The sequence below is a fragment of the Micrasema longulum genome, unplaced genomic scaffold (genome assembly GCF_059751315.1).
Source record: "Micrasema longulum isolate JH-2025_06_02 unplaced genomic scaffold, ASM5975131v1 h1tg000617l, whole genome shotgun sequence".
Taxonomy (NCBI): Eukaryota; Metazoa; Arthropoda; class Insecta; order Trichoptera; family Brachycentridae; genus Micrasema; species Micrasema longulum.
Genome location: NW_028277813.1, coordinates 265,398 through 409,576, shown reverse-complemented (window position 1 = coordinate 409,576; position 144,179 = coordinate 265,398). Strand labels below are relative to the sequence as shown.

Here is a 144,179-nt window from a genome sequence, read left to right as displayed (position 1 = left end):
CATGCATGTTTTTATATTTAACTTTTTTAACGATGGAATGGCTAAATAGATACTTATTAAGAAAGTGTTAAATCAAATTTTTCATAAGTATATTACTTAATTAACATATTATAACAGAGATGAAGAACATTTTAGAGAAGGTAATATAGAAGTTACTAGGCAGAGTAATTCTTTATCACTCTCAAAAGGAACGAATGCCGCTCCCACTTTGCCGTCAAGCAGGCTACCATCTGTAAAGATTCTTATTATTCTTTCAACAATGTTTAAGTATGTCCAAATGGTTGCAGACTGGCTGAATTTTCTCCCTAGGGAGTTATTCACATTTAAATTTATTTCAATAGAGAGGGAAAGCATTTTTGAGAAGGGAATATGGAAGTCTAGGCATTTACAGGGCTTATGACCTGTCATTGGCTGGTTTATGTGGTCACTATACACACTGTGTGACATTCACCATTCTGCCCATGTTTAAACATCCACATTGCCTCAACTCCTTCATCTGTTGACTTTTGTTAAGTAAAAGAGATAAAGGTTTCTGCTCTTTTACTTCACAAAAGTCCACAGATGGAAGAGTTGAGGATATGTGGATCTTCAAACGTGGGCAGAATGGTGAATGTCTTACAGTGTGTTATGTGGCCACATAAACCATCCAATGACAGGTCATAAGCCCTGTAAATGCCTAGATTTCCATATTCCCTTCTCAAAATGTTTTCCCTCTCTGTTGAAATAAATTTAAATATCATTTATTTATAAATAAATAGTAATTTAACATATTTATTTTTTTATATTGAAGCGATTGGCATACCTTATCAAACAAACTGATAATTGCCCTACTAAGTCAACAGATTTTTTTTTAATTTATTCAATATTGTATTTGTAAATTTATGATTTTTGTTGATATTTCTTGGTAAAATTCCATAGTAAATGATTTTGATAAAATTATAATTAAAGTTATCAATTAAACTTCCTGTTTTAGTTTTACTTTTTTATTATTTTGACCAACTAGTCTGGTATATTTTTAAACTGGTAAATTGTCTGTTGGATTTCGCCATGTGTTCTTATCACACCTTTCAAATAATAAATGCTTAATCCTAATTTCGGTCCAATAACTCCCAAAAATTAACTGTTTAGCAAATTAGTTGTAAATATGTATGTTATCTGTACCCTGTTTAAATACTTATTTGATCTTCTTATCTCAAAAATATGTTAGAAATAGTAAAAAAGCTGTAAACGTTGTAAACAATTTACCAGTCTTGAATATGCCTACTTAGGCGAAAGCGCTCGTCGGTCAAAATAATAAAAAAATCAAACTAAACCAAGAAGTTTTATCGATAACTTTATTTAAAATTTTATCAAAATCATTTTATTTTTTTGTTAAGTTCACATTTTATATTAAATTAATTACTAAGCTTTGATTGTTACTGTAAATTTTTTGTATAATCCTGTAATTTAACCATGGTTAAAATTAAAATTAAACTTGTTAAAGCTTCAGGAACATATTTGAATTTATAGAAAGAAAAACCAACAAGATTCTTAAAAAGCTAGAAGTAACAAAGACAATTAAGGATAACAAAAGTCACCACCTCTTTGCCGAAATTGTTTATAAAGACTAGTGTTTCTTTAGTTTCGATTTTTTTTAAACTAATTAATTTATTTATTATATATATACGGCCTAAGCCAATTACAACAGTTACATGAAGAAACATAAATGCAAGAAACTGAACAAAAAGAACATAAAACTATTTAGCAAAGACAAACAAGGGCGAAACAATAATAGTATACAATATATTTAAAAAAACGAAAGACCAAAACTTTGAGCTAAACCATGCCAATCCAACTTCATCCCACACTGTTTAGTCGCGAAGAGATCTACAAAAAGCCGGAAGATCTATCCCAAGTCGTGTGATGAATTGACTAATCTACACATTCTGGACATTGGGGCATAAAAACCAAAGTTGCTCTTAGAAGATTAATACACCTAAAATTTAATATTCGTTTTCAAACATACCTCGGAAATAACAAAACATAGAAAATTTTATTGCTTTAATTGTTCCCCTTACTTCAGTACTGTCAATTTGTTATAAATTAAATACACGTGGTCTGTATATTCACCTTATTCTAGTTTCTCTATATGATAGAGAAGGAATACAATATTAGTTCCGAATTGGGACCGCGGCCACACTTTGAAGGAAAAATGAAATTGCAGAAGACTGCTGCGAGATATTGCATAGAATTATTTATTATTTTGCGTGTTATCCAGACGTTTATTGAAATATATGTTTTTTTAATAATTGTATAATTTTAATTATTGCTATTATTTAATCATGTACATGCTTCCACTCTCCATAATGTTGTATTCCAACTCAATACAGGGCTCTTGGCCTCATAGAATTAGGGATACGCTATTATTATTATTTTTGTAATATAATGTTAACAAAATAAATAACAACACAAAACTCCTATACATCTAAGAAACATTCACAGAGTTCGCCTAACAAAACACGCACTCAAAACAATGAAAGAAAAACAATTCTCATTCCAAAGCACACAAGTCAAATCAAATTATCAAGAAAATACTCGCAAAATCCAAACACACGTGCTTACACAACCCCATCGAACTCACACAAAAATTCCTTTCGTCATGACACCGTATGTCTTTCGAAACCCTCATTGACCTAATACCAACAGTAGGTACGATCCTATGCAAAATAACGTAAGTTAGCTAGAGGATAGTTTTCTACAAAATGGATTCACCATATTTTATTTTTATTTTTCTCACAAAAATAAAACACTTTATGGAACTTTAGTTTTTATTTCGCATTTTATTTTACCGAGTTTCAAAATATTTTTTTAGACATATTTATATATTTTAATAGTTTATACTATGTTTTCACTACATTTATTACTTTGTTTTTATTTTTTTTTTTTACTATGTTTTTACTAAATTTTTATTATGTTTTCACTACATTTTTACTTTGTTTTTACTACAATTTTACTATGTTTTTATTACATTTTACTATGTTTTTACTACATTTTTTACTATGTTTTTACTCCATTTTTTACTTTGTTTTTCACTTTGTCCTGTATCTTTATAACTGTTTCTATATATTGATTACTGTTTTTTATATTTTTTTGACTGTCTTAGAACGGGGTAAATAACCCTACCCTAGTTAGACAGTCAAAGCAACTTTACTTAAATTTTAATTTTGTGTACGAAAGATAATGATTATAAATAAATAAATAAAACTAACACAATGATTTCTATTGTCGGTAGAAAAATCACATATATATAAATATATATATGTATTATTATAACATAATAATATTTATGCTTAGTACTTCGATGGCCCATTTCCATACATGGATAACTAGAAATTGCTTGTTTTGAGTAAAGGCTGACCAAAGTTTTGACAGACCTAAATTGATTTGTAACAAATTATTTACATCACCTTAATTACGAATTTATTTATGGAAAATATGTAGACAATGGTTATCAGTTCAAGGATTTAAGAAATTATATAAATTATCACAGCGTTTTAATAAGTTATGGAACTGAGATATTGTTTTTAAGATAACCTTTGTTGAATTAAAAAAGGATGTTTTTTTAATATAATCAATAGTATAACTTAAAAATTCCTTTTTTAGTTATCCTTCCATGGAACTGAGCCATCGACTTGTTTAAGTGTATCAGTTTTATTATAGTACATGTCAGTGAGGGTAAGTATATATATCGTGTGAGGGTGTGTGTATATGTGTATGGGTGTGTAAGTATTCGCGTTCTTAAAAAATTTCCTAACAATTTTACATCGACCGATAAGGTAGTTGATTGGTTTTCTCATTAAGGTTTTTTTTTTTTAATTAGATAATTTTTGATGATCGTTGTTCAATAAGTCCATTTATTATTTACTGCACATTGTCAAATACATACAATATTCACATATATACAATTCTTATTTAAAATATTGAAAATTAAAAAATAAAAAAACCAAAAAATATGTATATGTAAGTACTCAAATTCACACATACATATATGATTATATGAATGTATGTATAATATGTAAATATATAGGATTAATATTTTAGAACATCAATAATGAAGTTATTGTGTTCATTAGAAAAAATATATGTATATAAAGGAATCAATGAAGTACTCGTTAAACACTGCCTTAAATTAACCCATAACCAAAGGTAATGGAAGCTTATCTTACACCTAGTGACTGATAGCTTTGAAGAATATGACATATTTTATTATTTTTCTACGGCAGTTAATACTAGTAAAAGTTGTAATACAAAATGGGTTAATCTTTGAGTTCTTCAGAATATAATGTGTCTAAAATATTTAAAGATTTAGAGTTAATGTAACTTTTCAAAAAATACCTTGCAGCCAAATATACGAGTACGTTCATTAAATTGAAATATTGTGTAAAATTATAGCATTAAACTCACATTAGAAGAGTCGTAAGTCTCGCAAACGGGAGAGAAGAAGTTGGAAGAGTTATGTGGCAGGTAATAAAACAATTTTACATCTATATTATTTCATAAATTAACAAGTTTAACAATAAAAATATAAGGTTTGGAATGAACTATGGTTGAAATGGTCATAATTTTATACTTACCTACCAGTGTGGAATAAAAAAATACTTCTAAGTTGCTGGAATTAGAAATTTTGACAAAGGAAAAAACGTATGAATTTAATTTTCAATTTGTCGAATCTCAAAAAATCAAATCAAAATCTGCTAATTCAATCTAAAACATATGCGTCAATATTTAAGTATATCTTATGAAATTTTATTTGACAGTTCAACAAAGACACTCGTTACTCGTTTTAAATATCTATTTTGTTTTATTTTTGCATCACATATGTTGTGAAAAATTCAGTAAGGGATTAAAATAATGTTTTAAATGATTTTTTTACTATACAGCCTAAAATATGATTAAGCAATATCTCAAAATTGTGGACTGGCCGCTTTCTGTATAACTACGTTCAATCACAAGTAACCAGCCATATTACTTCAGGCTGTATAGTAAAACAAATCATTTAAAATATTATTTTATTAATCTTTAAGTTATGATAAGAAATTAATTAAGTGATTCTTTTCACATTACAACAAATGTATTTATGTACCTTCTCAAAAAATATTTTAGAGAAGGTACATAAATACGTAAAGGTACGTAAATCTACAGGGCTTATGACCTGTCATTAGCTGGTTTAAGTGGTCACTTTACACACTGTGTAACATTCACCATTCTGTCCATATTAAAAACATATATTTTCCTTCATTTTTTTCATATGTTGATGTTTGTAGTGTTATAGAGCTGAAACTTTTATTTATGCGGGTAAGATTAATCTAATTGAATTATTTTACTTACATACTAGGCAACTCCTGAATTATTTTATTTTTTTCAATAAAAGTAAATTGTCCACATAAACCAGCCAATGACAGGTCATAATCCCTGTAGATGCCTAGACTTCCAAAGTACCTTCTTTAAAATGTTATTCATTAAAAAAAATATTTTACATGCCAGATACGAATGATTTTTCGTGTGTCAATATAAATCACTCCTTAGACGTTACTACAAAGTTATGTCGTCACTTTTGCTGACAACTGTCATTCTAATCAAGCTATATTTTAAGTACTATAAAAGAGCATAATTCTGGTCATTGTTATGCCATCGCATGAACCGGGAAGTAATTCGATTATTTTTATCAACCAGGGCCGTAAGCATTTTCGTAGGTACATCAATATATTTTTAACATTTTCAAGTATTTGTATGTCGTAAAGGCTTCAGGCAATACCTTCATTATAAGTAGGGGTAGAAAAATGTAACAACCTTAAGGATATCACGTGGCAAGTAGAAAACTAGAAGTGGAGTGATCCTCCAGACAGGATTACAAGAGTTCTGTGGAGGAGATGGTCTGATTAGCACGCACCGAGTTGGAAGCAGCCCGGGCTACAGGATCTGTATAACATGGAGACGATATGTTTGGTAGGCGATATTTTCATAGAACAATGTTTCGAATTTATGTAAATGTTTGCAGACTGGCTGGATTTCTTCCCTAGGGAGCTGGATTTCTTTCCAAGAACAGGCCATAAGCCCTGTCAATAAAAAAAAACTCATATTCCATTCTTAAAAATGTTTTCTCTCTCTTTTGAAACAAATTTAGATATTTTCATGATTCGTATTAATTTTCCTGTCTTTATTGACGTGTTGACGTTTTTTACTGATCAATTATTTTATAATTTTATGAATGTACCCAGCTACCAGGTGCGTGCGGTGTCTATAAATTAAACTAATTCCCGCATTTAGAGACAAAACTACGTCAAGGAATTTATTATATTTACGAAATTGTTTACCATACAAGAGGCCTGGGGTTCGATTTCCGGTAGGGTTGACATGAAATATTTATTTTCTTAAAAATATGCTTTTGTGCTGGAAAATTTCATGGTACCTGGACTTTTAGCTGAAGCGTAAGACTGATCATCTTATGTTCAAGTAAAAAAAAAAAAAAAAATTTTTTAAATTAAGATGCACTGCGATTGGTGTACCAATCCAGTACCCTATGCACCATTAGGTGTGGAAAGGGAATGATGATGATAGGTACAGAAGAGAACTAATAAGCTTTATTTAAAACAACGGGAAATTGACGTTTTGTCTTTTTTTGCTATTTATTTCTTCTCATCAAATCAATTGTGATTTTACTTTTTTTTTACTTCACCACTTCACAACCTTCTTCCTTTTTTTTCCTACCCAATTTCTCCTTATGTTGTCCCTATTTCTTTTATTTAAATGAGTTTCATTGTTTCAAATACTTATCATAGTATTTTTTATATGGTTCAAACCGTCGCTTTATTTTATTACAATCAAGTGAATACATGTTATTGGATGGCAGGCCCTACTATTTTTATGTATTCTTTTTCAATAGTACATATATACTTTGTAGTATAAACATTTAACCTGTACATCTGTTTGTATTCTAAATTAATCAAATTAAATCAAATAAACCTACTCTAAATCTGTAGAAACAACTAACTTTTTGAAATGAATACTGTATGTTAAGTTTTTTGTTTAGTAGTTCTTAATTTAAATTCTTACTGATTTTGGTGCGTGCCACACCAGAGTATTGTTACTCTGGTAGATACTAATAGCATAGTATATAAAGATAACACAAGGGCTATAATCTCTCCTTTTTTTTTTCTCGAAGTTTTCGGTCGTCACGGAGCGCACTGTGCTTTAAAATAAATTGTATACAGTCCACTATTATCAAGATCTTTTATTTAGTAAAGATCGCCGCCATGTTTATTGAATTGGCTCCAACCACCAGCACACAGTTTTCCACTATACATATACCATAACATTGAGAATTATAACCTTAGATCTCATTCAAAGTGACGAAACGCGCTACCACTGTTTTTATTTATTTAACACTTTATGCACAAATACAATTCAAATTGTCACGTTTTGGACCGGGAGCGTGGAGAATTCAAGAAAAGTCGCTACGGAAATCCTTCATGATCCCCGTCACAAAGTGTCCCACCATCCAACTTATTATTTCACTAGGTTCTCCATTAAAAATATATTTCAATTGAGAGCACTCACAGATTTTCTCCCGGTGATCTGACGAATATTTAATAAAAGATGTCCGAATGGTATATTACAAAGTTTGCTTGCAAGATAAAATGCAAAATATGTACATATAAATAAACACAATATGAGGCTCCATTTTTTAATTTACAATAAACGATTAGTTTTTATTTAAGCATTTTGCCTTAAAGTAATTTCTCCCTACCTACCCAAACCGTTCAGTTTAAGAAAATTAAGTGCATAGACATATTCTTGGTTATTATACAGAATTAAATAATTTTATGAAAAATTTCAAACAATAATTACCTGAATATCTACACTATACATGAAGAGAGGAAAGGAGATAGGAAGAAAAGAAGGAGGAGAAAGGAACAACTTAAATATTTAGTTAGTGACAATTCAATCTTGATTTGATCTGACACACGTTTTGTATATCCGAATTATGTTTCCAATAATCACGTGTTCATTGGACTATACGACATTTTTTAGGCATCCAGATGTTTACTAACTGAGATGGATATGTTTTCATCACCACTATGGCAGCATCATCTGCATGGCATCGGAGTGTGGTGTTAATGACCTTATCTCCCTTAGTAGATTCACTCCTTTTTTTATTCTTAAAAGCGTTTTTCTATATATATTTATTCTGCTTGTGTAAGAAAAGGTTTTTGGCGTATATATTGTTGTGATATATTTAGTTAGAGAGGTGCTAAACTTGTTTTGTTTCTTTGTTGTTCTCAAAATGTGTTATTTTCTAAATGTTAATATTATTTATGTCCCGAATTGAGTTGTTGTAACTCCTGGGAATGTTATTCAACGTATTATACTTGTAAAATACTTTGTGTTATATGATTTATAAATAAAAAGTAAAATAAAAAATCTGGTTTTATCTTAATACGAGTATCATTCTTAAATCTAATATTAGTGTAAATATTATTTCACAATTGAGCATCTACTACTGTGAAAGAGGAGGCAAGAAAATTAGAGCGATGACTGGGTATTAAAAAGGTTCTCCTGTTGCTAGAACGAAGAGATAGCCCATGTTGTGATAATGGTTGAAAGTGCTCTCTCAGATAAACAGGTTAAGTGAGATTATTACAAATATTGTGAAGAAGTGATAGAATGTGAATGTTTCTTCTATGCCTGATACTGAGCCAGTGTAATTGCGTGCGATATTGGTTATGTAGTCAAATTTGCGAAGATTAAAGATATGGCGTATACAGACATTCTGCAATCTGCAATCGTTCCAACTTATCAATTAGTTCAGAATTAGCATCTGGGTAACAAACATCGGCATATTCAAGGACAAGAAAAAGTAAGCTCCAATGGGAAAAATGATTAGTTGGCTAAAAGATATTTGTTTCATCAAATAGTCACCAAAGCGCCAATACTTTTGTACTTAAATAAATAAATACCGTCAACAATAAAGTCCCCATCTTGTCACATTGATCATAATAATACATATACATACCGACTAATGATATATCTTCATCTTTATTCATACAGCATCTCAGCTTCGGCTACAAATATAGATTTTAGATGGATGTAGAGCCCCACCACGTGGAACCGAAGGTTCCGATGGAGAAGTCTCACCCTCACTGGGGGGAGTTAGGGGTAGCTAATCGGTTTTTAAACGCCACCAACCCCTGACCGAGCACCCCTAACCCTATCCACCCCCTATAGACTAAAGTGAGGAGAAGAGAGGTCTGTCAATTATTATGAAATTAACCTTTACGCCGCAATTTTAAATTTTAACTAACAGCGTTCTTAATAGTGTAAGCTTCTTTCAATTCTTATTTGTTACCACAGAGAAGGAAAACATTTTTAAGAAGGGAATATGAGAGTCTAAGCATTTACAGGGCTTATAACCTGTCATTGGCTGGTTGAAGTGGCCACTTTACACACTGTAACATTCACCATTCTGTTTTTGTTTGAACATCCATATTTCCTCAAAAATATTTTCCCTCTCTGTTGCAACAAATCAAAATATGAACAAATCCTAAAGCTAGAGTTTCCTAGGACAGCGGTGCCCGTATTTTAACGGCCGTAGGGAACGGTGATGCGGTAGACAGCCGTCGTAACGTCGACTAGAGAGTGGTTTCCTAGTGAAACGGTGTTAAATGGTGTTGATAACACCGTTTTCCTAGAAAACCACACTCTAGTCACCGTTACGACGGTTATCCACCGCATCACCGTTCACTACGGCCGTTAAGATACGGGCACCGCTGTCCTAGGAAACCCTAGCTTTAGGGAGAAAATCCAGCCAGTCTGCAAGTATTTGGACATACTAAAAACACTGTTCTTTGAATTCTTTCATTAATACAACAAAAAATCTAATTAACCTGTTGTTTTTTTTATTTAAAAAAATATTAAAGTTTGAGATTACATTTCCAATTATCAAAAGATACTTTTGAGTTATAATTATTTGCACAAATATTTTAATCGTAAATAACTTGTGTTTGAACCTCAAACCATTTGAGTTCATAATACTAGCGCTGGAAAACAACCCGGTTCATTATTCTTAACATTGTGGTAGATTGTTTATTTTAAAAAAACACATGCTAAATGTACACATTAAAAAAAGTAAGTGAAATATTTGCCTGCCGGTGAACGAAGCGTTTATAATTTTTTTGTATTTGTAAGTACGCGTATTCGAATGATTTATATAAAAACTATTTGCTACGCATATATTTGCAAAGTAGCAAAGTTTAAAAACGATTTGAATCAACTATACCTGCTCATAGTATTTTAATAATATTTTATAAAAATGTGTAATTAAAAAATGTATTCAAAAAGTCATCATTTCAATTCCGCACCGAATGATGCATGGGGCACTGCATTAGTACACCAATCGCAGCGTATCTTGATTATTTTTGTAACATGAAGGCAAGATGATCAGTCTTTTGCTTAAGGTACCAGTCCAGGGACTATGAAATATGACAGGAGAGTGTAAAAACACCCTATTAAATAAGTATCTTAAATCAACCATGTCGGGAATCGAACCCGTGACCTCTTGCATGACATTGCATATTAGGCATGGCATATTAGGCAAACGCACTGACCAATACACCACGAGGCCGACAATATACATATGTATATTATGCTAAATTTTATAGTGAAATTTTAAAGATAATGTCGGCCAAATGTCCACCACGGTGTTGTTTAATCCGAGGTTCGATTTTCATTATTTCTCTTATTATATGAGCAAAGTAGGGTAAACAATTTTACTACTCTGGCAACACCAGCAAAATTTCCATTTTGTTTCTTCCACAATCTGACAGATGAAAAAATAAATAAATTTTTAAGTAATGCGATAAACACATTTATTTAATATTTAAACATGAAATGTGATTGCATCCTGTTTTTTTAAGATCCTAGCAGTATTTCTACACTTTAAAAGGACACAACACGACATAGTTAAATTCAAATCAGGAGTTGCGTACTGAGCGACGTCTACAAAGAAACTAATGGGTCAAAACGTAAACCTACTCATTTATGAGTAGTTGAGTCGCCTTCTGTTTGATGTGCGTATGTGGTTTCTGGACTCTTCTTAATTCTATGGTTACAGCACCGTTCGCGAAGGATTTTAAAAGTTTCAAAAATATCGTAATTAACTAAGAGAAATCTCTGAAAACGAGTCCATTATGCGATGTGGCCTTTTTATATGAAACGTAGATATGGACTTATTGTTTAAAATGACATATTATTAAACGCTTCCCGTTGAGAAGTATCCGTAGTACGACCGCGGGCAGTCGGGGCTACTATGGAAGTGGATGTGTGTGCGAATTACAGTGCCGACAGCGGAGAATGATTTGGCGGGATAGAAAATGGCGTCTCAGCAATTTGCAGTGGGAAATGGCGGGAAATTACACTCAAACCGACAGCGCATTACAAATCGCTGGTGACAGGTTATCGGTTGTGGCGAGTGTGAACACAATGGATGAACGAATGTGTTCACATTACAATATAATCATCGTCACAATTAAATTCCGTGCTATTCTGTTGAGTTACGGCAAATTTAAGGGTTCAGAAACTGCCAGCATCATAACTACATAATAATTGCATGATGAAGCTTTCGAAGTTGGCCAAATTCAGATTCAAAACTATCCGTTCAAAAAAAAATTGCTGAAAAACATGTAATATCTTTTCCCAAACTATTTTATTAGAGAGTTCACCTGCTATGTTTTAGATCATGGGTTCGATTTCTGGTAAGATCAAAATGAAACGGTTGATAAGTTAGAACGATTGCAGAATATTTGTATACGTTATATCTTTTGACCACATAACCGAGTATCGCACGCAACTACACTGGCTCAGTATCAGGCATAGAAGAAACATTCACATTATTTCACTTCTTCACCATATTTTAAATAATCCCACTTCACCTGTTTATCTGAGAGAGCTCTTCTAACCTCTTTCCCAACACGGACTATCTCTTCGTTCTAGTAACGAGAGAACCCTTTTAATACCCTGTCATCGCTCTAATTTTCTTGCCTCCTCTTTCACAGTAGTAGCCGCTCGATTGTAGAATATTTTTTTTTTTTTTTTTATTATATTGAAAACATATTATACATAATTATATACAATATTTCCAAGGAGTTTTTTTAAAAAAAACTCATTTAGGGACATACAGATAATAATTTTTTTAGAGACGTTTTTAAATTTTAAACTATAATATTACTAAACAAAAGCAGAAAAATTAAAATTATGATATACTACAAATTAAAAAGGGTATGAAAAATACTTGAAAATAACAGAATAAACAGAATACTAGGCATGGAAATAAATTCAAAATAATGTTTACATTATGCAATCTGGGAAAGAAAATTGAAAAACTTTAAAAATTACATGGATGTATATATACATACTGAACTAGTACAAAATAAAATCATTTTTTTTAATTAACAAAATATGCGCACACCCAATACAGGTTAATTTTTTTTATCAAAAACGTTGAAAAAATTGAAATTATGTATACAAGCCAAAAAAAGTATATAAAAAGAAAAAAACACAAATAACATTTAAATAGTATTAAAAATTACATATACAAGCAAAAACGGTGAAATATTAAAAGGTATATGTTCAAGATGCGCATTCTCTATAAACTAACATTATTTATTCAAAGTACTTCTGGAAAAAATAATTCTTCAATTCGCACGTCCTGTTTCTATATTTTGAAATAGGTACTTTAAATTTTTGTGGCAATTTATTAAATTCCTTGAAACCTATGTATTGTAAAGATCTAGTACCAAACTTCGTAGACTTCACAGATCCAATATATATATTGTTTTTTGATCGAGTACTGTACCGATGGATGTCTCCAATGAAAGCTGGCTTTATGTTACTGTGCATTGAGTCGAGAGTAGTATTAATGATAGTGTCAGTTATCTCGAAATAGGAAAGCATGCTAAAAGGCATGATTTTTGTTTCAAAATAAATGTCCCTTACATGAGTATCATACGGTAGGTGAAACACATTTCTGATCGCTCTATTCTGAATAATCTGCACCTCAGAAATTTTGCTCTTAGTTGCAAAACCCCAAACACAGCATAGGTATGATAAATGCGAATGGACCATAGAAAAATAGATTGCTCGAAGCAGCGAAACTGGAAGCATTCTCTGAAATCTGTACAGTATTCCAGCTACAGGGACAATCTTTCCTTTCACGCGCTCAACATGTTCATTCCAAGTAAGCTGCGAGTCCACTAACAGTCCCAAGTACTTAGTGCTATTTTTTTTCTCCAGACGATCAACACCAATAAAGACATCAATAGATTCATTACTCTTGTTTCCAAATAGAAGGTAGTGAGTCTTTTTTGCATTCAAGCTCAATTTATTTAAACGCAGCCATTCCGCCAGATGTAAAACGTCACTTTCAACCATCTTCTGTAAATCTTGTTTGTTTTTAGTGTGATATAAAATAGTCGTATCATCTGCATAAAGCTGTATTCCTCCTTTGATGCCCCATTTTGTCACATCGTTGATGTATATAAGAAATAGCAACGGACCGAGTATAGATCCTTGAGGTACCCCGCAGGTGATTTTACCAGAATTGCTAAACTTACCTCCAACTTCTACCAAAGATGATCTGTTTGAAAGATAGTCTTTAAAAATTTCTAAACGTATTCCAGTTACACCAATATACTGAAGTTTTTCGATCAAAATGCTGTGGTCCACAGTGTCAAAAGCCTTTTTTAGGTCTATGAAAACACCAGCAGTATAATCACCTTGGTCTAAATGTTTCTGTATCGTAGAAATAAAGTCAAAGGATGCGTTTTTTGTACTTGAATTCTTCCTGAAGCCATATTGTAATGGAGTCAATAAATTACAGTCATTTAAGAATTTGGAAAGCCTGTCTTTAAGTACTCGTTCAAAAATTTTTGAGAAAACAGAAAGAATGGATATGGGTCTGTAGTTTTGTACATTTTTTTTGCATCCATCTTTATAAAGTGGTATAATTTTGGCCAATTTAAGTTTTTCAGGAAATATACCTTGTACTATCGCTAAGTTAATGAGGTCAACTAAAGGTTCAGCAAGTTCGTATTTACAATTTTTTACCGTTTTTGGCGTTACACCGTCCCTTCCTGCAGCCGCTCGTTGCTTAAGAGTAGAAATGATTCTCAGAACTTCAGTTTTGGATGTTTTAGTCATATGAAATGATTGGGCAGCTGTTGATTGCGCGTTTATTGTATTTAAATCACCTGGAAACTTTTTTATTTTTGCAGCCAGTTCTTCTCCAATCAATATGAAGAAATTATTAAATGATTCTGCTATTTGTTCCGATTCATCAATAATTTTATCATTTACTATAAGGCAGACACATTTATCATTAGTTTTTTGACGACTATTTGTCAATACATAGTTTAAAATTTGCCAAGTTTTCCTGTGATTATTTGCGCATTCATTGAGCGATTTACTAAAGTATTTTTATTTGATTACTCTCCTGTAGTTAGTTACAATATTTCTAGCTTTGTTTTTGAGAGCCGTAAGCGTCGCATTTCCAGGATCCGATTTCCATTGTTTATGTAGTTGATTCCTTTTTTTTATAAGTAAATCTAGTTTCATATTAAACCATGGAGTATTACCTTGTCTTCTATTACCAATATTCCTTTGTCTACGTTTGCTTTCCTCGATAGCTGCTCTGACGTGTTCATCAAAGGCGTTATAGTTTTTATTTACACTCTCATTAACATTAATTTTAAATTTGTGAGTGTGAAAATACTCTTTCAGGTATCGATAATTTATTTTAAAGTGACTTGAAGATATTTCTTGAATTCTGTTGTTTGCATAGTTTGTCAAGTTATTTTGATAATTAAATATAAGAACATTATGGTCACTGATTGGATCATCAACATTTGATACGGTGCCTACAATATTTTTTTTATTCGATAATATAAGATCAATTAGAGAGCTAGTGGTATCTGTAACTCTTGTTGGTAAAGTTTTATTGCAAATCCTGAAGTCATATGAAAAAATCAAGTTTTTGTATTTATGCGTATTGTTTAAAGGTTGCAGAATATCTATATTAAAGTCTCCAAAAATCAGACATTCTTCTCTACTTTTGCTTAATATTCTCTCAAATGAAGTAAAAAAATCGTCTATACTTGCATTAGGCCTACGGTAAATGGCGTGAATAGTTAATGGATTAAAGCAATTCGCCGTAACTTTGATGCTATAATCTACCCACTTATGTTAGAGACGCCCCTTCTTTATTTACGTTTAAGTCAAGGTTGAAATGTCACTATCGAAATATTTAAATTGTTCTTATATCCTTCTTTTTTCCTTCCCATCCCCTCTCCTCTCTTCATAGTATAGTGTTAATTTTCAATGTATTTTTTTTTTTTTTAATCTTTGTTTTCAATTTTTGGATAAAATTTTATGATTCAATATGTCCATGTATTTGTAATTTTCTCAAACTGAACGGTTTGAGTAAGTAGGAAGAAATTGTCTTGTGCCCGCCCTTATAAAAATAGTATATGTATATATATTGTATATGTATATAAAGTGTTAAATAAATAGCTAAAACATTTGTTCATAAGTAGATAGGCCCCTAGATTGGTTCCTGAAGCGTAAGACTGATCACCTTATCTTCCTGTAACACATGATTGAGATACACTACATGTGTTCTACCAATTCAGTACCCCGTGCACCATCGGGTACGGATTAGGGCTTAAAAATTATGATTTAATTTAACTTAATAGGTTTTAAAATGGCAGGTATTATTTTTACTCTAAATAAGTTCATATTATACGTAACATTATTATGTCGAGAGTTCGTGCCTCGGATTTAAGAGTGAAAATTCTCGCCTATATCAACTCTCAAAGTTCCCAGAAAGTTAAACCATATCTCTCTAATCGCACAAAGACAGAAACACAATCTTTTCGTAAACGTTAGACAAATGAAACACTAAACTTCTATGGCCTCGGGCTAGGGGTGTGGGGTGTGGGATGTGGGCTCGTGGGCTTGGAGGTGGTATTTTGCTTCATGCGAGTATTACCGAAGGATTACTAACTTTCTCTTTCAGTCATGGTTGAGCTCTGCAGCGCTAGTAAAATTAAGTATCTTATCGAATTGCCATAAATTATAATAAATAATTGATTTAAGAAATATATTGACCCTCTAGAATGTCCTTATGGGCCAGTGGGATGAGCGCACCCACATTAAACAAATAAGTGTTTTTTTATTATTAATTTACTGTACAAAAAGTATAAATATATAGTTTTTTTAATAAGTATTTGCGTTCTTATGATTTACCAAAATATTTTATTTTGATGGCCATTTTTAACGAGTTATAAATAACTCACTATTCCACGAACCACGGGCCTTTAAGCCGTATTGAAGTATTGAACTTGAATTTGAATTGTCCACGTAGTGTTTCGACGTGGGGTTCTTTTTTTTTAATCTTCCTTTTTCAAGCAAAACTTAGTATTTTTATTTTTGAAAGGCGCTTTAATAAAGCGGATTAAAAATATTATCAACTGACTCAAATCTTCGCCGGCGGCGGAGGTTTAAACTCTTGTTAAGCTCCCAGAAATCGATTGCTGTGCATCTGATGATGAAACACCCCAAGATGATGATGCGTGATTTAGTGTACTTACGTGTGATTGCATATGCATGAATGTGAAAGGATGTGCGCGTGTGCGTATTGGGTATGTGTGAAGGGTGTGTTTATGTGTGTGCCTTTTAAACCATAAAAATTACAATAAAATACATATAAATGTGCACAAATAGTATGTATGCAAATACACAAATACAAATATAAACAAAATATATATTTACGTTTGAATAAAAATGTTGAAGATCTCTGATAAGTACTTACTACAGACGTGTATAAAATTAGATGATTCGGAAGGTATTTATTGGATTATTTTTAATGAATTCTGAAGTCGGTATTAATAAATCTACCAGAATTAAGAAATAATAATAAATGTTGAATCCCGCAGTCGGCACTAATAATTTCCCGACCCCGCCATCTAGTGGCAGCGTTGGGAAGCTCTTGGCGCTACAAAGGCTTTAGCGGGAATCCTAAACAATAAGGAGTGGTCGCATTGAGTTTTAATTAGCGCCAAACTAAAGGGACAGACGACAGTAAAGCCTCGCCTCGTTCAAATTCCCTCTAATTCAATTACTCGTATTAGAAAAGACAGCCACTGAGTAAAAAAATTCAGGCGAAAAAAAATACCGCTCCAACTCACAAGCGATAAAAGCGCCATTTTGACGAGTTTTCCAAAACTCTCGTCAAAATATTTTCTAAATATATTCGAGTTATTCCTTACATTTGGTAAAAGGTTTATTGTATGAAAATTCCATTCAGAAAACGGCGCAATAATGATCACTCTTAATGCAAAACTTCATTCTCATTTGTACTAAAATTTCATTAGAGACCGTCCCCATTTTGTCTTCATGAACAAAATGGCAGTTTCCGGATTAAATTATCTTCTGTTTTAAGTTAAATGGTAAAGCTTAACTAACTTTGATGTGCACTCAGTTAAGCTCCTCTTATATATTATATTTAATTCGATAAATCTAACGTCGTCACAAGAAGACGTAAACAATTTTATTATGAAAAGCTCACCTATATATTTTTTATCACGTCAAAAATCATTTATCTGATTTTCAGTTGAATATTTCAAAATACTTTTTGTGTGAATTTGTAGGGTAACATAAAAAAGACAAAATTGGTTGCATATATTTTTTACTTCTTTAAACGGTTAACATGAAGCACTTTCCTGTACATGATTTATTGTTTATTTCTTATCTTGTCCAGGTAGTTGAAGAATACAGTTCTATGTGTAAATTAGAACTAGAATCCAAAATTAGTATTAACGATACAAAAACTACTTTTAGGTAAAAATTCCGTAAAAGGAAATCTAGTGTACTTATCTCCACGACATGAAATATTTATTTAAAAGATACATTTAACATTGCAACATTTCATTGTCCTGGATCGTGTGATAGATGTCCAAGCATTTAATATGCAAATACAGTTCCCTATGAACTACCGTGTGCTGGTAAGGTCATGACAATGATAGTTTTTATACAAAATTGTGGTGATTTAAAAAAAATCCCATGCACAGAATAAGTATAACCTCTTATGCACTAGATTTTCGCACTAGACCATAAGAAATCAATAAATGTTGATTAATATTTGTATACTCATAGCTACTTGCCGACTTTTATGTGCCTACCGGTTTCCCAGTATGCCCCTCTCTTCGTCAGGACACTAATTAACCATCACGTAAATCCTACGATACACCTTCACCATGTAGTGCCACGAAAATATAAAGTAATCGTGATTATAAGACCCATACTATTAAAAGCCAATTCTAGCGTGCACTGTTTTTTTTTTTTTAAAGAAATTTAAATTGAATTTAAAAAGGGGGTTGGGATTCCTCCCTCCCGAAAGCAGCGTGAACTTGCTGTATGGGGTGACCGTAGCAATTGAACATCGTAAAATAAGCTATGAAAAGTTATTAGACATCAGTTTTTTTTAAAAAAGGAGAGTCAGATACGTCTTAAAACCAGTTGGCTTAAAAGTATAAATGCTTTGTATTTTCAAAATATAAACTATCATTTAGTGCGTACAAAAGTTACGGTGTAAACCCCAGAAAAAATGTTTTAAAAACGTTGTGATTTCACAAAATTTAGAATTTTTTTCAAGTCGTTTGACTCTCTTGTCTTTATCATCAAGAACAAGTGAAAAGTTTGGTCCGTGAAAAGAGCATCCTGCGCTTCCACTAGAGAACCGTGAAGATAATCCTCGCGACTTGAGTAATGCTGGCTTACAAAAACTATCTGTCCTCCCCATCGTGTTCCCCTCCAGAAACCAAGAGCCTCAAATTCCGGGAATGAAAACCAGAAACTACAACTCGACACTAACAGAAACTCTGAAGACTATTTGCTGACATTTGAGACTGAACTGACATATTTTGAGTCATTTTTTCGTGCCTCTTCAGAATAACTACCCACTATGTAAACGGAACGGAAAATACTTTCCTGTGTACTATTCCCTTCTGTACTTATATACGAGAACTGTTACTGTGTAACCCGTCAGTATACTTGTTTACTACGATGAATCTTCTTGCGAACTCAAATTTCCAAAAGCTGTTTTGGAGGAACTTAAGGAGGGAGTCCCCTTTTGATACCCCGTTCCAATTGCTAAGTTTAAAAAAATTCCCAGTTGATTTGCGGTTTTAAAATACTGATACATAGTTTTATAAATAGAGATTTTGTTGCAATAAATAAATTATAAGCATACAAAAAAAAAATAATCAAGTAAAGTAAAAAAATGTGAAAAAAATAATAAGAAAGGTGTCTATTCTATTCTATTTTTTGAAATGTGGATCGGTGCTATACAAGCTCTTGCCGTCACTGCGACCTTTGAAGATTTATTGTGACGGGTCTCCGTAAATCAATTCTCAGCCACCAAGCCCAGGTCTGCTATTTTGAATTCGAGACTCCCGGACGAAATAAAGAATAATGATATAAATAAAAACATAGTAAAATTTGTTTTAAAAATCTTTTTCTTAAATTCTAAGTTTAGTGTTTAAAAAAAAAAATTAAAAAATGGGGAAACCAAACAATTTTTATTTTAACTTTTTTAGAAATGTTAATTATTCACAATCCTTGCGCTCCAAAATATTTTGCTGAGAATATCATTTACTTTTCTTTTTTTTTATTTTTTTATTTTTGTTTATTAAGAAAAACAACAGCAATACAAAAAAATATACACAACATTATAAAAAAACATAGAATAAAGCCAAATCAGTTTTCCACATAAATACAATTATAAAAATCCAGTTCAGTTAAATATAATTCATAGAAGTGCATGAGTGCGAGTTTTTTTTTTGTGTGTGAGGATGCGTGTGTAAAAAAGTGGAGTGTGGTTTTGGTAGATATGTGAATATGTGTGTGATTGTATATGGGTGTGAGGGTAGGTTTAAGGACATTTCTGATCGTGGTCTTTCGCTTCGCTCTTCTCAAGTGAGAACACTTTCCATTCCTCGACATAGCACATCGTTTTTAAGCTATTCTTTTTCCGTTCAAGCTGCTAGACTTTCGAATGAGCAACTTTTTCATTTAACAATGCGCCTTCACTAGTTACCTTCAAGAAACGCTCGAAATATTACTACAAATCCTCAGAATCCTGAACTCCCTGAATTTTACTGCTTTAAAAAAAAACATATATATTTATACCCTTTTCTTTCCTTCGTTCCCTTTCTCTCTCCTTCCAAAGTCATTAACTAATTCCACATTCCTCATCATTTAATATGTATTACATAATGTACTTATAAAATTGCCTTTATTTGTAGTGAATTGGGTTTTTTATGTTTGTATCTTTTTATATACATTGATGGTTTTTCAGTACAAATTTTTGACCAACTCTTCTTTTGACCAGACTGTTTTTTGGGTGGCTGAAAGATGTTGATTTTACCAATAAGTCCGCCAAAGTACTAATTCTTTGTACTTGAAGCTTTCAATAAATAAAATATGGCTGTTTGAAGTGAACAAAAAACACCCCATATTATGTTCGTCTCAATTTTATTGGAAATCGAACCCAAAACCTCAATCACGGTAGCCAAAAGCATCAACTGCCGCATAACGAGACGGACACTACAAAATATCAGATGAAAAGGAAAACCGCGTAATTAAAACGTGACAGCCCCCTTAAATGAATCCGTTTTAAGAGGCTTCTTGCTGAACTCTCCTAGATTACTCTAGTATATCGCGGGGTAGAGCGAGTATACATGTACGTAAGGATATGCATATATGTGCAGGCGGTAGGACACACGTACCTCCATCCCATCAGACAGGAAGTAACCTGGTCCCCTCAGGGCTCCATAGAGCCGAGAAGCCCTTTCTCCCGCCGTCTTCAGCCTTTTTGTCTACTGTTTATGTTGACAGAACAAACAGCGCCACGCTAAATGCGACGGCGGCGGCTGAAACTAATGAACTGTCATCTGACTTTTGATAAGGATTTTGTATTTCAATTACCATGGGTTCCCCCGCCAAACTAGGAAATACACTGCGCGACATTTTGAGTTAACGATACCCACTCTCAAAATTATTCAATATCTCGAATCAATAAAAATCATTGGAATGTAAATGCGACTATGAAGGAATATGCGAATCTAGACATTTACAGACTTAATTGTACTTTACAATGACATTTTTTAAAATTCATTTTTATATTTCGTTGGAAAGCCAACAGACATTTATAAGATACAATTATATTATAAATACCCATCCTCGAGTCAAATTAGAGGCTTACACATAATATTGTTATAAAAATTACACATAACATTTAAAATAGCTAATCTTACACAACTTATAATATTACTTATTATTTCGTTGGCTTATTTTTCCGTCTCAAAAATGTTTTCCCTCTCTGTTGCGTTAAATTTCAATCATAATAACTCCCGCGGGGGTGAAATCCAGCCTTGTCTTTAAGCATTTAAACATATGCAAAATACGGTTCATAAAATTCGTCGTCATCACTATCTGTTACGCGAAGGTAAGGTGATCAGTGTTATGCTTCAGATTCCAGTCAAGGAACGATATTGCATTTTAATAAACCTCCGAATTAAATATTTCAAATCCACCCTGCCAGGCATCGAACCCGGGACCACAAGAATGGCAGGCGAACGCATCAACCACTACATCAATTATAAAAATCATCAATCTGTAAACTTTGAAATAAGTGTAAGTTGATTTATTATATTCGAAGACGACTATAGTTTCTTGAGGGTGCTCCTAGCGATGGGCGTGTTAAAAATGCAGACAAAGATTTATAATGTCACAATTAATTCTAAACTAAATATAATTAATATTTTGTCCGTGTCAGGGCTGAATACATCTATGGTTGTGAAATTGAACAAGAACCCTTAAAACGTCATGTGAATGTTCAGTGCGTTTGTCTGCCATGCAAGAGGTTTCGGATTCGATTTCCAACATTTTTGACATAAAACGTTTATTTAAAACGTGCTTTTACGCTGATTTTATAGTCCCTGGATTGGCACCTGAAGCGTAAGACTTACAATCTTACCTTCATAAAATCAAAGATAAAAATATAGAGATATGCTGCTATTGATATACTTATTCAGTCCCCTTAGCACCATTGGGAAAAGGTGACTTTAAAAGTTCATTGTAAAAAAATATTTAAGACATACGAAAATATATTTTTGTGATAAACTTCGTCATAGTTTTTCACTGCCTTTTTGGTGCGTAGACCACTACACAGATATATTTTAAAAGTGAAGTCAACGATTCAGTTGCTAGTCTAAAAAAATTGTTGATACATATTTCAAATTTCAAAAGACACAGTTTTTAGTCATAAAAATAATTTAATGGACATAAGAAGGTCATTTTTTTTCCACCTGCTCAACATTATCTTATAAACGAGTTCATTGCAACTAACAGGCAGGCGCCTTTATTTCGGGGTCTAACATGTCAAAAACCCTGCGCCCAATACTGTAAAATGCCTCAGAAAAATATAGTTTTCTCTATTCGATTTTTTAATATACTTTTACATGAATATTTTCATAAAATCATTAATACTGTATGGAATCAAATCATTGTAAACGAAAATATGGTAGTTATACGTAAGTCTTAGGAAAATAGTTATGGAAATGAGTGTATACTGAATTAATGATAAGGCAGTGCAGTGCCAGGGTGGGATATAGGAGTGGATTATTTATGATCCAGCCATCTGTCTTTTATATTAAAAATATGCAAAACAACTCAGGATTGTTTTACGATTCAAATCAAGAGGAAAAAACACGTATGTGCATTGTTCAAAACATTTGCATAAATAATATTTCGATCTATATACGTGGCGTCGACATCGCGTCGCGTCGGAGGGGGCAAAAATATTTTTATGTCTTAAAAAAAATACATCTAAACATTTTATAATAAAAATAAAGATAGCGGGAAGCAGTTTTGCCTTTTTAATGTAAGTTAACGGAATTTATTATTACCTACTGCTATTTTCTCATTATTTATTTGGGAAAAAAATAACAGTTTTTAAATAAAATATTGCATACAAAAAATAAGAATACAAGTAACTAATAATGTGAAAACAGTCAGTATAAATTTTCTACAGTGATGTGAGCTATTGATTATATACATTATAGGTATCAAGATAAAAGCCATTTAAAAATTGGGAAATGTTAGGCACTTAGAAGTTGCAAATAAAATAAAAAAATAAAATAAAAATACATGTATATAAATAAACAGTAATAAAAATTATGATTTTTGTTTTTTAATTTGAAGAATTAGAAGAAAAAATACAGTTATATAAAAATAATGTTAAAGGTACAAAATGTAATAGTGAACATCCGAGTACATACATAATTACTGACATCGTATAACTAAACGGGTGTACTGTCTATAAGGAATCTTCTATATTTCATATAGGAGATATGAAAAATGTCTGCGTGATCGGAGATCGTCGAGATGTAACCAATATTTTTTTAGATGCTTAGGTACATTATTTTGCTTTTCACTAAGATATTTTAAATTGAAACATGTAACAGATTGAAAATGGACTTAAAAATTGAGTAAATCGATATAGATAATCTTCAGTACACGTCTCTCTTTTGAACCTGATATTTTTTTATGCGTTGTCATTTTTAACGGGAGCATATTATACATTTTGGGTATAGTTTACTGGGAGAACTAGTCTAACTTCACAAGTCAACCGAGTATTATGTTCCAATTTATGTTTATATTTATACAAAGGTGCATGCTGAGAAACCGGTTTAAACCATAATAAAGCCTTAACGGACAAAATATTCACATATTTATGCAATAAAGATATTGAGACGTTGATTTTATTACTTTATATACATATACAGTTTACATACACATGCATATCGCCTTAATGCAATTTTCTTCCACTGTTATTGGTGGCGTCCGTCGACTCCCAACTGAAGGAATGTCTCAATCGGATATAAAAAAATGTATTTACATGCTCTTCTTAATGCTTGGCAATCGCGGTGGGAATCTTCCCCTTCAGGGATGGTTCCTTTTCTTTTTTTTCCTTCAATCCGTCAGCGCTTAAAATCTTCTTGGGTCATCCTCGATCACTCGACTACGTAGTTTTTATCATGTCATGGCAAATAAATGACAACATATTTATTATTATAAATGTTTGTAAAAAGCAGATTTGCCGTTTATGTTAGTAAAAAAAATAAAAAAACGAATCATTAATACATATTTACATATATATATATTATTATGAAGAGAGGAGGGGGTAAAGGGGGAAGGAGAGAGGAAGAAAAAATGGATAACTCAAATATTCAGGAAGTGACATTTCATACGTGATTTGAATGTAAATAAAGAAGGGTCGCATCTGACATTAGTGGGTTGATTATTCCATAACTGAGCACCCACTACTGTGAAAGAATAGTCAAAAATAATAGAGCGATGAATGGGTATTGAAAAGTTCGTCGAGTCCTCGGGTCATCATGTCCCTGATAGTTCATTTTTTTGTAATTTTTTAATTTGACCATTGAATTTTGTATTTTTTGAACAAGTTTTATGTTTGTAATGCTAGAAAAAGCCCACGAAGTGGGGGAGTATCTTATAATTGATTCTGACAGTGGCAAATAAATTATTCTTAAAGTTTTGGCAGAGACATTAATTTTACTAACTAGTGATCTAAGTCTTTGACATAGTTCTTAATATATTATTTAGAACAATTATTTTTGTATCGAGTATATGCTAGGAATATTTTCGTGGAATTTTACTTTGGCAGTGAAACTAAATACGTTAATATGTTGTTTTTCTAAGCCTACAGCCATGTATTTGAAAATATATATCAAATAAGTTATTTTCGGATAGTTAAACATATTCACATTACCGTTCTAACACAATAACATTTCTTTCTAAATTTAAACAAGTACCTTCGAGTAAGTCTATCTTTATTTATTTGGATAAAGCTTTGTTGGTTTTTAAAAATATATCGTAGTAAAAGCAGCGCGAATCCGATTCGCAATCCGAGCAGCAAATTAAATATAAACGTAAACATTCCACAAATCTCCTTAAAATGTTTTTCCTATGATACATCGGTTGTAGCGAGCATAGCTGTAGTGTGCACGCGAGAGAATAGTTAGCAGTAAAAACAGAATAAGAAAAATTTAGCATCATCTAATTCTAATTAAACTTCCAAAATTTGATAAAACGGCATGTATCCCATCACCACCTTTTTATTTACACCCAGTTATACACGGGATACTGTTTTTTTTTATTACAATTAGGAAGTTCAGTGCTATAGAAAATTGGAAATAAAACCGTTTTCTTTCAAGCGGTATAAATTAGAGCTCTATATTATTATTTTTTTCAGAAAATGCTATGCAAATGCTTTCAGTAAATACTTTGTAGAAAAACATTTTGAATTTATTTCAAATGAAACAATTTATAATTTATACCACAAAAGAGTTTAATATATTATAACATAACTAGTTTCAGGTATTCTGAATTGCTCATCATCAGGTGTAAATAAAAACTAATCTCATTGTACTTGTAATTTTCTCAAACTGAATGGTTTGGGTAGGTAGGAAGAAATTGCCTTAAGGCAATATGCCCGCCCTTATATGTATATTTTTTTTATTTGAAAATTTATTTATAAACCCTTAGGGATTATTACATTCATTTTACATAGAATAATATAAACATTTTTCATTCATACTCTGTTGTTCAAAATATTATTTTTTACGTCTTTTGAAAAGTTTGTCTGAGTCTTTTGTTTAGTTTTGTCTGGTAGTTTATTGTATAATTTCAGTCCCTGGTTCATTAGTCTTGATTGTCCTTGTCTTGTTTTAGAAAGTTGTATATGGTATTTGTCTGATATTCTCGTATTATGTCCACGTTGACTACAATTTTTTATAAGTTTTAGTTCTTCGTCTACAATTACATTAGTGGCTAGTTTATGGATAAATTTTAATGATTCTAGTTGAAAGAGTTCAGTTATATTTAATTGCTTAGTTTGTTTAAAAAGTTCTCTAGTTGCAGTTAAATAGGGAAGGTCATATACTAACTTTAATATTTTATTTTGTTGTCTTTTTTGTCTGTTTATGTCATTTTGATATCCTGCTCCCCATAGTAGTTGCGTATAACATATTTTAGTTTTAACATAGGCTTCATACATTAGAATTTTTTCCGTTTTTGGAACAAAATTATTGATTTAAAAAAAAGACTCGATTATAAACTGTATGTATATAAAGTGTTAAATAAATAAAATAAAGGATTACTAATACTTTAATTCAGAATATCTGAAACTAGTTGTATTGTAACATATTAAACTCTAATGTGGTAAAAATTACAAAGTGTTTAATTTAAAATAAATTCAAATTAGAGCTCATTTTATTGAACGGCGAAGTTTTTTAAACATGCATGAAAAAAATAATAAAAATGATTTTTATGAAAGTGAACTACGTTACAAGTTCTTCCGTATCAACCGATGATAGAGTTCGGTATCGGTATCGGTTTTCGGGAAGCCAACTCGACAATCAGCTGAACTCACCGAGGGGGAACTTGTGACGTCACGGTGGAGTAATTTCAAAATCACAAAACTTTAGAAAATCCTAGCGCTGATAATACGATTTACAAAACATCAGGTTTTCGACGTCCTGGACGACCGCTGTTTGCTGTTCGTCCCCAGTGTAACCCTGCAACGCCCAATGTAGACGAACGGCTACATACCGATAATTGGCGAATAAAGGGGATTTCAAAGATGTTTATCACTTGGCGAATAGTGTATATTGTATACATACTAGCCATTATAATTTATTTTGAAAATAGTCGTTAGGGTAAAATTGTTCAAAAGTTGCAAATATTCTGTCAAAAATGTAATTTAACTAAAGTGCGGTTTTTTTTTATTTAAAGTTACAATCGTTTCCGCAACTTTCATTACTACATAAAAATATGTTCATAAGAATCGTTATTTCTTGTTTTTCTAACATTCTTGTATTTTTTACCCTTTAATGCCCGATTTAGCATATTGTCTACATAAACTAAAATATGAAACTAAAACTAAAAAAAAATTAACTCTTTTTTTTAATTTATCCCAGTATTTGCATAAAAAAACATACGTAAAAATGTGTCTCTAGTTAGAATAAGAAAAATTGGGCATTGAAGAGTTAAGATTGAACTAAAAGTCTCGAACCTGATTCGGGAGGACGCACAGCAGCTAGCAATTGACAGAGATGCCTGGGGTTTTTTATAGACGCCATATGCTGAAGCATAGAAAGCGTGCTGAAAGTTTGCAGTACCATGAAATAAATCGAAGAATAATGTTATACCAGTTATTATTATTCAAATTAATAAATAATAAAATTCATTCTCTTAGTAGGTTAGCCTACTTGAAAGACTTCCATTCCGTAAGCCATGTAGACCGACAAGACAAAATCTTCTGTTTTACACAGAAAACGCGTCAACAAACTATTTTAAACAATCTACAATACCTAGAATATGCGACCGATATAACAATATATTTACCGAGGCTGATATTTTTTGTGACAAAGTATGTAAATTTAGGTCAAAAATTATAGAAATTTTGAGAGAAGCACATATTTAACTTTGCTGTCATATACATATTTTTTCATTTCGTTTCTTTTACATTTACTATATTGAACGTAATTTAAATTATTGTACTAAGTGTAAAAAAAATGTTCGGTGTGTGCATGAGGTTCTTCCACTAATATACTAAGAAATTGGCAATATTTGTGTACTTACTGTTTGTTTACCTAATAAAATAAATAAATGATACGATACATAAAAATAAACGTTTTTTGGCTCAGTTTGATAGTCAATTACAATAAAAAAAATTAAACCACTGAACTCCTCATTAGGCATTTAGCAATAGCGTTTAACGTGCTATGCTCTCTGTTACTCGGTCAGCATGCTAATGAAATTTGGATTTAAATCGCAATAATTTTCGTCGGTATCTACTGCACGCCCACATCCGAGTTGCGGCCTCTCAAGAATAGGATATCTACTGCCTTCCTCGTATTACTCTAGCTACTTCAGTTGCGGTGGGCGGTTGGGGGGAGGTTTTAGGCTTTTTATGTAAACTTCATCCCGGCTAAATTGAATTTATTGCCGACTTTGCACTAAGCGGGTATCCCGCGACCGCAGCGACACACGCGGCTTATAAAACAAGCGTGTAAACTAGGTACGCCGTACGCCGTATATAAATACGGACCATTCTAGAATACCAGGGAATAGTTTCACTGAAATACCCTTAGAGTATAAGGAAATACCGTACCTATTAATTTCCTTATTTTACATGATTCTTTTTCACTGTTTGAAGACCTCGCTGGACACAACCCGTGTCGAGGCATTTATTAACAATCTTTATTTTATGGACCTAGTTATTTATTTTTAAATATTTTTTTTTATTTTTTTTTATTTAAATTTTATTGATAAACCCTTACGGGTTACATACATTTAACAAAATATTTTCACTTTTAAAATTCACATTCTACTGTTAATAATAATATTTTTAACATCTTTTGTAAAGGTTGCCTGAGTCTTTTGTTTAGTTTTGTCTGGTAGTTTATTGTATAATTTCAGTCCATGGTTTATAAGTCTCGATTGTCCTTTTCTCGTTTTAAAAGATTGTATATGATATTTTTCCGATATTCTTGTATTGTGTTCATGTTTACTACAATTTTTTTCAAGTTTTAATTCTTCGTCTACAATTACATCAGTGGCTAATTTATGAATAAATATAAATTTATTCGGATAACCAACAGCTTTATTGATCTTAGATATAATACAAAACAAATAACTTATAAGCCAATTACAGGGATTTAAAAGTAGCATCACAGTAAATTAAAAAATATTCTCAAGCATAATTATTATTTTTTTTTTTATTTATTCACGGACTTATGCTGTTCATTTTAACAATGGAAATACAATTTCTTATAATATATACAGGTAACTAATCAAATAAACAAACAAAGAAACAAACAAACCATCACGCCGTTTCCCCGTAGGCGTAGGCAGAGAGGATAGAACGCCATAACACTCTATCTTGGCATACAGACCTCGCTTCCTCTACATTCATACATCTTCTCATGCACGCACGCCGATTATACCTACTTTTGACATATCCATCTTCAAGTATTTGATGGACTTGATCGACTAATCAAATAAAATACAACTAAATCAAATTAAAGCTAGGAAAAAAAAAATATTACTACCTCAAGACAGGATCCGGTCTATCTTAGTGATTTTTTACATCTATGAAGACTTACACCAAAAAAGTCCATATCTTGTCTCGAGTTTACAATACGACATAATCGGGACATTGGTGCATGCAAGCCATAGTTTGTGCTGTGTTGATCGAGGAACAGCGCATTATTATTTCGCAACCGGCGGATCGGAACATTGAATGCCACTTGTTCCAGTAACGATGGTACATCAATTAAGCCATTCAGTAAATTAAACATAAATATGGAGTCAATGTTATTTCTACGTTTTTGTAGACTTGAGATTTTTAACATTGACTGCATTTTTCCGTAAGTGTAATCTCCCCTCTCGAGGCCAATCATCCATGCTACTTTTCTTAGCAAACGATGTTGCAACGATTCAATATGATTTATCCGGCCTACATAGAAGGGAGACCAGATCATGGAGGCATATTCTAAAAGAGGACGAACAAGTGAGCAATAAAATGTTTTAACTGTGAACATATTAGTAAAGTCACTAGATGTCCTGCTAACAAAACCTAAGAGTTTTAGTGACTTGTTAATCATGGTATCCATATGTTCATTAAATGTAAATTTACAGTCCATGATAACTCAGAGGTCCTTAATAGACTTGACTACATCTAAATTAATATTTTCTATTTCGAAATCAAAGGAGATAGGTGAAATAAAAAGTAATCATAAGTAAATCCAGAACAGAAAAAACACTACGAATTATTTCGAAAGCAAACGCCGCATGTTATTATGATTATTTCCAAAAAAATCTTTGTTTAATGATTTTGTTATTTATTATTTGTTATTGTTATTTTGTTTTTAGTTCCATAAATATGAATTTGGCCTATTATTAGACGAAACAAGAGGAATATGAAGAACAAGGTTATTCCTTAAACCTTCTGGAAGAACATAGAGAGTTTGCATAGTAGTTCAGGACAGTCAATTGAACCAGGGCAATTTTTAATAGAAAAATTATGTCAGCTATTGAGGAAATAGGTGATGTTTTTTTTTTTCACCCCCCGGGAGTAGTTCTTGCCCTCTAAGCCCAGGTCTAGGGAATGCAATCCCGGTATCCCGGTATCCTGAAATACCGGGATCCCGCAAACATTTTGCGGGGCTAATCTCGGTCGAAAATTTTGCGGGATCCCGCTGGACTGGCAGGATTACATAGATGCGTGAATCATGCGCTTTACTCTGCACGCGGTGGCCCGTGCCCGGTGCCCGTGGACTGGCTAAAGCTAGGGTTTCCTGGGACAGCGGTGCCCGTATCTTAACGGCCGTAGTGAACGCTGATGCGGTGGACAGCCGTCGTAACGGTGACTATAGAGTGGTTCTCTAGGAAAACGGTATTAAACGATGTTGATAACACCGTTTTCCTAGGGAACCACTCTCTAGTTTCCGTTACGACGGCTGTCCACCGCATCACCGTTCAAAGGTCTATTACGTCTTTATTAAGATTGATTTCCGAGGTCTGAGTTCACACGTGGTTCACACTGCTGGATCCCGCTAATACCTGGATCCAGCGGGACTAAGATGGCTCGGCCCCGCAAATACCTGGAATGAAATTATCTTGCGGGATTGCATTCCCTACCCAGGTCTATAAAGAGCCTGGCTACTGTGTGGAAGGCGAGAGTTTACATTTTCCTTTACATCCCCATCCAAGCCCAGATCCGTAAAGTAACGGGCTATTAGGTAGGGGGCGAGTTCTTTAACATCCTCAGGTTTAACCAGTGTTCTCCCGAGAATGAGGCTTATTTTATGATGTAAAGCATCACTTTCATATATAATGTGTAAAGGTGTTTCCTCATCTGCACTGGAGAACCTACATCTTGAAGTTTCGGGAAGGTTCATTCTAGCATAACTATGTTAACATATAAAATAGCTTTTATATGACAGGGTAAGTATGAAAAATCCGCCGCTCCGATAAGTTATTTTATTTAAATGGTTACCGACATTAACTTCTCCCATACCGCTGTTCTGTTACTTCCAAATCCGTTTCTTAAATCCCAATTGGCTGGATCTAAATATAAAATGTTTTCACGGAGATTATTCGATTTTCTTTTTACGTTCGAGGGGGGCGGGTAGCGGAATACAGCAGGAGACGGAGTATGGGTGGAAAGGGGAAGTGTGAGAGCTATAGAGGACTTCCCAACAAGGACGATAAAATTGATATATGTTTCCGCTTGAAGCGGTTTGGAGCTCTATGTATCAATATCGAAGCCATTGAATACTCGCCTGTTGACAGAGTGCCCTACGACTGGGAATTGCATAATTTACATACGTACATACTCCGATTTACGAGGTAAATCATTGCGATCAATAATTTACATCGTAATGTATCTACAATTATATTACCCAAGTGGCCAGAAAATCTGTTCATTTGCGGTTCAATGAACGTTTTGCAAATTTATAATAACAGCAGTGAAAAAATTTCAACAATACACAACATTTTTTTAAAAAGTATTAATATTTTGAAAAAAAAACCGCCCATGAATAGTTATTAACAGTTATAAAGAAAATAAAAAGTTTTTAATGTTTAAAAGGAATTACAACACGTTTGTCCAAATGTTTGCAGACAAATACTCTAAAAGTTAGGTTTTACTACAAAATAACCGCTATAAAAAATTACATTGAAAAAGAAAGTCTGAAGGACCGAAAGTGTGAAATGAAAGTCTGAATTAAAAAAAACAGGTAAAAAAAGAAAAAATTATAAATGAAAATATTTTAGAATTTTATATTTGAAGCTCTTTCTTTGTGGTTTTCCTGGTATACCTTTTACTTAAGTTTAGTTACGTATACCTTGATAAAAAAAAGCTTGTCTAGCTTTGTAATGGTCGGTAGCAAAAAAACTAAAATAATTGGTTGAAAAGAAAGTTGTTTTTTTATTTTTTTACAATATTTATGTTATAAAATATTGTGAGAAAGAAACAGAAGAATGAAAAAATGAGAGAGAAAGAGCTTCGAAACCGGTCGACATATATCCCAAAAAGTAAAGTGGTTTATTCTAATTTATAAATAAATAAGTGGTCATACTACAAGGTGAAAAGGGTTTTTATATTAAAATTTACAAACTATTTATTGCTTAACTTTTTATAATGAGAAACCGTTCACAACGAAAACAAATTTGAATGAAAACCTTTAATCCTTTACCGCGTGGAATTTTTAAATCGTTTGAAATAAATATAAGTCATTTTGAGCATAAAATGTAACCTAGAAAAAAAAGAAAAAAAAATGTTTTCAAAAAAAATATACTGAAAAAAATATTTGTTCCAAATTTGGAACAAAAAGCAGTAAGGATTATAACTATCTAATGGCCAAATTTGGAACAGCATGCAGTGGCGTCTCAATTAACTTTTCTTCTTCTTCTTCTAATTTTAACTAACACAATAAAATAAAACAAAGTTATCATCACGACATATCTATTTATTATTCAGCACGATATTATTGTTAATAACATTTAGGTATGAAAGTTTTTTAAACAATTGCGATCCTAATTGAGCCATAAATAGCATTTACACTTTAGTCACATTATTTGGGATTTTTGTGAGCAGCCCAACATTTTGCATCTTTGCCGATCTGACTGTTACTCTGGCCAGTGATTGAAACTATATTCAGCTACTTGGATTGATAAATATAAATACCCAGCATAAATAACCACCACACTAAATAATGTTCCAGATTTGGTCGTCCGAAAATGACAAGACTGCATATTGTTCCAAATATGGCACAAAATTTAGTTGATGAAATAAATTTAATATGTAAACTGTTACTTATTTCTTGTTATAAAAGTGCAAATGATTCATTTTAAACTTTTAAAAAAAACACTTTTTTAAATTTTATATTAAATAATTTAACAATAATTAGCAAGGCCGACAAATAACTGTTTAATTCGGAGTAAATTATTATTTTATGAGTTCTCTGGTTTGATTCCTGGGAAAGTTGACTTGAAATATTTATTTAAAGGTGGTTTATTTGTTTTATCATAATTCGATGCACACACAGTACTCGAAGCTCTCTTGTCGTAGATATCCTGTATGGCCGGGTAGTAATTATGAGGGAATGGGGTAGGCTGTAGGCTATATCGGGCTCAGAGGGATGTCGTTCTATCCAATTCCTATTCCGTCCCTAGTTCCCATTCCCCACGCTCGACTTGACGCCGCGGCGCCGACGCCGATTGAATCAAGAAGAATGGTTTCGGGAGTTCCCAATAAACTGTGAATGACTTTTAAATCACTTTTCTTTGTTTGCATTTTCATTATTCTCTTCGTCCCGATCGTTGATTTATTCCTTGATGATAAACAACCGAGTACTATAAAATAAAATAAAGATAAACCGATGCATACAATAATTGCCTACAAATTGAAATAAAGGAATCTCTTATTGGACAAATACGTGTTCTTGATTTTAAAATTATAAAAATATCTACTCAAAAGTTGTTATTTACTAAACATAAAGTACAATTTAATTGCGTCGGGTTTCTAGCACAAGTTGGTAATTATTTGTATTATTTTTTGTATTCATAAAATATAAAATATATTTATTTATTCATAATATACAGGGGTTCTTTAAACCCTGTCACATCCGAAACCATGATGATCAGTATGGGCAAGAAGACATATTAGCAAGATTTGAACGGCGCAGAACATCAAAATATTACACTCTTTTTTTATTTTGCTTTGAGCAACACCAAATCAAACAATGACGAAACGAAAATATAGAAATGTCAAATTCAATCTTAAATGTCACTTAGTATATAGTTTATCGAAAATTCGAATATCGAAAAACGTTTGCTGAACCAGCTAATAGCAGGCAAGCCAAGTTTTGGGCAGGACGACGTCTGTCGAGTGAAAGATATAATTTTACAAAATGCGTCTAAATTAACATTTAAAAATAATTCAATTCAGAAGAAAAATAATAAAGAATAACATCTGCATATTATTCCGACTCAAGAAGTCCATGCAAACTACGAGTATGATATTCTGGATTATCGTTCCGTGCGACAAGTCACCAGAGACAAAGTCGTTCGCGCTATTTGCCGACGTGCGACGTTTTGTCACAATAAAAACACAGAAAACCTCAATTTACGTGTATCGAACGTAAATAAATTGAACAACTTCGCTATCAATTTCGTTATCAAAATACCGATTAATCCTTTTCCATATTCTTCCCTTGACTAAGTTTAAATCCTCTCGGGGCCATGTTAGAAGATCGTGAGAGGGATGCAAGTTTGCCGGGAGGCGGTGGATTATTAAATGAAATAGTTTTTACAACCCAAGTTTGTTTTTATTACCCCACCCGCGCTCACATCTCACCCCCACCGCCACCTTACTCCTAATTTCCCGTCATTCGACTGCTGGATTTAGGGTTGATACAGCCCTAATATTAAATTTATGATAAGAACTTCTTTTTTGTACATAATGCCGCTTTGTTCGAAGGTTTTTTCTTTATAAGCTCTCAAGTAAATATTGTTGGTAATTATAGTAAGGGACATTAAAAATAAATTACCAAAATCGTTTACATCAATCTTCATCATCGTCATAAGCTCGACAGCGCTGGATAGGCCGTGGCTGAATCCAGGAGTCTTCTCCACTCTTGCTGGTCTGCCGCCCTTCCTCTCCAGTTCCTCGCTTCCAACATTGTCGTATCCGCACCGATTCAGTCCATCCATCGCATTCTGGGTCTTCCTGGTATTCGTCGTCCTTGTGGCACAGGGAGAGTTAGGTATTTATGGGGTTTTCATCGTCCATTCTAATTATATGGCCAGCCCAACTCGAGCGCCCCGCCCCACCTTGATGGAATCGGTTATATCGAACGCTCCATAGATTTCATATGGCTCCCTATTGTAGCGACGACGCTAATTGTTGTTTTCTCTCACGGGGCCATAGCCAACATAATATAATTCTTATTCATACCCATATTCGTACCGTATGGGGCATAGAGCACTACACAAAATCAGACCAGCGTTTTTCGATTATCTGTTACATGAAGATAAGCTGATCAGTTTTCTCAGACTTCACAGATAGTATGCGAACGTGTCAATCACTACTCTACGAGGTGGAACTGGATCTCCATTGAAGATGTCTTTAGATAGACTCCGTGGATAAAAGACGACAGATAGCCGACTTGATGTTTTTATTCAAGCTTTTATATGTCATTTTTGACTGCCCTAATTTACTTAATATAATTATTTTTCATGTACCCTTGAAACGTACCCGTCACACCAAATTGTTTTACTGTGTTGACGTAAATACTCATATAGTAAAAAAGGCATACGTACATAGAATTTGCGATTTGTATAGTTATTGAAGCAAATGCGAGCGATATATTCAACTTGAATATTAATAAATTCAAAAAGGAAATTGGCGACAGCATACAGGCATTATCGTTGTAGGTTAGTTATGAAAATACAAAACTATTTTTTTAAACTTTTATTTTTAGTTTACAAAGGCATATATATTATTATTTATTTATTTTACAGAATTTAACAGTCAACAATGATTTAATAACATAAAAAAGATACGGTTTAAAGACAGACCAACGAAGTTAATCAATAAAAATCGTCCATTTTAAACTGTGGTACAACAAAACGGTGTGTTTATGTGTATTTGTGTGGGAGTAAGTGTCTAGGCATGTGAAAGCGTAAGCATCATTAAATAGCAAGTGGGAGCGTATTGCAGACAGAAAGAATGAGTCTTAATTTATTTTTGAATAAAGTAAGGGGCACGTGAAATATATCAATAGATTTTTAAAAAAGCATCATTTTTTTATTTATTTATTATTTACATACAATATTACATTTTTATTAATTTTTTTAAAACATTTTTAAAATATTTTTTTTTTTTACAGGACTCACCAATTAATATGGCTTGTCGGTAAAGATCCTTTACATTAAAACATATGATAACACATAGTTGTATAATAATAATTACTACTAACTTAAATATAAGGAGCGAAAAAAAAAATCATATAATTTATATTTTCAAATAATATTTAGAAAAATGTAAAAAAAAAACAAAAAATAAGTAAATGATATATAATAAATACAAAACCGGAGTACCAAAATTTAAACAGAAGTGTGTACACATTTAATAGGCACAAAACATTTTATAAAAAACATTATTTCTCAACATATCTATATCTATTTCCATTTCCATATCCATATCTATATCTATATCTATATCTATATCTATATCTATATCTATATCTATATCTATATCTATATCTATATCTATATCTATATCTATATCCATATCTTTATCCATATCCTTATATATAGGTTTGAGCAAAAACGATAGAGGAAAGAGTGTTGTGCATAATTTGCGCCACAGACTGGCAGATGGAATAAATACTTATTTCTTGTCACGCAAAAGAGGACATTAAGTTCACAAGCATTTATTTTTTTGTTTTTCAATTTCGATTCTCCTGGAATCGAACCCGAGACCTCTTGCACGGTAGGCAAAAGCGCTGACCATTACGCCACGAGGCCGACGAAAATTTATTTAATAGGGCATTTTCACAAGTCAGGAAATACGTCATGTATTACTTATTTAGAGCGAATTTTTACAAATCTAATGATATAACTAACAATGTATAAAGTTTTATTAAAACTAGTTAGTTTCCATCTAAAATTTTCGGGTTTGAAAATCAGCACGTTCAAAACGGCGTTACGTCATTTTGACGTCACGCGTTATGCCCGCCGCGGCCGACTGCGTTTCTAACAAACATCGCATACAAGTATGACGCAAAAACGTCATACATGCCGTTTATCCCATAGGCCGCGTAATTCGTTTTTGGGTAATTCAAAATACGGGTATACATATATTTTAAACCTTGTAGAAAATGTATCCGACCTCGCACGAAAAAAATACAGCTTCGTTAGTATCTTAATTTGCTCATTTAAAAATAACAATAATAAAAAATGTGAAAGAACCCCATTGTTCAGGATGTTTACCTGTGACTAACCATCGAGTCTGAAACACTCGGCCAAGCTTATGTAAGACGCGCAAACCTAATGTATCATTCATATATGCACATAAGCGTCTTGACCACTACGCCACGGTGGTCAAGACGCTTGAATCACACACGTGAGATCACAAAAATAAAAATGTAATTATCCTCAAGCCTGGGTGTACCGTGATGTAATTTACCAGTGTAATTGGGCCTCCTGGCCTGTTGTAGTGCAAAAAAAAATACGCACTGTTTTTAAAAATATATTTATTTATAAGTTTAGCCTGCAACTATTGTTGGACAAAGTTTACACGGCAAGTTTGAATAAAGGGCTGGAGATGAATATTTCCAAGACTAAATGTATGGTTATTCGGAAAAAGCCACAAACTTTCCCAATGACTTTAAAACTTGGAGCGCAGTTTATTGAGCAAGTTCATCAATATAAATATTTAGGGTGCTTGCTGAATGATAAAAGGAATCACTCGCAAGAGATCAAAGTCAGAATAGAGGTGGCGCGAGACTGCTTTTTCAGGATGCGTGACCTTTTTTGCAGTAGAGTCTTTAATTTAGACCTCCGAATGCGCATTACTCGATGTTATGTCTTCTCAGTACTTTTTTACGGCGACGAAACGTGGACACTCACCCAAAACACTTTAAAAAAGATCGAAGCTTTTGAAATGTGGTGCTACAGGAGGATATTAAAAATCTCCTGGGTGGATAGAGTCCGAAACGATGATGTTCTCCGACGGATGGAAAAATAAAGAGAGGAAAACTTGAGTAAAAGTACTACTAAATCAAGAGCCCAAAGGGGCAAGTGATGAGAGGCGAAAAATATAAAATTTTACGAGTCGGGAGACGCAGTGCAGGTAGAAGGCGCATCTCTTGGCTTAAGAACTTGCGCGACTGGTTCCATTGCAGCACTCAGTCCTTGTTCAGAGCAGGTGCCAATAAAGTAAGAATCGCAATGATGATTTCCAACCTCCATCAGGGAGAGGAATTGTAAGAAGAATAAGATAAGTTTAGGGGGTATTTTCAAAGAGTTCTTAATAACAAAAAAGAAAGAAAATGCTCCGATATAACAGTTGTTATTTATCCAAATAGGTATTTTTTATTTATTTACGGTTCCATGAACCTTTTACATGATTACAATAAAACCAGTGGAAAAAAAATACAACCATAATAATAAAAAAGAACAAAAACATCGAAAAAGTATACAATGGTTAACAGTATAATTATATAAGAAAAGAAATATTACATCTGTAACAAATATAAATATTTACCTATATAAAAGAAAGGTAAATTAAAGAAAATAGCAGTTTTAAAAAAGAGGACGAGAAGAAAAAAAAGAAAAAAAAAGGATATGAAAGTGCTTTAAAAGGAGAGTTAAAATGTTTACTTCATGGTTTATATAAATATTAATACTAAAAAATAATACATTTTAAAAATAATTATGCACACAAAAGTAAAGAGTTAAAACAAAGGTGAAGAACTAATTATTATTTGGATTTTTAATTGTTAATTCTTTTTCAAAACACATGACTTGATCATCAGCGGCGTGGTATAAAATAAATCTAAATCATCACTGTATTGATTGCCAATAATTGGTGAATTCATAGAATAATTAGTACCACGATGGTGACTGTAAAACAAAAAAATTAGTCTGGTTGGTCTACGTGGAATACAAAAGTTTATGAAAGTTAACAGTTCTGGGCAATCTATTTTATTATTTAATAATTTATAAATAAACATGAGGTCATTTATTGTCCTCCTGCTTGACAGTAATGGTAAATTTAAATCAGTCATCTGGGATTTATAATTTATTTCCGACACAGGTAGACCTAATTTAAATTGAATGTATCTTAAAATAATTGATATAATAATATGATATCGCGCTAGGGTAGGTATGCAGTGCACTAGGTTTGCGTGCAAAAGTCACGAACTTCGCATCAGTTTGCGCCCCCAGCCCCAACCTTAAACTTAAGAACACTTTAACAGCTCTGCTCGGATTACAAACTAACTTTATTATTTATTGCTTATGTATTAACGTTATAACTCTCGGCTATTTACTATCTACGTGCTATCAATACTGAACATAGTGATTCGATTATTCTGTTAACTTTCTCAAATATTTAGACAAATGTACACATTTTCGTACAGAAAATTCGATTTCACTTTATTGACAATTAAAGATAACCCATTGCAGTCGAGGCCCAGGTCACGAGTCTAGTAAATCTCGATATCCCATTCCCATCTGATGTCCCATCTCTGTTGCAATCAATTTCTTTTCATGTTCCCAACCATGTCACCAGAAGTCAAAAACTGCTATTTATAAAATATTCTAAGAGCAACTTTGGTTTTTATGCCCCAATGTCCAGAATGTGTAGATTAGTCAATTCATCACACGACTTGGAATTCTTTGGGATAGATCTTCCGGCTTTTCGTAGATCTCTTCGCGACTAATCAGTGTGGGATGAAGTTGGATTGGCATGGTTTAGCTCGAAGTCTTAGGTCTTTCGTGTTTATGAATATACTATATACAATTATTATTTTGCCCTTGTTTGTCTTTGCTAAATAGTTTTATGTTCTTTTTGTTCAGTTTTTTGCATTTATGTTTCTTCATGTAACTGTTGTAATTGGCTTAGGCCGTATATATAATAAATAAATAAATATCCTATATATTTCTCAATTCGGAAACATCAAAGACTAATAACTACTGGAATTTAACTATCGTAAGGTGTCTGAGCCAATGACAAGTTATGTATTTTGAAAATGTCTTAACATTCATATTCCCCTCCCTAATATGATCTTTATCTCTGTTGACATATTTATGTTTATCTTAATATTTCCTAGAGAGCTAAATCCAGCCTTTATAAAAAAAATTGGACTAACTCAATATACAAAGGTGGCCAGAAAATGTATTTCTCTGTCGAAAATTTATCAATGTACAGCAGAGTTATTCAACTTGTGGGTCGAGACACCCGAGGAGGTCGCAAAGCCTCGCTTGGGGGGTCGCGGTCGCAAGCGAGGCAAAAGCAAAGAGCAAGGGTTTTAGGTCGTACATTACAATAAATACAATTATTACCGTGTGAAGGCTATGTCTGTATTTATAAACAATTTGTGGAGTCCTGGTTCTATTTTTGAGAACTTAATAACCAAATGATTTCCTAATTGGAGTAGTATATTTTTATTTTTCGTTTTTATGTCCACCATTAAAAAGAACCTAAATTCACGAAGGTAGAATGTGGCAAATGGCCCTAAAGCAAAATTAAGCTTCCCTCGCCAGTATTTTCTATTAGTCCAAAAGACGTCAATCGTTCGCGAATTATATTTCATTTTGAGCATGTCTATAATATTTATAGACCTGGCTGATTGCACTTGATTTTTCGATTTATAATAATATGGTCTTAATGCGAAGGAAATTAAAAGAGCCGTCGTTAAAATCACTGATATACAAGTATAATAATAAAATTAAAGTCCAGGGGTGATATTCCAAACGCTCTCGCGGCCGTAGAAAAAGTTTTATCTCGCATATTTACGTAAAAAGTAAGGGAGATGAAAGTGTTTTCTACCCCCGCGAGAGCGGTTCAGAATAGCGCCGGTGGGGGTAGCCATATTATTTTTACCGCGTACAGGGGTCGCATATTCAAAAACTTTAAAAAACACTTATGTAAAGGAAAGTTGTTTTTGTATCCATAAGGGAGCTACGTCAATAGTCAATACCCACCTTTCCGCTGAAATTGCGTCTGTATCTCTCTCCAGGCTCCAGCCAGGTGGAATTTATGAAGCCCCGAAAGCCTGAAGAATGTTGCCACGAATGACGAGTGGCTTGATTGACGTCCGGGGAATAGGGGATGTCATTCGTACCTCCATTTCCCACCGCACTAATCGGGGGAAGAAGCGGCACTTGACGCCTTTGACCTTGCCCCGGGCACTCCACAACTCTCCAGATTTTAACTCGAGACATTTTTAATAGGTTCTCGGGGAATTTTCCATAGTTAAAAAAGTCAATTGGGTTGCAAATATAATGTGCGACAAATGTACGACCGACAGGAAGTTCAGTGCGCAATATACCCTCCCCGTTACGCTGAAGAAATTTGTATTCGTCGTAATATTTTAGAACAGGTCCAGGGTGTTTAATATTTTAAAAGGCAATACACTGGAACCTCGTTTTACATGATTTCGAAATAACATGGTCCAAAAATTAGATTTAAAACAATTTTGATCACGTAATAATCACGTTTATAATAACTGGAGAATATGACCCTTCGGGACCTAAATGTAATAAAGAATAATCTCTCACTCAAAATAATGCTACAAAAACCACGCAAAATTAACGGAAATATTTCACATCTACGTAAATTGTTTTGTGTAAAATATTTGTTTGTAAGCGATAAAAATTAAAAAGAAAATAATAAGTAATTAAAAAAGACAGCAAGCTGTGGCTGACTGTTTCATACAATTTTAACAAACGAATATGACCCTGATTTACATCGATAATCACACCTTCACCATATTTGTTGCACAAAAATATAAAACCAACACGAAATGCATTTTAATAAGCACTTGCACTAATTAGTGATATAGTGGGTTTTATATGATAAGTATAGTGGGTTTTGCATGTTGGTTTAATTGGTGTCCTGACGAAGAGACTGGTACGTCTCGAAACCGGTAGACATAGAAAAGTCGTTATGTGCAAGTGGTTATATACAAATATTTAATAACATTTAGTAAAATGTTTGACTACAAAGTTACCGCTTTAAATATTAATAAATTATTATTATCTATACTATTCGTTATTGGAATGCCCTACATCGCTCTTTTAGTTGGCATATAATATGCGATAATGATAGTGTTGTTACGTTTTATTTAATTTTCTGATGTCATGTTATATTTACAGAAAAATAGGGGACAATATATGGTAAACAATTTAATTTATTAAAATCCCGAATTATTTTTTTACACTATCCAGCATTGTTGTTTTTTTATTGTCCTTTTTTTACGCGGTACAGTGTAAAACGTATTCCCCGTGTAAAAAAAGGTTCCAGTGTATTCATTTCTCAATTTTCAGGAGCGATTAAATTTTCAAATCATTGTCATCATTTCATGAAAATGTGAAATCAAACATAATGATTTTCATTTGGAGCATTATTGCGACCTTAACCATACCAAACTTTATTCGTTTTTTTTTTCGTTTATTGGACAGTTTTATACAACACGTTTAATTATCAGTATGGGCGCTTGTATGAAGTAAAGTGCTGTCGCATAAAAAATATAAAAATTCCCAAATTAACCACTCTCTAGGGGGATAGAGAAGATTTATACTACCACCCCAGGAAATATTTTTTCTCAATTAGTCTAGGTGTTGTGTTGTATTTTCATAACTTCTTTCTATATCCTCTCTTTTTAACCTGCCATTATTCCAATAAAATATTTTGTTTTATTATTGCAGGACCTTGAAATTGTTTGCGTGTATAATAGCAACCCCCCCCCCCCCCTCCCTTAGGTTAAAGTGACCCTAGGCCACAATAACCGAAACGCCCATCTCTATTATCTATGAAATACCGGAAATAATGGATTCATTCGATTACTGAATTCATTAAATTACGAATCATTCGATTAGTAGGTAAACGTATTCGATTATTTTTAACTCTGTTTTTAATGTATATTCGAACAGTCTGTAAAAACATCTATTGGATATGAAAAAGCTCTTTCAATAAGGAACATGAAAGTCTTGAGAATAATTTACTTATTTTTCTTCATCTATCCACTGTTGGATATATGTATCTATAGTGTATTTATTGAAACCAAATAATTAATAATACTCTAAAAGTCTAAACAAAATTAGTATTCGCTCACATAAAATACGATATTGTAAAATATTCATCGGTTTTAAAAATGGTTCAGGGTATATTATTGTCCCTCGACTAGAACCCAAAGCGTTCTACTGATCATTTTTTTATTATTATATATTTTTTGTTTTCTTCCAATGTACATGTACAAGAGGTAAAAAGAGATAAAAGAGGTAAAGAGTATTCAAAAAATAAAGAATAATAACATAGCAATGAAATACATATTAACAGTAAACAAAAAACCCACAAAGGCATGGCCTGATCGTGGGTATACAAGAAATGATTACATGTAAATTTTTGCTCCTTTAATAAATATACAGGTATAATATTTTTGTGTAAGAAAAAGAAAAGAAAATATTCTGGAAAAGATTAGAATGTACTTTTTTATTTTATACTAATTAAGAGAGAAATAAAAATATTTTTTAAAACTTTCAAATATTCCTTACTATTAAAGGGTAACAAAATATATCATCAAAAAAAAAGAATTAATCCAGGATAGTGCGTGTTTTTTAAAAGAATGAAAATTTTGAAAGTTTGGGATTAATGAAATATTATCAGTAAAAAAATTGAAAAAAAAAATTTTGGGCCTATAAAATATGTATAACTCTGTGCTAGCCTCGTTTTACAATGTTGTATTTCTAGCACACGATTCCTTCTTAGACTTGATCTATTTGAACTACTTGTACGTACATTTTGGTTCTTAAATATATATTCTAAACATTGAAAACAATATATTTGTCTTATTTCCAAAAGTTTAGCTTCTTGGAACAATTGGAAAGATGGGAAAAATGCGATTTTTGTGAAGCATTATTCTTAAGATTAAATTTTGAACAGCTTCTAATGGTTTAATATGGTTGTTAAAAGCTCCCCCCATCCAATTATTCCATAGGAAAGCGGTGACTGTACAAGTGCAAAACATACCATTTTAATAGTATTTAGCTGGGCGTAAATACTTACGTTCCATGCAATAATATTGATCTAGATAGGCTGCAATGAAGAACCGATGCAGTGTTCTATGCACCGCTGGGTGTGTATGGGGAAATAATTATGGTGATTCTCTCACGATCTAGTATTTTGTTCGAGCGTGTAATTACCTTAACTTGATTAACAAAAATACAATTTGTGAGCGCAAAAGTTGCGAATAAAATTCATTGACCCTCGTCTCCCTCTCCCCCTTCCCTTCTCTTTTTATCGGAGATCAAAGCAGCAGATCTCCCCCCCTCCAGCCCCCCGAAGGGTCCTCTCCAGCAGAGAGCAGCACGAGGGTACTCGGGGAACTTTTGTGTTCCGCCCTGATCCGCGGAGACAAACAGTTTCGCCGTAAACCCTCGGATCAAGAAGAGGTTTTTAATATTGTTGACATTTACAGACTTAAACATCGCGGTTTTGCGTGACCTACATTATAATTTGAAGATGTAAATAGGTACTTACTAAGAAGAAATGTCAACGTCGTTTTATATAAAATACATTCTATTTTGACACATTTATTCTGTCGCATTAGTCGTGTAAAAGCTTAGAGTATATACATATATATACTCTAGAATAAAAGAGTATTTTTTTTATATTCATAGGTACAGAGTAGGTAAGTACTATTAGATAAAGTTGCAGTCTGTCTAAAAAATGTGGAAAACTAAAAAAACGTAACTTCAACTGATTTTTGCGTCAGCAACACTAAATGACGTAGCTTAATTTATGATTGGTAAGTATAGAGCCATAAAAACATATTTGTAATCAGTGATATTTGTGCCGGCAATACCAAATTACAAAGCTTAATTTGTTATTGGTAACTATAAAGCCATGATAACGCTAATTTATTGTTGTGCCGGCAATACCAAGTTACGTAGCTTTATTATTTCAGATTGGTAAATAGAGCCATAAAAACGCTATTTTTTGTGTAGCTTAATTTGTGATTGGTAATTGTAGAGCCATAAAAACACAATTTTTGAGCCGGCAATACCAAATTACGTAGCGTAGTTATTATAGTCCTTAAAATTTAGCTTAATTAAAATGACAGCTGTCAAACTCATGCCAATAGTGATGGAAATTACTGATCACTGGTCATGTACCGATAAAATCGATTTTATCAGTTTTTTCATGCAAACATGAAACTCTCTTTCCGAAAATTGATATAAAAACGCAAAAACAAGCCTGTTATAGTGTTTAAAACAATTTTCACCAAAAAATAAAATATTTATATATTTTTCGTGAATATTATCAAGTGAATTATTTTTTTATTCGATCACATTGATGAATTTTGAATTTGTCTATCTCTAACGGTTTTGCAAAATGATGTAACCTTGTAAGAACGTCGTTAATAGTTAGGTTTATTTTAGTTTTTTCTTGAGTTTTAAAGCTGATTTTAAATATAACATAAGTTGATTTATATGTCAAGCATTGTACTAAAAAAAATAATTAACATACCAAACATGAATGGTTTTTCGTGTCAATATAAATCACTCCTTAGAATCTTAGACGTTACTACAAAGTTATGTCGTCAGTTTTTCTGACAACTGTCATTCTCAGAGCAACAAAAACACAGAATTTTGTGTCGACAATCGGGTTTTAATTGTTATAGGTAAGTACCTTGCTACTGGTATTTATTGGTAATGCGATCCGAAACGTCGGATAAATTCCAAAGACACACGGCATAACAACCCAAATAAATCATTGTGCATCTGAACAGCAGTGCAAATTTAAGAAATATACAAGATTTTTTTTTTTGCTTGTTAATACAGGGAGCTCCTACGCCTGTTGGAGTTGACAGAAGAACACGATTGTATATAACTTCGATGTATATAATATAATATATTATATTACAATATATCTGTGCTGACACTGAAAACGGGCATAAGTCTGTGTGGTGTACAGTGTGGCTATTTTTTTTTCTTATTGACAGCTTAGGTCTCTGTGGATTTTTATTAATTACAAAAGATCTGACTAAAAATTTTCAGCTTCAATGCTCGAATATATTTAAACAGAGTATTTCCTACGAGATCGTGAAAAAATTGCGTACTTATTTACGACTTGTGCCCTTTTTCCTTGTTATTTTTTACTCTATACTACAATCGATTTGGCACTAAACTTAGGCCTAAATTCATAGATACATTTTAGTTTTTCTATTGCTCAAATTGGAGTTATATTTCAACACTGATTTTTCTACATTTCTACTTATCTCTTCTTTCTCAAGCTCACCATCAACCTTCAACTATGTTGGAGGCTCAAAGGATATTGGTACTTTCTCCTGGGGGTTCTGCCCTTTGCTGTCTTACTGATATTACTACTACTACCATCACGCCATTTCCCGTAGGTGTAGGCAGAGAGAATGGACCGCCACAAACGTATATCATGCATACATTTCTAGCTTCTTCCACATTCATACATCTTGTCATATACGCCCTTCGGTTCTGCCTGCTTTTGACATGACCAGACTTAAGATTTTGGTTTATTTAATCATGCCACATCTTTCTTGGTCATCTTCGTCCCACGTTACCATTAATTCTTGCCATATATACCTGTTATACCATTTTTTGTCATCCATTTGCTCTACATGATAAAACGATCTCAGAGGCACTTTCTTAATTTTATCAATTGTACCTGACTCAGATTTACACTCTCGCCTGATTTCATCATTTGTAACCATGTCTTACATTGATTTCCCACACATTCGTCTAAGAGATCGCATTTCGACCATGTTCACTCAGCTTTCATCCTTCCTCTGCTCTTATTGGTAAACTTCAGATTTGATGATGACATCGACCAGAGATAAAATTAGTGCCCTTCTGCAATATCATAGATTAACATTATTGCATTGCACTGCGGGAGCAAGTCGACTTGTGCCCGTATTCCATGCTACAAATTTGATTAAAATATTTGTAAGAAGGCACGACTCGAGTCAGGTCTATTTTCTTTGATACTATTTTACAAATATCGACTTAGGCCCAAATGTAAAATCGCTTTTTTATCGTTATGGTGAGGAATTTTTTTACTTTTCTTTGTTTTACTTGTGTGTCTGTAAATGGAGTATCAAAAAATGATATTAATAACTCAATTTGGCAAAAAACCCAACTTGTGCCCCTTTTTTGTGTCATCATAGATATTACATATTGAATAAAATACAGAATTTAGTTATGAAGCGCGGTAGTAACGGCGATAACTAATTTAAACTGATCTAATATGTGCTGAACTCCATTGATCTACTGACTTGTACCTGGGGGTGCTACTGCTTTTATAGTAACATTGTCCAGTGTTTACTTCCTAGTGGGAAATTGAGATCATATTTTATTTCCCTTACTGCCGGCAATTTGACGCCCACGCTAGGTAATCAGCCTTTTTTGTTTACCTACAGGAAATGCATGATTCACATTCCGCACTGTCCTTAAGACGATAGTAGGCCAGGCGAAAGTGGGCATTGGTTTCCGGGTGTGTTGCAAATTCGCGTATGTAAATAATTTTTGGTATTTTGTAAATGATATTAAAACTTTTGTCTTTTAAATAAAGAAGCTTCTGTGCAATCTTTGTTTACTTCCACTCTAAAATCCGGCATCTAGTTTTTGGGAACATTTTAAGTCAATGAAACACAAAAAATATTAGAACATCAGACGAGTAAAATGTAATAAAATAAAACATTACGTACTCCGCACATATACGAAACAAGGGTACAATTACAATTGGATTAAAAATAATAATTATTCGATTGAACAAACAAAAATCTGACTCCAAGGTCTGTAAATTAATAACACACAATAATTTTACAGATTCTGATTAACAAGCAGTAAATGGATAACAATTATTTCATTAATTAAGAATTGTAATTGAGCCATTTTGAGAATCAAACATTCTATCATAAAAGGCCATATTTACCTAAAATAATGCGCATTATAAAGTTTAAGACTTTTTAGAATTACAAACACACAATAATATTACGAATGATGATACTTCTTTTTCCACGTCCGCACCTAAGTGGAGCATGCGAACATCACCAGTGCCTCCGGGAGACCTTATCGCCAGCCAACACTCACCTCCTCCCACTTAAATCCCGAATCCCCCTAGTTCAACCGGATAAATCTAAAAGATCGTCATCTACGGCCTTCCAGGATGGCGAGAGCCCGTAAGTGTGAAGAACTCGCGTTTAAGCTTCCCTGAGGCATCCCCACCATGTGTCCAAGCCAAATGATGATTTGATTGTTTATGATATAAATGTACAAATTTGAAATTCAGTTTATCCTTTATAAAAATGTCAAAACAAATAAATTTATACAACTGAAAATCTTACAAAATAACATCATTGTAACTAACGTTAGTAAATATTAACATATATATAACCACTTATCATGTTCGCAGTGTGTATCGGCGTTGAGAGGTGCCTGTCTCTTCATCGGAACACTCACTACATATGGCACTACCTGATATGAGGAGCACCGCTTTACCCACCATTAAACTACTGGAATTCTTCCTTAATTCTGACCTTTCTTTGGATTTTCAAATTGGTAGGACAATAAGCTCGTGTTCCCACCAGCTGAGACATACCAGTCGCTGCACCCAGAATCTTTGATTCCCTACCTAGATATAATTAACATTAGTAACACGACCGCAAGACACAATCACTATACTTGCAGTATCTACATCCCGCCTTATATTTTAAAATTCAAACTGACGCGCGTCCGGCTCAAAGTATTTCTCCGAACTGTATGTAACAGGCGCACGGAGCATGACAAGAAAGACATTTTTGCAAGCTTTTACCTAAGTTCCTGCATTTATTTCTAATGGGATTTAAAAAATAATAATTTGAGATTTTAATCTCCATAGACATTTACCTAACTTCCTGAATAGAATCGAGAGTTCAATCGTCAATAATATAGCTTCCGTTGGAATGATGTGAAGTGATGTTTCTAATATATGACCCTGATATTAAGTACACTGTGGAAGGTGACAGCCTCCCGATGAGAGATCAGTATATCTCAAAACCAGTAGACATTGAGAAGGCTGGTTATTTATTAATATGTACCAATATTAGTTTAAAATTTTGACCACTAAATTGATGATTTAAATATAAATAATAAAAAATACATTCATTAAATTAATACTGTTTTTGATAACTGCTTTCTTTAAAAATATTTATGGCTTAATATAAAAAATAATCAAACATTATAATATTAAGAGCTACTCCCACTCACATGATACTAAACAGTTAAAATGGCAGTTAATTATTAATGCTCTGATGTTTCCTCCAAATTATTACAATGATGTACATACGTAATTACTAAGATATTCAACAATGATTTACTAAACAAATCACTAATGTATACATTTTTCCAAAAGGTAGATAAAAAAAACAAAACACTATTTTGATTATGAATTTGCATAACCCAATTTATTTTTAGTGTCGACATGTTTCGAGGTTATAGTTTAAGTCCAGACAATGACGTAGTAACTTCGAAACTGGTGGACGCACAACTCAAAAATAAGGTGGTTTATAGTTTTAAAATAAAAAATGTTAAATTTCCAGAAAAATTAACATTTTTGATATTTAAAAAAACACACAAAAAAGATATTATATGAAACGGGCAGGTATCTCACTATTAAGTTGCACAGAGAATTTGCCACTTTTACATATTTTTGCAAGTGGAAGTTCATTCATATGTATCAAAACTTGTATAAAATGGCTAATGGTAAAAATCATGTTTTAAATTACATCGCTTACATTATTATTTGTTTAAATAACAATCAGCATTGCTTTTAAATATTTACAAGGGGTATTTTAAAATTATCATCCGCCTTGTAGTGTAGTGGTTTATATTTTGGACTACTATGCATAACATGAAATGTTTATTTGAAAACTTTTATTCAATCTGAGAAAATTATGAAACATTATACATATTATATATTACATAATTTCCCAGACAGATCATAATGTTGTTTATGGAATTTCATAAGGTTTTACTTTGGATAAACTAGTGGTCCAAAAAAAAAGTATTTTTAATCGATTTTAAATAACTGATCATGTTCACTAAACAAACGTACGAGATATGTTACAATTTTTGTACCAATTCAATGTCCATTACGTGCAAATTACTAAAGGATAATTCATTTTCTTGATTGCTACAATAGGAAAGACAGATCTAGAGTTAACTACGCCTTGAAAATATTTTTAGCAAGTGTTTTTATGATACTTATAATTATCCAATATTTTATTTGTTAAAAATACCAAAACTGTTTGCTTTTGGAACCATTATTGATCTAAATTATTATAAGTCAAATTAAAAATAACAACGCTCGGTGACCGGGTGTGTAATTGCAGTGATTGATTGTATCTATTCTAATTTGATTATTATTGTGTGCATAGCTCCTATTCTGGTCGAGTTAATACTCTTGTGACATGGGTTTCCCTGACGCCGTAGTCGTCTTGGTGTTAGTCTTCTTGGGTAACAGGATAGCGTTAATGTTGGGGAGGACTCCGCCCTCAGCGATGGTAACTCCAGTCAGCAGTTTATTGAGTTCCTCATCGTTCCTCACAGCTAACTGGACATGTCTCGGGCAAATTCTGAAACAAGAACCATTATTACACTGGCAGTATTGAGCAAGTCCAAATCTTCGGGTATTTTATCAAAATTGACAAAAATTTCAACAGAGATAAAGAATCTCTTTAGATATTATGGAAGTCATTTTTAGCAGTTTATGATCTGGCATTGATTACCTTAATATAAAGGAATACACTAAGATATATTGAGGCTTTACTGACAGATTGCATTAAGTCATTAAAACAAGTTTCGGGATAATCGCATTTAAAGCTTTTTTATTCTTTCAATGCATTATTTCTCCCACAATTTTCTTTTATTTCAATTTTTTTAAAGCTTTAAAAGAGTCATCATTATTCTAGGTATAGTATTTAAAATCAACATCTTGCACCTTTATTCAAAAATATTTTAAATATAAGACTGTTGACTTAATGCATTCTGTCAGTATAGCATCGATATATTCCAAATACTCTTTTAAGGCTTAAAAAAAAAAAAAAATTGTGGGAGAAATAATGCGTTGAACGAATAAAAAAGCTTTAAATGTGATTATCCCGCAACTTGTTTTAATGACTTAATGCATTCTGTCAGTAAAGCCTCGATATATTACCCACATTTTTTATTTTTCATCTTCCGTTATTTTGTCTGGTATGGTAAAGTAAGGGTTTGGGTGTTTGTGATTTTTTTTCGGTGTTTGATACTGAATTTTTTAGTTTATAGTGTTTATAATATATGCACAAATGTTTCGTATTTTGTCTATACAATTATATTGTTTTATACTTTGTTTAAGGCATAAACCGTTAAAAAACAAAAAAACCCTTTTATCACATCTCGGAATTATTCACAAAATGATAGACGAAGTAGATTGGAAAAGATCTTATTTCAGTATACCTGGATTTCTTGTTGTCTCTGGCCGCGTTGCCCGCCAGCTCCAGAACCTCGGCCACCAGGTATTCCAGCACAGCCCCCAGGTACACAGGGGCCCCTGCGCCTACGCGCTCCGCGTAGTTGCCCTTTCGCAGCAGGCGGTGGATGCGCCCCACCGGGAACTGAAGCCCCGCGCGATTGCTGCGGGACTTGGCCTTCGCCTTGGCTTTACCTGGAACATTCCGCAATCTCCAGTCAGTGAGGAATCGCTATTACAAACACCCGCAACAAAGTGGTCACGGATTGGAATAATCAACCAAACTAAGCTACGCAACTACTACTATCTACAAATTAAAATTAAGTTTTCTGAATGAAAAATAAAATATGTATCCAATTTTTTTTTTTTAAACATGTTCAATCATAGGTTACCGACAAAGATACTTTAAATTTTCATACAAATATTCACATTTCCGTACATAAATATCAATTTTACTTTATATCGTCTTGATATGTCCCGATAAAGATAGCGATTGTAATAAGGATGGGGTTTTTTTTTTACATTTTTAAAGTAATAAAGGTCTATGAAATACTATCCAGTAAAAATTTTTTTTTTTGATATTTGTAATTTTGAATTCCCGCAAAAACGGTCATTACATTGGCCACGATTTATCTTCATTTTCAACTTTGTTCCAAACCAGTAGAGTTTTTTTAGAACATTGTCACGAATCTTGACATCACAACTATTGATGCCAAACATGTCACGTTTTTCTAGTGACATATTTTTTAAATATTTTCTTTTCTATAAAAACATTTCTCCACAATATCCATATTGATTTTGAAAACACAACTAGTTATTCTAAATCCATTTCATATATTTTTATCGGTGTTCGTAGTATGCGATATTTTCATAAACATAAGCATTTGAGAAACGCCCGCTCTATTTAATTATTTATTTATTTGACGATTGTGGTCTGCATTAATCTATTTAACCCGTCGCGTAATGCAGACTGTAAATACAAGGTAGAAGTTAATCAACAGAAAGCAGATAGCTGCTAAACTGCCGATATGTACGTAAAAACAGATCCATATTATCCACAGAAGCCGTATTCTGCAAGCGAATCCCTATTAAATATAGGTAAATTCTGACTTGCATTCGTACAGCTTTTGGGTGAGTAAAACAGTGCACGAGATCTCGCTCGAATATTATTCGGAACATACAAACTGATCTCTTTCAGTATATTTGGATTACATATACTTCCAGAAATCAGAGATAAAAATATTAGGAGCCTTTTGGAATCGTTAATAAATTAATATAGACATACTTAAACTTGACTTGCAATTTGCATACAACACTCAATCACACACCCGCTAAACCTACATCATATACTTTCACATAATAATTACTACTTAATAATTCATTTCTATTAGTGGATAGATTTTAGTTTTATAAGTACATAGATAATATATTATAGTTTTCAATAAACTGTGTTTTCTTTATGCTAAATTTATTTATTAATTCCGAAAGACTCGTATCAATTATTTTTATGATAATTTAATAAGACAGTAGGCATCATGCCTATATGGAGTGGTCGTCCCTTCCCAATCCTGATTTTATTATAACCCTTTTATAGTTCTTTTTTTCCTTTTTTCTTTTCTTTTTCTTCTTTTATTTTTGCACCACAACAGGCCAGGAGGCCCAATTACAGTGGGAAATTACATCGCAGAAAACCCAGACTTGAGAAAAATCACAATAATTTTTTTTTGTGTTCTCACCGGGAATCGAACCCGGAACCTTCCGTGTGTAAGTCAAGCATCTTAACCACTACACCACGGAGGACGCCATATGGTAGAATATTAACCTAGCCAGACCGAAGGGGAGGATTCAAATTCCCCATAGACCGATTTTAATTCGATAACTCAAGTATTATTAAAGCTATTTGCCCTATATTTTTTGTAATCATGAAAATACAGAAAAAAGTATTTTCCTGTTTAAATTTTCAAATCGTTTAGTATTAAAACAACAAGACGTAAATAATACAAGGGTCGATTTCACTTTATGTGCATAAGCATTCGGCAAACTAACAAAAATGAATAAAATACACGAATGAGTAAAGTATGTGTACGTGAAAACATGAATAAATTATTGCACGATCATAAACACTTCCAACATAATACCCACCATATACAAGTAGGCGCCGGGGTCGTTTGGTCCCCCCGTTTGGATCATGTGTAATTTTTGGATGCTTAGTGAGTAAAAGGTTAAAGCATTATATTCTAATTTCATCATTCTTGATAAACAATACATTTTTTTAATTTTGCCATTATTACTTAGTGAAAATATGTAAAAAAAAAATGTATCTACCTACTTGAGATAATACTATAATAGTTTTGTTACACTTCGATTGGTGGAAAAAACGAAAAAACGTGAGAGAACTGAAAAAAATACATGTGCTAAAAAACTGAACGAATAACGAATAAAACGGAGTTTTTTTTTGAGAAATTACATTCTTAATCCCTCTAATCTTGAATAAAGAACATAATTAGAAAGCGGCCGCTATTTATTCTTTGAGTGCAAAATCCGGAGTAAATCCATAACCATAAAAATATGTTGGGACAATAAAATGAACACAAAATAATCTTAAATGGCGTCTAAATTATTTTAAAAAACGAGTATTGTAACTAAATACAGAATAATAAATTGATTCTACAGTTATTAGTCATTAGCTAATTAATCTTTTGGTTTGAAAATACTTACCTCCACCGCCGCGTCCAGACATTTTCAAAGTAGGATTGGGGATGGACAGATAATGTAATAATGATTTTTTTATCAATTATTAGATTATAATTATATTACAAGATAAAAACAATAAATATAAGAAAACTGTGTGTATAGGTTTGAATAAATCGGGAGAATTCTTATTTCGCGTTTGACAAGTAACAAATGACAACGACGAAAACACGCTACCAGCAGCACAGCAACTTTCGCGCCTTTTGCCGTGGTGTTGCTATATGTATGTCAAGTAACAGTAAATAAATTCCCAGTGTAATTGATTATTCAGTAGTTCTTGTGTGGCAAATTCGTTGTATTTTATGGCAATGGTTATTATTTCTCGAGAAGGTTTTATCGGCACAGGAAATAAAAATATTTAAAAAATAATGAATTCATACATAAAATGTATTCTAAATCTTTTATATTTTTGATGGATCCAATTATTACTAGTGGTTTTTAAGTTGAAATAAATCCCGTGGTAACTATGAGTACAACAAATTCAATATGTGCGTTGCTTAGTAATATATGATATCAAATAATTCAGACGATGTTTTCGTGATCATAATTTGTTTACTCGAGGTTCCGGTAAAATGGAAAACGAAAAAGACGAAACTGTCGATGCTGAATTAAAAACAATAGACAAAGAAAACGGTATTGAAAGTAATCCTACGAACGAAAATGGTGACGATGAAGGATCGAAAAAAGAAGAAAGCTTTTCTGCAGATGGTGTAGAGCCATCAGAAGCAACAGAGGAATCTGAGCCCACCGACCAAGACGAAAAAACCGAAATACTTGAAGCTTCGACAAATGAGAAATCTCAACCCACTGAAATAGATAAACAAGTCGAAGGCGATGGCTCTGAAAAAGTGAAAGTAAGTAGTACTGAAAATATTGAAGATGGAGCAGCAGACAAATTACAACCTTCTGGAAAAATTGAAGGCTCCGACGCTGGTGAATCTGAAAACATTGAAAGTGGTGAAATTAAAAATGTAGAAAGTGCAACCAAAACGATCAAATCTTCTGATAAGACCAAATCGAAAGAACAAAAATCCGAAACCAAAGAAAAAGGTGAAACCAATGATCCCGCAGCAGACAAGGTCGACTTAGACGGGGAAGAAGGAGAAGGAGAAGATGGCGCTAGTTTTCATGGAAAAATTCTTCCGGAAATATTGAGTGAAGATCAAATAACTATTCTGACAGAATATGATGAGAACGATTTTAAATCAACAGCTGTTCGAAGTCCGAATTCCACAATTCCAATAGACATATTTGTTCCTATGTATCCTTTTCCAAAATTTTTCAATGCTCTCAAATTCTTATTTCCTTGTAAGATAAATACAGGTGTACCGGACCATGCCAATAAAAGATTCATCTTTTTTTAAAGGTAAAGTAGCACTTGCTTCATTTTGTTTGTCCGCCTCGCGGTGTAATGATCGGCGCATTTGCCTACCTCGCAAGAGGTTTCAAGTTTGATTCCCGACATGGTTGGCATGAAATATTTATTTTAAAAGGTGATTTTACACTAGTATATTTCACTGTTCCCGGACTGGCACCTGAAGCGTAAGACTAATTATCTTACTGATTGGTATACCAATGCAGTGCCCCTATGCACCTTTAGGTGCTGTAAAGGAATGATGACGTTTCATTTTACTTTTTAAAAGATTCATATTTATTGACATTTGAGATATTTGACTACAAAACTTCTTCTTCTTCGTTTTTTCATGGCCTTTTCACATCTCAACTTGGGTGTTCTGGCCAGTGTCGAGTAGTTTTGTTTTTTTTTACATATATACACATGTGTTAGTAATATAATATGTACAAGTTAGTATGTTAGTATTTAATATAATATATACATATAATAATAAAACATATTTACAGCTTTACACCATTTACAACTAGATATTTACATAGGATTTTAAATACACGTTTATTGGGTGGGGACAGGAGAGTTAGAATATGAATAGGGAATGGGATATTAATATCAGAGAGGTCGGATAGGAAATCAGGATAACAATCATTTATGGGGCATCCAAAAAAAATATGGTTTAAATCTTCCTCATCTAGCTGACATTCGCAAATGGCAGAGTCCCGGACATGGATTCTGAACAGGTGAGAACCATTGCAGCAGTGCCCAATGCGCATTCTGCATATGGAGGATGTCTCAAACTTGTTCAGAATCACTTTGGAAAACCAAGGCTTTTCTGTAACATTTGGTTTCAGTTGGAAAAGATGTTTACCCTTGGCTTGGGAAGAGGCTACCCAATATTCTTGCCATGTGCGAAGTTGCTTCTCCTTCGTCATAACAAGGAGATCACCTAGTGGTAGTAAATTACTATAGGCAGGATCCCCGGAGTGGACCGCCTCTTTTGCTAACGCGTCCACTTTTTCGTTACCGGGAATACCACAATGGCTAGGGATCCAGGACATAACAATACTCTTATTGGATGCCTCTGATATAGAAAGAAGAAATCGAGTTTCCACGCAGAGCTCATCCTCGGGATAAAAGGATGGAGGGGATTTGATTTTTTGTAAGGCACTCAAGGAATCCGACAGGATTAGGAACTTGCTATATTGTGAGCTTAAGGCGTATTTGACAGCTTCTCGGATTGCGATACATTCTGCGGTAAATACAGATGCATTCTTGTGCAATTTGTACAATCTTTGAAAGTTGTTGTCTTCACAATATATAGCCGCACCCGTATGGGTTGCCGAATCTGACCGAGATCCATCAGTGTAGATAATTTTCCAACCTATCCATCTTGACGACCGAATACGGTTGAATGTACACCGGGGCTGTAGGTGGCTTTCGACTCCGAATGTGAGTTCAATACTTGGGGCATAAATAGAAGTTTTATATGGGAAACGATAAAGGGGAAGAAGGTCTTTAGGGTAAATGTTAAATTCGAAAGATTTGTAAAAATGAAAACTGTTGACTAGTAAAGGGGGTGGTTTATGAAACCAAAAAGATGAGGATGTCACGCAGTCAGAGAGAAATTGTACCTTTTTGAGGAGCAGGTTGTTTTTTTGGATAGAGCATTTTAGAAGAAATCTATCCGCCAAGTATTGTCTTCTCATACCAAGTGGGGGATCACAAGCTTCTACTTGTAAAGCGTTAATTGGAGATGACTTCATGGCTCCGACGACTAGTCTCAGACTTTGGGATTGGATCCGGTCAAGTCTTTGGAGATTCTTTTTTGAACAAGGTTCTAAAAGGAACGAGGCATAATCTAGATGGCTCCGGATATACGCAGTATAAAAAAGTCTCTGTATAAAAGGGTGGCTCCCCCACCATACTCGCGAGACTGCTCTTAACGTATTCAATCCGGCTTGACACTTGTTTACTATATGATTTATGTATGAGTTCCATGTAAGATGAGTGTCCAGAATTACTCCCAGGAACTTAATCTGGGACGTAAAAGGTACTATCTCATCTCCGTGTTGAATTTTTATGGTTGGGATTTTTCGCTGTCTACAAAAGGTTATGGCATTACTTTTACCAGTCGATAGATCCAAGCCATGTTCCACTAACCAATTCCTGATGTTTCTCATACCTAAATTTAGAGTATTTTCTAGATTATTTGGGTCCTTCCCATATGTATACATGAAGAAGTCGTCCGCGTATTGAAGCAAACTTGTCTCTGAGGGAACAATTCCGCTTATGTCATGCGTATAGATATTGAAGAGAATCGGGCTCAGGACAGAACCCTGAGGTAGTCCCTTGCTCAACTCTCTCTCCACCACAGCATGACCGCGAACACTGATTTCTACCTTTCTGGAGAGAATCAAATTTGCTATAAAGGAAGTGAGTTTTCGCGGGATTCCAATTCGTAGCATTTTAGCTTCTAGAATATGGATAATAACATTGTCATATGCACCACTTATGTCCAGACAGACACCTATAAGAAATTCTTTCTTAGTAAGAGCGGCTCTGATATCAGATGTCAGAACCGACACGCTTTCAATAGTGCTCTTTCTTTTCCTGAATCCAAATTGAGACTCGGGGAGAGTTTTCGAGCTCTCCACAAACCAGTCCAAGCGTTGTCTCACCATATGTTCCGCCACTTTCAACAGTGTGGAGGAGAGGGCTATGGGGCGGTAGGAAGACCCAAAGTTTGGGTCTTTGTTGGGTTTAAGGATAGGGATAATGGATTGGGTTTTCCATGAAGGGGGGATGTTTCCTGATTCAAAGATCATGTTGATCAATGATAGGATGTAGGAGAGGGTAGGATCACTGTTATGTTGGATAAAACTATACAGTATACCGTCAATCCCTGGAGCTGAGTCTGTGAGCCGGGTCAGAATAGTCTTCAGTTCATCTAAACTGAAGCTATGATCTAACCAGCTTCTATTTGTAAACTGGTACCAATAGGGAGACTCATTCCAGTTATTTGCGGTCTGCGGGGCTAATTTGTTGGCGAACTCCTCAACCCACCCTAGGGTCTCAGGACGTCTCACTGGTGGAGTGAAAGAACCTCTAAATCGACGTATCATGCTCCAAACAGTTGATATAGGCACGTCTCGTGATAAAGAGCAACAGAAGTTTTTCCATCCTTGTCGTTTCTTGTCTCTTAAGAGGCGTTTTGTTTTAGCTTCAACCTGTTTAAAACTCAACAGGTTTTCTAGGCTCATGTTTAAGGAGTAAACTTTAGCTTGCTTTTTCCTTTTCAAAACTGCCTCCGCACATTCGCTATCCCACCATGGGGCAGGGGGGGGTTTACTTCTATTGCCTTTCTCCTTTACAGGGACATGTTTGTCTGCTGCTTCGACGATGCATGATGACAATGCTTCATAGCACTTCACTACATTCTCTTTCGTCGGGGTGGGCAGCTCGTTCACTTTAAGTTCAATGTCGTCAGAGAAGTATCTCCATTTAACTCTTTCTGTAATGTATCTCGGTCTTCGTCTTCCCCCAGGGGATAGGCCACTTTGGCAATATCTATGGCTGGATATGAGGCTGACTACTATAGGGTAATGATCACTACCAATAGTGTCATCCTTAATTGACCATTGCACAGATGGTGCCATTGCAGCGCTGGAGATGGTGAGATCTACTGCACTGGGTCGCTGATTTGGAAGCTGAAGGCGCGTCGCGGAGCCATCATTAAGGACACACATATTCAGATCATCTAAGAGATCAACAATATCTCTTCCCAACCTGTCGCATGTCGGAGCACCCCACAGGTCATGGTGAGCATTAAAGTCACCAAGGATAAGGAACGGAGGGGTCAATTTTTGGAACAAAGATAAAAGTATCGATTTTGAGGGTTTGTTGGTTGGGGAGATATACATGGAAAGGATGGTCAAGTCATTAACCTTTGCAGCTGTCACTTGGAAAGGACAGCCATCAGTCTTGACATTAATAGGGATAAAGGGAAGGGAGTTTTTGATGAGGAGGGCAGAGCCACCCTTCCCATCCTCACGATCATCTCGCAGACAGTGGAATCCCCGGAATCTAATAGTAGATCCCGGGACCATCCACGTCTCCGAAATGGCCGCAATTGAAATAGATTCTTCTTGCAATGTATGCAAGAGATCTTCTTTTTTATTTAAAATGCTATGGCTGTTCCACTGCAGAATCCTCATCTGAGGAGCCATGGTGGTGGTTAAGTAGGGAGGTTATATTTAAAAGTTGATGGGCGACGTTGGACGGTATTTGTGGATTGTTTTGAAGGATTGATACTAGAATACTCAATATGGTAGATATAATTGTATTGTTCGATGTTGGGACTGTGCTAGGAAAAGCATTCCCATTAGAACCAGATGGAAGTTGTCCATTCGGGAAATACAGAAGTGAAGGGTCATGATGAGGAACATTAGGTTTGGAAGGTAGTTTTTTTGACCTCGACTTCCTCTCTACTGATTTTTTGTAGGATATTGGCGCGGAGGGCGCGGGCATAACAACATTGACATTCGGTTTTGTCGTTTTAGAGACGATTTCTGCATAGGAAATCGTCGCTTTTCCGAACATTTTAGAAGCTTCAATATATGAAATGTTTCTGTCAGCCATCGTGTGTTTTATGTTTTGTTGCCTTTTAAGCTCAGGGCACAGCTTGCTGGTGGCAGAATGGTTACCAGAACAATTGAGGCATTTTATATCTTCAGCCGCCACCGTGCAGGATTCCCCATTGTGTGAGGAGCCACACTTGTAACAGCGCACAAGGGATCTACAGACAGTCTTTGTATGTCCGTACTTACAGCATTTAAAACACTGAATTGTCGGAAATACGTAGAGTTCTACGGAGAGGGACACATTGAAGATGGAAATGTGGGAAGGTAGAGATTTTGAGTCGAAGGTCAAAACCACCGTGCGGGAGGGTTTCCATTCGACTACGTCACCATTACTCGATCTGTAATTCAGTCGTCGAGCCTTGATTACTTTTCCGAATCCATGAGGTACCTCGGCATTCTCCACAATGTCCTGTTCAGACCAGTGCGAAGGGATGCCTTTGGTAACACCTTGTTTAGTTACTAGGAAAGTCGGAATGAAAACGTTATAATTATCTTTTTTAGCTATTTCTGATTTTACAAACGTATTGGCTTCGTTTGCCGTCTTAAACTCCACAGAAATACGGTTACGGCCGACGGACTTGATTCCGTTCCAGGCAGTCCGAATATTGTTTCTATGAAGAAATCGACCGAAGTCAATATCGTACAAGTTGGTTTGGGTGACGCCGTCTACTTGTACTTTTGTTACATGTACGATAAATGGAGCACGATCCATTCCATTGTACATGCGGGATTGGACTTTGGTAGGTGTGGTAATAGGCGGTAAAGTGTTTGTGACCTCTGGAGTACCTGGGTTTGTAGATGCAGAGGGTCGGGGGCTAGGTGTTTTGTGTGGGAGGGGGCGGTCTGACTCAGAACTCGATTTCCTCTCCGAATTTATAAGTTTGAGTTTTTTTGATTTAGGCCTTATTGTAACAAATTCGGCGGGATCTGGAACAGTGTCCATTGTACCGCACGACGAATCTGATTGAGATCCATCCGGTGGATCCGGAGGTTTTTCTTTATCGTTCATTTATAACAAAAAATAAAAAGAAAGAAAAGTACAAAATAAGTTGTAAAAACCAAAAAAAATTTTGGCTACACGTGTATGGAAAAAATAATTGTTACCTGGTTATTAGGTTTCGGGACAGGGAACGAAAACAAACACAAACTACTGAAAACACTTAATAATAGATAAAAATTTTATGTACACCACTCTTTTTTTTAACCAAATTAGTGAATTATTTCGACTTTTTAAGGAAAAAACACAATAATTATTATCTAAGACAAACAAAAACGACCGCCACCACTGTTAGTCATAGACAATTTTTTGACTACAAAACATGAATAAAAGTATACTCTAAACTATAATTTGTATATTCTCATGACGTCATATTCTGCTATCAACTCATACTTGTTCAAAGTGTTCATTAGTCATGAATAGGCAATATAGCTATTCATAAGATTGTTGCTCAACTTCCTCACTCTTAATAAAAGATATCAAATAAATAATATAATTGGAATTCTTGACAAAGTAAACAGTCATTCCTTCGGGTACGACTGCCAACACAACTACAACTTATGCGCCTGTGATGAGAATGTGATAGCCTGGGCAGCCGGTTCCTACATCACATTCTACAATGTTATTACTAAAGAAATATACTTCCGGCGGAGTTCCACTGGGGGATCTATTGGCCACATCACGGTATGTTCTATAATCGCTAAATCAAATCAGTTAGAATTTGAAAGAATTGACAATGACAACATTATTAATTGGGATGTAAAAGATAACTTTATGATAAAAGCTGACAACTTGATGTCCTACTGCTACTGAAAATAGCTTTTCAAATTTGTTTGATTTATTTATTTAAACACTTTATATAAGAGTGGATATTTTGCCTTAAGACAATTTCTTCCTACCTACCCAGACCGTTTGATTTGAGGAAATAAATGGTTAAAATGAACATATTGTAGGAATAATAAAATTGTTTTAATTTCATTAAAAACAAAATATAGATAAAGTATTTTTTTCAAATAGAATAGAAATTAATTTTTGTAAAAATCTACACTTTCCTGTCCAGAGAGGAGAGAGTATATTGTCGTTGCACATCAAATATGGGCCATGTGACTCAAAGCACATTCTGAGAAAATCATTAAGATGGGACTTTTTGGCATAAAGTAATTAATATTTTAAATAAATATATTACTTTATTGAAAAACACTGTTTTTTTCCTACTTCGTCCATACACATAACTTTTATTTTCGGTTTAGTTTTTTTTTAAATTGATTTTCTCAGAATGTGCTCCGAGTCACATGGCCCATATTTGATGTGCAACGACGATATTATGGAATGAAGTAAAGGAGACTCACTCAGATATTGACGTTTCAATTGTTATTTAAATATGAATTAAGTCTCTCGACATTAGTGAGTAGATTTTTCCTCAATCGAGCAGCTTATTCCGTGAAAGAGGAGAGTGGAAAAACTGCATTTTGGCCTTTTGCATGGAAGTTCATAAATATATTTCATAGAGTGAAACAAAAGTATTTATTAATTTGTCAATTAGAAATCATTATTATTTAGCTTAGTGGATAAAGTCCATAGACTACAGGTCTAATTCGCAATTAGGTTTGAGTTCCAGAACAGACAGTTATTTATTTACTGTAAAATATAATGAATTTGTGCTTTATTTCAAATGTATTTTGTACTATTATCTAGATGCATGTAATAAAAACAATTATTGCACTACATGTTTTCTTCCCTCATTATATCAGAAAAACCCCAACCCAGAACTGAAGCACATAGCTGTAGGGGAAGGCGGTCTGCATTGGGCTGAACCCATCATTATAATATACGAGTGGCCCTCCATGTGCATGATAGCCGCACTCCGGGCTGGAACTCGGAACACATATGCCAATTTAGATTACAGGTAAATAAAAAAATAAAAACTTACTATTCTTCCACTAACACCTACTTATATACACAACCTGACAACAGATTCCTTCACGTTGACTTTGTTGATAGATAGGTAAGTTTTTTTTTTTTTTTTTTTTTTTTTATATATATATTTAGACCCCTGTATTTAGTAGCCTTACGTGTCATGTACAAGACTAAGGTACTCGGAAAAAAATAGTTTTTGCTTGTCTTGGAAATGGGATGTTTGATCACTGATTTTGGTTTATTACCTTTATGAGTCCAATCACCATTGTTACAAAGTTCAAGAACAATGGCGTGTGATAACTACTTTTAACTACAGTGTGGATATCTGTTAAGGATATTCCATCTTTCCTGCATTAGATAGGTAAGTATGCAACATTCACCACTCCGCCTATCTTTAAATATCTATTTTTCTTAAATTATTCTAGATTAAACCAACTGGTCCAGGGAGATGATAAAAATTGAAAAACCTTTTTTAGACGTTGCCTAATATGTTTGTGAAATAATTATGTCAGATGAACCCCTCACCTCTCACCCACATCAACAAAGATTTCAGCTCTTTAACTTTACAAAAATCAACTATGTGGAAGAATTGAAGAAATAAGGATTTTCAAACATGGGCAGAATGGTAAATGTTACTCCATGTGTTAGGTGGCCACTTACACCACCCAATGACAGGTCATGAGCCCTGTTAATCCCTAGATGTCAATATTCCCTTCTCTAAAATATACACCATAAAAGAAGAGTGATATAACCAGTATTCATTAATTATTAGTATGAAATACTCAAATTTACAGGATGCATTATTAAAATAGCAAGGGTATTTGCTTGTCAATGCAGAAATGTTGTATTCCAGTCCTGATGGGAGTCTCCTAGCTTCAGTAGGGGGAGCACCAGATTACAACCTGACCATCTGGGATTGGAAGAAACACCGAGTGATGCTCCAGACCAGTGCGTTCTCCTTCACCGTTAACAATGTCCAGTTTTCTCCCTATATTCCTGGGCAACTTACCACCAGTGGTAAATTGAATTTAGTAATAAGGCAATAATCTACTGAATATTGAAATGTGTTGTTAGTATTCCTCGAATACCCTTACATTTAAATATTTTGTACATTTTTATAGTAAAAATGTATATTTTTGATCATGTGCATTGCTAGTTTTATTTAGATTTGTATTTTATTTGTGTTTACATGTGATTTATGAAAAATAAGTTGTCTTTTTTTCATTTTCTTTGTATTTCTGCAATTTAAATATTATTTTTCATTGTTTGTAAACCGAATAAATATAACAAATTGGTTAATTTGCTATAATACGGTTAAATATTTTAAGATTTTTAGAGCTATTTAAATTCTACATTTTGCTGTCAAACTAAACATTGTAAAAAAATCAATTGTAGCTATGAGGAGAAAAATAACTTTAAATACCTTTACTTACCAGTTTTGATCTTATTTTAGATTCAAGTTTACATAATGTTTTGAGTAAAGTATAACAATGAAATAATCTATTTTATAATTAATTATGATCTTCAATGGAAGCCTTGTAACATGTATTCAAAGGATCATTTTTTTATGATATCTCCCTATATTTGCTTTCATCTGCTTATACCGCAGCCATCGCTTCGGGATTTGAGTATAATAAGATAGTAATAATTTTTTTTTAAATCAGAACATTCTAAAGTTGTCAAGGTCTTCTATCGAGATGTCTTGACCTTTTTTACTGATTAGTCATTTTATTATTTTATGTGCCAGGCGCGTGCACCATTAGCTTATATTTAGACGCTTAAGTTAGGCGCTTGAAATAATTATCAGTGAGGATGCTTGTTTAAATAAATTAATGTTTCAGGTGCTAGCCACATAAAGTTTTGGAAAATGTGTCCCACATTCACTGGACTGAAGCTAAAAGGTGAACTTGGAAGGTTTGGAAAAACTGAAATCTGCGACATACTGGGTGTTATGCCAATGCCTGATGAGAAGGTATATGGGTGCCATCAAATAAATAATTCTAAATGATATTATGAATATTTTCACAATGATTTTGTTGGTAACATTTGGAATTGTGTCAGGTCCTGTCGGGCTCATCGTGGGGTAACATTTTAGTCTGGGAGAATGGACTGGTGAAGTTGGAGGTGTGTAGAAGAGGAAGAGCCACTTGTCACTCGGCCCCCATAACACAGTTCTTAAGGTGTGCAGATACGGCAGAGGTGGGATTAATTACAAAGTGTTTTAGTGTCTAAACCCATCTTAGAATTTATTCTTTGACTTTACTTTTCAAACTTCGCTTTACCATTTACTAATATGGTTTTGTGTCCCATGTGTGTTATATTGCTATTTTAATATTGTGTTTCTGTTTATGGATAAGCCACTGTTTATTTCATAGGCACTGTACTAATAAATTAAATTCCTCAAATATGTCGACTGTCAAGTTTATTAATAAGACGAGTTTGAAAAAACAAGATGCAAGTTATGAATACAGTTAAATATAAAAATTTATCTACCTAAATCACTAATCAGATGGTTGTAAACAACCACAAAAAAATATGGTGAAAAACTTCTACAGAAAATGGTAACATTGCTTTGGTCAATGTGTATTTTTGGGTGATTGTTTTAGAAACCGTTGCAGGCGCCATCTCCATAGTAAACATCGGTCCAACTTACATGGGATCACTAAATAGACCATTACTTTGTCTCTATCCGCACCCAGTGGTGCATAGGGCACTGAATTGGAATTCCAAATGCAGTGTATATTGACTGTGTTCAGGACAAAGGCTTCAAACCACAACATTATGGGAAAAGTGATTTCATTATTTTAAACGTGTTTTCAAATAATTACATACGCCTTAAACACATTCTAGCGAGTAATATTGAAACCACACACACCTGTTGGCGCAATTCTTTTGCCAGAATGTGTGTCAGACCCACATAATTGGCTAAAAATATATTAAAGCTAATAAAACAATGCCGAAATTGCTATTTGAAACCTTTGTTAAAAGGTAAAGAGATCAGTGTAACCCTTCGGGTGGCAGTTTAGGAACACTGAAATATTGCAGTGTAGAACCACCTTTAAAATCAATACTTCACATCCATCCTGTCGGGAATCCAACCTAGGACCTCAAGCATGATAAGTAGACATGCCAACCACTACACAACGAGGCGGGCATATCTCTACTTGGTATCCATATTTTAAGATTTGACTTGAAAGTAACCATCGAGTCGAAAACACTCCTCCAGGATTCTGGTTCTGGTTTTATTTTACACACGGAACTATATTTCAACATATTTAATTGCTTTCATTTTTAAAACATTTCAAATGTCCTACTACTAAAGTACGCAATCCCCCAAAAAAAATTTTTAAATTTGGAAAACTGGACATTTGCTGTGTTTTAGTATGCATTTTACAAGCAATCCATTATTAATATTCCCACTTTGGAATGATAAAGAAAATAAAAAAACTGTTAGGAAGGTGTTTCATTTTCAGTGTGAAGCTATGGATAAAATATTTTAATTAGTTTTTTTATAAAATGCATTTATGATTTACTTTCAGGTGACAACCATCGGCATGGATGGGTCTATCCTCACTTGGTACTGGGACACGGTGGAGCAAGCCGACCCCCCGGAGAACGACCCGACAATAGAGCTGAATCCTGTAGCCGAGCTGAAGGTGGAGGGAGCGCAGATTATGGGCATCTGTCACAGGAGGAAAAACGAGTGGTTTGGACAGGTTACTTTATTTTATTACTTAAACTAATGAATCGACCTCCCCAGCAACGTGTTTTCCAAATAGACAAATAAGCTGTGCCTCCTACTAAATTGTAGATTATCATAAAAAATATTAACCTCTATGCAAGGATAACTGATGTACGTCTTAAATATTTTTTTGCATAAAGAAGTATAAGTATATGTACTGCGTACTGCGTACTGCATCGCTTGTGAAAAATCTCTAATTTAATTTATTCATAAAAAGGACATGGTAATGTTATCTATGGAAGTTTAGTGTAAATATTTTTAAGTAAAATGTGGATTTCTTTCATTGTTAACAAAACTACAAGGAAAACATTTTTCTCTCAAAAACTTGCTCTCTTAGAGGTTAATAATTAAAAAATTATCAACCGCAAGAGAGTAAAGAACGCAAGAAATTATTTGAGTGATTTGAAAAATGTTACATTTGACTTCTGTGGCCTTATTCTGTAACTTATTAGTTTCGCAAATTCATTTGTATCGTATGAGAGGGAAGGATAGTGAAATCTGATTTTGATTGTGTTAGAATGGACATATGACAAACGAATGAACTTACGAAACGAAATTGTGACAGAATTAAGCCTGCTATTGGTGATGCGTCCATATTTGTGATTGATAGGCAGTGCTCTGTATTGAAAGAACAAACGAGCACATAAACCCTTTATAGGACACATTTTTTGTTTTGATTCACGTCTTCCGAACCTAATAAAATATGTAATTTTTTAGGATAATAAACTAATTGCATTAGAAAATCTGAGTGGTAGACTGATTTACCAGTGTAGGTTATTACGATACTCTTGTGACATAAGACTTATTATGTGGTGCCGTCTCTTATCCGGAATATGTTTATGTGAAGTAGCATCTCCTTTCCGGCCGGAGATACCCAGTTTCTTATCATCTTGCGGTTACTTCAATTAACAATAGGAAAACAATGTCATATGGCAGTGATACTGCAATACCGCGTAACTATCAATTGAATTTTTTGCCAGGGGTTAAATATTAATAAAATTGGCATATTTGGATAAATATTAATGAAATTAAAGTGAATATATTGCTTTCGTTTTTAATCCACCAAAAATACCGCTGGAGTCCCTAGTATAGATTGAGAACATTTTAGAGAAGGGAATATAGAAGTCTAGGAATCTACAGGGCTTATGACCTGTCATTATTTGGTTTAAATGGCCACTTTACACACTGTGAAACATTTACCATTCTGCCTATATTTGAACATCTATATTCCTTCAATTCTTCCATCTGTTGATGTTTGTGAAGTTCCCATTTCTAAAATATTCTCCATTTTTGTTTTAGTATGTTAATATGAACAGCTCCCTAAGGGGTTGAATCCAGTTCATGTGTACGAAAATTCGGACAAACTCAAAATATTGTAATTTCTTATCTTATCTAACTTATATTTTAGTCCTTGTAATTCCTCAGGATGCGGGCGGTGGTATCTGGTCCCTGGACCTGGATGTGGACTCGGACAACTTCATCCCTCCTATACGGGAGGTGACGTGGCATGGGGGCCCTCTGGCGGGGCTGGCGGTCATGCGAGGGGAGCCCTTTCTGCTGACACTGGGCTGCGACGGGCGGCTCGGTCTGTCGGAAGCGCCGGATGGAGGCCTCCTGTACCTCGGGCCCTCGGAGGGGGAAGCCTCCTGCATGCTGTACTTCCCTAAAGAGGTGTACTGATTTTCCTTCTCCAACATTTTTCTATTTACTAATCGCAATAAATTGTTAATAATGATTTATTTTTTTAAAATTTTATTTTATTGAAATAAACGGCACTTAGTGCCTTTTACATATTAGTTACAAATATAATTAAATATACATACATGTAAGCATAAGTAATACAGAGCATTTAAAACAATATTATTAATTAACAAATTAAGAAAGTCTAAGACATATAAACCATATAAAATAATAAAATATTACCAGTTATAGAATTATTGATAAAAAAAAGATAATTTGGGATTAGAAATACTTTGAACCAGGTAAAAAAAAAAAAACTTTAAAAACAATATTGAATAACATTAAAAAAAAAATAATGTATGTATCACTATATTTTTTTAATAAACTATCTTTTAAATTGTTATTTCATAGATGGTTATGTCCGCTGGAAATGGAGCTTAGTTATGTTAACCCTTGAATACAAAGGTGTTCTTTATCAGACTGCGCGACTAGTGAGTGCTGAAATCCTTTCCCACCTGAGAGAGAGCACCGAGCGAATGTCACCAAGTTCCATTCAATCCTTTGAATTAAATTTATCTTTCTAAAAAGAGGGTTTTTCTCTATTTTCTACCAAAGTAGTATGTCAGACTACTCTTTTGTAATAATGCTCGGTACAGGTCGCCTTTATAATCTAGGGTTAAATAACTTATAAGGAGAATTTCAAATGGATGCGTTTTCGATTATTAATAATCAAATCTTCATAAATATTTTTTTTCTCATACATCAAATATATCTGTTGTGCTTTGATCTTTTGAGTATAAACAAAACCATTGTCATTTTAACTGTCATCTTTACATTTGAGTAGAGTTCATTCAAATCTTTAATAAACTTTGCTTTATGTGCGTGTAAAAATGAGTTTTCATAATAATCATTCAAATGAGTGTGCTTACACAAGTAGTAATTGAATGTACCCATATTTTCTTTTTCATGTGGAATAAATAAGTATGTGTAAAAAATAAATATAATCCAAGAAAGATACAAGGACAGTGTAAATTGAAATAAATATAGAAATTTTCCAACAAGATATCAATATATCCAAGATATTCTTTTGTTATACCACAATTTAATTTGCTGGTCTGCCCTTAAACCATATCTTTTTTATGTTATATCATGTCGACTGTTTGTTTCTGTAAAATAAATAAAATAAATGTTTTCCCTTGCATAAAATGACATGACAGATTTTTATTATCCTTTATATTGTTTCTTGTATTTTATTTATTTAACTTTTTGTACATAATAAATATTATATATCTATGCATTGGCGGGTTAATTGCCAAATGGCAATTTCTTCCAGGCAACTGATAAAATAAAAGTGTTATTTAATATATTTGAAAGAAAATAAAATAGTAAAATAAATGGACACAAAAATAGAAATTGCAATACTTGTTTAAACTAATTGAAATCAATGCTAGAGTCTTCAATTGGAAAGGGTAATAAAGAGAAAAGAAATGAGGAGAGATCGAGGTAGAAAACGGAGATGTTTCTCCCGTCGGTATTTAAACAGACATTCTGTAGAAACATCGATGGAGGACGGCAGATAATTCCACAGTCCAGCGCATGGACACTAGATGTATTAGTGTAAATAAAGTTGAAACCTTTCAGGTAGACCGTTCCGGAAGGACTTTGCTGATCGGTTACAATGACGGAACCTGTCGCTTGATAATCATATTCACACACAAACTCCAACCGGGAGAAGAGACTCTGTATGATAATAGCTGTGTTGGACTTCTGCAGGTAATATTTTCTGACAGATATTTTAACTTTTTGGTTTTTTTTTTTTTTTTTTTTTTTGTAGTTGCAAATTATTTGTACCTTGCTTTTGTTATGTGCAAGGTTTTATCGAATACATTTATCTTTAAATTATATTCCGTTGACTTCAACATTTTTCACCGTAGACTTACAATAATAAAAATAAAGCAGAATCAGAATAAACAGAAAAATTCTAGAAATATTACATTAACAAATAATAAAAAATATTTAAAAAAAGTAAAAGTTGGACACAAAAAAAAACAAAAGGAGCTAGATACCACCATTGAATAACTTAGCCTGCTTGATCGTCCCTGTAATGAATCGAACGGTCTCTCTTCGTGTATCATTACAGTTCAGGAGCTCAGCTAGGTTATTAGTCGCAGCAATCCGAGTGTTTATTTTGCATTCAAGCTCCCACCTCGGCCTATCAAACATTGGACAGTATACAAGAAGATGTTCCACAGTCTGCTCAGTGATGCCATCACATGGACAGCAACTATCGTCTCGCAGCCCAAAGCGATGCAGATATTCCCTCATGCATCCATGTCCCGAGAGAGCCTGAGTTAATTCATATGTAGGCGTTTCATGCTTCCAAAATGTTTTGGCCTCGTCTGTGCTTCTCAAAAGTTGCTTGATCCACTTATTGGCAGTTTTTTCTTCATAAATTTTCCTCCACTCATTTAATTTATCTTTTGAAAGGGACCACCTTACATGGCTTATTGGGACTTCATCAAAGTGCGGCCTCACTTTTTTGACTGTAGCAGCCTTGGCTAGCTCATCTGCTCTCTCATTTCCGATTTCTCCAACATGAGCTCTAACCCAGCAGAATCGAACATATATGCCTTGTATGCTGAGAGCATAGTGAAGTTTTTGAATGTTGCTTATAATGGCATTCGTGGAGTAAACAGATTTGAGCGCGAGCAGTCCAGACATACTATCGCTGTGAATTGTGATAATTGCGGGACTAGTTATTTTTCTTTGTATCCATAATATTGCACTTTCAATACCAATCAGCTCTGCCTGGAAGACTGAACACTCATTTCCAAGTTTAAGTTTTCGCTGGTCTATCTCCCTAAGTTCCTTGTATACAACAAAGGCCGCTCCAACATGTCCGTTCAGTTTGCTGCCATCAGTGTAAATATGGATAAGGCTAGTTTGAGTAAGTGATAGCGTATTTGTATTTTCCTCTAGATTCACTTGTATATTAGCACACTTAGCGGGATGTGGTAGTGAGCAATATTCAACCCGGCGCTGACATACACGGTCATTTGGAAGTAATTCGCTTACTCCACTACGTTTCGTTTCATCCAAAGACACGATTTCAGCAATTTTGAGATCTATGGGCTCAAGATCTGCAATTATCAGAGCTGCATAAAAAGATATCGTTCTATATCCCTTGCATATTTGTATAGCAAATAGTCTTTGTAAGGATCTGAGTTTTGAAATATTTTTTTTTACGTTTTATCGCAGAACCCCATACGGCAGCTGCGTACGTTATTACAGGAACTATTATCATATTATATATACATCTTAAAATATTCGGATTCAAACCCCAAGTAGATCTTGTTGCTCTTGTCAACCGCTGAAATAAATTTGTAGATTTGCATATAAGGTATTTAATATGTTCATTCCATGACAATTTTCTGTCGATCTCAACTCCCAAGAATCTGAAGTTTGAGACAGTTTGTAACGCTTGTCCCTGCATGTAAAACTTAGGCGTTATACCACGTTGTCTCGTACAGATCATGACATTTGTTTTTTGCGGTGCAAAGTTTAGTCGAGCTCGATGTCCCCATTCTACTAATTTATTAAGAGTGTCATTACCCACATATTCCAATTTGTCAGTGTCATTGCCAGATATGAGAATAATAATGTCGTCGGCATATGCCTGTATGTGAACATCTGGATTTTCACTATTGACTTTCAAGGCTTTGTTAACTACGGCGTTCCATAGCAGTGGTCCGAGAACGGAGCCTTGAACACAACCTATATTATTTTTCTTAGAGCATACACTATCAGATATACTCAATGTGATATTACGATCCCCAAGGTAACTTATAATTATATTATACAAGTTTTTAGGAATTTGAGCTTCTTTCAATTGTTCAATAATGTAGGGCCACCAAGCATGGTCAAAGGCTCCTTGGATATCCAAAGATATCACAACAGTTGATATTTTGTTTTTTGTATTACTATTTATTCGTGTAATCACCTCCATTAGTGCATCCGTTGTACTTTTTTGTGGCATAAATCCAAATTGGTATGATGAAATGAATTCTCTTTGATGGAAGTGCCATAAGATTCTTTTGGAAATGATTTTTTCAAGGATTTTCCCAAAAATTGATAATAGGCCAATAGGGCGATATGATTTCGGTTCGCTTGGGTCTTTTCCAGGTTTTTGGATAACGATAATTTTTGCGATTTTCCATTTTCTTGGAAAATATCCCATAATCAGGCATTTATTAACAATACTGTGATAAATGGATAAATTCGTGTTGATGGCTCGATGGCAGATATCTGCAGTAAAGAAATCTTCTCCTGGTGCCTTTTTAGCATTGAAAGATGACACAGAGTTCGTGACTTCTAATTCAGTAATTTGTGGATCATCAGGTATTTCATTTTTCCATGCAGATTTTGCACCAATTCTAGTGGTCTTTTGTTCATCTGTATCATCATCGGAATTATCATCGGGGAAAAAAGTGTTCAGCAATAATTCGGCTGTTTCCCTGTGAGTTTTCGTGTAGCCATCAGAAGTTTTGAGTGAGCTTGGGGTGTGCCTAGAAGTATTTGAAAGTATTTGCTGTACACCATTCCAAGGATTTCGGTTATCAATATTTTCGCAGAATTTGACCCATGAAGATATTTTTGCTGTTGCTATTGCTGTTTTGTATATCTCCCTATCCACTAGTAACTTTTCAATTAGAAATGGTCTTCTTAAATCACTGGCGTTCCTAATTTTATGTTTCAGTTTAAGCAAGTTTGCCTTCAGTTCGTTTAGGTTATCATTCCACCATGCACTGGATTTATTTTTTGTCTGTTGTTTCAAGGAAGGGATAGCAGCTTCACATGATTCACGGATTGATTCCTCATAGTTATAAATGACACCTTCTAGCTCATTTTCGGATGAAATCTGGTTAATGTTATCAACATTTAAACCATATTCAATAAATTTTTTCATAAGAATTCCGGTAAATTGGTTCCAGTCAGCTTTGTTGGTGTTGTATTTTCTAGTTTTACGTTCAAGACCTTCACTCACTTTTTGGAAGCTTACTCTAAAGGTTATTGCATTGTGGTCAGACAAGCTAATGACGGCACGATTAACAGACCAGTCAAGCACTTTTTCTGTCATATTACCAAACGTCACATCAATAATACTGCTAAGAACCAAGGACCCCCTAGTAGTTTCAAAAGTTGGCGTGGTTCCCTGGTTTGCAATAAACATATGATTGCCTGCTACGAAATCATTTATTTGATTTCCTCGTGAATTGTTTTCAGGACAACCCCACCAAGTACTTCTTGCATTTAGGTCACCACCGATTATTATTTTCACAGGTTTCGAATGTAAATACATCTCAAGAGGCCTTAGCAACACTTCCGGGTCAGTGGAAGGTGTTATATATATGGAACAAATTGTAAAGGTTGCACCATTATTTGCAGGAAAAGTCACTAAAACTAAACATTTATTCATATACTCACTTATACCGACCGATTTCAGTAGGGGGTTGAAAATAATGATGGCAGATTTGACAGGATTTTCCCGTGACGCCCCATTAGTATCTTGAAAAATTTTTTGGCATTTGATAGAGCAGATTCCGTTATTTCCCGTGTAAGGTTCTTGTACAAGCGCCACGTCGAAATTATTATTCAATTGTTCAAACTCAGAAGTAGCCGCCTTTGACCTTTGTAGATTTATTTGTATTACACGCAAATTACTTCCAATGCTGCATTTATTTGAGTTGTTTTCATCCTCGGCTTAACAAAAGTAGTTCTGGGAGAAACTGCTTGGGTAGTTTATATTTTCACGGCTGAGCGAGTCATGACTAAACGCATTGTGTTTAGCCTCTTTTTTGAACTTGATACAGTTGTGGCAGGTTTGTTCTGCTCCTTTATTGGGACAATTCCAGGTATTATGGTCTTCCGCACAATAACCACATCGAGATACACCTGTGCAGTACTTTTGGGTATGTCCGTATCCCATACAGAAATAACATTGCACCAGGGGTGTCTCGTCTTCGACAGTCACCCTCTGGTATCCGATGTTGGCCTTGCCTGAAGATGTTATAGTTAACCACGTGTCTGGTGAACACTCACAAATTATATTGGCAAGAAGAGGGTTTCTATGTCTTTTGTTGTACAATATTTTAATTTTATCTTTAATAACAAAGCTGGAATTTTGTTTTACGAGTGACTCGTTTAGATCTGTTTCAGATATTCCTTTGATAACTCCTTTAAATATTATTAAGGGATTTTTCTTTTTGCCATCAACTGCCAACAGGTTTGGGCATTTATTTATCTCGTTTTGCATAAGATTTTTATCCTTAATAGTGGGAAACTTTACAATGACACGCTCTTTGTTGATTTTCTTCATCGTTTGGATACCTATACCTTGCATTCGAACGTTTACACTCTTTCTTATATTGTTGCAGATGTCTTCGCTGCTACTGTTTAAGTTTTTGCTAGATACAATAATTGAGTGCGAACTTAAAAGTGGTCGTATTGCCGAGCCAAGTTTAGGCCATCCAGATGTGTTTACTTGGTGATGGGGTGGAACGACTGGATGATGATGAGGAACGGCTTTGTTAATAAGCTCTAGTTTCTCATTCTGAGCCCCAATAAGATCCTCCAACCTTTTATGAAGGTTCGGCAGAGCGGCTATATGTTCTGACTGTTCTTTGATAGCTCTCTCGATATTAACAATACTAGCTGTGGACTCATTTGTTACAGTCGTAGCCAGTTTTTTAATGATCTTCTCAAGGCCCCTCAAAGAAGCCAGGACCTGCTCGCGGACCTCTTTCTTGAGTTTGCTTACTGAGTTCAATGAATTAACAGCTGCCTCTATTAGAGCTGTGGATTCCTCAACTGGAAATTGTCTATTCGATGACGTTTCAGAAAACTTTTCCCCCCCAAGGTTCGGCGAGGCATCACGAGATCCTGGTGCCGATCGAGATCCACTAGCTGGAATCTTGAAGCCGAAACTCGTACGGAGAGGTTTGCTAGCCATATTGAGATAAGAGCTGATTTCGCTTGAAAACTCGAAACTTTAGGACTTTAACGGGCGAGTAATATTCGCTAGGGCAGACGCGAAACCCGAAAGCAAGAAGGACTTGAACGGAGGTCAGAACAGAAAGCTCGGAAAACTCATACAGACCGGAAGTGGAGTTTTCCTGGATTTCCTCGAATTTTTCCTAGCTTTTCCGTGAAAGTAGAACTATCACAGATTTCCCAATTTTCCAGAAGATTTTCCAAATTTTCCAGCTGATTTTCCGAGCACCAAACTATTTTCACTAAACACTTAAAAACAGGACTGAACACGTCCGCACTGACTGAAATCCAAAATTTTATGGCACTTACGATATTTTTAAAACTGAAAGGCGTGGGTTCTTATTATTAGTTTTAATCCAACGGTGGGAGCTTCTTTGCTCCATAGGCGTCCACACGGTACGGCGGTCGGCTTGCAACTTTTTGGTTTAGAAATAATGAAAAATTATTTTAATATTTTTTTAATGGTAATAATATTGAAACCCCGAAATTAAGACCACGCAATTTGCGTTTTCCTGCAATTTACGTATAATTTTTGGAGTCCATTAAATTTTGAATTTTTTAGTACAAACAATATGAAATGCTTTTCTTTTTTTGCATCGTTAATATCATTTTGATTTCCTTTTTCAGCAAGTAAAGCCACACAATAAAAGGGTAAACCTAATCAGCATAAATGAAGATTGCGATACTCTGGTCACCTGTTCAGCGGACTGTACCATGTTCATGTATCGTGTTAAATCCGTGAAAAACATTCCTACGCTGGATCCACTCTGCTATATCGTTACACCAACCATAGTAAACCACCTCACTTGGAAACCCAATTACGTACGTACATTTTAATATATTCCACTGCCTGCCTTTAGAGATTTTGAACAAAATTACAGTTTACCCTGAAGATGGCTCCTGTAATAGTAGGCGAAACGTCAAAACTAATCCAACTTACACGGGGTCACCCAAATAAGATATGTATTGATAACAGAGACCGTGAAAACCTACACACCTATTTGGAACAAAACGTTCTGCTCATATTTATCAGATTATAATAATTACTTAACATTACCTACCTTTATTTGGATGGAAATGTAAAATATTCCTCATCACAATATGATCGTTATCAGGACCTTTCACATGCCTACTGATAATGATTTTCTTTGTATTGTATTTTATTTACACACAGCATACCAATTGCGGTATGTGCAACCAATTAACTTGTAACTATAAATCATGTAACGTCGTTATGAAATTTCATCAGCCCAAAGTTGAATTGGGTCAGTCGGTTCCATGGCTAGTGTTGCGAACTCACGGATCAGAGGTCTGAGATTCGCTTGTTGGTCTCGGATTCGATTCCCGGCGTGGTTGACTCGAAGTATTGATTTATAACGATGTTTTTTACATTAGAATATTTCAAAGTCCTACTGGGACTTAAAGCGTAATGCTGATTATCTTACCTTTGTGCTACAAAAAATATCAAGATATGCTGCGATTGGTGCACCAATGCAGTGTCCTATGCATCATTAGGAGCGGAAAGGGAATGATGATGATAATAGCACAAAAAAAATATTATTTTTCAAAACAATTACATAATTCATTTTATTTTGAGGTAAACATATTCACTGCAATGTCATCATTTGAGTGCCAGCTGGTTATAAATATATTTCATAAAATGTTGCCATTTATGTTTTGTTTTAAAGAACCAAACAGTTCTGCTCGCTGGAAACGAAGGTCTTATAATGGAAGCCTTACTGCCGAAAATTGCAGAACCTCCTCCTCCAGACACTATCACCTTTCAAGGAATGTTTATATCCACCACTATCTTCAATTTCAAGGAGTACATGTGAGTCCCTGAAAAATTCCATTATTATTTGGTTATACATAATACATCTATCAGAAACATCATATCCAAAAACTAAAATAATAATGTGCTTATTTGAACTAAGCAATAATTCATGATTCACTTAAATAGATGGATACTCGATGTGTTTTTTAATCCGATTTATTTATTTACATTGTCTTTATTAAAGGCTGTATTCTCAGCACATTTTAGCAAAATTTATACATAATATATTTGATTAATTTAAATGGTTAAACTGTAATAATCAAAAGATGGTTCCCTGCTGAACACCAAATGGTATGTGTGAAGAATTAGAGCAGTGTTCACTCAACTATACATGTACATTAAATAAGTACGCATACTGGATGTGATCAAATTTTTAATAATAATTCATGTTTTTAAACATAGCTTGCGATATACTCCACCAGATGATGAAGAAGAATTGCCATTTGTTGGATCTGATGAAGAAGACGAGGAGAAAAAAGAGGAAGAAGAAGAAGAGGATGAAGAAATTGCAGAAGTAGAGCTGAGTATGTTCACAGCAATATTGTAGTACCCACAATTAGTATTTTCCGGAACCCCTACCATCCTTACCCACACCATTGCGCACGGCTGAATTGTCCTTGTGTGAACGCGCGTGGACAAGACAATAGGACAATAGCCATTTGCTCCGCGCCTGCGTGTTACTCCGCATAATAGAAACTATAAATTAATGAGTACATATAGCAAACACGCAAGTGCAAAGAAAATGCAGTGGAGACAACAATACATCTTGGTATAAAATAAATAATATCTTTCATAAATCCGCTCATAATACGCGTCATCGTGTATTCATTTTTTCAGTGTTCCGTGTTTGAACTAGATTTGAATTGTCGCGTTGTCTCACTGTACTGTCCAGTCTATTGTCCTCGTGTGACTCTTTGATTAAATAAGGAAATACTGGAGAAAAAATTGACACATTTAAATCATTTAAAAATTCAACCATCTCAACATTGCGCCTAACGTGATCCCCCTCGCCTATTTTAGTGGCTGTTTCCAACTTGTGCAAGAAGCCCATCCTGTGGGCCATCTACGATCCGCTGGAGCCGGGCAACGTGCTGGTCGCCCAAGAGGGGCTGGGCTGCCTGGTACGCCTGACGATGGGGGCCCTCGGCCCCAACAAGTTCGCCCCCCTGGAGGACTCCTGGGAGATCAGTATTGTGTCGCTGAAGTTCATGTAACTATTTAAAATATATTCACATCTAATTGACGTTGAAGTCAACATCAAATTGCAAATTTCTCTTCTAGCTTATCTCGTAAAAAACTTCATCTCATAACTACTAACACTCCCTTCATTATCATTCTCCATTCACAACTGATGGTACATAGGGCACTATAATGGAACACCAAATGCAGATCGTTCACTTCGACCGGAACCTCTAGCATGGTAGGGGAAAAGTCAAATGCACCAACCACTGCATACTTTACCTTTTTCTTTTTTAGTATTTTTACCTGAGAGTTACCCATCAAGTCACATTGACATCGTATTTATTACACATAACTACACTAAAAGCCCTTGGAAATCTATGATTTTCAGCGTTTTTTAAATATGTTTTCCTGTAAACATTTTTAGTGATCGCAGTGTAATTTATGACTTACACGACACAGCATAAATTTGTACCACTAAGATCTAATAAAATAATAAAAAATATTCACTATTTTCTAATAGCAAATCCATAACAGTCTTGTGGTCTAAAGGTCAGCGGGTTTGTCCACCATGCAAGAGGTCTCTGGTTCGATTCTCGACATGAAATATTTATTTGATGGTGTTTATACACTACAATATTGATTTCATAGTCCCAGGATTGGCACCTGTGTGTATTCTACCATCTTACCTTCGTTTGGAAAAATTATCAAGAAAAACTGCGATTGGTCTATCGATTCAGTGCCCTATTTACCATTAGTTGCGGAAATGGAATGAAGATAATAATGTTACCTACATATAACTTTATGCTCGTGAATGATCTGAATGATTGTTTTGTAAAAAAAACTTTTTAGAAATGAAAACAAGCATTTGTTACTGGGAATGGAGGATGGCGAGATTCGCGTTATCCGTTTCCCAACTGGAAATACGGACACGTCTAGAGAGGAGTTCGATGCTCGGATGTTCAAGAGACAGAAGAAACTGAAACGGATGCTAGGGAAACCGAAGGATGAACCTGAACTTATTCCTCGACTGGATTTCGCTGACTTCTTGAGACTGCCCATGCACAATAATCTCTCCGGTTGTATTCGCCACATGACGTTTAGTCCGTGTGAAAAGTATGTTCCAATTATTTTTGTATTGTGAATGTCTCATCGCATGTTTAATATATATAAAAAAAAATTGCAACAATATTTTGTGATGATTACTAGTGATTTGTCTTTTAACTACACTATAAATTATCTACTGTTATACTGGCATATAGTAAAGTATTTAACTATTTTTTTAAATATGCATTTGCGTTAATTAAAAGAAGGAATGTTTACTATAAACCAGTGGTCTCCAAACTCAATAAGGATGTTAACTACTTTCAGAAATTGAACTTGTCTGGTGAGCTACCTATACAAATTCCCTCTCAATAGTTTTTTATCATCGGCCCTTATCGTACTGTACATAATATTTTTATATTAGTTTAAATAAATTAGAACATCAGATTAACAATAAAACAAAAAATGCGTACTTTAAATATTTATTTATAATCAAAACCATAATTTAAAATAGGTTTGATTAAAAATTAACATAAAAATAAAAGTAAAACTAAAGAGTAAAAATAATTAGTGAAAATTCTGCCATTCACTTTCCTCCAAAATTTTTTCAATTTTCGGCGAGTACCTTGTCACTCCCATTAAGCAACCCTTTAAGCATTTCTTTAAAATTTAGCACATTTTCAATTTATTTTCGGAGTTCAATAATAAAATTTACTAGGCAAATTTAATATCCGACGCGAGCCACCGAAAAAGCCTCGGCGAGTTACCGGTAGCTCACGAGCTACCGTGTGCCGATCACTGCTATAAACAAACTATTATTGTGAAATAGAAATTCGTGCCTAAATATGGGCAAAAACATTAAAAAATACCTTAGCTATAGCCACAATAAATTAATAATTAATGGTCTCACAAGAATATTAACTTCAAAATGTTTCCTTAATATAATATCAAGAACATTACAAAGCCAAAAGAAGATAAATAAATACACCGCAAGACAAATAAATTTACGAGTTCTCAAAAAAAACTAAAATTGACATATAATGAATTATTCTTGATATTTAATTAGTTTTTTTTATATTGTTTGACATATGTGATGACTACTCGTTATTTCAAGGTTAAAATAAAAAATCTTACTCATGAATTGTACTTAGAAATTGCCATTATATATCAGGTATCAGATTACCCGAACCTTAGAGACCCATAACGGTTCATTTATGGTCGAGTGTTTGTGATGGAATAATAAAAGACATGTTATTTTTTAATTCATATTTAAGAAGTAGGTTCTTATCGCTTTATTTTAAATTAAAGTATTTTACATTTAAACATATTTATAACATTTAAAAATATTTAGTACTTAGTGAATTCACCTTTATTTTTTATAACATGTAAAATTCTATTATTTAGAGAAGCGTAAAGCGAATCTAAAATTTCTGATGTTATTTCTTCTTCCCAAACTTGAATTAAGTTTTTTTTTAATTCCTCAATGTTTTTTGATTTTTTTTTCCCGACTTTTTTTTTCATAATCGCCCATAAATTTTCTATCGGGTTCAAATCAGGGCTATTCCCGGGCCACGTCAACGATTTTAAGCCAATTTTCTCCTTGAATTCATTGATCTATAAAAAAACAATAAATTATTTATCATGTGGTCACAAAATGCATTTAAAAATATATATATTTGTACTCACAGTGCGGGCTCTATGGCACGGCGCAGAATCGTCCTGAAAAATTGGGTCTGCGGTATACTGCGTAATGTCCTCGATTGTTGGAATAATATGTTTTTTTAACACTTTTTTGTACTGAATGGCATTCATCGTACCCTGTACAAAATTTAGAGGTCCTAAACCGTATGCTGTCATGCACCCCCAAATCATCACGTAGGGTGAATGTTTAACGGTTCGAGTGACGCACGACGGATGATATCTTTCCCCACGTTTTCGTCGAACTATCTTTCTGCCGTCTGGACCAAAAAGGTTGAATTTTGATTCATCAGAGAAAACAACATTTTGCCAATCCTCCAAGGTCCAATTCTGGTGCTCTTTCGCCCAATCCAGTCTAGCCTTCTTCATTTTGTCCGTGAGTAATGGTTTCTTTGCGGGACTCCGTGCTTGGAAACCATGCTCCAACAGCCGCCTGGACACTGTTTTTACTGAAAATGTTGATGTGCTGGTAGACTGCACCTCTGCGTGTATTTCAGGTGCCGTTAAAAATCGATCGCGCATAACAATTTTTTTTATTAAGCGATCATCTCGGGCAGATGTCACGCGCCCACGTCCGCTTCCTTTTTTCCGTTCTATGGATCCAGTTTCTTGGATTTTTTTTAATAAAAACCTCACTGCACCTTCTGAATACCCAACTCGACGAGATATTTCACAATTAGATATGTTTTCTTGCGACAATGTGATTATTTTGGATTTTATCGCAATCGACATTTGCTTTGCACTTTCCATGATTGTTGTGTTATGTTCACTCAAACGCGGGTAAAACAAGACTGTTGAGACATTTTAAAATGTAAATATTGTAGAAAGGTGACACATAGTGTCCTTAATTTATTAAACAAAAGAAAGAGGTATCGATAAAGGATTTCTTAGAAAAAGGGTTCAGTAAAGTCAAGGGGCGCGGTAGCAGGTAAACTCGTAATTTTTTTTGTCTTGCGGTGTATGTCAATATTAATTTTGCCATGTGTGGTTTTCATGTAAATTTGTAGGTAGAAAACCAATGAAATATTTATTTAATGTCGAACGCCAATTTAGTCTTTAAAAATTGGATTTGAGATAAGCATTGGATCCGGACTGGCGTCGCATAGCCTGAGGTATTGTTGATACCTCCTCTTTACTTATGAAAAATGTATTTTTGTGCACCATATCAAAAACCTAACTAACTACAGTATTTTGTTATTGACCATGAATATCTCTATATTTGATACTTGATGAAGACTTAACTTAAGCTACAAACCTTTAGATTACTCATATATGCTGTGAGCACCGCGTAGTAGTGAAGTCATATTTGCTCACAGACGTATGTGAGCACAGCAGTGAATGAGTTAAACATGGCAATATTTCATTTGCAGTAAACATAAGAAAGCTGTTAATCTATTAAAAAATATGCATATTCTTTTAGATACTTCTACACTGCAGGGGATGATGGAAATATATTTTCCTATGAATTCAACCTCTTTCCTGATCACCTAAAGGAACAATCTTCATTTGATTTGGGAAAAAAGTTGATGGTAGGTAGGATTTTTTAATGTTTGATTTCTGTTAAATATTTATAACTAAGATGCTTGTTTTTATTTCGTTCTAATCTATTGCAGCCACCGATGGTCGGAGTACAGCTGACAGAGGAAGAGTTAGAGCTCTCGCACGAGGAGCTGGCTAGAGAAAAAGAGCGCCAGAGCCTACTCCGAGCTGCTAATGAGTACAAACAAAGGGTCCGAGATCAAGTTGTTGAGCTGACCTTAGAGTTCAAAGAGCTACTTAAGAAGTGAGTTACTCCAACCTTAAGCGCCAGCATCTTACTCTATTAGAGACAGAAACATTTAATGCCAAGATAATTGTCATCATCCATCTTTCCACACTAGGCGGTGCATAGGGCACTGCATTAGTAAACCAAATTCATAGATCAATCATCTGTTACATGAAGGTAAGGTAATCAGACTTACACTTCGGGTACCAGATCAGGAATAATTCAATATTGCGGTTCAAAACACCATTCAAATTATTATTTCATAATGCCAGGATTCAAACCTCGGGGCCTCAAAAATGGTAGGCGAACGCGTCAACCACTACACAATGAGGTCCACTTGTCTCCACTTGATTTCCTTATTCGTTCTGGTTCTATTTCTTACACAGAACTGTATCCTTCATCAGCTTAAGTTACCTATATTGTTGTTTTGGAACTCATGCATTTTATAGTTATTTTTCCTCCGCCTTCTTTTTGTTTTTTGTATTATAAAATATAGAAATAAGAACATGCGTCTTAGTTTCCACTATTCACTGCTAAAAATGAGCAGAAATTAGAACAAAATATTTATCTTCAGTTTTTCCACTGAAAGCAGTAAATATTTGTAACCTTTATTCCTTCCCAGGAACCAGACTATGCCGCTTCGACAGCAGGTTCATGTGACAATGGACCCTCGAGTGCTACAAGAGGAGATTCGCGGGTACGAGAAGAAGATGGCTCTTGTACAGCGCCGTATCGCCTACCCGCTGGCAGTCTCTTCCCTCAAACTACACAAAATGATGAAGAGGAATATCCAGCCTCTCAAAATGTTCCCTTTTCAACTCGACTCCATTACGTTAGTCTTTTATCATTTTATTTTCCTTTCACTAATGCCCGTCTTATTCCCAATTAGGAATCAATCGACTGGCTCTTCTTCAAATTACTGCAATGAGGATGTTCATTGAAATTAGATATAAAAAATGTTTTCTTTATCATCATCATTTTCCTATCCGCACCCATTGGTGCACAGGGCACTGCATTGGCACTCCGAGATCTATAAAAGTTCTAGATCATTTTTGTTACATGGGAGGTAAGGTGATCAGTCTAACGCTTCAATTACCTGCCCAGGAATAGTGAAATGTTGCGGGTTTAAACACCAAATTAACCAGTATTTCACTTCGACCCTGCCAGGAATCGAACCCGGGACCTCAAGAATGGTAGGCGGATGCGCCAAACACTACACTTTGTGGGCGACTTTCCAGTCGATTTTCTTTTGCCGGATTTTTATTTGAGTAGCCATCGAGCCGAAAACATCCGACAAGAATTCTGGTTCTTTTTCATACTCAATTTGTATTCTTCATCAACCCGGACACGGAATGTTTTCTAACACGGTATAAAAATTAGAGCATTTAATTGTACTGCAAAGTTTCTCAAAAATGCATGAAAAAATGAATATATATTTAATATGGTTTTGATAAAAATTAACTACTTTGAAACGTCACAGATTCATGTGAACACGTGTTTACCATAACTAATGAATTATAGCATTGTTATGTTGTGGTAGATTTCCTGTTTCCGGGTTAGCCATAATATTTGACATTTAGAGTGCTTTGATGTTTAGCGGGTACAAGGTTCTACTTTTGAATGTCAGAATAACTAACCAACTTGAACTCTTGAAAAACATAACAAAAAAACACTGCTAATTGCGAGGATAAAAAATAAATTTCATACAAAATGTTTTCACGTTTTCTCAACTGAGAGTCTACATGCTATTTTTGTATTTAAATATTCCTAAAATTGTTCCTTGGACATAATTCCTGGGATATTAATTTATTTGATGGAAATATATTATATTGAGTAAATAACCTACTATGATTGCATATCTAAATTTGAAATATTTATAGGGTCAAGGATTTCAATGTAAAGACTATCAGACAAAACAAACTTCCTGCAGAATTTTTTGACGAACTGGAAACAGCCAAAAAAAATTTTAACGAAGCCCTTTTAAAAGCAATGTGAGTATATATTTTTTTTATGTTTGCTATTGACTACTACTATTACTAATAATTTATTATTTATTTGTCAAACATAATATTCTCACTTTTTTATCGCTGCTAAGGAAGGAAAATCTATTCTTTATCCCACAGTAAGTAATGGATCCATTTTTTTTTTTTAATATTTAGAAAGATATCGCTAGTTACGCACTAAAAAATTCTAATTTTCTCATGGAAAATTTAATTAAAAGTTGACTAAATACTCAGATTTATCAATGATAGTTTTAAATTTAAATCTTCGTTAGGATGTCAGTGGAGAAGGATGAAGGAGATGAAAAGAAAAAAGTGACGGGGGATGTCGGGGGCCCTCCTGCTCCCCTTCTCCATGGCGTGCCCCCCACCCCTCCGCCTCCGCGAGCCCTCGTCCGAGCTCTGCGTAACTATATCCACAGGATCAATGTTAACTATAAACAGGAGATTGAGGTTATTTTATAATCAAATAAGCTTTGTTTAAAGTATACTGATATTTTGTACAAATTATTTGTCAGCCTCATGGTGAAGTAAGAGTAAGAGGTCTCGGGTTCGATTCCCGACATGGTTGATATGAAATATTTATCCAAAAACGTGTTTTTACTCTATAATATTTTATAGGTCGTGGACTGGCTCCTGAAGCGTTAGACTGGTCATATCATGTAACAAAATAATGATCAAGATAAGGTGCGATTGTTGCACCAATGCAGTGGCCTATGCACCATTACGTGCGGCTGTAGTAAAATAAATTGAAACATTCTCATCTTCTGAATCGGGACATCATGTTGGCATTACATCCCTCACACCAACATTTCTGAGTGTGCTGTTGTAGTGGCATCTATAATATTCAAACAAAACTTATCAACGTTGTGGCAATCGGAGCTTTATTGATCATTTTTCTTCGTAGTGGCAAGAGCATCTCGCTCATCGCTCATTTGAGAGTGTGGAACGTGCCGGAGCTGCGGCGATAGTGGACGCAGAGTCCAACATTGGAGAGTTCCACCTCAAGTCACGACCCGCGGGGGAACAAGGACCCTCGGTAGTCCATTGCGACCCTGCACCCCTTCAGCAGGCGCACCTGGAGCTCTTCATCTGCAGGCAGGAGGTGAACATTCCTCACTGTGTTCTGGTCACTGTACATTCTAATATACAACTGTAGACAATGGGAATAAACAAATGAAGGGTACACGGAAAAAACGGACTCATTATAACGAATTTTACCGGAGAGCAAACTGAAGAAAAAAAAAACCTTTTCTATGAGACAATTATATTTAATAAAATAGATTTACAAAATACGTAAAATATATTTTTACATTCCAACATAGAAAACGAAAAAAACCTCTACTTTATTTAATTTTTTATTACTCCTTTGTAAAACTGAAAAAAATGTGCTCGTTGCAGTAATCGTATAATAGTATTTTGAATGTTTTTTTGCCAGCCGTGTCCCCATATTTGTTTCTTACAATCTTTCAAGACAGGCAGTCAAATTTTGTTAGTTTTGGATGTATGTTCGACTCAAAACAGAGGATACATTTACTAATTATACATATTTATCATTTACTAAACAAGTATTTCTTATCGCCGTTTCTCAACAAAATCTTGGGGAAAATGCCTAATAAAACCATGGATTTCATTAGAATACTACCTTTTAAAAATACTCGTTAATATTTTCCTGTTTCTTTTCCGCCACTTGAGTATCTTTTCATATTTTACCAAATATTTTACAGATCTATGAAACTCAGTACGAGTTCAACAATGCCCTACTCAATCTACGGACTGATAAAGTCAATTTGGTCCAAAGATATGAAGTACTCACCAAGAGGTTGGCCGTCATCGCTCAGGAGATTCCCAAGAATCGCAGACAATCGGCACCGCTACAACCGTTCTCGATGGACTTGGATGTTGAAAATCCCGCTACTCATATCGAGGTACAACACGCGCCATCTTCATCGTGTAAAGAAACGGTAGGGTTCAACTAAAGGTAAAATTATCTTTATTTTACAGACCAAAACTCAAGAAACATTGAGACGTTCCCCGACGTCTGCGAGAAGACGCTCTATTTTCTTTGTACCGCCGAAAATTCCTGTCGATGATTCGGTCATTACACATAGCCGTGGTATTATTTTATCCCATCTAATATATTTATGTAAAAATATTTTTTTTAATGTAATGGTAATACAGTATAACCCCTGTTTTAAGTTTTTCAAGGGAGCAACAAAAAAAGTGTCTGAAGAAAACTTTGAAGTGAGGAAATGAAAAATGTATGGAAAAAATTAAATTTCGTTGAAATATAATTATTGTACAAGACTATATTAAATAAACTGCAGAAAAATTGTGAGAACTATCATCATTAGGAATTATTCATATTTACCAATGATTTAATTAAAAATATTTTGTATTTTTTCAAGCAATACTACAATGTGTTATTTTTAACTGAATTTAAAAAAAAGTTTAAATCATTTTATAAGTAAAACACTTAAAAAACACGAAAATAAACATTTTGATACGACGATTTTTTCCCTAAATTTTGGAAAATTTTATTTATATGGTATTACTTTTTTTAGTATGGTACCCCAAAATTTTAACTGTCATTGACATCGCAGCAAAACTTTTTACACTTTTATGATCACTGTTTAAACTATGTATCTCCTTTTCACATTGTATTTATAATGTCAAATAATATTTCTATTGCCAATTTGTTCAACTTTCTGCGGCGTAATTTGAATTTTATGTAAAGACTATTTTTCCTAAACATGCGTCACCATTTACTCACTATTTAGTAAAATATCAAAATTAGACACTTAAACAAAATGGTTAATTACACTGCACCTACTTTGAATTTAGTTTGAGACAATAATTTACACTTTTTTTATTTACCTCGATTTTATTTCATTCCATTCACGCGGCGGCGGCGCGCGGCTCGTCTTTTGACAGATCGAATTAGTTTTTTTTGACGTAAAACCAGGGTTATGAAAAACGTAAAAAATGTTAATTGGGGGGAACATTTGAACGAGAATGTATGGAAAAAATGGGACCTAATTATTTAGGTGTAAAAAGCGGGAAAACGTAAAATCGAGGAATGTAAAAATGAGGTTTTACTGTATGTATTTTTGATGCACAAAGTTTGTAATTATTCATTACAAACACTTACGATTTTTTTCATTACTGACCGGTTTCAGAACTACACATCCTCCTTTAAGTATTAGACTTAAGACACTTAAAATTTGTTATTATTTATGTTCAAAGCGTTAACTTTGTGGTCAAATGTTTTGATATGATAGTAAATATTAGTATTTAACCACTTACCGATTTCAAATATATTTTTCAAGTCTACAGGTTTTGAGACGTGCCCATCTCTTCATCGGAACACTCACTACACCAACATGCAAATACTAAAATACACTGGCACCTTTACCATCACCGTACCATACATAGTAGGTATTTATGAAAAAATACATAAATTACATGCACAGTAAAGGGGGATGCAAACACCACAGCGAAACCGGTCGGTAGTTTAATTAATAATAAGTTATTAAAAACAAAGAGCCTTTATTTTAATTTTATGTGTAATGGGTGTTCGAAATCTTTGTCAGTTCCTTTGATTATATCTAATATTTTTTTTACAGAAAAGGATCCGAAGATATCCTTTTGGGAAATGAAGGCAAATGAAAGTAAAGAAGAGAAGACCACCGCAGGCACGCCCATGGAGCAGTATTACAAAGATCGTCATATCCAAAGGTTGTTTTATTCCCAGCCCATTTGCTGCCTTATCAGGCTTTGCCGAAAAATTAATTTAAAGATTTTGTCAAGCACAGGCTGTTTAGAAAGAGCTACTATAGAGTCGAAGAATATTCGCTTGGCATTAGATTCATGTTTTTGATTTTAGTATGTTGATTTAAATTGTGTTGTTGATTTAATTTTTTTTTTTGTTAGGTTGAATTTACTAATTGTTAAATTATATTATATATTTATAATTTTACCGACGTTTATAAGTAATTCAATAAATCCTTTGTAAATAATTATTTACAATACTAATCAATAATTCACATGTTTACATTTCTTTTTTAAGTAAAACTTTTTTTTATGATTATTCTAAAAACATCTTTTTTGATTTGTGAAAAAAGTTGAATATTGTAATGGACTGCCTGGACAAGGGTGTCCAATTTTATGCAAAGGGCGTCCAAGGTTTGAGAATCTGATGCCTTGTAAAGTAGTCCAGCGTGGTTAAAACATCTACTTATTATATACCCAGTCATATAATGTGAAATGAATAAATAAATTAATATGACCCAGCCAACTGAATTGTTTCCACTTTACGGGTGTTGACACCTGAGGTCGCTGCGTTCATCTTATTTCTAACATAATTAAACCACTGGACACCAATTCATTAATTCTTCAGAAGAACCTTTTCTCGATAAATTGCCATTTTAGGTCTTAATGAGTTAGCGTGATTAGGAGTTATTTAAGACAGACTTTTCCTAATTTTGAGCATTTATTGGCGGTGTAGCCTCCTAGTGGAGCAGGAACAAATAATCCAGGAGATGCGGGAGTCGGTGGAGGAGTGGGAGAAGCAGTTGCGGGAGCTGGGCGCGCGACGCGAGCGCGTGCAACTTCGCGCACATCTGCTGCGTATGCAGCTGCTGTACCTGACGCAGCGCCACCTGGTGCTGGACTCCTTTCAGCTGCGCGAGGATGAGATGGGAGAAAACGTGCGCATTCAGCAGACCGAGGTCGGTACATGATTCAAGAGAAATTATTTATCAGATTGACGAATATTTCATAAAACCTCTTTAAGAAAGAAATATAAATGTCCTACATGCGCACTCCGTCCATTCATACTTTGAAACAAAAACTGACTACACCTTATTAAAAAAATTACAAAACTGAATAATATTTACAAATCTATATATTTTTGTAATTCCTACAAAATACTTTTCGGTACTAGTGATTTACTAATTCAAACCATATTTTCTACACCGATATACTAAACATCTACCTCCGATGGCTTTCATAGTGTTCGTTGAATATGTCGAATACTGCTCTTAAGTCGAGTCTTAACTGCATTTAAGTTCATGACTTTGCCATATTGTTCTTCGAGACACATCGAAATGAGAACATCCAAGTTGTGCAATGCAATTAAAGAACAACTCTAATCGAGACCAGATCTTGTCTTGAGCTAGTACTATTATTTTTTTATCCTAGCTTTAATTTTCTTTAGTTATATTTTATTTCAATTGTACCTGTATGTATGTGTGTACATGTGTTTGCCATTATTGAATGGACTGAATAAGTCCGTACATAAATAAATAAATAATAAATATTTTTCATCATAATATGTGAAATAGCGAGTCTTGAACATCTTGTTGTGGGTATTGTAACCTTTACGGCTTCACTGCTACACGCTCCTGCCTTCTGTCAATTTTTAAACAGTCAACCGTCAATGGCAACGTCAGATTGAGAAATTCATACCCGTATGCAGAGACAAACCTTAAGGTGAGGAGAGTACATTCTATTGTCTTCACCTTCGGGTTATTCTCTGCATTTGAAATTAGAATGTACTTTCCTCACCTTAAGTTTTGTCTCTGCATACGAGTATCAGATAAATAGAATTCCAAGTACTCTCATGATATTAACATATCTATATACGTTACATAAATACATTCACCTAATATGTGCTTAAAGTAAAAACAATAACAGGAGACGATATATAGTACTATTAAGCGTGTTGTCCAGATGTTTATTGAAATTTATATTTATGTAATCATTTTTATTTATAGTATTCTTCAATTATATGCATGCTTCCACTTTCTATTTTGTTGTATCCCAACCCAACACTTGGCCTCTTAGATTTAGGGATACGTTATTATTATTTTTGTAACATGTATCTTCATATGGATAAGTAAATAAAAAATAAAATAAAAAAATTCAATCATTATTTTTTTGTTAACATCCCTACTGACAATAGTCACCGCACACGCCTGATGTCCAGATATTTACATCTAATATTCGCCATTCTGCCTTTGTTTTGAACACTCTATTTCTTAAATTCTCGCTACTCTTTTACTTCAATAAAAATTAAAGAAATATTTTTGTTATGGTTTTGATTCCCTGTGTTGATGAAATATTACAATTAAAATATATGCCATTTTACCTTTATTTTAGTTTAGGTTTCAAAAATGTTTATTTTTTCAGCTGAAAGTAGTGCAAGACCAAATAAAGTCCCTTCAGAAAAACATGGAAGGCCTGAAGTCTGATATTGTCACCGATACAGAACAAATAAAGCAACTGGAAGTTGAACAGAAGAGAGTTGCCGCAGAAGCTCCCAAGTTCGCCAAGTTCCTTCGAACTGTTTACAAAAAGAAACAGAAGCCGCCAAAACTTGACACCGATGGTGAGTTACGTAATTTATTCAACACAGTTATTAAAACATTTCATATATGTATTAAAGATTAAGTGATAAATTCATATCGAAATCGATATTATGACAAACAACCTGTACTTGCATATCTAACAATGAATAATATTTTTAATATTTTCAAACCCTCTTTTTTTGCACCTCAACAGGCCAGTTGGCCCAATAACAGTAGTGAATCACATCGCAGAATACCAAGGCCTGAGAAAAATCATTAAAAAATTTTGTGTTCTCACCGGGAATCGGACTCGAATCCTTCCGTGTGTGAGTCAATTGTTTTAGCCATTACGGAGGCCGCGGACAACGGACAAATACTAAATTTAACCGTCGAACAATTTATTTTATTTTATTGGGTAATTCAACAAAGATACATACTTAAAAAACATACAATTTGTAGATATTCGTTGATGCAATTCCACATGCATATATCTTCAATTATAGAATAGATAAAATTGCATTACATATGTGTAATATGTTACAGAAAATGCCAGCTTTCAAAAAGAACTGGGAGTTTGTCTAGGAGTAGCTGGCGCCACATTCAACAGTATAAAGGCTGTCTGGAGATCGCATATTTACTCAGTGAAAGCTGAAACGTCTGCATAACACATATTCTCCTCTACAGATGCGAATTGTGGGACCTCACTAGAGCCCAAATCAGCATAATACTGAGTTTTGAGAATAGGTGTCTCAGAAGAATCTCGGGTCTGCAGTGGTTTGACTCTGTGAGGAATCTAGTAATAAGAAACTCCGGTGACTATCATCAAGCAGAGGCGATACAGTTGGCTGGGCCACATACTATGGTTGCCTCCGTAGAGCCTTAACCTACTTGTACTTCCCTATTTTAAATGGCATCATGTTCTCGATGTCCTGGACGTGCACTGCTGGCTGTTCGTCGGCAGTTTATGTCAGAATTATGAGACACGAACCTGACTCGGGAGGACGCACAGGAGCTGGCAGCCGAGATAGATGCACGGAGGCTCTTTATGGACACCATATGCTCCAACTAGGGAGCGGACATGGAATGATGATGAGAATTGCATTTGACATTTAAGTGGGTTTTTTTTTCAATGTATTTTTTTAAATATTTCATCAAAATAGGCCGATATGTCAGTTCACAAATAATTACTTTATCGGTGAAAAAAGAAGCAGAACATGCCAATTTTCTACATGCCTCTGTTTTAATAAGGAACTATTTATATTGTTAAATTTCTTATTGTAAGAGTTAGTTAGTTAGTCTTAGTAAGCCCTCCCGGGCTATAAAATATTGCAGGGTACTCTTTGTTTCCACACAGGGTTAATTGATATAAAGCTTGTAATCTGAATACGAGTATTGATATTACAGATAGCTCTGAAAGTGACAGTGAGTCGGAATCATCTTCAGAAGAAGAGGACAGCGAGGAGAGCGACGAGGGAATGGACAATATCCGACTCCGACTGGACTCCACCGTGTGTCCACCCGGATGTGATCCGCAGATATTTGAGGAAATTGTTGAATTTCGCCAATTAAGGTTACTCATTTGTAAATTTTGCATGCCAATTTCACAAATAACTTATAATTGAGTGAGCGAGAAGCAAAGGCAGCAATCGGCATTAAACCATGACAGTGATTTGGAAATTGCTGTCTTTATGTGACACGACACAAAAATGTGCTGTTTCTGAACCCTTCAATTAATGATTTTCTAAACATTAATTATTATCATCTTCACCAAAATCTTATCTACACCTGATGGTACATGGGGCACTACATTTGTTGAGTAAATGCAGCATATCTCGATCGTATGTTACAGGAAGACAGGGTGATCAGTCTTACGCCTCAAGTACCAGTTCAGGGACAGTGAAATATTTCAGCATAAAACCACCTTATAAACAAATATGTCGTCTCATCCCTCTCAGGAATCAAATCCAGGATCTCAAGCATGGTAGGGGAACACGCCAACCTCTGCACTATGACACTTCACTATGAGGCGGATTTTTCCCCACTCCATTTCCCTTTTCGGGATTTTTGAACCTGGGATCAGCCATCGAGTCGAAAACAGTTATCCAGGATTCTGGTTCTATTTCTCATACAGAACTGTATTACTTAAAATTCTCAACTCAATCTTTGATACGTCTGAACTACTGAGCTCAATAAAATTAAATATCCCAACTAGAAACCTCAGACAAGACTTACTCTCTCATACCGATAACCATAGAACTAACGATGGTTTTCATTCCCCTATGCCCAGAATTCTTAGGTCTGCCAACAAACATACCAGTCTTGATTTCCTCGATAACAAGTTGTCTTCTTTCAAACGATCACTGAATCAAATTCAATTATGTACACCTCTCTCCCGCTTCCACTCCCACAAAGTCTACTATATACCATTGTGTCTTTCTACTTTCTTTTATAATAATTTTCTATGTATAAATATGTCCTTAAAAATGCCCATGGGGCGTTTAGTTATTAATAAATAAATAAATTACTGTACCATAACTGTACATAGACTAACATTAATTATAATAATCAAAACACTGTATTTGGTTTTTTTTCCACCAGTGACTGGGTTTCAATGTGACCGACGTCATCAGACTGGTCCTGTAGTTTTTTTTTAATTATTATAATAAAAAAGCAGTTCCACTAAGAAATGCCAGTAGATAAATTTAATCTATTAACTGCACGTCATTCATCTTACACACCCCTATATGAATTGCAGTTTTGACTATTTTTGTCATTTATTTTAGATGGGAGTTGCATTCATTATTTGCCTCGCTTATTATGTGCAAAGTTTATAAATCTTGAAGTGGATTTTTTCTGCTTTTAAGAAGCTTCGATTTTCTGTCATATTTCTTAAACACGGTTTCTGTTATAAATATTTTTCAGGTACAATTTTGAGAATGACATCAGGGAGAGAGAAAGACTTACGGATGTGGCCAGGAAAAATGTGGAAAGCTACAATAGGGAAGCGAGAGTTCTGGTCAGGAGGTTGGAAGAGAAACAAAAAGTTCTATATGACCTTTTGGTAAGTTCACATTTTAAACCTGTCTAAATGTTTGTTTGTCTGTGTTTGAACATCAAAATTTGTTCTATTGTTCCATTTCTTTATTCTAAATAACTTCCGGAGGGGTAAAATCTAGTCTTTTTCTACAAACATAGGGATAAACTCAAAATATTGTTGGTCAAACCAACTGGGAAAAATATTTTCAATCATTGCCTAGTAAATAACTTAGTCGGAAGAATCTCACCCACATTAATAAAGGTTTCAGATTTTTAACTTCGCAAGAATTAAGAAATATTAGTGTCCGTGCATAGGTAGAATTATTTATTTTTATTTAGAATATACTTACAAAAATATATATATATAGTTAGAGCATTACAACCAAGCTTTTAGCTTCTCTCTGGTCTGCCATCTCCTGTTAGTCCTCAAAAGTCGGGTCGTTAACATAATTTGGACATTAACTGCCTAAATGTCAGCCGTTAATATCCAGGATGCAAATAATTCAGTTCCTTCTAAAATACATTAAATAAAGGGGTATGTATTCCAAATAACAAAATTGCCTTTTGATAAAAGTCCTTACAAAGTCAAACCGCCACACCCTGAAATTCTTCTCAAACATCTTTTTGTAAAAATCAGTAAACAGCCCGTGTGGGGTGTTAGATTCGCATCTTAGAGGAGAATAGATGTTGTGCAGGCATTTCTTTGGCTTCATTCATCCGAGGTTGACCTTTCACTGGCTCTCTAATTGTGGAAAATATGTGTCTGTTTCCAGCAAACCAAGCAGAGTCTAATGAACAATATCGAGTGCACAGTTGTGGTAGCGGCGAGCAACTGCGGGGCGGAGGCCCTAGACGCTGTCCTCCGGGGAGGTCACGCCTGCCAGGAGTCCGGTACCCTCCTGTTCCCCGCACCCCTCATCAAGCAACTCAAGGAAAGGATTGATCAGCTCAAGGCCGAGGCTCTCGAGCAGAAACTGAGACACAGGTAAATAAACTGACCAATTGTTACCAAAACGTGGCCCATAACTCCTTATATTCGTACTCGTACATATATCCCTTTATTTTTTTAAATTTATGTATCTATTATTTCAAAAATATTTGTATTACTGTAATATATACTGAGATAAAAAAATTCTCTGCAAACGGTTCTATAACGTCATGTTACATTGAGCAAGTGACGAGATATTTTAACATATAAGTATATTACAACAAAAAATGACATATGTATATAATGTATTTTTCATAATGTATAAAAATGATCATGGAATTTGGCCTGTTATAGCAAAAATACAACTTCTCTAGTTTGAAAAAATAACAGAGATAAATCTAGTCTTGTATTATATGTAGAATCGTGTGAGATCATAGGCACACTAGAGTCAATACAGAAAAGTTCACCAAGCCAATTGAACGATTCCACTGTTGTAAATTACTAAGTATACAAAAAACAAAAGTAAATGTATGATATATGCGGGCGTGTGTGTGTGTGAGATGGAATATGCAGGGAAGGGGAGGCATAGGAGAGGAATTAATTATGAAAGAGTTTTGCCACCATTAAAACTCCAATTATGTCGAATCTCTTATCCAGAATATGTTTATGTGATATAGCGTTACGTAGTTCCTGCCCGTCTTTTAATACCGTCTTTTTCTATGGCAACCCTGTTTGTCTCTTATATCGGTAGAGTACGTGAGTGTGTATAAAATAGAATATGTACAAAATGGAATAGGAGACGAATTGATAATTATATTTTATTACCCAGTTCTTACCTGTCTTATCTAATATCGCCCATAGATATAATGCTTTTATTATTTATTTATTTATTTATTTAAACGCCTTTTAGGCTTTTACATGTTTTATATACATATATACAAATAAAGACCGACATGTATTTTACAAAGAAGTAGCAAAAAATATATAAATGATTTTTAGAAGAAAAATAAAAATATCAAAAATATCATCTTTACATATTAGTATAAAGGTCACTGGTGTAAATCACAGTCCTATTATTTTATGTGGTGGTTTAAGTTATATTTTAAATGGTATTTTTTATGTCTAGCATTAATAAGCAACATCTATGGCATATGAAGGTGGACTGCAAACAAATGGACAAACGACTTGCTGAGTTACGAGCGCAGTGCCAAGTGGTACTCACCAACAAGTTGGGACTCTACCCGCCTAAGCGGAAGAAGTAATTCTATCAACTATTTTTATTCTTCATTAACTCTTAAAAGACTGTGGTAAATAATCCCTTTGCGCGCGGTGATGTAACATCGTGTTACCACTAGTAAAAGACGGAATATTCTAAAGTTCAGACATTTGAAAAAAATTGAAAACATGGAGACTACTGTTTAATAACTCCTTTTCCATAATTTATGGAAATAAACATATAATTTAACCCTGTTATAGCAAAATAAATTGAAAATCACAAATACGCCGCTCATGTTACGCGCGTGCGTCCCCCATCATTGTCATTAACCAACTGAAGACTAAATCTGTTTTAGATGACACCCACCGCAGAACAGCGTCTCAGTCTTCCTAGTTATGACTTCTATCTTTGTGCTTTGTCTTGTATAAGGTATCTGTATATATGTGTTGCTGAATTAGCGGACATTCATGCTTCGCGTAGCAAGGTTAAATGTTTTTTGTATTTACATATAGCATAGTGATAAAAATTTTATTTTCGAAATCGGGTGTGAAAACGTCCATTTGAAGATTACAAAAAATACGAATTCATCATTTAAAAAAATAAGAGAGATATATCAAATCTTGTGTCCTATGTCGACTAGTGTGACATCACAGCCACACAAGAGTTAATTTGATGTTCAGTGTTCAGAGATAGTTGTTGAAGAATATGCAGGGTAAATGGTTTGAAATTTCAACAATATTTTGAGTTCATCTGAATGTTTGTAGACAAAAACTGGATTTCACCCCCTAAGGAGTTATTCAGATTGACATATAACAGCAGAGATGGGGAACATTTTATAAAGAAGGCAATATGGAAGTCCAAGTATTTACGGAGCCTATGACCTGTCATTGGCGGGTTTTAAGTCGGATGAATCTTACACACATCAATAAAAATGTCCGATCTTTAACTTCACAAAAGTTAACATATGTAAAAATTTAAGAAATATGGAAATTCAAACATAGGCAATATGGTTAATGTTACACAGTGTATATAGTGGCTACTAAAACTTGCCAATGACGGGTCATAAGCCCTGTAAATGCCTAGACTTCCATACTGCCTTCCCTGAAATGTTCTCCATCCCTGTTGTAATATTTATGGTTTGTTATTTATTTAGGTATTTTTTATCATCTCATTTTGAATCTGTATTTTTTTTGTGTGATTTTCATATCAAAAATCACATTAGTTTATTTTGAAAGTGATTATCAGTACACAAAATGCAATAAATCAAAAATATAATCTGTGTACCTAAATAAATTACTTGATACTGGTCATAGATACAAAAAAGGAAACTAGATTAGATTTTATTTATTCATGTAAATTGAGTTAAATTGAGAAATTAAAGGAGGGAAACAAGGAAGGAAGAGATAAGAAACATTTTCTAATGTTTGATTTAATATTAAATGTATAAACCTCTTTATGGTGAATAAAGGATGATGTTTCAATTGAGATATGTAAACTGCGAACAATTTTTTTGTTTTCACCAACCTAATACTGACATGTGGGTAATTAATCAGGGACCAAGTGACTGGATCCAGCCGAGCGGGCCGCCTGATGGACACAGTCCTAATGGCCATGCTGCAATCCTTCAAAGTGGCGGCTGCTACCGGCTTCACTGTGGACATGCAGAACCAACTGGCAGACTGGAAGGTTTGCACGCTCTCGATTCTCACAATCCTGCCCGATATTACTAGGCATCGATAGTTATTTGGTATATTTCCATTGTTTTAGCGAAGAGAAATAGATCTGGAACAGAACTACTGCACCGTCCTTCAGCAACACACTCAGAAACTGAGAATGGCATCCGCTCTTCAAGCTGAAGCTCTGACCAAAGCTGTAAGTGGATCGGCCATAACATGTCGGAAGATAATTACTTTAAAATAATTAATAAAATTAATTTACAAAGTGCAATGAGCTATTCATGACCTTAAATTCTTTACTTTCAAAAAACTAACCGCACTAGATTGTTCTATTCATAACTAAGCTCTGAAAAGGAGACTCATCTTCAGTGCTACTTCGATTCGATCCTTTCTAATTCTAAATCACATAATGCTTCCAGTCTTCAAAAACTATCAAGGACATGTTGGGAGGGCGAACAGAACAGGAGTATCGCCAAGATATAGTTCGGCTTAAGAGACTTCGCAAGGAACAGAAGCAACAGATTGAGGTATAAAAAAATCATTAAACTACTAAACAACTTAGCCTACTTGACCCCTGCGAAGGAACTGTATGAATAAACATGATGTACAATATGTGACAAAAATTGCTATGGGAAACATAAAAGACGATGACATAAAGGTAATCAAAAATGGTGACGTAATATACAAATATAATACCAGATAGCGACAACACCACCACATCAAAAAAGCAAGGACAAATTCGGGACACTCAATAATAGTATGACCTACCTGTCTACTTGAAAAATTGTATCGGAGACAAAATTTAAATCAATATTAAAAAAGTACATGATGACTACTAACCGGACGAAACATAACTTGACTTGACCGTATGTGCTTATATAACCCTAAGGAGTTTTTAAAATTATATAAATATTCTGCTTGATAAAATAGCATTATTATGTAGTATATTTAATTTTTAAAAATTAAATACTTACCGATGAAATAAAAGACATTAACGTTTGAAGCCTACGTTAAATCCAAACTATGTCATATGATTCCACTATGGGGTACAGGAAATCACAGAGATATAAATATATTTCAACTGGTCAATTTTTAAGCCATTGGCCATTCTCCAAAAAAATTTATTGATAATAATGCTAAAACTGTCGAATAGCTTTATGGCAGGGCGGTTCTAACGAACTTCTTGATTTCAATAAAGAATAAAACCTAACAAAATATTTAAACAAGATCTGAAACGAGCAAAAACTTTAGGGTACCTCAAGGCAGAACTGCCTTTTTTCAGAGACATTTTACAGTATTGGGCCCCAGGGTTTTTAGCATGTTGGACCTTGACATAAACATGTCTGTCAGTTACAATGCATATAAGAAGATGGCGAGCGAGTGGATAAAAAGTAGACCTTCTTTTGTCCTGTAAATTGTTTCTTTGACTAAATATTGTGCCTGTTTTTAATTTTCAAATATCTTTGTATTTTTTATTATATCTTGTAATTTATACTTGTTTCTATTTTTATAATCATTAATATTTGTATTTATTAAAAATAATGTTATTATTGGTATATTTTGCAAATTATATAATGCTTCAATTTTTATTGTTATTGATTTACTTTTCGATTATTTTTTTTTCATTTTTAAATATCATCATTATTGAATTAAATTGTTTAAGCATAATTTAATAATTAAAACACATGTAACAATAAAAGTTCCACCTTAACACAGGAAATTCCTAGCCAGTCGGGACCTGACTCGACAAACAATTTCAAAATGCCTCAAAACCATGGGAATGATTCAGAAGCAAGGAAATTGGATGCCGTACGCATTGAAACCGAGAGATGTTGAACGGTGTTTGTTTGCTTGTGAACCGTTGCTTGAAAGGCGAAGACAGAAGGGATGGGTCTATTGTGATAACCCCAAGCGCAGAAAATCATGGGGATTTCCCATCTACGCTTCCATGTTGATGGCCAAACCGAATATTCACAGCTCTAAGGTCATACTCTAGATTTGGTGGGACTAGCTCGGTGTAGTGTATTATGAGCTATTAAAACCGAGTGAAACAATCACAGGTGATCGTCATCGAACGCAATTAATGCGTTTGAGCCAAACATTGAAAGTAACCATACTATATATTATTATAAGTTCTTTCAATATGAAATCATTTTATAAAAGTCACCGTCAACGATACCCTGAATTAAGGATTTCTTCGTAAGACAAATAAACAGTTCTTTTATAGGACACCTGTGAAGCAATATTATGTGTGTGTGTGTGTGTGTGTGTGTGTACAACTCCAAATTCATCCAGTTTAACTATGTTTAATTTATGATAAGTTATATTATTGATTGCAGGACCTAAAGTCTGAGATTCACCGTCTTAAACTAAAACCCCTCTGTACACAAACTGGCATTCCTGCCGCTGCTTCTGCATCCCCCGCTACGACAGCTCCGATCAGTGAGAGGGTATCTCCCCCCTCCTACCTTCCGTCTACTAAGTAAATAATTTAGTATTAATATATATTACAATATGCAGGTGTGCCTACCTTCCGTCTACTAAGTAAATAATTTAGTATTAATATATATTACAATATGCAGGTGTGCATTTATGCATTTGGAAAATCGAACCAGAAATTTATTTCAAATGCATTTACTTTATACATTTATTTTACCAACTGAGGTAAAATCTGTTGATTGATTTGTGTTGTATTCTGATTCTAGTCTGATTGCGACCACTCTGGCACAGTGCTTGAACGAGTCAGGACTTGAAATATTGGCAGATATTAACAAGGATCGGTGTCTGTTGGATGAAATAGCTAATGTTCTACCATATTTAGTGATCGGGTAACTTTTCTTGATAACCTTTACTCGTTATATTTACATTTCGACTACAATAGACCTACTAAATACAATTGTGGGGCACAGGGAGTAACTCAAATATTGAAATACTACAACGCTTTTGAAAAAAAATATTGCGGGCGATAGCGAATGCCCCCTGGTTTACCAGGAACGCCGAAGCGCGCTAGTACCAACTAGTGTCTCTAGTAAAAGACGAGATTAGGAAATTCAGTGTGGTGTATCGGCAAAGGCTCAGTAACAACATCAATGAGAAAGTTCAGTGCTACGGGAATTTGGATAAATACTTGAATGCTCTGAACTTCCTCATTGTCTAGCCAGCAGCTTACTAGATGTGCCTGAGTGGAGATGTTAGGTGTCTAGATCAGTTTTGCGTCCCAGATTTGCCGAATATGTAGATAGCCTACCAATTTAAATAAAATAGATGTTAGATGTCACCTGATATTTCCTCTCTCTTAGTAAAGAAAACCATTTTTAAAAAAACCTACTTACTGTCTAAGACCGAATGTAGATTGGTGAAAAAAAAATTGCCTGTCACCTCCACATTTTTAAATAGTTTATTAATGGAGATCACATGAAAATTACAGTATATTCTATGAATCATTAATGCTGGGTTATTTATTTTTTAGTAAATTAAATGTAACAGAAGCAACCAATAAAATTTTGAAGAAGCTGTCTCTTTCTTGTAATACTGAAGATAACATTATCCGAGCTGACCACTGCAAGCGCTGCATCTCCGATGTCCTCAGGCAAATTATCAAAGAAAATGTAAATATTTGATACTTATTTTTATAATATACACATCTCATTCCTTCTTCTTCTTGTGATGCCACTCCACAAAGGAGGTTGGCTATCATCGTGGCAAGTTTTATTTTGTCTGCAGCTGCTCTAAATAATGATTCGAAGCTACAGTGGAACCCCAGTCTCTTTAAGTTTTTTAGCCAGGAGATACGTCATCTTTCTACACTGCGTTTTCCTTATTTTTTTCCTTGCAATATGGTACGGACTATTTTGTACTTCTCACCCCGCATAAAATGTCCAAATTTATCTCTATCTTTCTTTTCTTAATTGTATTCTTTTATTGATTTATTCCTTTTATGGCAAACTCTGTCTTCGTCAGCCTAATTCTCTCCACTGCTTGATAAAGACCTTTTCCAAACGTCTCCATTCCTTCCTATCACCCCCTTTCATTATCCATGTTTTACCGGCTATCGAGGCAGTGTCATCGACCCATCTTTTCTGTGGCCTTCCAACACTTCTATTGTGTGCCCTCGGTCTCCACTTTATTATTCTAGGTATTCACTTGCCATCATTTTGCCTCGCTAAGTGTCCCGCCCACTGTCATTTTAATTTTGCTGTACGATCCATGACTCAGGTTCGGCGCCTTATTTCTTCATTTCTTATTCTGTCTCTTAGACATTTACCAAGCATCTGTCTTTTCATGGATCGTTGCGTGCATTTTAGTTTCTTACTACTTTACTATTTTAAAGACATGGTTTCTAATCCGTACGTTGTCACCGGCAGTATACACGGTTCATAGACTTATCTTTTTAAGCGTACATTACGAAAATAAACAAGTCCGTGTGTGCTTAAAAAACTCTGTATACCCATGATATTTTAAGTATTTTTCTATTAATGCAACACTTCTTATTTCTGTTAGATATTAAATAATTTCAGACTCCTATTAAATTTGTACATCGCAGTTGCTGCTCGGAGAAATAAGTCCCCTCATCCAAATAACCAAGAGACAAGAAGAGGCGCTGGCCAAAACGTCCGCAGCGCATACCTTCACTCGGGAGGAGAAACAGGAGGCCCTCCAGAGTACGGTAGTGGAGTTGGTGGAGAAGGGAGCGAGTCCGCGCCAGTCGCAGCTCATCGACGCAGCCGTGGCCTCTCTGTTGGAGCTCCATCCCGAGGTGACGAGACAGAAGTTGGATTCTGAGACACTGGCCCTCGCTGTCCAAGGTCAGGAAACTAATCCTAACTCGATAAAAAAATATATTAACCAGATTATTAAAATATTATAAAGGCGCAAAATAGTCCAACAAACCAAACTGTGGGCATAACCAAAGTATTAAAAAATATGCACGCAAAGAAAAAGAAGTAAAGTTTACTATATACAAACTGTTATTTTTGTAATATGTCAACACAGATAATCATACTTCAATATGGGCGGAAATGCTGAAAATGCTTATCCTGGGGACACAAATATTAAAATTTTTCCTTAATACTGAAGATAATAATATGAAAAACATTATGGCCAATAAAAAAATATGTGTGTATGTGTATTTGTTCTGTCATTTACTTAAACATTCTTAATTTTTATTTGTTTTACCTTTCACAATTTTCGTATTAATTTGTATGGAGTGAACCTAGTGAATAATCATTTTCTGTCGATCGCAAACTTTGTCTTTTAAAATTTAGTCAGAGATGAACATCAGAGCCGGGTGGACGTTGAGTCGTGTGAGGTATTGTTGATAGATCAACCTAAGAAAAACTTGTTTTTGTACATCGTATAAAATCCCTAACTCAGGTGTGGTCTACTACTAATATTTTGGAAGCTAGTTGGATTTACACCAAAACAGAAAATTGGTTAACATAGAATGTGTGTCTTTTCAGACCTTGTCAATTTATGTTCAAGTTTGATTTCATGCGACATACTCGTAAATAAGAGTGACAATCCAATAAAATTTCTCCATTCAATTTCATCTATCTTTTTTTTCTAATTCTAGATGTTTTTTTTTATAAGAGTGCAATGCAATTTTTTCTCATTAAAAGCCATCTCTGGTTTGGCCTCGCCCCATAACAATGATTTAAATAAACCTTGTATACTTAAACTGACTTTGATATTTCTATTTTTTATCAATTAGAACAATTAGAAGATGCTGACGAAGACCTGGTCTTGGAATTGGCCCGTTCTGTGATCGAGTGCATCCTGGCACAGGCTATAGAGCCCGGAGAGGAAGCAGCTGTGGCCGACGAAATATTACAGCTGCAGAAAACAGCCTCCACCGCCAGTGCCACTGGGTCTGCCATGAGGAAGGCATCTTCCATACGCAGCAGCAAGAGAGTCTCCGTCGTGGAAACCAAGACTGAATCATCTACTACATCTACTTCTGCTCCCGCCAAAAGCTCCAGAACCTCTCAGAAAGAAGATTCCTAATACTATAATGATAAATTTAGTTTCCCATAAGTTTACCTTTGACGTAATACTTCAAAATGGCCAACCAGCTTATACTTTGTGGAACTCAAAATATGTTTTGTTGTTTTTACTTTATCATTTTAATGTTGCAGACAAATGAAAAACAAACATTCAATATTATGGTCATTATAAATAACAAACTCCTAATTGTTATTTTCATTTTTAATAAAGTCGTCTTCAGTTTTTTTTGCTTTTTTTCTGTCCTCATAAAACCGTGTGAATGATTATTCTTCAAATACTGTTTCTTCCTGCAAATCTTCTTCTTCGGTAAGTTCATCTGTTTCTGGATTAGTTTCCATCACTTGGAGGTCTTCTAGATGATCTGGAGTTTTCATCTCCTGCAATAGTAATTTATTTAATTCATTCCGAAAACTATGATATGATGTTATATAGCATCTGAACTGAACTGGCATCTATTATGATGTAACATAATAGATGCCAGTTCTAGGAAGCTTGCTTTCCGATTTTATAAAGATTGCAATTTTTTTTTTAAACATGAGCTGGACAATCGATAGATTAAAAATTAAAACAAAACAGACTCACTTCTTTCTTGTAGCTCGTTGTAGCGGCGTACATGGGATTATCGAATGCTTTGTCAAGGGATAGTTGTGATATACCGAGCACCAAACTGCCCTCTCTAGATCGGTTGTCAAAACGAGCAAAACTGAATGGCCTGAAAGCGCAAATTTATAATAATAGCTCATTGTATTAAAATCCCATGTCTCGAGATTGTCATATAAAAAAATAGTTTGAATATTTAAAATAGAATTACCCGAAAGAACGACGTAAAGGATAATAGTAAAGCAGAACCGCAGCAAGTGCTGAGAGTACAGCCAGTAGCATGACTACTGCCTCCCACCCCCCTGGGGTGGCCCCCTCTCCTCGCCATGGTATCCCCGCCACATGCAGCTCGGTCAGACTCTGTAGCTTCAATTCTAATCAAAACATGTCCATAAATAAATTATAATATCAACACAAAGGTAAAGTCGATGTTTAATTCATTACAAACAGGCAAAGGATATTTTACAATACCATAATATTTGTTATTTCTTTAATAAGACAGTATCCCAAAGTAAAATATAATTGTGTAACACGATTTTTAATTTGGGGGTTATCGATCGTTAATGCAGTATTTTCAACAAAGGAAATGATACTGCAAAAAATATTACATTGAATTTAACATACTTTTAAAATTCGTTAAGGGTTTATCACAAATAGTATCTAAGCGCAAAAATAATTAACACAAGTGGTCTGTCAGATGAGGCCTGTAGTGCTGGGTAATTTAAGCCCGAAGGACCGATTGACTGACGCTCGAAGGACTGAATTTCCCATTAGTATTCAATAAATCGTGGAAACGTTTTATTTATTTAAAAAAAAAAAATATTTAAATCTTTATAGACAGGTTCTGTATTTTGGCCCCGCATTAGTCAAAATATCAACTTAGTTAACATATTACAACAGAGATGAAGAACACTTAAGAGAAGGTAATATAGAAGTCTAGGCATCTACAGGGCTTATGACCTGTCAATGGCTGGTTTAAGTGGCCACTTTACACACTGTGTAACATTCACCATTCTGCCCATATTTGAACATCTATATTCCTTCAATTCCTTCATCTGTTGATGTTTGTGAAGTTAAAGAGCTGAAACCTTTATTTATGCGGGTGAGATTCATCTAATTGAATTATTTCACCCACATACTAGGCAACGCCTGAAAATGTTAGTTTTTCAATTTCTATACTTCTTCATGGACCAGATGAATTTATCAACAATATTTTGAGTATATTTTTTCACGGTGACAACATTATGGTAACAGCACAGTGATGGCATACCTGTGACTTCATTATCTGAGTTAGGTGTACCTATAGTAGGCGATTTACGAGAATAGTTTTTTGAAAAAAGTACCTATTCCCTATATTAAAAAATAGAGTATAGGTAGGTACTTACTACATATTATTTTCTTGTCTAATCAGATTTTAAATATATATATTTTGAATCTTGAAATAGGACACACATAAACATAATATTCCTATGTGTGCTCTAATAATAACAATGTACATATTTTTCATAATTTTTTTTTTTTCAAAAATGTCTTAGATAAAATTTAATTTTGTGACTTTGCCTTTTTTCTAAATGGGAGTCTGGTTTTTATCTTTTCTCGGGTATTGTGATCATGTTCATGTTGGCATAGATATTTTTTATTTTCCAAAATTCTGTGGTTTTTTTTTGTACATAAATATCAAAATGTTATTTTCTTATGCAAGTGTGTTAGTATTTTTAATTAATTTAATATTAAATTTATACTAGTGTATTAGTTTTTTTTTTATTATAAATTTTAAAGCTTTGTTTTGTAATGTGGTTAGTTTGTTTAAATTTTCTCTGTTTTATAAAAATAATATGCTACTGCAATAGTTAATATGCAGTTTAATAATTATGTTATAAGTAATTTCTCATGAATCCTTATCAATTTGAATCATGTTGATAAAATAAAATATTGAAATTAGGCACTAAGTTTACCAAATAATCGCCATATTCCTTATTCAATCCATCGATAAAGAAATGTGTTAACTAAGATGCCCATTAGAGGGTGAAAGCGCTAATTGGTCAAATAAATAAATAGAAGTGTGCTGAGTATTTTTAAATTAATAACTTATATGTAAATATAAGTTACTACATCATCACAATGGAATTCCATCAAGAATTGCCAATAAATAAATTAAATTTTTAAAAAAAGCGATGTGTAAACCTTTCTGTAAATAGTTCCTTAGGAGCGGAGCCAGGCTGGAGCTGCTGCCCTCGTAATCCTCTCCGTCTGCCAGCACCAGCTGCGCCTTCGGCATTCCCCCCTGCAGCACCCTCCCCACCCACCAGCGCAGTCCCCGCCCGCCGACTCTCAGAATGGCCTCGGAGATCAGCTCCCGCTGTCCAGAAACCATTGGATCCAAAGTTATCACAGCACCTTTGTATGCAAACACTTTGGTTATTTATTTCATGAAGGGTTATGCTCTTCTTCATTTTAACTTATTTTATTTTTTCTATTCTCTGTTTCATGACTTAAAATATTTTTAAACAAGTAGGTACTGGAGTCAACCATTTTGAAATTTATAAATGTTTCTTAAAAACTCTTATCCCATTCTTCATGTCTTATAAATGACTTCGGTCGGTGAAAAAGACAATGTGGGTGGCATTCGGCAGGGCAGACTACTCTCCTAACATTACTTTACGGCTAGGACATGAACTTCTGAAGATGGTGTACCAATTCGAACACCTATGCAGTATAATTATAATCAAAGTCTGTAAACCTAAATGTGGAGGTGAAATACAAGATCGAGATTGCTCATGGCATATTCAACAAAGTGAGAATGATATTCTGCCCTGGTTAATTGAGTTTAAAATTTAGGCAGAGAATATAAAGTGCTATGTTTGATCAGTTCCGTAGTACGGCTCAGAAACCTGGACTTGGAAACTACACACTATGAACCTGTTGGAGGCATTCGAGATATGGCTTCACAGAAGAATGCTTCTTATACCGTGGACAGATTTGGTCAGCAATGTAGAGGCCCTGAGGAGAGCTAATTGCAATAGGAAATTGGTAAAAAGTATAAAGAACTGTAAAATATTATATCTGTCTAACCAAAGGGTGAGACTGAGGGACAACAGGAACCTAGCAGAAAGCAAACGCCTTGGCTGCTACATAAGAAACTGGACCGGAATGAGGTGTGTGGAGGAGTTGTTCCGGGCAACGCAAGATAGAGAGGCCTTTTTACTAATGATTGCCAACATTGGCGACACCTGATAAGGCGCAAGAAGATAGCTATGTGTAAATGTAGAAAAATTAAAATTTTATCTTTGTTTTTATTGTAGTTTTTCTTACAATTCCTATTCTGGGTTCATTTTCAACCGCGAATTTCATCTGTGAATTTGTAAATTACGCATTTTAAAATATATTGCACCATATCTAAAAAAATGGTAATTTGGTATCTATGCAATGATGTTGATTTGTATTTTTTTGCACTACTACAGGCCAGGAGACCCAATCACTATGTATCCATGTCCAACCCCTAGGTGGAGCGTATGGTGTCCACGAAATCTTTCTAGGCAGCTTCCGTGTGTCCTCCTAAGTCAGGTCTGCGTCTCCTAGTTCAGACGTGAACTGCAGACTGAGCTTTCATCCGTGGACGTCTAGTACTACAAGAACATGATAGATGCCTTGTAAAGTAGGGGAGTGTGGCATCGTTTGTTTAATAAAAGTCATAACTCTACTACACTTAGTCCTTATTTGGGTCAATAAATAAAAAGCAATGTGAAATCGAATAAATGATATTTAAATGATGACTTACCACATATGTCACAACAGTGATGAAGGGGCCGGACGGGGTTCAGGCAGCGTGGGGGTGGACAAAACACATAGGAACATAGCTCGGGGGCCCTTCTCTGGCAGAGCCCTGTGGCTTCAGGGGGCGCTATCACTACTGCGGGCTCCGGCCCATCTGCCTGCTGGTAGAAAGTCAATCTCTTTCTAGACACAATTGACTGCCACTCTTCATTGCTGAAGACCTGAAACCCATCATCCAAATGCACAATATATACCTAATGTATTTTATCATTTTTTTTACTCGTTGAACAATATAATACATGCACATGCGTTCGAATGTTTAAAATTCTACATTACTGTGTTCGTGTCTGTCAGTGAATCAAGTAAACATACAATTTTTGCTTGTATTAGCAAGCTTATTTGTATGATTTATATTAAAACTTTTTGCTATGGACACAAAAAGTAAATATTTGAATGAACTCTTACTATATTAAAATTCACATAATATATTATACTCGTAGATACAGTCATATAAGGAGGTCCCCGTTGTGTAATTGCTAAGAGGTTTGCTTCATCTAGGGAGGGTTCCACATTTCATTCTTGGTGAGATCACAAACATTAAATGTGATTTTTCTCAAGCCTAGGGAAGTTCTATGGCCCATTGGGGTGCAAAAAAATATAAATAAATGAAAATAGCACCTCAATCAATAATGCCTATAACTATGACTGAGTCACTGATGTCGCGTTGTGAATATGTATTAAATTCAACAATTGGCCGATTTTATGTCACCGGTATATTGTATTAACAGATATTTCAACAACGATGAGAATGTTGAAGGAAAGTGGATGTGTTGACCAAGGCAACACATAAGTATTGAGATACTTACAATATAATTTTTTCAATTAAAATCTATAAAATGTATTCATAAGTTGGCCACTGATATTATTGTAGACAAAGAACTAAAACTGGAAAAAAATTGTAATAAACATTTACATAATACAAGAATATCAGAACAAAACCACAAACAATATGCCAAAACAAGACAAGGACAATCAAGATTAATAAATCAGGGACTGAAATTATACAATAAAAAACTAAACAAAAGACTCTAAAAAGACAAACTTTTCAAAGGGCGTTAAAAATATAATTATCAACAATAGAGTATTAATGAAAAATTATGTATTATTTTTGTAAAATGAATTTAATAATTCGTAAGGGTTAATAAATAATAAAAAAATTAAATTTTTAAAAATGTGTGCCAATTTTAATGATTTATTTATTTGTTTATAATATTGTAGTCTGTATTACTTTATAGGTCGTTTTAACCATTACGTTATGCAGACTGTAAAAAATATAAGGTAGAATAACATTACGAACGACAAGTGAATACCCAGGTAGCAACCAAGCGTGGTACAAACTTGATTTAAGATTGATTATAGGTTGATACGTCAAATTTGACGTGACGAGTTTCCGTCAAAAATTTCTGGAATCTTGTTATGTCAAGGATGGTATAGAAAGCAGATAGTTGCTACACTGCCGATACGTACTCATATACAATATTTACACACAAAGATTCAAACGTGTCATTTCGCTGGTATCCTTTAAATGAGGATTGTCAGACCTGTCCCTCGTACGTGATGGCCTTGACCCGCTGTAGCTCGCTGGGCATCTCTACCACCACGGTGTGGCCCTCCGGGAAGATGACGTCATCTTCCTCGCAGGGCAAACGCTCCAGGTGGGGCACCGCCGGTCCGCCCTCCCCCGGGAGCCCCCCGTCGCTACGCCAACTTTGTGGGCTCTCCCAACTGCAGAAAAGATACAACTACCAATATTCATAATTGTTTTTGAGACGGACTGTGGTCCCTCAATGATATCGCGGACCTTAAATCAAAGGTCTGATCTTTGAAACCCGCTCTTCCACAATTAACACGCTTAGTTGCAACAAGAAAATGTAAAAAAAACACATTTTCGCATCAATATAATACCTTGACGACCTAATTGGAAATCGAGCGCAAGAACTCATGAAAGGGTATCAAACGTCTACCAAGAAGATGGGCAATTAGAAAAAACTAATTTGTTTCGGTAAAACAATGTTTGTCAACCATTTTGAAATCGCAACCCCTTACGAGTAAAAAAAAGATATAGCGACCTCCCCTTCCCCCAGGACCATTTAACCAGTCACGATTATCTGGTTTTTTGTTTTTAAAAATAAATATAAATAAAATTTGTAACTTAAATCAGTATTTAATTTGAATACTAATATATACACATTACTGGTTTAATGATATTTCTGAATTACTAAGTACTATGTTGTATAATTTACACTTGCGTAATATTATACTTAAAATTTCATTAATGACAATATAGGAATCTCAATATATTTTTTGTATAATTTTCTATTTGGATTACGGCGAATTTATAAAATAATTACGGATTATTTTTTAGTATTTAAACGAGTTTTTTAGTATGTAAAATCTACAAAATACTACGTAAATTAAATATTTTAACAATCATTTTAACCAACTAGGGTAGTAATTTAAGACCAATACAAAATCGAATTCTTACGCTTGAAGGATCTTGTCGGTGAAGTGGATGTCCTCCCCAGGACAGTTTGGTGCGGGCCTCCGCCCCCGGAACTGGAGCGCCCCTTTCCGGGGCATCAGTAGGGCCCCATCCCACGGGAGCACTAGTGCCCCCAGCTGGAGGGGGCCCTCCGGTAACTTCACCTTAAATATTAATTATTTTTTTGTATCAAATATTTTTTTTAAAGTCACCATGTAAACAAAAGATGGCAGCTTTCTGCGCTATTACTGATACGGTAACCATATACATCATCATTTTCGCATCCGCACCCTGTGGTGTATAAAGCACTGCATGGGAACACCACGTGCAGCGTATATAGATCATCTGTTATACGAAGATAAGGTGATCAGTTTTACGCTTTAGGTGCTAGTCCAGGAACAATGAAATACTGCGGTTTAAACAACCGTTAAAATAAATATTTCACGTCCACCCTGCCAGAAATCGAACTCAGGACCTCAAGAACAATAAACAAACGCTAGACAACGAGGTGGACTTATCCCCACTCGATTTCCTTATTCAAGATTTTTGCCCGAGAGCAGCCATCGAGTCGAAAACGCTAGTCCAGGGTTCAGGTTCTATTTCACACACAGAACTGTATTATTCATCCACCTGGACACGTAAAGTGTCTGATTATAACTACGTAAAAACGGCTTAATTTATAAAATAAATGATAGGATGTAGCGTTGACCACCATTCGAAACATACTTGAAACTTCAAATCTTTTGGATAGACTATGCGATCTGCTGAACATGGGGCGCGTTTCGGTGTCCAGTTGTCTGCAGCATCAAAGTTCAGGTTCTGCTGCCACACCTTCACCCTGCCCACCTGGTGGGATCCTCCCATACAGGACAGCAACAACATCAACGCCAACGTGGACATGCCAATAGATTCACTGAAGGAACTATAGTAACAAGACGCGAGGGTTCCTAACGATTTTAATATTGCTGAATGCTACTGTTGACCACTTAATCCGAACTAATGTTGAACACTGTTTTTTCGTTCAATTAATCGATAATATTCCGCATTTAATAATTATCGATCTCAATTATTACATTTTCAGGAAAACAGATGTCCATGGGCGGTAATAGTGAACATGATACGATAAATATCAGATATGTTAAACATTTTGTATTGGGTCACGTTTTGAATGTTTTATCATTATCACGTTTTTATAAAAATCTAATTTAAATTATTCAATAAAAAAAATTAATTCATTATAAAACAGCTCTGATTGTGAAATACAACCGAAACCCTTGGCTGCCATACTGAACGCTCTCGCGACGTGGTGAATGCGTATTTACGTATTAAATACGCGCTATAAAAGCGTTGTCTACAACCGCGAGAGGGTTCAGAATAGCAGCCTTGGACAAGTATTTTCGTCTTGACTACTACTCTGTCTCCAGGCGGATGAAGAAAACAGTTCTGTGAGAGAAACAGAACCCTAAATGAGTGTTTCTCGGTGGCTGCCGATGGTAAAAATCCTGAATAAGGATATCTAGGATCTAATAAGTAGTTATCGTTTACCTGTGATGTTTCAAAGTAGCTCGTTTTATTAAAACCATTTTTATTCGTGTTTTCAGACATTTTGGAGAAACTTTGCCGTACAATCGAATGCTCTAATTTTTACCACGCGTAAGAAAACATTGATTGTATCTAATTTCCTTTAGCACTGAGCTTTTTCATTTTCGACCTGCAGTTCACACGGGCCGTCAGTTGCAGGTACATTATTTTATTCTATCGGATTTGGCGCATAAATATTCATCGTCGCATAGTCGCATCGTCATGTCTAAAGCCCAGATTTAATACTGGTACAAAAGAGGATAAACATAACTAATTTTAACAATGTTTTGAGTTTGTCCAATTTTTTGTAGACAAGGACTGGGTTCAACCCCCTAGGGAGCTGTTAATATCAATATATTACAACAGACATAAATAACATTTTACAGAAGGGAATATGCAGGACTTGCTCGACATTGTGCTTTTACAATATAATGCTTCATAGTCCCTGGAATGGCACCTGAAGCGTAAGACTGATCCTCTTTCTCTCGTGTACCGATGCAGTACCCTATGCTCCATTAGGCGGGAATGGTGATGAACATTATGAGATCCATTTTGATTACGGGTGTAAGGAATTTATTGTATTATTTAATATTTAATTGATTAGAAAAGTTGTTTAATTTACAATCAAAATAATTCCGATTTTGTTAACAAGTCTGATCATTTTGGCCCTCAGAATTAATCTTGACCGAGGAAAGGAGAAGCTCTACTACTGCTTACTGACTATTTTAAAGATGCATATTAAATCTGCACCAAATTGGCATTTCGATAGACTGAATGTTGTGATATCGTATGATAGTTATGGCTGTCTCTTTTTCTTGTAAATTTATACTTAACAGATTCGATGTATAAAGAAAATGCAATAAATAAATCAGGGAAATCAAAACTTTGGTCTCAAGAACACGGATAGTATAATATCGTTAGAGCTAATCATTTAATAAAAATCCCCGCAGATTATTTCCGATCCGAATTATTTAAAAACGTCTTTGATAATCTAAACGACAATAAACTGTTTAAGTTAAGCGCTGAATTTATATTCCTCCCACACAGTGTCCAGCGTCCAGTGTTCGAGTATTATTATTATAGATAATAGTATTCCTGGACTGTCCGCTCTTCCTATTGATCCTTCAGTCCTTCTGCGCTCGAGGATAGAACAGGACCTCGCTGGAGTGTTCTCTAAACGATTCTCTAAATCCTCGTCTCGAACATTAGTCGAAGGTCAATCACTTTAGAAATAAGTCCGCATGTTGATGGGTGGTATTGAAGTCTAGCGATTTTGGATCCCCGCAAGATGGAGTCGCGGTTGCTCGCTGTCCTGGCGGTTCTCGTCCTGATCTTCCATCGCGGAAAGGCGGCCCTGAATGATAGCAAACCAGGTATCGATTCAATTAAATGTATTTTTTAAATCAACTTGTTTACTTAGCCTGCCTCTGGTTCTTACAAAATAAACTTTAATATTTATGTTCACACCGCAATCAATAGGCCGAGGGGCCTAATTTACAGTAAAAAATTACAGCGTACGACTCGAGGAAAAATCGCATTTAATTATTTTGATCTCTCCGGTAATCGAAACCGGAACCATCGGTGTATGAGACAAGCATCTTACACCGCGGAGATATTACTTTACAATTTATTGAAAAATCCTAAAAAACAAATACTTACTTATGCAACATCATCATTTCCTTTCCGCACCTAATGGTGCATAGGGCGCTGCATTGGTACACCAATCGCAGCGTATCTCGATCATTTTTGTTACATTATTGTATATATGCATGTATGTGTGTGTATGGGTGTGTATGTTTGTGTGTATGTGTATAAATGTTTATCTTTATAAATGCACCCTTGTGCACACGTGTGTGTGTATGTATATGGAGATATTTCTATTTTTTTTATTTAATATAATATAAAGTTACAACATGTAAACAAAAAGAAATACATAATAAAGCAAAAGTACAGAAACAAAAAACGAAGGTCAACTAATATAGCCATTCAAACTAACATGATTTACTATTCATATTTAGAGCATCAACTTTGTGGTCGAACATTTTACTAAATGTTATTAAATATTTGTATAAAACCACTTACCGACTTTTCTATGTCTACCGGTTTCGAGACGTACCCGTCTCTCGGTGAAGGTGTGTAGTGGGTTTTGCATGTTGGTTTAATTGGTATTCTGACGACGAGACGGGTACGTCTTGAAACCGGTAGACATAGAAAAGTCGGTAAGTGGTTATATGCAAATATTTAATAATATTTAGTAGCATTATTTACTTTTTCAACTACATACATACGCCGAACTATATACAATTTAAACTGGTCGGATCTGAATCTTTGAAAAATCAAAGGAGCTCGGTTTTAAATTTACGATTTTATTTCAGTTTTATGAAATATTTTAACTCATATGATTTACCCAAATATTTTTATCTCGAGGGCAATTTCGACAATTACCCAAATCCAAAAAGATGAAATCGAATTCTGAACATTATTTCTTTGTTTAGAGAAAATAATATGCTTACTATCATGATAATTTTGCCTTAGTGCACTGCACTAGTAGACCAAACGCGGCGAATCTGCGCAGCCATTTTTTTTTATTCTTGCATATTTAATTTGCGTAATGTTAAGTAGGTATTTACGTTTTCGAAGAAGCTCATTATTTTAATTTCATAAAAAATATTTATTTTAACACTTTAAATACATATACAATTTATATACACATAAGGGCGGGCATATTGCCTTAAGGCAATTTCTTCCTACCTACCCAAACCGTTCAGTTTGAGAAAATTACAAGTGCATGGACATATTGAATCTTACGATTTTATTCAAAATGGGAGAGGGGATGGGAAGGAAAGAAGAAGGATAAAGGAACAACTTAAATATTTAGATAGTGACATAGATTATAAAGAAGTGGCGTCTCTAACATTAGTGGGTAGATTATTCCACATACGAGCAGCTACTACTGCGAAAGAGGAGGCAAGAAAATTAGAGGGATGAAAGGGTATTAAAGGGGTTCTCTCGTTACTAGAACGAAAAGATAGTCCGTGTTGTAATTGAGGTTTCTCAGATAAACAGGTGAAGTGGGATTATTTAAATTATTGTGAATAAAGTTATAGAATGTGAATGTTTCTTCTATGCCTGATACTGAGCCAGTGTAGTCGCGTGCGATATTCGGTTTTGTGGTCGAAAATTAACTCTTGAGTAAATTAATTTTACAATAGTTTTATTATTTTACCTTTTCAGTTTCTTGTAGATTGATAGATAAAAAAAACTTGGTAAAAATATCCGTTATTTGGTAAACTTAACGCGGTCTTTGTGATACGTAGGTAAGTGCTGCCTGTGTCTGAAAGGCCGTGAAAATCTACGATCGACAACCCGTCGGTGTTGTCCAAGTGCAAAGTAAAATGGATTGTCTCATTCGTTCAAACCAATATTGAATCAACTGCTCCACAATTGTATGGTTTATGTTAGGTTTTCGTTCTCTCATTGTGCGTTTTGTAATATAAACAATATAGATGTACATAAATTAATTATAAACAAAAATACCTAGTGTTTAAAACTGACTGAAAATTTTGCTAATTATTTATATTTATTAAGTTAGTCTTTTTTGTTTATTCTCAAATGTAAATTATTTTTTTAAAAAGTATACCGTTAAGTTTCCTCGGCACGGGTAACCCCAGTGAGGTCACATTATGTTCATTATTAAGTATAGTTTGTAATAGAAAAAATATGAATAAATAAATATACGTAGTTTTAGCAAAAAAATGATTGGAACAGAAACTCAGAACCTATTTGTCACGTGTTCAAAATAGGAATCTGTCAAACCAAAATTCTAGTTACTATCGTAAAAGTGTGTCAATTTAACAAGCTGCTAACTGCTACACATGTCAGAGACCTAAATTGAAGCTTGGATATATCCCACCTTAAGGACAAAAACGATTTAACTAAAAAAAGCTTAAAATGAATTAAGATCATAAAACGTCTTCAATTAACATTATCCATCTTTCTGCATTTAAAAAACCGCAACATTCGGGTGGGAATAGGACAAAACCGTTATATCGATCTCTTCATTCCGTGTCAGTACGACGTAATTAGTGTTGCGTTTACATTGCTGTGTGAAGGACGCAACGCAGAAAAACATATAGTGACCGAAAGCTGGTTGAGTCGAATTTATTCAGATACAAATGGCATGTTTACCTAATTTTTTAAATATTCAAACGACCAATTTAGCTTTGTGATTGTTTCGTTCCGACTTACCGATAATCTTATGACTTATTTAAGTTAATGTCATTTTATTATTTAAATTATCGAAAATCTTAATGACTTATTTACGTTTACGTCATTTCGTGAATAAACAAAAACATGTATTTGGTGACCTGATCTGAACTAATAAACATTATGTCATTATCTTATTTATTATAGTGCTTTTGTTTGTTTTTTTTTCAATCTAATAAAGACTCATTGAATAAATGTCTCGTTTAAACTTTGAATAATTTATTTTTATTGCGCTTCTTTTTTCATAGATTCATAGCTGAAAGCCTTCGCTATAATTTTTAACTCAAAATTTGGTGCTTACTTCGAAAAATACGGAACAATCGACGAAAGAATACGAAGGTGTCACAATTTACATTCTTCTTTTGCAATTTCCCTACAAGTTGATTTTTTTGTTGAGTCGTTTTCGTCCTAAGGGTGCGATATATTTCATATATCTTACTAACGAAGGTACCACTACTTGCTTAATTACAGTTACGACAAGTAAATAAATTGACAACTCTTTGAAAACAATATTTACACACACTCACGCACACTTCGTGCTTGGCTAACAAGCTTCCTCACTTTAGCCCAAAACACCTCTCGGGTTCGGTTCCCGAAAAGGTGATATCGAAAATACTTAACTACCAGTGCGAACGGTGAGTTTTTAGATTGGTTAGCTGCGAATAGTCGCTTGTAAGGACGATTTGCCTCTGGTATCTACTATCTATCTAAATACATCATTTTGGCTATAAACGTTTTTTTTTTTATTTACAAAAAACGCTACAGTGAGTAAGTTCAGCGGTTTTTTTATATATTTTATTATTTATTAATTGACTATCAAACTAATTCATTCTAAAAAAATAGTTTTATGCATAGTATTATTATCGCTACGATTTTTTTTTTGTAATTTTGAAATTACTCCGCATGTGACGTCATGAGTTGTCGTCGTTGAGTTGCGCTGCCGTTCAAAAGTAGAACCCCGCTTCTATAATACACTAAACTTCTGTGTATATTCTCACGTGTAAAAATAATATACGAAGGGGGACCCAAAAAAAACGGAAATTTCGTCATAACTTCTTTATTTTTTTATATTTTTACACCAAATTACGATCACCTTCAAAGTATTCTCCCTTGCAAATGATCCTTCCATTGTTCAAAACATGTTTTAAATTCACTTATCGGGATGTTCTTTAGGCCTTCCAGCGATTTTTGTTTTACCTCCTCCACAGTGGCAAAACGCATTCTTCTCGTGTCCTTTTTGAGTCTGAGGAACAAAAAGAAATCACGGGGGGCTAGATCCGGTGAGTAGAGGGGGTGAACAATTGGTGACATGCCGTTTTTGGTCAAAAACAGCTTTGCAGATCGGGGCAGATCTTTGACGCACAAGCGACTGGTTCTTCCATCGTGACAACGCCCGGCCCACGCCGCTTTCTCTTAGTGTAGTGCCGCGGACTTACTTATTTTTTACGTAACAAAAAAATGTTTTCTAACACCATCACTACATAGTACCTACGCCATTCATATCGCGAAATAAATGCACATGGAATTTATTTTTACATTTCGTAATTACGTATTTATTTATACTGTAAAATAATATTGTATTTAGTGAGAGAAGGAAAGAGAGGGTCCACTTCCGTCCTGGAGATAACCACGTATCGCCATTTAATCATCATAATAATATTATTATACATCTGTCCCATTCTGCTTTAATTATAATTACACGAGTAATCAAAATACGGGATGTTCATCAAAACGAACCACTAATCTTGTGAAATAATACAATATAAAATGTATATTTAAAACACTAACTTTATGGTTATTCATTCTAATAAAGTAAATACAAAACATCTTTGTTTTCAGCCACTTATTTTTATTTTATGTTTAGATTTCATATTTAGTAAACACTTTTAAAATAAAATAGAATAAGACTCATTAGTTATACCTTGATAAAGAAGCTTGTGTAGCTTTGAACGTGGTTAAAAACAAAGTTGTTTTATATTTGTGTTTTTATAATAATATATAGTAATATGTCAAAGCAGTGCTTTATTATTAAGTTGTTTTTTGTTTACTTTTTATAGTGGGCACTTGACTAACTTACTGAACCTTTTTTATTTAAATAATTTTTATTATTTCTGTTTTTATTAATTAAAAACATTAAACTTGCATTGGTTAGTTACAGACACAGTTTATAGTGACACAACCGGGAACGACATTCTTAGGTTTCTAGAATTCCATTTGTCCATGCGCTTTGTAGCAGCAAGACGTTTTTTAATCTAGCTTACGTGTGTAACTGTCATCATTCATCAAATTAATTCATAATTAGGGTCTAGAATGCGTAAGTTCAGGGGTTTTCAATTGTTTTTATTTGTTAACAAATTTTCAAATTAAGCCAATTTAAAAAAAAAAATATTTTTATGTATCGCATTATTAGCGCTATGATTTTTTAAAGTTTCTTGATTTTGAAATTACTCCGTCTGTGACGTTACAAGTTCTCTTCGGTAAGTTATTCTGATTGGCGAGTTGGCTTCCCGGTAACCGGAAATCTATCACAACACTCAATCACCGGTTGTTGATTGAACTAGTGACGTCGTTCGAAGTAGTTCATTTTGATATAAGTATTTCTACATACATTTTCGAAAAACTTCGACGTACAATTACATGCCCTTATTTTTATCGCACCCAACAAAACTATTTTTATATCAAATATCCCGTATCACTGAACATCCTTATTCCAACCGTCCGTGCGCTCTGTAGCTGCAAGAGGTGTTGGCAGTAGCGGCGTTTGGGTAGGGCGCGGTTGGGCGACCGCCCAGGGCGCCAGATATATGGGGCGCTGCAGGCGCCCCATTTTATCCTCTCGCTCATCGAGCGAGTTCAACTTACTCGTAAATTTCCTAAATCTAGCGACAAACTCGTTAGAGTGGCCCACGATGAGCCAATAACTTCTCCAAAACAGAAATTCGAAGTTTAATTTTTCTATAGCCTTTTGGAAACTACCTACCTTAATTTCACTCAATGCAAAATTTCAAAAGTTAAATGAGTACTCGAAATCTTCGTCTTTTCTGTTCAATATAAAAAAGATTCCGGAAAAACCAGACCTTGAAAAACTCTGTGGTAATTTCCAATTGAAATTAACAGTAGATTCTGAATCCAATATAGATTGTTGTATGTTGTGTGATGAACTCATAAGTCTGAAATCATTTTTGCCTGATCAGAATGTGGTTAATCCTGTCATTGTTTTGAATTTTATCAAAGGTCGTAACTTACAAGAACTGTATGGATAGCGTTGCGAATATTGATCACCTGTAACTGTTGGTAATGGGGAAAAGAGACTTTTGTTTTTTTTCTTAAACTGATAAAAACTTATCTACGATCGACAATATCTCAATCTAGATTGACAAACTTGGCATTTTTATCAATCGAAAACGAAATTTCGGAAGACGTATTTAAATAAAAGAGTTCGTTGATAGAAAGACTAGAATAGTTCAATATTATTAGTATTTTTTTAAGAAATGGTTATTTCATTATAAATCTTGCCTTTTTTCGTATTGGTTTAAACGGGTGGAAGATAGGGGGTGCCGTAGAAATCCCGCCCAGGGTGCTGGTGGTGCTAAAACCGGCCCTGGGTGTTGGGATACTTATTGTACAACGCCCTTGAGTTTTGTTTTGTACAACGCCCTCGTACTTTTTGTACAATGCCCTTGAGAAGACGTGAATAGTGGAGATCATAAAATAAAATGACATCGGGTTGTGGTCCCGTGGCCTGGCTAGTGTTGTGGATCCCGGATCAAAGGTCCGAAGTTTAAACCCCAGTCCACCCTAACTCGATTTCCATTTTCTCATACAGTTATCTCGTTGAAAACGACCTCTAAAATTAAAATATTTGGGTCAATTATAAGAACAAAAAATATTTATTTAAAAATAAAAAAAAAAAATCTTGCCAACATTTTTAAGTGCTAAAAATATTTCATAATTAACACGATAGTAGTATTTTTGTAAGCGTTAATAAAATTAAAGGTATACGAAAATCAAAAAATAAACATGAATTAAATATACGACAGTTCGAAAATGTATCATCTAGATTGCCGTCTTCATATTAATTTTTTTTTTATCAATATTCCTACAGAGATGAGGTAGATTTTTTTCAAATTCAGGATTATCGATATTCGAGCGTTTACAGGGCTTATGACCTGTCATTGGCTGGGTTGAGTGGCCACTTTACGTTTTAACAACATTCCCCATTCCGCTTATTAGCGAATATCGATACTGGTATCATTTTGATTCTTGTATATATCTTATTAAATGAGAAAGCATTCACTAGCGTGTTGGAGCACCATCTATGTATTGATATTGAAGTTAAGTATTTTTAATTAGCATATTACTTTATTTTATGTATTTAAGACTCTTCCGAGTTAAATTAAGTACTAGTAATCGCCTGCAGAAGATTCTGCAATTTATTTATACTTATATTTTGACCAGATCTTATTACACAACATTATTTTTTTGGTATGTGTATTTCTAATAATAATCCTGAATTTGAAAAAATTCTACCTCATCTCTGTAGGAATATTGATAAAAAAATATATACCTACTCCCCCTCGGGAGAAATCCAGATTTGTGTATGTACAAAAATACACATACCAAAAAAATAATGTTCATATTAAATGTTTAATAATGTTAAATAAATGGAGGCCTCCGTGGTGTAGCGGTGAAGACGCTTGACTCACGCACGGAAGTTTCTGGGTTGGATTCCCGGTGAGAACACATATATTGAATGTGATTTTTCTCAAGTCAGGGTGTTATGTGCTGTAATTCATCACTGTTATTGAGTCTTTTGGCCTGTTGTGGTAAATATAAATGTATATATATTTATATATATATATATATATATATATGTATATATATATACAATTATATTTACAATTCAAACTTGAATACAATGACTAACGACCGTGTATCGGACGCTAATTAAAAAGATAATATTTACTTTAATTTTACCTTGTGCTCAAAATAAAATCATACCAAGAAATTTCGAAAGGAAGTCAATCTCAATATATTTTATGTTGTAGCCACAAATTGTACCACACTCATATTTTAATAATAATATGACACAGTAAATCCACCACCGGCCTGTGTCTGCAGTGGCTTTGAAAAGCGTGTTTTTCAGCGGAGCTTTTCAGTTTTTTTCAGATTTTTTTATTTTAAATTGCTGCTTTCATCTTGTCAACTACAGATGCAGGCACTGTTATTTCATTCACTGCCATTCTCGTATTTGAATTATTTCGTATTGTATTTTATGTTTATGTTAATTTTATTTTATGTAACCCTCTTCAGTAGTTTTCTAAAGCCAAACAAAACGTCCAAACGGAAGCGTACATTTTCAGCTAACATATTTAACATTTGTTCATGGATTAGCCACTGATGTAATTTTAGACAAATAACTTAGACTTTAAAAAAATATAAACACCGACATCTTCTTCTTCTTCAGTTTTATTCTCTCCACTGCTGGATTAATGGCTCTTCCAAACGTCTCCATTCCTTCCTGTCACCCGCTTTCATCGTCCATGTTTACCGGCAATAGAGGCGATGTCATCGATCTATCTTTTCTGTGGCCTTCCAATACTTCTTTTGTTTGCCTAGTCTCCACTTTTTTATTCTGGGTGTCACCTGCCATCATTTTGCCTCGCGAAGTGTCCTGCACACCGTTATTTCAATTTTTCTACACGACTTCGGTTAGGTGACTTATTTCTTCATTTCTTATTATGTCTCTTAGACATACACCGAGCATCTGTCTTTCCATGGATCGTTGCGTGCATTTTGATTTCTGGCTACTTTTTTGTGTTACATACATAGTTTTTAGTACCTATGTTTTCACCGGCAATATGCACGATTCATATACTTGTCTTTTTGAGCATATAGGAACTTCTTTATTTTCAAAATTATATTTTAATTTGCCGAAAGCAGCCCAACTGAGCCCGCTTCTTCTTGGTAATTCCGTTGTCTGATTATCTTTACCGAGTTTGACTTTGTATCCTAGATATATGTATTCATCAACCACTTCGATTTTATTATCTAATGAAAATGTCTCTCCCTGTTGGACTCATAATCTTTGTTTTATGAATATTAATTTCCAAACCAACCTTTTTCGAAGCCTCATGTAGTTCCATAATCATTTCGCCTAGTTCATCCATGTATGACCACTATGACCACATATGTCATCTGTGAATCTGAGGTGACTCAAGTATATGCCATCGATCTTTATATCATTATTTTCCCAATTTAGGGTTTTAAATACATCCTCTAAGGCTAGCGTAAAGAACTTTGGCGATATTGTGTCCCCATGTCTGACGCCTTTCTCTATTTTGATGTTATCAGTTTTTGCGTCCTCATCAATCCTCACATCCACACAGACATAATACGAGAGTATCAGAACAAAACCACATATAGCATTCTAAAACAAGACTAGGACAGGGACTGAAATTATGCAATATACTACAAGACCAAACTGCAATAGACTAAAGACACAGACAACAAGATGTTTGAAATATTATCGTTGAATTAAAACAGAAAGATAAATTATTTTGCTAAATTAAAGTAGTAATCCGTGAGGGTTTTTTTTTTTTCTTGTCATAATAAAAATTACGTTGATTTGAATATATTTGGCATAATGTCTGCATTTTTTACATTTATTAATATATCCGGTACAAAATCTGCGCAAATAATGCAAATCCGTATTATAAATATAACTTCTTTTGAAATTTAAGGTACAATAATAATTATAAATGAGTAAGATTTCCACCTGTCACGCGATGAAAAAATATAATTGAATTGATTTAGTGTTCTACTTGTCGATACAATAAGTCATCTACATCCAAAATGTAGCCATTATTTTGTTAATTAATTATGCCATATTATAAAATACCATGTAATAAGTTACGTGTGCAAACACGGGCCAGGAGCCAGGAGTGAGGAATAAGAAGCCGCTAGACGAGAAGACGGGAGACGGCAGATGGGACAGGGGACAGGATATGTCTCATTAGCTCTAACTGTATCACAATACCAGCTGGTGACGACACTGGCACTAGGTGGAATTATACCAACTAACACCTTATATTATATCACTCCACACGACTCCTTATTCACCGCCACCTTCGGACAAAAGGACCCCAAAATGGAACTTAATTTGTTTGTTGGGAGTAGAGAGGTCTCGTAATAAGAATCCATATTGATTATCATGAAATCTCTCGCTTTATTTTGTTAGATAATGTAATTTTTTGCCACTACTAAAATTAAGCTTTTTGAAATCTTATGATTTAAAAATATAAAGGTAAATAATTTATTGAATTTGCGTTTAGTTGATAGAATTTTATGCGTAAAAAACACTTGCAAAAAAATTGTTATACAAAGGTCTGAATCATTACTCTTAATTCTCTTTTTTAATTTTATAAAAAAGATTGTTTGGCAATTTTCAGTTTACGAACAATTATTATTATGACAAATAACTTATATAATCGACTCATTATGAAAATACTTGTTGATTCATTATTGTATTTTTTAAACATTTTTTGGTCTAAAATACATTTAATTATGTGAAGAAGTTAATTGAACCAAATATAATTTTTTTTTCTGCCTAAAAATTTATGTGAGGAAAAATTGCACTTCCGTTCTGTCCACTGCAATGTATTTTATGTACACCAACATATTTTTTACTAATTTGTAAACACGGTATTTTATTTCACTTTTTCTTCTTAATTTATTTTCATTTTCGACTTTTGATTTTATTTTCGCTTTAATTAAAGGCATTGAAGTTTGGATGGTTCTAAATACTATGTATTTGATTATTACTTTTGGATTTCTTTCACTTTACATTTTATAGGATTTATTTCTGGTTGTATATTTATGTACGTGAAACATCTTAAAGCCTACGGGGATTTTAAATAAATAAATAAATATAAGCAAATGAAAAATTGCTGGCCTAGCGATCCTTTACAACTACTGTTTACATTAAAAATATATATATAAGTGTAACAAATATGATGCAAGTAAAACCGGTAGAAATATATTTTTATTATTATTTAGAAAAATAAATATGGGTTCATAATAAATTCATTTTATTTTCGCAAGGAGTTTTCAGAAAAACTCACTTGGGGTCGATCATTATATAACAACATTTGTTTATAGACGTAATAGGTGGTACCCAGAAGAAACGGAATTAACATGTTTTCAAAAATATTGAATTCAATATTTTACAAAAAGCTTTTGTTAGTTGTTATTTTTTTGTTTATAAGGCACAAAAACATAATTACCAAAATTATAAACAACATAACATAAAAGCATAAAATAAAGCCAGTAAAGTGTTCCACAGAAATACAATTTAAAAACTCCAGTTAAGTTAGGAAAATAAAATTGTTAATTCTTCTTCTTTTTCTGGCCATCATTTTACCCAATCGGCCGTAGGGCTGTCAATGCAGGTACACCAAATGCACCGCTAATCGTCCATTTGTTGCATCAGTCCAACACCCGATCGATTACTTTTGATTCTCGTCAGCCAAGAACGGGCCGGAGATCCGAGCCCCCTGGAACTCGACGTACACCGACGCGCTGAAGCGGTCTATCCTCGCGGGCTACGACAAGTTCGCCCGCCCGTCGCACCACAGCGTGTCCACCAACGTGACGTTCGGGCTGGCCGTGTACCACGTGGAGCTGGATGACACTAACGCCGTCATGACCATTCATGGCTGGATCAAAATGGTAAAATACATTATTATATTAATGCAAAACATTCATTATAAGTCCATATTTTCTAATATGAGCACATTGCGGGTGAAGTGAACTAACTGGAATTTCAAAGGTGAAGTAAACTCATATTACCATTCCATAATATGTTATATAATCGAGCCTTTTTTTCTGGTTTCTGATTGGAAATTTGATATAAAAAATGTTAAAATATTACAACAGAGATGAAGAACATTTAAGAGAAGGTAATATAGAAGTCTGGGCATCTACAGGGCTTATGACCTGTCAATGGCTGGTTTAAGTGGCCACTTTACACACTGTGTAACATACACCATTCTGCCCATATTTGAACATCTATATTATTTCAATTCTTTCATCTGTTGATGTTTGTGAAGTTAAAGAGCTGAAACCTTTATTTATGCGGGTGAGATTTGTGTAATTGAATTATTTCACCTACATACTAGGCAACGCCTGAAAATGTTATTATTTCATTTTCTATACTTCTTCATGGAAGTATAGAAAATGACTAGACTTCTATATTACCTTCTCTTAAATATTCTGCATCTCTGTTGTAATATGTTAATATAAACAGCTTTCCGGGGAGTTGAATCCAGTCCTTGTCTACAAAAATTTGGACAAACTCAAAATATTGTTGATAAAAAATGTTTATTTACACGCGGTATAAATTAGAGCCTTTAATTATTCAACGGCGAATTTTCTCAAATGAACTACGTTGAAACGACACAAATTCTTGTGAACAGCCAATCAATTATGGCGTTATTACGTGTTGTGGTAGATTTCCAGTTTCCGGGTAGCCATTTTTTTAACGTTTTGTGAATTTTGACGGCCACGAGGTTTTAATTTCAAATGGCATCACAGCTCGCCGACGACAACTCGCATTTAGTTTAGTTATAATTTTGATATATCAAAATTATAAAACTTTAAAAATCATAGCGATAATAATGCGAAAAAATATTTTTTGGCTTAGTTCGAGTCTATCAACAAATATTATTTTTTAAAACCACTGAACTTCCTCAGTAAGAATATCAAAATAGTTATGTTAAAAAAAAAAAGCGAAAAAACAAAAAATAACTATCGCTTGTCGGTGGAGATCTTTTGAAAAATATATATAATTGACTACACAATTTATTTCATACTCAATTCTCTTATCTAAAGTAAAGGAAGCGATGTTTAAAATAAAAACACATACAAACATAAACATAAGAAGAAAAATAAAATAGAAACATCAAAATTAATAAAGCAAGAAATACGTAATAGGCATAAATTGTTTTCATTCGTACCTATATTTATTTTCTCCTACAGATTTCTCGATTTTACCCCATCGACAGCCACTTTAATTTGTTTCTTTGTCTCGGAAGTTGGTAGTGCTATTTCTTAGACAGATTGGCAAAAAAATTAGCATTATTGGAACCACATATTGTTTATGTTATTTTATGTAATATGTTTTTTTTATTATTCCATATTTGTTGCAAAATATATCTTCAGGATGACTAAATCTTCATTCTCATCATATTCAAAATAGAATTTCCTACCTACTATAACTATCGAAAATGTCCGCTATATGGACATTTTAAAAATATTTTTACTCGGGTACCTTATTTATTTATTTTCTCCTAATAAATTTGTTGACTGTCCATTTTGCGTTCACCATCACGGGCATTAAAACACAATATTACCTGCCATGCGGCCCATGCGCCATGCCGCACGCGTGTGATCCTAACCCTAAGTTGGATTCGCAATTGAATCAATACAAAATATTTGATTAATTACTATCGTAACTAGAAAATGTTTTTTTCAGTGCCTTCTAAAATAAGTACAAATCGTCGCTTCAGTTCGTTTTTGTTCAACAGACCAAAACACAAATCTGCAGAAATAGAGTTTTATAGTTTTTTTACGAAACAGGAATAAATACTGACCACAATTTAAGACAAAAACGACAATTTAAAAAAAAAAAACAGTTTTCATTTGAATTTTATAAATAAGGGTTTATCAGAACTCATGAACACTTAATTCAATTTCGTTAAAAATTGCTTTGACAAAAACGAACTAAAGCAACGAAATGTTTACTCAGGTACTTTTTTCCTTTAGTCCTTTTTTATTTAAAAAGGAATAACACGCTAAGCTTCTATGTTTTACTTGTCAGCAGGTGGGATGGAGGGTATATGGAAGGAGGTAATGAAAAATACACCGCAAAACCCAGACCAATTGAGAAAAAAATAATTCTTGGATTTTTTTAGAGTTGGCCGTCTAACCAACTGCGCCACGGCGCCTGTCAAATCTAATCACACCTTATCAAAACTCATCATACTATTCTACTCAAACAGTGCTAAAACGTGCTTTCTTTTGATTTTTTCTTGTCTTCTATGAACTTCCTAAATATCCAAACCAATGAAAGTATTAATTTCCAGTCGTGGAACGACGATAAGCTGCAGTGGAACGCCTCCGACTACGGGGGTCTCCACAACCTCCACGTGGCTGACCACGAGATCTGGCAACCTGACGTGGTGCAGTACAACAGGTATATTTTGTTATAAAACCCTCCATTCGTAAAATGACGATATGTGACTGCGACCTGTGCAGATCGGTTGTGAGGGTCCCCGTAAATTAATTATGTAATGAAGTATGCTCTCATATCTATTGCTAATTATCCTCCTTTGGTCCAAGTCCTTAGTATCGGGCTATTGGGGAGAGGGCGAGCGCTCACATTCTCAGGTTTAAAGCATATCGCAACAAAATAAATTGTTTTATTCAATATTTATGTTTAAAGCATTAACTTTGTGGTCAAACATTTTACGTAATGTTAGTAAATATTAGTATACCTATAACCACTTACCGACTTTTTTTTGTCTACCGGTTTCGAGACGTATCCGTGTCTTCGTCAGGGCACTCACTACACCAACATGCAAATACTTAAATACACCTCCATCTTCACCGTCGCCGTAGTAGATTTATAGTATTTCCGAAAATACATAAATCACATGCAGATTTATAGATATGCGAACACCACCATGTCTAAACATGCACTAAGCTTGATTAAAAAAGATTTAATCTTATATTGAAGAATTGGTAGGGAGTTGAAAGGGAGGGAGGGTAGAGGTGGGGTTACCCGACTGGTTAATTTTTAATTAAAGTTTTTATTAAATTACATATTTAAAAGCTTCAAATAAATTTATTTATGTAAAGAATCACTTTGTAAACCGCCCTTGAGCCTTGAAGTTAGCTTATTATATTACGAAAATAGCGCTGTATAGAGGTTATCCATAATAATAATAAACAATAGTCCACCGGAGATGTGGCTTCTTTTGTCACATAAATCATCACATTTACATAAAATATGAACAGGTGTTTACATATTCTGCACTGCAGAACCTACATTTAAAAGAAGAAGATAAGTTTCGGTGGAACGCCTCCGAATCCAGTGATCTTCACAATTCGCAACCTCCACGTGGCTGACCACAACAGTACAAGCAGATACAGTACGTAGTAAGTGTTTACCCTTACCTGTTAATAAGTTCGCTCTCGTTCACCAGTGCGTCCGGTAACACCATGGATCAATACGGCAACACGCACTGCATCGTGAGCTCCACGGGCGGCGTGCTGTGGGTGCCGCCCGCGCGCCTCACGGCATTCTGCCACCTGGATCTGACACGCTGGCCGCAAGACGAGCACGTGTGCTACTTCACCTTCGGCTCCTGGACCTACGATGGTATCCAGGTCAACCTTCTCGCGGGCAGCGTCTACGGGGATGACGAAACTGTGAACGTGAGTACCTTTATGTTACCCGTCGATCTGAAAAGCCTACGTTCTCTTTTGCTAGTTACTGGAATAGATAGATAGATATTCTTAGAGATGAGCGTTTGGAAGCTTATGTTTAAATTCCATTTGCCCTCCTCTACGAATATCGTCATCCGTATACTTATTGAATTTTTCTGGTAGTCATTATCATTATTTCAGCTGTTTTTCATTTTTGCTGACGTTTTCGGCGCCATTGCAGGCGTGCATCATGCTGGTGTCAATCTAAATGTGTTAATGTGCACATTTAATATTGCCGAAAACCTCCGCTCTAAGTAAAAATAAAAATCTAGAAACTTTATTAAAGAAACTTAATACTGATGAATCGTAAATCCATGGACTAGTTTTTTTTTATATATTTATTATCTTGCAATTAGTAACACACTACTTTGGAAATCAAAAATTCAAATCTCTAAAAAATATTAATTTATCAGAGCGACTACTACATAGACAACACGGAGTGGGAGCTCCTGAAGGTGACATTCGAGCGCCAGGAGAAGATGTACGCTTGTTGTGAGGATGCTCCCTATGTTCAGGTGAGACATCATCTTGCTAACACCATGACAATGATAGACTTGTGTATATCCTTATCTAAAAATACGTTAACATTTCAAATATGTACATTAACACATCCTCAGCGTTACAACCCTCGGTTAGTCTTAGCTTCCTCCGAGAAATGTCTCCATCCTGTCATTTCTCCAGTTGCCACCTTTCAGTTTTACTGTTCTAGAGCAGACAGTCTGCCACGATATATCCAACCATCACAGTCTCGCTCTGCCTATACTTTATCGCCTTACATGACTCTTTTTGGAAGCACCAGATCTCCCATACGTATGCTGTGCAAATGCCCTAGCCAGCGCAATCTATTAATTTTAGTAAACTTGACTACGCTGACGTTCCGGTATAGATCATAGAGCTTCGTGTTAAATGTTTTTCTCCATATCTGACCATTTTAATAATGGGCCAGAGGATTCTGCGGAGAATTTTCCTTCCGAAGCTGTAAAATCTTGTTTCGTCATGTTTGGTAAGTATGTCCAGGTCTCCGAGGGATACGTTAAAACTGGTCTAATCAGTTATTTATAAACCTAACGTGGTTTTTATAGATAGTATACGCAACTTTAGCTATTGTTTAATGGGGCCAAAGTAACAACACGCGATCTAGTGTAAAAAAAAAATAAAAAAAAAAATAAAATAAAAAAAAAAAAAATAAAAAAAAATTAAAAAAAAAAAAAATAAATAAAAAAAAAAATAAAATTAATTGATGTTTACGTCAAAACTGTCAGAAATATTACAGGGCAGCATTATGACAGACGTGTGTTTTGGTTGGCCTCACCTAATTAATGCAAAGCCCTCCTCCTCTCACTGACGACCCAACACCCAAGAGCAACAAATGCTTCCCTCGGTGCTGATTCCGATCTTGAAATAATGTCAATATCATAAGCATATGCCAATATCAGAACTAACTTTGTATTTAGATTGTAAATTAACTTAAATTGACATACTAGTATAACACAAAATAATTCACACCAATATACCTAACTTAAATTTATCTATAAATCTACACAATAAACGAATTACTTGTCCAAATCCCTAATATTCAAAAAGCACATTGATAGAAAAGTGGAGACGCTTCCGGCTTTCCTGAGACTTTCTGACAACTAATTAAACATTTTAAACCTTGGTCCCAATTGTTTCTATGCCCGAGTCTCTTATGGCTTTCAAATTATAAGGTTAGAAACCCACTTTACCTCAACTCGATTTCCAGTTTTCCAGCACAAGTTATTTACGACTTTTAGGAAATGGTCTGAAAATTGTAATCTTTGAGTAAATAATAAGAACTCAAGTATTTATCTTAAAAAAATAAAAAATCAAATACCAACATTTTATTGTGCACCTGCCTATTTGCGAAATTACAAGCAAAATATTTAAAATACCTACAATACAAATCATTACTAGACCGGTGATTATTTACTCTGCCCACAACTTGCGAATCACAATATTTAAAAAATAAAAAAATGCCTTTCGATAGAATCATCTTTTCATATAAACCAGGCTTGAGATTTTCTTTTTTTTACTATGCCAAGTCTTTCTTGGCCGTCCCATCCTGCGTTAATTTTTCCTCGCGACCAAACCATCAAAGATTCAAGTAAATGTGTAGACAATTCTGATAATCAACTTCCAAGTTGTGTCGCGTCAGGTGGACTACGCGGTGCGCGTGCGGCGGCGCGGCGGCGTGCGCGCGGCGGTGCTGCGCGCGCAGGCGGCGGCCGCCGTGCTGCTGGCGCTGCTGTCGCACGCGCTGCCCGCGGCGCCGGCCGCCGCCGCCCCCCGAGCCCTCCTGGCCGCCGCGCCCCCGGCCCTCCTGGCCTTGGCGCTCTTCTACCTCGGCCACCGCCTGCCCTCCACGCACTACTCCCCCGACATAGGTATTGAACCCGCTTCTTACGATGAATGGATTTACCGACAGAGTATCGGTACAAGCTATAGCTTGTACGCCCAAACCTGATAGGTTGAGGTTTTACGTTTTAGTAAATACCCATTAGATAAGCCTTGAAAAACTGAGCAGAAGTTATTTAGTTTAAATGTTCTACCTGCTGTGGTATTCTGAATCTTCTCTACCTTCTAGAGAGTGATTAATTTGAAGATTTTTATTTTTTTAATGCGACGACATTTCGCTTCATAGTATGGCCGCACTGATAATTAAACGTCAAATGGTGTATAAAACTGCTTCAAAAACGGAAATAAAACTAATACGGTTCGGTCAATTCAACTTAATTAAGTGTTTTGAGTAATGCCTAAGGTCGCAATAGTGTTCTAAATGAAAATCATTACATTATTATAATAAAATGTTTAAAACATTCACTTTTTGCTCAAACATTTCACTAAATGTGATTGCACATTTTTAAATAACCACTTACCGACTTTTCTATGTCCGCGGTTTCGAAACGTACCCGTCTCTTCGACAGGACACCAATTGAACGAACATGTAAAACCCACTATACACCTTCACCACAGTTGTTGCACAAAAATATAAAACCAAAACAACGTGCATTTTAATAAGCACATGCACTGATTAGGTACACATACACAGAATAAATTATGAAAATATTTTATGTTTTTTGAAAAACAGTCGAAAACAAGGGGAAAGGATAGAAGGATGAGCTTGAGTTTAATAGGTTTAGGGTGACCATTACAATGGAACATCGTATAACGGGCTATATTGAAAGGTTGTTTGATTATTGATCGAAGGAACATGATTTTTTAAAGCTTTCTTAATGTGAAATATTTCAATATTATTTACTTTTAACCCTTTATTATTTGTATGTAAGATTTTAACTCCTGTATTTTTATTAAAGTCATGATTAAATTGTTTAGGTGATTTGCGAATTTGAAGAAATTGTTATTGTGAAGAGACCTCACATGTTCTTCAACACGAATATCATAATCTCTCGGTTTGATTTCGCGTGTTCATATTTTTCGACGTTTAATCATCAGTGTGGCCAAATAAGAAGCAAAAATTAATCGAATTAAAAATATATATGTTAAATTAACCATTCTCTAGGGGAATCTTATATAAAGAAGATTCATAATTGTACCCCTGTAGCTCAATCACAAATAACTATCGACGTACTAATAAGCGACGTGATAACAATTTCTCACCATGGTTGTTTATCGTATTCGCGATCACAATGCAACATCCGTGAACACTTAGGTGTTAGTATTTTATGTCAAAATATTTATAATATCAACATTATATGTCAAAATATTTACGTTTCGCGACATTTAATCCTACTGCGCCATTACATATTTGAATTTCACCGGAGTAAATGTCGAAAATATTCCAAAACTGTTATTTTAATTTATTTATTTATTATTTATTATGCTATCATTGCATTTAGCCAGCGGTTGGCAAGTCAAATGTCAAGAAAAGCAGTCGCCATATTGGTAATTTAATTTTTTTGTATTAGATACTCTTTACTATTTTGCAAATTTTATTTATTTTATTTTTTATTTATTGCACACCAACATTCCAGGAGGCCCAATTACGAACTCGGAAATCGAACCCGGAACCTTCCATGTGTGAGTCAAGTGTCTTGACCACTACATCACGGATGCCGCCAGTGCAATATATTGTATTATTTTTTTATAGTAAACGCCGATTTTTCGCCAATGAACTGTATTTATTTACAAGGAAAACAAAAAACAAACCGACATGAGCGTTTACTTAGAGATTAAACACGCGTTGACTTACGACTGCGATAACTTAATCATGTGCATTATTAATATTTTTAATTGAATCGGCATTCACTTCGTAACACTTCATTATAAATTATTATGAAAATAATACTTTGTTATCAGTGTTACACAGTTTTATTATTTTACAAGAACACAACTATAGTTTCGGGAGACTCCCGAAACTATAACAAAGTTTTATTTTCATAATAATTTATGTTCATTATTGTTCATTGTGATCGCTCAAATGCTTCGTTTGTGTTTAAGCACGTCGATAGTTATTTGTGATTGAGCTACGGTAATTCATTGCAGATATTCATGTTGGATAAGAGGTCAGCTGGTATTTTAGGAAATGAGACAGCAAATAAAGAACGTGCAAGAGCCGTAACTTGTAAAAGAACGGCACCTTTCTTCAATTTATTAAGGATACAATAAATTATTCAATTTGATGGGATGGAAAAATAGGGAAGGAAGAGAAAATGGAAAAGAGGAAGTAAATATATGTATGCACTTTAAAAATATATAAATAATTAATAATAACAAGTAAGAAAACTGACAACTAAAAAATTTGCTCGTGCAACGTCTGTGTTGTATTTTTCATGTTTTTTAAAATAATATTTTGTTTCGTTAAAAAATCTTTCGTAGGTAGTAAACTTAAATTATTACATGATGAGTATACTCGATTAATAAATTCTTTTTTATCCAGATTCGATCATTGCAGAATTAAACATATGCTATATTTCATAACTTATATATTTTTAATATATTACTTGTAGTTTTATTAAAATATATTTTATGTTGCCTTAATTAGAAAATTATCATTTAGAAAAACGATAGGAATTCGCTCCAAAATTAACATGCTAGCCAAAAGCCTGCTGTCAAATTGAAGAAGAACTATTCTGTGTTATTCGGACTGCCAACTAAAGCACGGGGTATATTTAGAGATATCAGTTTTTTTTTCTTAATCTTAAAACTCGTGTGATAGTAAAGTAAAATAAAAAAATTAGTGTATATTTGAATCAACAAATGGTCTGAAAGGGTTAATGATGAATTCTGTATTGTGTATTATTTTTAAATAAACTGTCTGTTAAACAATTAAAGTCAGCATGAGTAATGTAGACTGTGAATCTCAGGTTGAATAACATTACGAAAGAAAATTTAATGAACGGAAAAGAGATTACTGCTAAATTGACGATATGTACAGAAAAATATGTCTATATTATGCGCAGTAGAAATATTCAGCAAGCAAATTGGCCTTTTAAGGGGTGAATTTTTCGTATGGCTTCTGGGTGCGTAGAATAGTGCCTGAGAACTCGCTCTGCAGTGTGATTCTGAATGCTCTTTGGGAAGTAGAGAAAGCGCTGCTAGCGAGTAATTAGTGGTCAAATTACGTGTACGTGTTCTCTTCCCTTGCGAAAGCGTTCAGAATACCAACCCAAGTAAGGTTACGGCTATTAGGAAAATTAATTTTAAAAACAATTTACTAAGTGTATGATGAAATCTTGAGTGCATTAGTATTATTTTGATCTTAAATTTATGAATTTACTTTTTGAATAAATCAATTGACGAAATGCATCGTGTCTTGTTTTAGTGAGCTTGTACACCGGCAGTCTATACCTGGTGCTGGTGTCGGCCGTGACGTCGGTCGCGGTGTTGAACATGGCGAGGGGGCGGCGCGCCCTGCCGTGGCCGCTAAAGAAGGCCCTAGGTTGCAGGGCTGCGCGCCTCCTAGGGGCCCCCTCGTTGCACACCTCACACCCCGAGAACGACGTGAGTAAATCTTGAGACTTCCATTATGTATCTCTGCTTGACAGCGGCCAGAGTCTTACACTCACCACCAAATACATAAACAAGCTTCCTTTCTCCAAACTACCGAGTCTGACGTGTACGACCGACGCATAGTATCCATACTCTCGTAAGTAAAGATACCCCAGAAATTTCTTCTGAACCATCGCCAGCATAAAAGAGTACTTCAATTTTTGGGGTGCCCGAATCGGAGATCCACACACAAGGCAGCTTCGTACCAATGAGTTATAAAGAAGTATTCGAGAACACCTTAGCTGCTCAGGGATCAAATCCCAACATATTGCGCATATTGTCACAGACAGCAGACAGGGCTTATTTAAGTATGAAATTGCAGTTTCAAACATATGTAACTCCCGGATCTTTGACAGTGTTTAATGCCCTAGTGTGTGATAAATAAAGTATTTAGATACACTAAAATTTAGTTGGTTCTAAATTCTATCATGCTCTTGTACATTTGTGTTTATCATACTTTGAAAAATTGGAAGGTATCAGGTGATCTCAGACACCTACGGGACCGTACAATTACACATTTTCAATTTATTGTTTAAAAGGGATTTAATAGTCATGGTTTGTCTTTACCCAGTTCCTCCCATGTTTCCAACTGTTCGCTATCAAAATGGACAAACATTTTTACGTTTGTTGGATTAATTAGCATATATTTTTTTATAAATGGTTTTAATCTACTACCCTTTCGGAGTTGACCACTGATGTCAAAATATTAGACCAACTCACCTTTTTTTACTTACGCCATTGCAACAGATTACATTACCACTAAATTTAATGGAAGTTCCCTGACCGGGATAGATAAAGCGACTGTAGTCACAGTGCTGTACGCACCCGTGAGTGAAACCAGAGCGTCATGTGAACGAAACTCGAAGATGCTCGATGAACCCAAACTCAGGCTGCATATGTCAGTTGGGCGACGTACGTTCCTGGGCATATTAAACAGGGCACATTACTTCGTATTCCCTAGGTAACCTTTCTTACCCTTTGTACCTTCATAAAAAGCGAGGACGCCTTTGAAGAGATCGTTTTACCATGAACCAAAAACTGTAAGACACCCAAATACCTCATATCCTGGAAAAACTATATTCGCCGCCCACCCATCTTGGTCGTGGGTTTCCTTCCTCTGTCAGAGATACCCTTTACCATGGGTCCTTCAGTATTTTGCCCATTCCAAAATTATTTTTAATGCTTCAACCCCCTTGTTTCCAACTCCCTTCTTCTTCTGACGATGGAAGAAGAGCGTCGTCTGCGCCCGCCACCATATCGCGTTATGCCGGAAACAGTAAACGCTGTTTCTATTAAATAATGTATGTTTGTTTATGGTTTGTCTAGTCCACTTGCGAAGAGTTGCAGGCTGCGGGCGGCGGGGCGGCGGGTGAGGGCGGCCCGCCGCGGGCCCCGCCCCCCTCTCGCGCCTGGTTCTCCCTCGCCACCTTCCTGGACCGCGCCGTGGGGCTGCTGCTGCTCGCCGCCTTTGTACTTCTCGTCATCCTCTACGGCTGCTGAGGACGTCTTCTCACCACTCCACACGAGCACCCCATCACAATAACAACCCGAAACCAAATTGTATTATAATTTAAAATGATTTTACTTTGTTTCTTTCTTTTTACTCTACTCATCAACGAAATATAAGATATAAGTATTATATTACTATTGGAAAAATTCATGAAACTGTTAAAAATGTGTAACTATGCTTGTAATATAATTTATAAAGTATTAAAACCAATCTGAGTTTTGCCATTAAAAACGCCTCATAATCTAACAATGTCATTGTGTTTTCGTACATCCTAATTTTTGTTTTTGTGTCAACGTCTAAGATTAGCGTCAAGTTATGCGTGTGTGCGCTTTAAAAAATAAAACTTTGGTATATGGCTGTGTATTTCTGTAAGTGAAGACATTTTTGTTAAAATACATTTATAGAACTAACACAATTGTCGTAAATCTTTACAAATTTTATTCAAGCAATTCATAAATAGGCTAGAGTTCTTTTTGTTTTATAGCTATTGTGGATATCGGATATCTATATGTCCCGATGTCAAATTCAAATTATTTCTTCTTCGAATTCACAGTAAACTAGCATAAACAGTTTTAGGCTTTTTACTCTACTGCGCATTTTGCACGGCAACGATGACGCGACAACGCTCATTTTTCGGAACGTAATTTCAAACTAATGTATAATGAAGACTCATCTCTATTTAATTAAACCTTAGCCCCTCTTTTTCTAACCCCTTTAAAAAACATAAATGTGTGGGAAAGGGCGATTGACACGTTATTTAGAACTGTGCGTGGAATTTAATGCTAATAAAAGCTTCGAATGACATTAGAGTATTTGTCAAATGCATTTAAATGTGTGTACGGAACCAGTTGATTTTAAACTTCATACAATGTGAAATGAATTTACTTTATATATGCTTATAATGTGGTCGGTATGAGTTGAGAGAAATTTAAACATTATTGAAAACTTCCAGTAAGCATGCACACAGGAATAATACATATTATGAATAAAATAAATGAATTAGAAAAAGTACTTTAATGGGTTTTTATGCATGCTAACGAAACAAAACCTCGGAGCATTTTATCAGTCGATAAAGCTTGAAAAATGATGTACCTTAGTAAATTCAAAACATAGACTCATAAAACAGTATAACTTAAGATTGGGTTCTTACTTGAGACGTTTAGGATGGAAATTGATAAACGAGACCATTATGATGTAATGCAACGTATTCTCCAGTTTTTCAGACGCAGCCGGACGTGACCCAGAAAATCTGGATAAAAGAACTATCACGGTAGGGTGTCAGGACGAAGGACGAAGGACGAAGGACGAAGGACGAAGGACGAAGGATGTATAATTATTAAGTATAAAAAATCGTTTTTCAAGACATAGGTAAGTCCCAACTCCATGGAACTAAAAGTCCTAGGGTGAGTTGGGACGAGTAATTAGTTGACACAGAGACATACGAGTATATCACCACAAATATTGAATTGGGTCAAAAACATAATAAAAATTTAAAAAAATATATGTTTATATCACACATCATCAAATCAATACGGTAAAGAGCAAACTCAAACATCACCAAGGAATTTCCCACTCAAATCCCTCCCACTGAGGAAAATCCAGTCCTCGAGGAGTTAACTCCTGTCCTTGAAAGCTTAATACGCTCTTCCAAAATATTAAAATAATAATAATAATGTCACTAGTACATAAATAATAGGCGTAAATATTACCCCTAATTTAAGGCAAATTGTGTTAAATAAATTATCCCAAGTTTCTTGTTACCTACTGACTGTTAAATTGGGCACTTAATCTCTCTATACAAATGCAATCCTTTGTAAATCTTCGTAGACAAAGTAGCTAAAATCCTTTAACTGTGACCATTGGTCAAGCGGTGGGGGGCAGCAACAGGTGGGGGGGGGATTATTTACTGCCTCCCTTTCTGTCTCCTACGTCCCCCCCCCCCCTCCCTAGGGAATCCAGGCCAACCTATAACGCTTATCACCCTATTACTCGAACTACCTTCCTGACTACACTAAGCCAAATTCTGAAAGAGATTTACCCTGAAACAGAGACAAAGAAATGAATAGTTTTTCATTTATATTGAAATTAAGAATTATATTTTATTTGTTATTTTTTCAACATTTTACCTTTATAAACTTATGCCTTTACTCAATAACAGTATTTTTTTCTCTCGTGGTTTAGACCACGTGGTTAGCGCATTTGCCTCCTACGATAGAGGTGTCGGGTTGGATTCCCGACACAGTTGACATGAAATATTTATTTAAAAAGGTGACGAAAGGCTTTCCGGCATTAAACACAGCATCGGTTCACCAACCGCAACGTATTTCAATCATGTTTTATTTCATGTGGCTAGTCCAGGGACTATGAAATACTGATAAAACCCCTTAATACAGTGTTGCCTATTCTGAAAAAAAAACAGTATGGAAGTTTGTCTTTTTCGGTTTTCCTTATACATATTTTAGACATGATACATACCCATAAAACCATCTTAATTCCTTTAAACTGTTTCAATAGTTGAGATTTCGACAAATATATTTGATTAATTGAATTAAGGCCATATTTAAGGCCAAAAAATTTTCATTCCTTTTTTACTGATAATATTTCATTGATCCCAAACTTTCAAAATTGTCCTTCTTTTAAAAAATACGCACTATCCTGGATTCAAACTAAAGATATGAACTCTTTTTTTCCATGATATATTTTGTTGCCCTTTAATAAGGAATATTTTTATGTTTTTTTGTATTTCTTTTTTTGGTTGCTATAAAAAAAAAACCATATAATCTTTAACAGAATATTTTCTTTTCTCTTTCTTATGTTACACAAATATATTATAACTGTCTATGTATTATAGGAGCAAAAATTTATAATCATTTCTTGTATACCCACGAACAGGCCATGCCTTTGTGGGATTTTTTTGTTTACTATTTTTACTTTTTGATATGTATTTCATTGCTATTTAATTATCCTTTATTTTTTAAAACTCTGTTTTACCTCGTATGTATATTGTAAACAAATTTTAATAAAAAAAATAAAATAAAAAATAAAAAAAGGCCCATCTGTCTTAATTTTACTATCCCGGATACTGAAAAGAAGCTTAATATCGAGCGGATACTTAATATTCGCTCAAGTTTGAAAATGTCATGAAATCATTATTACTAAATTTAATCATTGATATCGATCGTTTTTGAGAAAAGGACAGTAACCCTCGTTAAAAAACGTTCGCCAGTGTTCAGTATACACGTTTTAAACTTATTCTACGAAAAGAAAAGCTGAATTCTAGTAAGACGCAATAGTTTTTGTTAGTTCCTCTCACGATTCTATCTGTTGTGAGTATAGTGCTATTATAGTATCGGCGATCTACCATCGCCATCGGTAAGGCGGCAGGGGTAAGGGTCAAGTCATACCTATATAAATAGGGGTGAAAAACAATCATTATTACCATTTCTCTGGTGAAGAGGGCTTAGCCTGATGAATGGTCGAGATTTGAGGCACAATAAGGAAACTAACTTGCCGAAAGAATGTGTTCCTCAAACCCCCTCCTTGGGACTTTTCTATTCAGTAGGAGTAAAAAACCCACACTTTCACTTACAGTGTTTTATTTCGTATGAAAAACGTTTTTAAAAAAACATTTGAGAATATTAAAACCAAACTTAGAAATCTCCACCAAAAACAGAAAATTAGTTATTGATGCCAAAATAAACAATACATATAAACCAGGGGCGAACCGTGTATAGAAGCGATTTTGCGCAGCTTACCATTATATTTGACTAACCATAATAACGTTTTACTGTAACTTTAAATAATTACCATTTATTTTTAATCATTTCCATCGTTTGTATTTTTATTCTTATATAAATATAAATATTAATAAAGCGCGCTCAGCGCCTGCGGTGAGCTAAGAAACTAGCCGATTATTCCAGCTTGTTTTTTCATACAAATAAGTATACTTTATTTTGAATGTCTTAACCCCAGTGCGGGTTCTTTCTCCTAAATTAAACTTGCAGATTACACAAATTATTTGAAGATTCTTGATTTGGAAAACAGTATTTCAAACATTGTTTCTTAAGGGCTATTTTTCTTTGAGATGGTACTTTTGACACACATGACCATAATTACTTTTATGCGTCATATTGTAGAACATATGGCACTCGACGCGGCCGTTTTTAGCACTATTAATTTCTAGAACAATTCGGCCAGTTGACATTTAAATTGAATACCTTATATCGACTGAATTCATAGTGCTATTTTTTATTTATTTTTTAATGATATATGTATTAAAGTAATGGATAATATATTTATATTATATCACGAAGTTACATCGTTTGAGTTAATTTCATGGATGGGAGTTGTTGTATCACACAGAACCACATAAAAATATCAATTTATAGTATATATTACTTACATTACCTTCTATGTAGGTACAAATTTATTTTATTTTTGTATAGCTTACCTGTAAATAAAATTACCATTCGCCACTGATATAAACCTACCTACCAAACCAATAGCGTAATTCAAAACCATGTCTAAATCTTGCAAAAACCAATTTCAATAATGGTTCTTGACACCGCAAACTTAGCATTTTCCATTGAGTTGGTGAAGCATTAATTAGAAATCTAGTTTTTGCAAATATCTCAGTAACTCATTCAATGGAATTTTCCATTCATTTAAATGCTTCCATCGCGTATCGCGCATATAAACATTTACTGCGCAGTTGATACTTTTTATTTCATAATTCATAAAATAAATAAACATAATCTAAATCTGGTCGGAACCAAACACATAATAAATAAACCTTTTTATAATAAACTCTTTTCTTAATACAAATAAAAAACGTGGAAATGAAATTGTAATAAAAAATCATTTTATACACGTTGAAGTATTGATTTTTGATGATTGAATTTCTTGTGAAATTCAGCTGTTCTTATTCTATTGAAGTTCTGTTCCACCAGTTTCATGATTGAAATTGACCTAATTGGTGATTGAGCAAAGTTATTTTCCCCTCATCACAATACTTCATTATTTAGATAAATTGAACTGATTATTTTTTTAATATTAAATGAAAAATGTATTCGACCAATATTTATACATCCAAATCTTTGTAATTATGATTCATTCGAAAAATGTCCTTTCCGCTTTGCCGCTTCTTTTTGAATTTTATTCTACAAAATCGAAGGAGTCCGTAAATGGGGATGGAAAATGGTTCGCCATCTCTGGATCCATACAAATAGACAGCGGATAAGAAAATGAGAGAGGAAGAATCGAGTAAAGGAATTGCTTAGATAAGTGGAAGCATTTGAATCAATATGTTATCTTGGATTAAATTCTTTTAGTGAGCTTCAATCTTCATTCTATTCACTATTCTCTTACTGAACTCGAATTGATAAGATTCGGGTCCACATTTAAAAAAATCGTAATCAAATCAGCTTATAGATACAAATAGAATAACCGTAGAAATTCTTCGAAATACTAAACTTACATGTAAAAAAACACTCAAATTGTTATTTATTCAAATTGACAAATCAATAGGATGGGTGATAGATAAATTGTACATGCTACAGTAATTAGACATTCTTACTTGGGTACTTACTTATCGGGTCCGGCCTTCAGACCTTGCCGCTTCAGTGTGCGGCAAAAGATATCGCCTTGTCAGTGGCCATCCTCAAATCATTATCATCATAAGTTTACTGCATTTGTGGACACCGCAGCAGATGAGGATCGTCCTGCACCTCTCCACGATCGCAATTCATGTCATCTCCCTCTAGAAAACCCCACCTCTGTTAATCGTATTTGCACCTAAACATTCACAATTAGACATTCTAAATCCAATGATAAAAACTAAATCAATGTAATACACTCATTTTAAGAAAAAAGACACAAAAAGGGTCTATTTTATGGTAGAGATAAGTTTTTACGTTTGCTTATTTTTCTGACCATTAGTTTCAAAGCTAATTTACTATATATATATATATATATACCACCGTTCTTGATATTTATTTTATCCGAAAACATCATTTTTACGATAGCAAAAGTTATATCCGCCCTTTTTTTGGATTTAATTTTCTTCTAATCGTAAATATGTGAAAGAAAGCGGAACAATATTGTCGTGTCCCAGCATCGGACCTATTGTCTTATTGTGAATAGAAATTTGGAGAACATGACAGTGGGTCGAGACATTGTTCATGAGATAGACAAACAGGCATCACCGCGCGCTGCCGCATTGTCCGTGTGTGATTGCTCATGGTCAGGACAGTAGGATAATAGCTACTCGCTTTGGGCGGGCGTGTCGCTCCAGCGTATTTTTTCTACTGAAAATCTCGCGTAGATGGAATTCGAAAGAAATGACAAAATAAATGTATGTATAACGGAACACGGCTTATTCAAAACGAGACTTAATAGCAATTCTAAATGCTCCGGTGAAATTCTCGTGCACAATTTATACTTCTTAGGATGTTTGTCTTCAATCAATCCTAATAAAGATCGTCGCCCCATTCAATTCGTAATCCATAGATTTTTTGAAAATTTAGTATGAACTAATTTTTAGAGAGCAAACTCCAGCTACTTTAATACATCTTGGTAGTATGTAGATAAAATATTTTTCCCGAACTAGATCGTAACCCGCGTCGTTGTGTATTGATTTTCACAGCGTTCCGCGTTTGAACTAATCAATCGAACTAAATTATCGGTCGAATTCGAAGGTGAAAAGTTGGGACAATTGTCCTATCGTCCTGTTTTGCACGGTTGAGGCTGTTCACGGAGCGGACACTATATTTTCCAGAGTATTAAATTGTCCCCGTTCACACCCTGCTTCCTAAGCATAATGCAAATATTTGAATTTTTACAAAATCAATTTTCAAAAATATTTTGAGTTTGTCCAAATTTTTGTAGCAAGGACTGGATTCAACTCCTTGGGGAGCTGTTAATATTAACATATTACAACAAAGATGAAGAACATTTTAGAGAAGATAAATAGA

At 34.4% G+C, this 144,179-nt stretch overlaps 4 protein-coding genes across 4 annotated transcripts; 2 read left to right on the top strand and 2 right to left on the bottom strand.

Moving 5' to 3' along the window:
• Positions 1-47,668: 47,668 nt before the first annotated feature.
• Positions 47,669-54,458, bottom strand: LOC148280091 (histone H2A). The gene is made up of 3 exons (XM_088228943.1): positions 54,218-54,458; positions 51,487-51,694; positions 47,669-50,624 (listed from the first exon to the last, which is right to left on the bottom strand). The coding sequence occupies exons 1-3, from the start codon at positions 54,237-54,239 to the stop codon at positions 50,444-50,446; spliced, it is 411 nt and encodes a 136-aa protein (XP_088085069.1). The 5' UTR covers positions 54,240-54,458; the 3' UTR covers positions 47,669-50,443.
• A 139-nt stretch (positions 54,459-54,597) lies between these two features.
• On the top strand, positions 54,598-104,577 carry LOC148280090 (cilia- and flagella-associated protein 44). The gene is made up of 37 exons (XM_088228962.1): positions 54,598-55,511; positions 61,760-61,922; positions 62,990-63,144; positions 64,009-64,172; positions 64,997-65,127; positions 65,217-65,354; positions 66,695-66,871; positions 68,323-68,568; positions 70,219-70,350; positions 76,255-76,449; positions 77,316-77,458; positions 77,864-77,985; positions 78,482-78,671; positions 79,493-79,756; positions 82,803-82,911; positions 82,996-83,165; positions 83,770-83,979; positions 85,028-85,138; positions 85,423-85,600; positions 86,055-86,252; positions 86,875-87,075; positions 87,152-87,263; positions 88,774-88,885; positions 89,655-89,877; positions 91,340-91,538; positions 92,902-93,067; positions 94,420-94,558; positions 95,307-95,518; positions 96,588-96,719; positions 98,231-98,363; positions 98,445-98,549; positions 98,773-98,880; positions 100,693-100,835; positions 101,059-101,181; positions 101,823-101,961; positions 102,897-103,158; positions 104,064-104,577. The coding sequence occupies exons 1-37, from the start codon at positions 54,823-54,825 to the stop codon at positions 104,354-104,356; spliced, it is 6,687 nt and encodes a 2,228-aa protein (XP_088085088.1). The 5' UTR covers positions 54,598-54,822; the 3' UTR covers positions 104,357-104,577.
• Amnionless (amnion associated transmembrane protein) lies at positions 104,452-112,314 on the bottom strand. Its single transcript, XM_088228963.1, has 8 exons — positions 111,999-112,314; positions 111,276-111,436; positions 110,332-110,515; positions 108,735-108,951; positions 107,141-107,353; positions 105,168-105,330; positions 104,939-105,068; positions 104,452-104,733 (listed from the first exon to the last, which is right to left on the bottom strand). The coding sequence occupies exons 1-8, from the start codon at positions 112,170-112,172 to the stop codon at positions 104,620-104,622; spliced, it is 1,356 nt and encodes a 451-aa protein (XP_088085089.1). The 5' UTR covers positions 112,173-112,314; the 3' UTR covers positions 104,452-104,619.
• A 1,665-nt stretch (positions 112,315-113,979) lies between these two features.
• LOC148280088 (acetylcholine receptor subunit alpha-like 1) lies at positions 113,980-137,455 on the top strand. The gene is made up of 8 exons (XM_088228944.1): positions 113,980-114,226; positions 125,647-125,849; positions 128,264-128,373; positions 129,386-129,617; positions 130,082-130,183; positions 131,845-132,073; positions 135,472-135,650; positions 137,025-137,455. Exons 1-8 carry the CDS (start codon positions 114,142-114,144, stop codon positions 137,196-137,198), a joined length of 1,314 nt encoding a protein of 437 aa, XP_088085070.1. The 5' UTR covers positions 113,980-114,141; the 3' UTR covers positions 137,199-137,455.
• Positions 137,456-144,179: the final 6,724 nt, after the last annotated feature.

What these genes read in the sequence shown, in the direction of transcription:
- LOC148280090 (XM_088228962.1), top strand. Translation starts at nt 54,823, where the DNA reads ATGGAAAACGAAAAAGACGAAACTGTCGATGCTGAATTAAAAACAATA. An exon ending in GATCTATTGGCCACATCACG is followed by an intron (nt 61,923 to 62,989) that starts GTATGTTCTATA and finishes TCATTATATCAG; the next exon opens with AAAAACCCCAACCCAGAACT. An exon ending in TGGGCAACTTACCACCAGTG is followed by an intron (nt 64,173 to 64,996) that starts GTAAATTGAATT and finishes TTAATGTTTCAG; the next exon opens with GTGCTAGCCACATAAAGTTT.
- LOC148280091 (XM_088228943.1), bottom strand. Translation starts at nt 54,239, where the DNA reads ATGTCTGGACGCGGCGGTGGAG. An exon ending in GTCTGGACGCGGCGGTGGAG is followed by an intron (nt 51,695 to 54,217) that starts GTAAGTATTTTC and finishes GGAATGTTCCAG; the next exon opens with GTAAAGCCAAGGCGAAGGCC. An exon ending in AGAGACAACAAGAAATCCAG is followed by an intron (nt 50,625 to 51,486) that starts GTATACTGAAAT and finishes TTCTTGTTTCAG; the next exon opens with AATTTGCCCGAGACATGTCC.
- Amnionless (XM_088228963.1), bottom strand. Translation starts at nt 112,172, where the DNA reads ATGTCCACGTTGGCGTTGATGTTGTTGCTGTCCTGTATGGGAGGATCC. An exon ending in CCATCACGTACGAGGGACAG is followed by an intron (nt 108,952 to 110,331) that starts GTCTGACAATCC and finishes GATGGGTTTCAG; the next exon opens with GTCTTCAGCAATGAAGAGTG. An exon ending in AAGGAACTATTTACAGAAAG is followed by an intron (nt 105,331 to 107,140) that starts GTTTACACATCG and finishes TGTTTTGATTAG; the next exon opens with AATTGAAGCTACAGAGTCTG.
- LOC148280088 (XM_088228944.1), top strand. Translation starts at nt 114,142, where the DNA reads ATGGAGTCGCGGTTGCTCGCTGTCCTGGCGGTTCTCGTCCTGATCTTC. An exon ending in TTCATGGCTGGATCAAAATG is followed by an intron (nt 125,850 to 128,263) that starts GTAAAATACATT and finishes ATTAATTTCCAG; the next exon opens with TCGTGGAACGACGATAAGCT. An exon ending in GACGTGGTGCAGTACAACAG is followed by an intron (nt 128,374 to 129,385) that starts GTATATTTTGTT and finishes CTCGTTCACCAG; the next exon opens with TGCGTCCGGTAACACCATGG.